Source organism: Amphiura filiformis, unplaced genomic scaffold (assembly GCF_039555335.1).
Source record: "Amphiura filiformis unplaced genomic scaffold, Afil_fr2py scaffold_26, whole genome shotgun sequence".
Classification (NCBI taxonomy): Eukaryota; Metazoa; Echinodermata; class Ophiuroidea; order Amphilepidida; family Amphiuridae; genus Amphiura; species Amphiura filiformis.
In genome coordinates this window covers 1,089,402-1,219,323 of record NW_027305490.1, presented here as the reverse complement: position 1 = coordinate 1,219,323, position 129,922 = coordinate 1,089,402, and the positions used below count along the sequence as shown (strand labels likewise).

The window sequence follows — 129,922 nt, the reverse complement described above, 5'->3', positions numbered from 1 at the left end:
GCCTCAAACGGCACGGCCTGGGGATGCGATTATTTTTTTCGGACATCACCGTTAGATGAGTAAATGGGAGCGTTCACTATAACAGGAAGAATTATTACTGAACAGGTAGAATCATTAAAATCTGTTCCTTCTTACATTTCCTTTTAGCTTCTTTTTTATTTGCTGCTTGTGATTTCCCGTTTCCATAGAGGGGTCAATTGGAATGACAAGGAAATATTGGCTATACTCAAAATTTGGAGAGACATGGAAAGCTTTGGGAGGAGATAGCCACGCTATTACATGACAAGGGGGGGGGGGTCCTGATACGGTCGGGGAGCAGATACCTGTAGTGATAAAGGCACTGAAAACTCTCCATCGCACCCTCCATGATCGGGTGAAAAATTCAGGCGCAGGAGCAATTGACCATCCTTATTGGGATAACCTACACGAGTTTCGGGGGGTAGCAAATGTTAACCCCAGAGGGTTCAGTGGGGGGGGGGCAGTATGGCCCTGGATGTAGATGGAGATGAAATTTATTAAGCCATAAGCATGATAACAGAAAGGCATGCAATTGCATTTTATAAGATGATTAGGGGGGTCCCAAATATATACGGAAAGAAAAATAGGGGGTGTCATAAAATATTTTTGATGACCAAAATGTAGGGAGTCACAACACAGCATGACTACAGATAGTGTGTTTATTTTATTCAAAAAGGCTGATGCCTGGGGGGGGGGGTAAACGGTGGGGGGGTCATAAAATATTTGCTGCCGAAAAAGGGAGGTCGCAATTTTATTGAAGCCGACTTTTGTAAATTTGGGACCCCCACCAAGAAAAAAATAGCATGATGATGGGAGTCAGTGTAATTTTTTAATTTTTGTCATTTTTTCAAAGATGTCCACCATAGTAGGGCCTACATGTATAAAATGCGATATAGAGCTAAGTCTACTGTAAAATGGGACTACTTTGTCAAACTAAAATAATAATAATTATAATAATAATAATAATAATAATGATAATAATAATAATAATAATAATAATAATAATAATAATAATAATAATAATAGAACCTACATAAATACAAAATTGGTCTTAATTTTTGAACTTTTGAATTTGCATTTTTCTTACATGACATATCTACCGCATTGTCTGTAATTTGTTCTAAAGAGGGGCGTTTATTGAAAGTGAATTTTCAGTGAAAACATTTAAAATCGGGTTAAATTTTCTGATGATGCTCATGTAGAAAGAAAATATTTATGACCGGTAATAGGCTTTAACGGACATAACACGTCGGGCATACGCTGGCGAAGTTACGTCATTTATCGGATTAATTACCATAGCAATAGGTGAAAACAATTTTGAACATTTCGCGCTGTACTACAAGTAGGTTGCACTCATCACCTGTATGTCTGCAATCATAGATTGAATACAATACCGGTCTTTTCAAAGACACTAATCTTACAGGTGCAACTAATCAGCATGATTCACCTATTGCTATGGTAGTTAATCCGATTATTACGTAACTTCGCCAGCGTATAGCGCTATTGCCGACAAATGTGGACGCACTAAGGGATTAGCGGAAATATTTAATTCGATCGGACATAAGCCTAGATAAAATATTACCGGTAATAAGTGCATGTGTGAACACAGCTTAAGATAGCTTAAGATGACAGAGGGACAGGTCTCTAGATCGATTTCTCAACCATTCATCACCTGTTTTATTGTATTATCATACGAATTGGCCCGCGGTATCGGTACCTTATGCCCCCTGAATAAATGGGAGGCTTTGATTCTTAGGCAATGTAGGCTGTGCAATAATTACAGGGGTAGAGAAATGGAGGGAATTTATTTTTTTTTTTTTTTAAAAAGGGGGGGGGGCAAGCGGTTGTAAATTCAATGAACAATGACTTTGCTTAAAGAGGGCTTAGAAATTGATATGAAACATATTATATCAGATGAAAGGAAAGACCAAGGAGACAACTTCACACCTGATTGAGGTGTCATTAAAGAGGGGCAGAGTTTTGAGTTTCATGTAACAGCAAACTTTATCAAGACCAGGAGTCGGCCGGCAGAGGTCAGTGAGAGGTGACCGAGATACTGAATGGTTCAAAATCTGACGAGCTGTCAGTCAAGGTTGCACCCTGTCTCCTCAGCTTTTCAACACCTATGCTGAGAGCAGTGAAAAACAAGCGAAATTAATGCTGAAAACTAAGAAGTTCCTGTTTTCATTTTCGGTTTCAGATCATATTTTTATTTTGAAGTGTTAGCACGGTATAAACAATCCTTTTATTCTAGTCTTTTGTTGCTCACGAAAAAGTTGAACGAAGAGAATTTGTTGTTTTCGGTTTGTTGAGTTATGTTACTTTCTGACATGTAAATTAAAAATTAAATATCAAACTGTTCATCTGGACTTACTGTTTTGAGTTGGCTACAGTATCACGTCTTATCCGAGACGCATCGTCAAGCCTAAAGGGCTGGCGCTGAAATGTTGACCCATGAGTCGGTTGGAGTGACGTCACGGGAGAGTCGTCGAGGCCCGTTTGATGGCTGCGTCGTAGGCCCTTGACAGGTTGTGGTGTAGTCCCCCTCGCTCAAACCACTTGTGTTCTTTGTCAAGCACTAAAACCTCCTTGTCCTCAAAAGTATGGTTCGTAAACTTGAGGTGGGAATATACTGCAGAGTCATTGACCCCTGATGAACTGGGACTGCGATATATATATGCGTTTGTGCAACGGTTGTTTTGTTCCCCAATGTAAGAATCTTCACAGTCTGAATCTTTGCACTGTAAAGCATAAACGATGTTACTCTGTTTATGTCTTGGGTTTTTTTCCTTTGGATGCACAAGTTTCTGCTTCAGCGTATTGCAGGGTTTCAGGGATACCGGGATGTTGTATTTTCCGAAAATCCCTTAAGTTTCTCCGGAACACCTGATATGTAGGGGATCGTAATGTTCTGAGGGCGAGTGCTCCTCGTAGTGACGGAAACCGACGTTTTCGGTTCCGGTGCCTCCCGGGGCTTTGAGGGCTTTTGAAAATGTCCAGTTCTGATACCCACAGGCAAAGAGCTTTTAATAGAAATAGAGTCGCAATAGATTATATAATCTTTTGTTCTTTTGATGCCGATTAGAAGTTGCGACAGGCTATTCATAAAAGTGGTACCATTGTTTCGAAGAAAGGGTTCCTCCATTAAATTAGTCACTGATCCGGCATCATATTAACGCTCTACACAACAAGCGAGTATCAATAAGTGACCACACTACAGTCATGTGTAAGGGCAGTCATGTGTAAAGTGGTACCATTGTACTCATGTATCCGAAATGTGTGCTTGTGTGGGTCTGAAGACTATGAGGAGGCTTTAGCTGTCGATGCAATCATCTTTACCACCCACCTGACGATAGGCGTTTCATTTAAATCAATTGAATGCTCTTGGTGATTGATTACACACTAGAATGTATGAAGGCTGTCATGTCCAGTCCATATATCTATATTACACTTTAATGGTAATCGCTATACGTATACATGTAAGTTAAGTATAGGCCTATAAAGGTTGTTTTTAAGAAATTTCCATTTAATTTTATTTTAAGAAGGAGATAGGTATAGAAATAGTGGCGAACCCAAAGAGGGGAGGGGGTTGGGGAGGGGCAGATTCACCTCTGTGAGAAGTCTTGGGAGGGGGGAGGGAGGAAGAGGGGCGGAGGGGAGATGGAGAATGAGAGAGGGCTGGAGGAAGGGATAAATAAAAAGATATAATAAAGACAAGTAGGCCTAGATAAATAGAAATATAAGGAAAATTATGGGAATGAGAGAGGGAGGGTGAGAGGGGACAATGAGAGCTAGGGAGTGATAAAGTGTAGGCCTAGGAAAGAATAAATATAGAGAAGGGAAAAGAAAGGAATGATGAATACATTTAATAATAATTATTAGGCCTATATAATAACTAAACACATAACAGCACTGGGCAGCCATTCGACGATGTCAATGCCTTTATTAGTTACGTAATTAAAACGCCCAGTCAGGTGTATTTCACACCTACCAAACACAACTCACCCAATTTCGCAAACTGGACGTTGAATGTACACTCTCATGAATATTGATTGGCAACATTTTCCAATATGTCAGCGCTCTAATCGGAAACAATAGAACAATAGACCCTGCAGAGCGTTGCCCACAGGTACCTAGCGCTGATTTGAGATGGTTTTGTTCTTTCACTTTCGCTTCCTCGGTGGATGGGATAATGTCCGCGCGATGGAAAGGGGGTTTGATGACCCTTAGTTTGTGTATAAGTGGGTGCATGGTGAGAGTCAAACATTAAATATTGGCCCGTATGTGTTGACCTCCTGTACACGGTGGTACTCAGCGATCCATTGTTCTCGATGGTAACCAAACAGAAAAGGAAGTTTGTTATCCTGCACACCCTCCTGCGTAAACTTGATGTTATTGTCTAGAGTGTTGATGTGTTCGAAGAAGGGTATTTTCTCGCTTTTCCTTAACTTCACCACATAACGAAACCAATGCGTTGGTGGGTACCGTTTTGCAACGATCGACGAAACTGGCGAACCAATAGCACATCCATGTTCCTGCTTGAAAAAATTACCATCGTACACAAAGTAGGTGGAATTGAGACAGAGTTCCAACAGGGAGCAAATATGATCGACAGTAAGTTTCGTGCGCTGACTCAAATTAAAAACTTCGGTCGAAGTTTTGCCACAAGTTTAAAAAAATAACGGTTAGTTCATGAAAAAGAAGAAGTGAAATTTAGCAAAACGCGACGAGGTTTATTTGCCCGTAAGAGAGCTCTATTGTTCCGCTATTGTATCCGCTATTGTATCCACTATTGTATTCTATTCATAAAAGCTACTGCAAGAATCGCGGCAATCCCTGATATTGCTGATGTCTACCGCCGGCGTTTCGCATTTATTAACAATCAAAATTATCCCATACTCTTACATTTATAGTCTTATTCTCACCTTTTATATAATATTAAGAAATTGCAATTATGAAAACTACAAACTTTGAAAGTGAAAATATATTTACCATCGAAAATATATCATACTTAAATTCTATATAGTCTATAATATATCCAACCCAGAAGTGCCCATTTATTTAAATTGTTGTAATAGCGCCCAAATATCCCCACAAATATCTTATACACGATTTTATTGATTCATTTTGGGCTAAATCAAAAGTCAGAAGTAGTTAAAAAGGGCAACATCCTCACCATTACTTGCTGCTTTACAAATTATCCTCGCTTGACCAAACACGCATAGTACGTTGATCGAAAAACCTAGCGTGGTTGTCTTAACAATGCAAAAGAGATGTACAGCTTACCCACTAACACTAGCTCATTTACAAAAACCTATTGAACAGTTACGTAGTCCATCGATAGTGCGGACACTCTTCACTCGCAAACCACCAAAATTCGTGCTATTTTGGCGTTGGAAAAGAAATCTCGTGAATAGAGTGCCCTCTCTACTATCTGCCTACATGTTTACGTTCTAGAAATGCCAACTAAAATCATCCAACAACTTCATTTTAAGAATTATTTCAGTATAGAAATCAATAGGAATAGAAAGAGTATGGTCTACACATTCCAGGAAAATGTTTTATTTGTTTCTTCCGCCATTCTATATTTCCCTAAAATTATCACATTTTTTCTCCAAAATCCTATGTAAATGATTCTCCACGCTACGCAGAAATTATGTCCGATAAATCATACAAATTTGCCACAATTTTACATCACTTTAGACAGTATTGCAATATCTTGATGATTTTTAGGCATTTTCAACGGCAACTTGAGTATATTCAGATATCAAATATCGCGCCAAGGGGATGACACTCTTATTCACGCATTCATTTACAACGCAAACTTGTATCGAATCCCGGTGGTTTGCGACCAATGAAATGTCCGCACCCCTGGATTTATTCATCCCTGGTATGAATTATTTATTAGGTTTGTCAAGGCAATAACCACGATCCGTTTTGTAATAATATAAAAGCACTTGCAATAGAATCCCGCTGAGTTCAATGAACTGCGCCCTGAAACCGATGGAGAGGTGCCCCATAAAGAAGCTATTCCATTGACCTCTATTAACAGGTCAGTGAGCTCTCCATACACAAATGAACAAGTACAATAGGACAAGGCCAGCACCTATTACCTGCTTTGTAACATGTTATTTTGAAGTCGTGAAGATTAGTAATCGTCTGTGCATATGAAATGCGCATTTATGATGCAAAATATTAGTTCTATATAATATAAAATTACAAATACTGGTATTATGATACACGGTATAGGTGATATATAAAACGACTAATAAAATCATGTCATCATGGCGTCATGTCAAAGGTTCATTATATCCCGTATGTTTGTCTAAATTCATATATATATTTGAAAAAAAATTCTACACCCATTTAATATGTACTCAGGTGGAACCTTGCCTTTTTAATTTTCATTTCTTTTTATGTAACAAATTCAGGTTTTTCCATTACGTGGGGCCGCCGGGCAATACAAATTTAATGCTAACATTGAATGAACGCAGAATCAAGAATGGGCGTTTCTAGTACATACAGCGTCTGACTCTACCTGAGGACCTAGCCTAAGTCCCATGGGCTCCAAGAGTGGCTCTCCATACACACATGAACAAATACAATGACGGGTCGCCATTGCACTCCATACACAAATGATCAAATACAATGGAGAGTCCGACTGCCATGCAAATGAGCCAAGTGCCCTCTCAAGGGTCTGCTCTGTGATATCACACTGATCAGACTGATCTTTATGTTATTACAGCGAGGCTCACATACAATGTTCAACACAAAGTGAACGATGTTATAACTTGGAGGGCTAACAAACCAACACCGCCAAATTCGACTGACGTGTGAACAACGTGGGATGCTATGAGGAAATTGAATACTCGTTGTCTCATCATGCATGTGTGTTTATGGTTCGGATAGCGGTTACTTAGCAACTCTCGTTCCGCCTTGGGTTTATTGAATACACTCTATATAAAGTCATCAATATGTCGTTTCCAGTCCTTGGCTGAACTATTGGGTTCAGCTATTAATTTTTTAATAATTTTGTTAACCCCATAGCATTAAAAAACTAGTATTTTGATAAATAAAATAGCTGGATGCGGTATGCAGCTGATTGGGGTGGTTACGGGTCGTTAAAACCACTAACCGCGAAATATGGATATCCAACTAGTTTGCCTTGCAGGGTTACAAAGAACCGCTAACCGCGAAATATGGATATCCAACTAGTTTGCCCTCGGAGCTTCAAAAAAGCACTCACCCCGAAATATGGATATCCAACTAGTTTGCCCCGCAGGGCTACAAAGCACCATTAACCGCGAAATATGGATATCCAACTAGTTCACCTCGCATGGCTACAAAGAACCACTTAGCGCGCAATATTTTTTTACCTCAAAAAAAGAATTAATATCTACCAAAAACGTTTCAAAACGTAAAAAGCGGCCAAAGTTTAAAAATCTTTCCTGTGTGGCTTTTCACCCTTTTTAAACTTGGTCCCATTTATGAAAGTTTCTAAAGACCCATACGAAGTCATCTATAGGCTACTTGTTGGTTTTCTTAGTTGTCAGTGTTTATTTTGTAGAGCAAATGAATTAATGTTCGTGCTTATTTGAAGTTTTTTCCGTATAGACGTTATAATGTATTTTGTAGCAAATACTCACTTTGTTTAATTCTTCATCGTCATGTGCGATTGCTAAGTATATATAATACTCTACTACTCTTTATGATCACGCAATATAATAAAACATAAACCTTGAAATGTTTTTGATAATGGTTGCATGTAAAAATTAGGACTCATTCTTCATGTTATTACTACTTTACTAAATGGGACCAAGTTTAAAAAAGGGTGAAAAGCCACACAGGAAAGATTTTTTAAACTTTGGCCGCTTTTTACGTTTTGAAACGTTTTTTGGTAGATATGTATTGGCGAGCATAAATTCCGTAACTACTTCCAACGCACCGTCAGCAGGAACACAAGTAAGCAGTGCCGACACGTCGTATGATGTAATTGTTTCGTCGTCTGCCACTTGAATGTCCTTGAGCGATAAGTTGTACGGCTTCAATTGACTTGCGTTCGGTGTAAAGGCACTTCCGCCTAGGCTGGAGTGGCTCGTGAAAATAGCCTAGCATCGAAATATACACTAATCGGTGTTGCCAAGAAGTTTTTGGGTAGTTTTAGGCATGTAGGTATACTTGTTCCTGCAATCGGCCAAAAATCGGTCATATGATTATGTAGAGATGAAACGGGGAATTATTTTCGTCCCAAAATACACCTCAACGTGTGTGGTAACATGCAACACCAAAGAACCAAACTAATTAACGTCATAATGATCTCCACATTTCCATATTGATTATTCTCACGCCCACAAAAAAGTATGGAAAATCTTCACACGTATATTAATTCGGACATTTCCTTTTATTCTTTTCAATATTTTCCAAGAAGAAAACTTAAATAATTCTTTATGCTTTGTAAAATTTGAGAACTCAACAACTTAATCCTTAAATAAAGATTCCAGTTTTATCAGATATAACAATTTGACTGCTCCAATCGGATCCCCACTTTCAGTCATGAAAATGATTTTTTGGAAAAAAAACAAGCTGCTTTCTTCCAAAATTTTGGCAGCAATCACAAACTATAGCATGCGAATTGTTTTGGGTAGTTATTATTGAGTTTTATCGATATCATGGCAAGAAGGTGAAAAATATTCAAAACTGTTGTCCATGACTGTAATAGGGGCTGCAGCATTTTACCGCCTATATTATGTAGTTTTGATTGAGCTGAAGACATTTGATACTGCTTCCAATGATATGTATCCCTATTTACGTATTTTAACAGTATTTCTCATGCATTTAAGCAAATAATCACGTATTTCGATTATTAGTATTTTAAGACCTTTTCGAATGATTGTCTCAATTTAAAGGATCTGTTCCGAAAACTTTAAGCGCTTCAAATGTCTCGATACCAGAATCCTCAATCATCCTCTCTGGAATACTAAACCCATATCGTCCTTCGTCTCTCAATTCCACAACGTAAGTATATTTGACACCAAGAGTGCCATAGCCATAATCCTCGCTGGCTCCGGAGGCAGGGTCTGAAATTTTGAATAGCAAAACGTTAGTGTCATGTCCCATACTATATAGTAATTGATTATAGTACGTATAATAGTACATTGTTATCAGGTTATACCGGGTTTTTTTGTTGTTGTTGTTTGGGTTTTGTTTTTTGATGTCTATGCCACACATACCATAATACAACACATAAAAATATTTCTGACATTGAATATTGTACAACAGGGAAAAAAGTTCCAATAAAAAAGTATTTTATACTTCATATATTCTTGTTTATTGATTGGTTAATAGTGGATCACATGACCAATAGTAGTTCTACCATCAGTAGGCCTACTCCCATCCGTACAGAGTACCTCAAAACCGTAAATAGTCTTTTCAGTGTCCCGGATGAGCCGTAAATAGGAGTACCAATCCGTGAATAGTACTTGTGATAATGACTTCCGGGAATAACTTTCGCGCCCGAAATATTATGATATTATATTTGTTAGAGGCATAGCAGGGTACCAGCTGGATAATCTTTCAGAAATAGCCTATGTGCTTTGGAGGCAAATTCCTTCAAATGTTGACAGGTTGACCCTATGAAGTGGATGAGGAAACGAAGATATACAGCATTGTTTTATTAAATTTTAATGTATAGGCCTACCTTTATACAGAGTTCGGTGAGGATTTTTTTTTACAAATCAGTGAGGCGAATTTTTTTCTCGTCTCATTAGGGGGCGAAATTTAAACTCCCATGCCGTTCCCCCTGGAAATAAAATGGTACAAAAGTGCAAAGGACGCGCGGGGAGAGTGTGACAATTTTGTGTTATATAAGTAAAGATTGTGCACACATTTTGACTGTAAGTTAAAAGAATGCGCGTATAGCGCGCCAAGATTTTGAGTCACCAGCACTTGATAATATATCATACCCCACTATTCCGAAGAAATATGACAGCCCCCAAACATAAACATTTCTCCATTAGCTTTGTACACGTTGTCACCTTTGTCATTTCAAATCATTTGGTATAATAACTCAACTTGAGTTTATCTTGACGGACTACGCATGTATGCCGTCCGGGTATGCCGCAGTCCAAACTCAGTTGAACATGTACCTCATGGCGGCGCGGCATCAGTATTAGGGACATGTATATTTTTGTGCCTGTTTGAGATAGCAAAAAGTCCCCATATTCCACCATGCACCACTATCTCCAAATAACCACTCTTACTTATTTTCAATTTCAAACTACTAGTATGTTAACCCAAACTGAAAGCGCATTTAGATGTCTAATGGACCAGTGCGCCCAAAGCGCGCAAAGGGAATTTTACCTTATTTTGGCTTTTATTTTTACCTCTATTGGATTTTCTTTTCTCCCAAAAAGGAAGTCAAATACCCACTGAATAAGTAAAGTTTGTCAATTTTGTGTCCCATCATCCAATATCGGTGGTCCCAGTTTTAGTCATTTTAAGGACATGTTACTCTTTGTCATCCCCTTTTTATCCCTTCAAAATGTCTGGGGAAACATGGAAAATTGGAAAGGTTTGACCATAAAAACGATTCTCTTATAAACCATCTATGCACAATTTCCATCTCGATACACCTGGGCACACAATTTCGTCCAAGCTAGCAGTGAATTGTCTCTACACACTCTTTCACACACCATCTAAATCTATTGTCGCCACAGTTCAAAAAATAAAAAATAAAAATATTCGTAACCATAGAAAAGATTACGATTACAACATTACTCCAATGCAATATAGTTTCGACATTAGTTTGAATCGATCAGATCGGGTAAGATTGCAATTTGTTTCGGTGGATTGTTTGATGTGACAATTTAAGTTATAACTTACACATATCAGGTCCAGACATTCCAACAAAGTAAGAGGTTCCAAATTGGCTTTGTAAAGCAGCTGTTGCTTCATTGGCTATTGCTTTCTGTACAAAGGGAAACGTAAAAGAGGTACTGAATTATCAATACAATATTCATATTCATAAATTCCTCTTGCTTTCGAAATCTACCCAGTTACTTTATAATTTACATTCTGATTAGTGCTTATCTTTATCCATATGTTTACTTTAAGCACTTCGTACATTAATTGAATTGCTATTTAACTATAGAATCTTGTATAATACTTCAGCTTCATTTCTCATTTATATGTTTAATCTAAAGTAGTTCTTTATATGTGATTTTGTAAATCGTAATTATTATAAATGTGAAAACACGTGTGAATAAATTAATTGAATGAATGAATGAATGAACGAACGAACGAACGAATGTGCTACGGTATATGATTTCGCGGATTTGAAAGTGATGCAAATTTAATAATAAAACTGTCTTTTCACACTTGCTACCCGGATCTGGTAACACTACATCACACTCTGACCGAATCGACTAGATAGCTTAAGGTTACGCAGAATTTTGGCATTATCAGCCCACAATTTAAATGCATGTAGACCCCTCCCCCTTAAAATTTAACGTCATAAGGTTTACGTGTTACGACACTGTGTGGCCAAATCAGGGGGGTGACACTAAATTGACGGCTTTTGTTTAGCCACGCAAACCTATGGCAAATTTTATTGGCTTGCTCTCAACAAAGTGAGGCAAGGTATCGATCGGTTATGAATAATTCACATCAACTCTTACTCAGCCCATGTGATTGAGGTCACCACATAAAGGTGTCGTAAGTTTAGCGAATCGAACCTGTTGAAGATAGTAAAAAGCGCCCCCAAGCAAGATTAGACCGGGCGGAAGTGGGTCAACTACTATGATCCCATCAGGCCACAGTGATTTGTTTCTGCAAGAAAGTCTTTTAAAGGGATTGTTGATATAGTAATGTCGAAATTAACTATCGATAATACTCCAAAGGAAATATACGACAAGCATAAGATATGAAATACAGTGAGTATTTGAATTCACAAAAATCATTTGACACTTCACGTGACCTTCCAAAATGGCGCCCGCGGCAATGGTATCCCGAAAAATATCAATCTGCACTAATACACTTATTGGTGTAGCCTGCCAGTATGAATTATTGTTGAAAAGTAGAATAGCATCGTAATTTTGACATTTAATTGTATACCGCCACTAATAATCCAAAAATCCGATCTTTATTCATTACCGGTACGTCTATTGGCTCATTTTCTTACATTGAACTAGTATAGGCACTTCAACATCGACGATAACCAGCGTACACCACAAGACCTCAGAAAAAATCATAGGCTCACGTCAAGCCGTCTGTACACCTGTCTTCAATCATATAATAGATTGAATACAATACCGTTCATACCGCTCTTTTCAAAGAGACTAATCTTACAGGTGCAAGTGATTAGCATTTCTTTGACATCTATGGTTCAATGCATCGGTATGTCCTACCGCATGAACGTGAGTGCGGGCGATATAGTCAAAATTGCATTCATCTATTGTTAATCCGATTTAAGTACGTCACTTCGCCAGCGTGCGTATAAACGTATTCTGTTAGGGAGTAGCCTACATTAAACAATTCCAATTTCAAACTGTGTGATTGGCAATAGGCCCCTATACCGGTAGGCCTACATTGAAAATGACGATTATAGTATTTGTTTCCTAGCTACATCATATTTTGATTGTTTCCGTTTGCCATAATTTAACATGGAATAAAAGCAAAACTCACTGAAAAATAATATTTGCTGAAAAATCAACTAAGTTTAGGAAATGTTCAGAAATACTTTGGTGGGGGACAATATATCTTTTCGTGTTACAAATTTTTAACCCCTTATCCCCTCTTCGTGAACCCAAAACTTTGTTGACCCCCGGCTTCACAAGTTAATGGACCTAAAATTGTTATGACCCCCACCCTCATATTAAGTATAAAACTATCTCCCCAACCCCCACTGATCTGTACCATTGTACATCAAACGATAGAGGAAATAATATTATTAAATGATACTAAAACTTGTATTCATGTCAGTGTTGTGAGTCGGTAAATTACCGGTTGATTTACATTTTTATTTACCGCCATCTCAATTTACCGTAGTAAAATAGGGCAATTTAAATTAAAACTTCAAATAATATTGTTTTTGTTTGTTTATTTTAGATGACAACTACAGTTTCATGCAAAAGAGTTAAGCAAATACTTTAAAATGTACGTTCGGCACATAGACCTACGCGCATGGCCTGGCAAAGCTAGTCTGGTCGGAATGTGCATAATAATATTATGTTTCGTTCGGTAGCCGATACAAACGGAAACTACTCTGTCCCTTGATCAAACGTCTTTTATATTAACGGCCTCTGGTCAGGTCAGACCATCATTTTAATAACAATATGCTATTAACATATGAATTGGACACATGCAAATTACGGAGTGTCACATCCTGATTTAATAATCCTTAGCCAAATGTCACAGCGCCGTTCGCATCAAAACATAACTACAATAAGCTCATGGTGACGCTATGCAGAGGCAAATATACAAGCACCCCTTGAATGCATCGAACCCACTTTCCTCGGTATTGATATGCAAATGCGACTTGCTATATCGTTGTGTGACGTCAAAATCGATCATTGCCAGGTCAACTGGTTCACGTTGTGTTCGGAACCACGATCAAACTGATCACAACACAAAGTCAATAGGTTGCTAACAGGTGTGTAAACCAAGCGTGAACCAGGAACTTTACGCCAGCGAAATTACGTAATGTTACTCTGTCAACGGGATCACACGCTTGAGTAATGAACCACGATCGAAACAATCACCACACAAAGTACATGTTATGGCACTCGAAGGCATACCAAAATAGCGTGATCCGGTAAACAAGAGAATTACGTAACCACTTCGATGCAGAATTGGTATGACGTATTCATTACGACGGTGAACAGTGCTAAGCACATACTGCAGTTACTGTCCGTTGTCCTATACACAATACACAGTGCTCTTACCATTGACGCGTGACCTCTACAAATAGCGTACGTTAGAAGTATGGGGATTTGCCTAGTTAACGTCGCTGTGTGAAAAATAACCGGCCAATATTAAAAGTACTCTTCTAAAATTCTAGAAAATATAGTTTTGTAACATGTCCTAAATTTTTAGCTAATTTAGATGTTTGGAAATATTCGTACTTTGGTGTTTTAGTGTATGTTATAGGTAATAGTACATTGCCTAGTTAACGTCGCTGTGTGAAAATAACCGGCCAATATTAAAAGTACTCTTCTAAAATTCTAGAAAATATAGTTTTGTAACATGTCCTAAATTTTTAGCTAATTTAGATGTTTGGAAATATGCGTACTTTGGTGTTTTAGGAAGGATATGTAAACGACAGATAATACCAAAAAATATGAAGAAATTATTTCCAAACCGTGTTAAGTCAACAATCATTATGTTGCTTCATTTTCAAGAATGCTGGTTAACAAAAAGCAGATCATTGTCTCATTTCGTGAACAAAGGTCCACATACCATTGTTTCCTTGCGTTTCCTTTATAATCGGTTACCCAACTGAAGCTATAGTACCAGATCATAGCGATACCGCACATATAAAACAGACACATGTGCACAACCAGAGAAGATCTGATTTAATCAGTTGAGCTGTTTTCAATGAGTGTTATCTTGGTTTAATAGCTTTTAATGGGGTTTAAGTCCTGCAAAGTTCGTGGTGAATTCTACTCTAGACATGACTGCATCATGACGGGTGTAATGTAGCTAAATCTAGGCGTGTTAAATTAAATAGGTGTACAGTATAGCACGATTTATCAGCATTATTATTATTATTATTATTATTATTAAAGCACATTTCTATAGCGCTCTACAAATAACACAGCGCTTTTGCTCCAAAACAAAAAACATATGAAAAACAATATAAAAACAACAACAATAAGCATTTAAAGGATATGTAAATTGACCAACATAAACGTGTATACAAATGACAATTAACTACAATCTTAAAATCATCAGGATGCCCACGTGATTTTCCGGGAATCCCAGCCACGTCATTGCAACCTCGATGTGACCTCAGTCAGACTTTTTGGTTCATTGGTGATTCCATCTAACCCCGTAAAACAATATTGTGTGATTTTCTTTACCTACTTATAAAATCAATAATTCATGCTTGGAGCCAAATCCATTATATCTGATTAGTGATATTCTTTTCTTACGAGAAAATGAAATACAAACACACAAACAAATACAGCGCCATAATGCAAGATGTTTTGTGACTTATGTCATTACATGTCATGCATTTCCTTCGTATTGTATGTTGACGGTAAGTCTAATTTCGACATTACTTTAGCAAAAAGACATTCGCTTATCAAATTAGAAGACTATCTTATAAAAACAAATCACTGCTGCCTGATGGGATCATAGTAGTTGTCCCACTTCCGCCCGGTCTGACCGTGATAGAGGGCGTTTTGTACTCACTTCAGCAAGTTCAATATACTAAACCTGCGACATATTTATGTGGTGACCTCAATCACATGTGCCGTGTAAGAGTTGATGAGAATTATTCTTAACCGATCGATACCTTTCCTCGCTTTGTTAAGAGCAACCAAAAACAAAAATTCAAAGGTTTGCGTTGCTAATACAAAAACCATGAATTTAGTGTCACTTCCTGCATTCAGTCCAGTTTAGCGCATAGCATCGAGTTTTGCGGGCTATTCGAAAATGAGTATTGTTCATGAATTTAGTGTCACTTCCTGCATTCAGTCCAGTTTAGCGCATAGCATCGAGTTTTGCGGGCTATTTGAAAATGAGTATTGTTCACACGTGTATGCCATTTTGTCTAAATAACTTCAACAACGGAGTTCGGTGTTGGATGGCGAAGCGAGACAGACCATGAAAAAGTTAAAAGATAAACCAGAGTTTATACGGTTTGGGACGAATGTTTTTCAATTTAAATCCAATGATGGTTTGTGTTTTGATTTAACACGAATTGATACAAACTTGGAACATTTAAATGTTAATTTATTGTTGACATATGGATAGAATTTCGAATTTTGGCTATCTTTTAAAAATAAAGATATTTACGCTTTAGTTTGCTTGGACCTGGTTGCAAAATTAGATTTATTCTGGTTAGGTCGTGAATAAATTTGAAAAACAAAATTGGGCAAATTGTCTGTTTATGAGAAATCTAGTCCATCGGGCTATTCCATTTGGAACTCCGTACACCCCTATGGAAGACAGGAACATAATCTTTCAAAAAGGGGTTGTTTACTTATATCAATTTTTAAAAGGTTCACAAGTATTAAATCTCCCGGTAGCGAATTATATTTGGGGGAAAAACGGGTGAAACCTATAGGATATTCTAATATATAAAATGTATTAAGTAGTTAAGGTAGACTTTTTTCGAGTTGAGGTCAAAGGTCACGATGACGTCACTTCCGGGTCAAAGGTCAACCGAGGTCAAAGGTCATGGATCAAAGGTCACGATGACGTCACTTCCGGGTCAAAGGTCACGATGACGTCACTTCCGGGTCAAAGGTCATCAGGGGTCAAAGATCGATTTGCATATTCATGAGATGGGCGTGGCTAATTTGAATATTCATGAGATGGGCGTGGCTAATTAGCACATATGAATATTCATGAGATGGGCGTGGCTAATTTGAATATTCATGAGATGGGCGTGGCTAATTAGCATATATGAATATTCGTGAGATGGGCGTGGCTAATTAGCATATATGAATATTCATGAGATGGGCGTTGCTAATTAGCATATATGAATAGTCATGAGGTGGGCGTGGCTAATTAGCATATATGAATATTCATGAGATGGGCGTGGCTAATTAGCATGATGGGCGTGGCTAAAAAAATATATATTTTTTTAATTTCCAAAAAAATATCAAAAAATTTTAAATTTTGAATTTTTTTTTTTTTTTTTAAAAAAAAAAAATGAAAAAAATTTACCCTTTTTCCCCACAGAACGATTTTATTATTTACAATTTTGAAAAAAAAAAAAAAAAAAAATTTCAGAGTGACTTTTGACCCGTTTTTGTTCTAGAAACACCGAAATTTTAAAAATAAGGGAAAAAATTTGCCTAAAATAACGCGTCGTATCGGGCGTATTACGGAAGGTATCGGCTTCAAACTCGGTATATACGGTAAGGGTCGAATTACGAGCTATCCGCGGGGGTCGAGGGGTCGAAAGGTCAATGCGCTTAAAAAATTAATTTTGTCTAGGGAAATATCGTATTTTTCGTTTTATATTACGTATCGAGGTAAAACTCCCTCACCATGCTACACGGAAGCGACCCTCGACCGGGAAGTGATGCTTGGCCCGGAGCGACCCTTTGACGAACTTTGATCCCTACGTGTCCACGTACTCGTATAAAATGACTTATGATCGGCGTGACATAGAACTGGATTAAAACCAGTTAGAACCAGTCCTACCACCTCCCACTACCACCATCACATACAGCAAAAATACACCAATGCGTCGATCGCGTAATGAAATGATCGATCGCGTAATGAAATGCGTCAAAGCGTAACGAAATGCGCCGATTGCGTAACGAAATGCGCCGATTGCGTAATGAAATGCGTCAAAGCGTAACGAAATGTGTCAAAATACGTCGATCGCGTAACGAATTGCGTCAAAATGTGTCGATCGCGTAACGAAATGCGTCAAAGCGTAACAAATTGCGTCAAAAATGCATCATTGCGTCCTAAAATACGTCAAAGCGTAACAAATTGCTTAAATTGCATAGTAACAAATTGCGTCAAAAATGCATCCTTGCTTCCTAAAATGTGTCAAAGCGTAACAAATTGCTTAAATTGCGTAACAAATTATTTCAAAATGGGTCAAAAATAGAGTGACTCTTTACGTAATTTAAATCTGACATCGTTTCCGGTACAAAATGGCGCACTTCCGATACAAAATGGTGGAACATTTCAAAATGCACTTCCGGTTGACCTTTGACTCGGAAGTGACACTTGACCCTTAATTGCGTCTTTACGTAACAAATTGCGTCAAATTACATCCATGGCGAGACAAAATGCGTAACGCGAAAGGGATGTTAGAGGTTTAAAATTGGGGTAATAACGACTAAAAGAGGCGATATTTTGTTTCTCTACTTTTTATTATCTTTAAAAATATTCGCGTGTTAATCTTCATCGTCTTCGCCCATGGTGGATTCCTCAACATCTTCATCATAATGGAACAGCCCATCAAATTTAGAGCGATATTTAGCTATCGTTCTCTTCACGGCTTTGTCCACCTCAACGCCATTCTCCATTTTCTCCTCGAGATCGTCCGCGATCTCCGCGTAAACTCCTTCGTCTTTGAGAAGAGCGTGGCTTCGTAGAAACGCGCTGTACCGCTCGAAAAAGTCGCGTTTTACGGCCCATACCGTTTTCAAATGGGCCTTTTCTCTCGCCATCTCCGGATCCATGCCGTCGCCGACGTACTTTTCGTATTTTTCCCTCCTCATATCTTCCGTGGCTTCTTTAGCTCCCGCGTACCATTCCCGATAAGCCTCGTTGTCTTCCAGTTCGTCGCCGGATTCTCTGTCCGAGACAACCTCCGAGTCGTTATCGTCGGACTCCTCCTCCTCGTCTTCATCATCATCCTCTTCTTCTTCAAGGTGTACGTGTCGCTTGTGTCTCTCGAGATCGTACTTGCGCGAGAACGTCCTGCCGCACACGGAGCAAGGGTAAGATTTAAAAGTATTCATGTCGACTTTTCGGAAGTTAGGATCGAAATGATCGAAAGGTTTAAAATGACCGACTTATATACTAAACTTTTGCGTTACGCTAATCATTACGCAATTTACGCATTAAACTGCTTAATCAACGCAATTTATTACGCTGTGACGCATTTCAATACGCAATTGACGCATTTTGTTACGCTTTGACGCATTTTGTTACGCTTTGACGCATTTTGTTACGCTTTGACGCATTTTGTTACGCTTTGACGCATTTTGTTGCGTAACTGATGCAATTTGTTACGCAATTGACGCATTTTGTTGTATGTGGTGGTGGGAGGGGATAGGAGAACAGGTTTTATCCGGTTCCATATCGCGATTCCCCTTCACAATCGGAATACGAATACTCCACACGGGTCTACGAAAGAGAAATATTCATGGTCAAAATGCACTACATTACCCAGCTCTTTGACTCATTTTGAAGCATTTTATCGTGCAATCGGCGTCACTTCCGGGTCGAGGGTCGCTTCCGTGTAGCATGATCAGGGCTTTAAGTTTTACCTCGATATGATATTTCCCTAGACAAAATTAATCCTCCTCCTTTCGACCCCTCGACCCCCGCGGATAGCTCGTAATTCGACCCTTACCGTATATACCGAGTTTGAAGCCGATACCTTCCGTAATACGCCCGATACGACGCGTTATTTTAGGCAAATTTTTTCCCTTATTTCTAAAATTTCGGTGTTTCTAGAACAAAAACGGGTCATTTCGGGTCAAAGGTCACTGCAGGGTCAAGGGTCACTCTAAAAAATTATTTTTCTATTTTTTTCACAAATGTTTTTATAATTTTTTTGAAATTTTTTTGAAATTTTTTTTTGAAATTTTTCTTGAAATTTTTTTTGAAATTTTTTTGAAATCTTCTTTTGAAATTTTTTTTTTTGAAATTTTTCTTGAAATTTTTTTTTTTTTTGAAATTTTTTTGAAATTTTTTTTGAAATTTTATTTGAAATTTTCTTTTAAAATTTTATTTTGAAATTTTTTCATTTTTTTTTCAACTTTTTTCAAAATTTTATTCATATATGCTAATTAGACACGCCCATCTCGTGAATATTCATATATGCTAATTAGCCACGCCCACATCATGAATATTCATATATGCTAATTATACGCCCATATCATGAATATTCATATATGCTAATTAGCCACGCCCATCTCATGAATATTCATATATGCTAATTAGCCACGCCTATCTCATGAATATTCATATATGCTAATTAGCCACGCCCATCTCATAAATATTCAAATTAGTCACGCCCATCTCATGAATATGCAAATCGATCTTTGACCCCTGATGACCTTTGACCCGGAAGTGACGTCATCGTGACCTTTGACCCATGACCTTTGACCTCGGCTGACCTTTGACCCGGAAGTGACGTCATCGTGACCTTTGACCCATGACCTCGGTTGACCTTTGACCCGGAAGTGACGTCATCGTGACCTTTGACCCATGACCTTTGACCTCGCTTGACCTTTGACCCGGAAGTGACGTCATCGTGACCTTTGACCTCAACTCGAAAAAAGTCTACCTTAACTACTGTATTATTGAATTTCAATCGGTGGTGTAGAACAAAAGTCATGCATGATCAAACAGAAGGGGTAAAACATCGACCTGGGGAGAATTAGACACAAACTCACATTACTTGGCTTATGTTTAATAGTTCAATAGAATAATAGAAAAATATTCCATAGAATAAAATGAAATAACTTTTCTATATCTTTCTATATTTTTGAATTAATGAATGTGTACATCAAAAAAGTCAACCTGGCAACTTCCTGAAACCAAATGTTTTTTGCTGAAATGGCAATGTTTGGTTAAAAATGAGAATTGTTTTCACAATTTTTATTGTTTTATTGATATACAAAAGCTTTAACTACAGTTAATATTCTTGATATTAAAGGGTACCACAATTTCAGAATATTTGCAGAAGTCACAGGTTGGTCAGTTACCATGGTTACCATAACACTTGCAGTCGAATTTGCCAAACGATCACTTTATGATGACCTTTGATTTTCAAAATTTCATAGGTCAAAAACCTTTGGTTTCAGGATTGTCGTGATTGACCTTTTTTATGTACTATAGCAGATAGACCGATGTGGTCTACACCCTGTTAACCCCTTTTTTTTTGAAAATCAAAATGAAAATAGATAACTTAATATGCCTACTCCGATTACTACCTAGCAAACACAAATAGTTTATATAAAACGTTAAATATCGAGGTAAAGTGTAAATAAAAGGTATAAGATTTGTTTAAGCTTTTATTCAAAATAACATTCAAACCACTTTTCTTTCAAAACTTACTGCAAAACAATCTAACATAAGTAGATACAAAAAGTGTTGACATTTCGCAAAAATGTTTGCCAAATAAGATTTTACAATAACATTTTTTTTTCAAATGTTGTTGTAGTATTTTTTCAGTATAAAACGTTTTAAAAGAGCGTTTTCATGACTTTTATATAACCCGACATTTAAATGTTATCAAAATGCATTGGTGATAAACGACGTTACACGAACTACTGTTGACCGTCCAAAGACCATTAACACTGCATTATGACGACACGATCTGACCTAAAACGCCTTTTCGCCATTTTGGACGGTATCCTCCACGCACAAATTAATACACAATCTGCACGTTCGAATTCGCGTCAAAAAACTTCCAAATCTATTCACCTCATCTCATCTATATTAGGTCATATTTTAACAAACCAATTGGATTTTATTACATGTTCAATTTAGTTACTTTGAATCGCTTCATAAATTATGACAAATATGAGATTATTTCGCATTTTCTAATGCTTTTTTAGTCATTTTGGATCGTCATGATTTGCTTCCAAGCGCAATGTGACATCCGTACGGGAATTCTACCATTTACCAATCATAATGGATCGCACCATCTAGAGGGCATACTAAATTAGTTTGGACTTAAGTAGTGTAACATCATATGGTAACATGCAGTTGCTGTTCCGGTTTCACGTTTTACGTAATAATCGCAATATCTCTATTGGCGGATCTGTAGCGTGTGCAACTTGGCTGTCAAATGGCCCCTAACGAAAATAAGCTTCAGGCTTTCCAGGAGCTTCCAGGGTTGTCAAACCAAAACAAATCACATTAAAAATACTTCCCTCGACACTAAATCTGGTTTAAAAGTGTGCCTTAGAAAATAAACACGAAACGTCTTTAAATATGCCATGGCGGTTCGGATAATGACCCTAACGACGATTCAATATGTGATGATGATGAATGTGTTTTTATGTAAAATAGTATTTTGGTAAACATTTAGGTTACCATCATACTAATCCCCCCACCCATGGTATCATAATTTGTGGAAATAAACACTCAGTACGCCAGTGACCATTCTCTATTGTTATGCATAGTCGTGCTAAAAGTCGATCGATACAAAAAATGTTGAAATCAGCATAATTCAGAAATGCACCTTTTCGCTTTGAAATTAATTTCTCGGTTAAATAAAAAAAACTATAATTTTATTTTTTTCAGTAATGTCGGATAAAAACATGGCACTTAGAAATACCTACTTAAAATTAGGCATGAAAGTGTGTCTTTTAGTGTAAGATTGTTTATTTTTATACGCCTTTCAAACTAATGTAGTTCGCTAAAGAAAGAGTTTTTCACCTCCATAAGGCACATCGATGGGTATAGGCCTATATATTATAGTTTTGTCAGAATATCCGTTTTGATAATCGATATTTCTATAGTGGCTTGCAAGTACGTTCGCGAGTTGAATTTGACAAAATTGGTAGTCGGAATTGAAAAATGGTGCAATCAAAACCGAAATTCAGACAAAACTGATATATAGCTCTATAGTTATGATGTGCTTTAGAAAGTTGGGAAATATTATTATTAACAAGTTACTTTGAAAAGCAGAAACATTGACCCCCCCCAAAAAAAAAGCTCATACTTAAGTTTAACACCAGTTTGAAAAAATATACAGTGCCAATCATTATAGTTTTTTCCTGACATTTACTGAAAAAAATCACAATTATTGCTTTTCATTTGGCCGAGGAAATTAATTTTACAGTGAAAAGGTGTAACTCAAAATTTTGCTCATTTCAACACCAAATTCGATCGTTTGCCTCATTAAATGACTAAGTGAGCTTCGAATAACAATTGCCATCGATTCACTAGCGTTCTGAGTGCAAAGCTAGTCAATTCAAACAACATTTGCCCCCAAACTATTTATACTGGTATCCCACACAATTACAAGTTGATCTCCGTTGTTTCACATCCCTTGTAAAGAGTTCTATAGATTTTTGATTTTATAAGCATCCAAAGACCTCGCTTGATTGTAAAATTCATGTTTTCATCCGATGACGCCATAATTTTCCATCTCTCACGGTCTCACCGTGTCCCCATTTCATTTTGTGCAATGTTCTCTCACCAAAAACGCCTTACTTTAAAGTATCAGAGTTTAATACACATGTATACATTTCATATCGAAATCCCCCGGCCTTCGGAGGTAAGATTGTTTTCCCGAACAGTCATGACAGTGGTAACCTAACCATAGAGAGGGCTTGAGCTCTCTTTGTCAGGAACCCGCAGCCCCAAAATGTAACAAGAATATGATTTACGAATACTTACTTGATCGTTCTGGTCTGGTTGTGGCGTGTTTCCGTTGCCTGTATACCCCCATGGATACAACCAAAGCTGACCGTAGTTATGGAAGTCAATGAACAGTGCCATATTGCCTGAGAATTGCTGGATCCAATTATGTACTACAGTAACCTCTGGTCCACTTAATGCACTCGCACCACGATATGTTTCGGAACACTTATTGGGACTAGCTCCGGTACCTGTTTTTAATGAAATAAGCAATTATGAAATATTTTCATATATTCATCGGAACTATTATCAAGTGGTTTCTGGTTCCTTTCCTGAGGCGGGAGGGGAGTTACATGATCAACGCAAGGCCTTTCAATATATTCCACCTTTTTAGGAGAAATCTCTCCGGAACTTTCAGGAACTTTTAGCGGTTTTGTTCGATTATATCACCCTTGATAGATTACTCGATTTATGGAGAATGATTGAGCACATGCATCATTAGTTAGGGCGTCACAAATGTACCGTCCTCAGCTCTTCACATTTGTTCACTCTTCAAAACCTATTTTTAGGCAAAGATTAACCTTCTAGTGTCCAAAAATAACAGTTCAAGATTCACCACCAGAAAATTATTAGGTCAAGATCCACAACTCATGTAATGTCAAATTATCACAATCTACACGACGTTTCACCATTGCGATTATTTATTTGGTTGAAGATTCACCGCATCTGGAAACGAAATGGGTCATAAATCACCCAATGGTGTTGTCAAGCAAGGTAAAGATCAAGGACACATTTTACCCAACGAAATGGCGAAGTCTTGAGGAGGGTTGAGTAAAGATTCCCTTTGATTTCCCTTTCTAACATGCCCTTTGATTCCTGCATTAGCCATTGCCATTTTAGCCAGTAGCATTATATTGCCATTATAATGACCATGCGTGGCTGTTGAAGAACTAGTGGATTCGACCTACCATCCCCGGGTTACCATCATGGCGATTTCTGCCATGAAGATATCGGGGCGATGACACTGTGCATTGTTGGTAATTTCTACGTTCACACACGTTTTAAGTCAGCTCAACATATAAAGGTTGGTTACATTATTTGGATGATGTTAAGCGGATACCCTCTTAATGCCAGGTGGGTAGGGGTCAAAAAAAGCCTTTTTTACCAAAAAAAACATGTATATCCCGGATGTGTTTTTATGATATGCAATGCAGAAAATACAAAGTAATGCCTAAAAGTGTCATGTCACGGATGGTGTGGGACAGTAAAGATGAATCTCTCGTAGTCGGATTGAGAACACCATCAGTTCAATCAACTCTTCAGGAAAGACCCCCTTTTTCAAACCGGCTTTTACCCGATGACCCCTTTTTGTGTTACTGGTCTACCTATTACCCAATGCCCCCCCCTCCTCAATGACCAACCTTTTTATTTTCTGCTACCCAATGACCCCCCCAATTTTATTTCCATAGCAAAGTACTTAATGATCCACCTTTTTTTCAGTGGGTATTTTGTGTTCTCCTATATAGTATTAAGTAGTTACAAGCTATTGCCCCTTCTGGCAATCAGGTACCATTGACCCTCATTTTCAGTTTTTTTACACCAAATTACTCTTTTTTTAAAGTTACGAAATGGCCCCATTTTTTATCCAGGTTATGCACTGAATGGCCCATATTTTTGTAAATGTACATTTTAGCTGAAAGACCCCTACTAGGAGTGCCCAGAAAGAAAGAAAGAAAGAAAGAAAGAAAGAAAGAAAGAAAGAAAGAAAGAAAGAAAGAAAGAAAGAAAGAAAGAAAGAAAGCAAGAAAGAAAGAAAGAAAGAAAGAAAGAAAGAAAGAAAGAAAGAACGAACGAACGAACGAACGAAGAAAGAAAAAGAAAGAAAGAAAGAAAGAAAGAAAGAAAGAAAGAAAGAAAGAAAGAAAGAAAGAAAGAAAGAGGCTAGACTAAAGAAAGCGGCTAGACTAAAGGAAGAAGAAGAAAGCATTAGCATGTAAACTAATTTCATAAATTTCACACGTACCTCCCCATTGATAGGGGTAGTTTCTGTTCAAATCAGTTCCAACACAAGAAGATGAAGGGTTTGGCTGGCGGTTCTTCCTCCACATACGATCCTAAGTGAGAAGATAAAAATGGGTTTTTGACAGAAGTGAGACGAATCAGACATTGGTACTATCTGCTGCCGGAAGAAAATGATGGTACGGGATTGATCATAAATACTTCTATTGTGGGGTCGGAGAATAATAGAGGGGGTGTGGAAATTTTTAGCACAGCTACCTTGGCAACGCTGACAAACGCGAGCGTATTGCGAGGACGTTGACCACATCGACTCGCCGATTATAGGTGTGGGTGTCGTTTCTAAAATAAATACACTTTATATATATTTTTTAACTTATTTTGTTTTTCTATTGATTTATAAAATTAATGTTTATGTTTTATTCGTTCAATGGAAAGAGTATTTTCATTCGGTGTTCCATTCAACTCGGCAAAGCCTCGTTGAATGGAACAGTCCATATTTCACCTCGTGAAAATATTCTCCCCATTGTTCTCATAAACATTCAATATTTGTATAATTAATAACTAATAATTTGAGATTATAATCAGATCTACTGGAATTATATTTCACATCATATTCCGGATGCATTATCAGGCCAGCTGATGTTATGGCGGCAACTCAAATTGCCAACTCAAATCGTAAGTCTCGTAGAGCAGATTATAATCTCAAATTCTTAGAACTAATATCACTAAAAGGTAGGTGGTCAAATTTTTTTGGTATTGTGTTTTGTACCTCACATTGAGACCTATACCAAAATAACCCATTTCCCAAGTTTTGAGGTACATTGCACTAGCCTTTTTGAAGCAGCGCCCGCAGGCGATGCTTCCCTATTTAATTTCACCGAAATGGCTTGCATACGATAGGTGATATGCCTCAACTTTTGTTGATACACTATTCAAAATACATACGATAATCGAGCTCAACTGTATTCGAAGGCCGTGATTGGTCAATTCTCAAAAGCTCACGGCCTTCGAATACAGTCGTCACGAGCTATGCAAGGTACATGTAGCTCAAGGTCGAAGTTTGGTCATACGTAGCTTAGGTCGCGCGATGGTTTAATTGCACGAAAAGTACGCTGACGTAACACCACTCCACGCCATACATATTCTCCCAGTCACATTTCCCCAATATGAAATTTTAAAAAAGGAAAATTAAGTTTGGCAGAGGCGGGGTTCGAACTCCCGGCGCACCGCTTTGGATACTCTATGAGCCTAGCGCCTTAGACCGCTCGGCCACTTGTCTTGTTGGTATCCATTTGAAACTTATTTGAACATATAATCGCAACTTCAACATAGGCCTACCACGTGACAAGGCAGAAAACGTACCATATTTTGGAATTTTATTTGCCTAAAAACATTAATGTGTATTAATAGCGCTCAATTGTTGTTAACTGCGTGTTCTACATACAGAAATCCTACAATAAAAAAAGGCCTCTACATAGACAATACATTATATCGATTTTGACTCGCCGGACACGTGCGCTCGTACATCGTATATACATGTGTGTCAGTATAATAATATAGTGGGGTCTACAATTTTTCTTGTATACACGTTCGATGTTTTTATCATTTATATAAAAATTCCACATTAGACCTCAAATTTTTCAGGAAATAAATGATCAGATTACCATAAAAACGAAACAGTAATCTTTGGCGGGGTCTAATGTAATTTTTACATAGAATTTTCAACGTTTTTTCTATCCTTATTCTTGCTCAATTAAAAAAATATTTTGGCGTATATAAAATTGAAATGAAATTCTTAAACGACATCAAATGTGCCACAGTTGGGTATCACGAATCGTTATATATGATGTGCAGTATATTCTTTTATAAATAGGATGCTTCAATTTTGACACAAAAAATATTTCATTGAAAACCCTCTCACTCGGCTATCTAAAATAAAGGTAACACGCTTCCCTAGAATGTGCAATAAATTAGCATTAAAAGTTTTCTTATTTTAGCAGCATTCCAGAAACACTTGTCGTTTGGAGAAAAGAGGAGTACTCCGTAGGCGTGTGTTCTTTGCGTAGTACGCAAATAAAATATATACTGCGCCAATAAAGTATCCTTATACTTGGAACTTGGAAAAATAATCACAATTTCCAAACTGAACAATATTGGGGTAAATTTGTTATTTTAATAAATGCCCTATCTAATCCTGCACATTATGACACCATATCGAATCCAATGTGACTTCAAGAAGCAAAGTTAAAAGCATTTGATTAGACGAAGGTCCAGTTTTAAAAGTGACAAACTGGCCTATTCAAAACTCCACAGACTAGACATCTGGTTTGAGAGTGGTGAATGGCTAATTTATGCGTTTGGCATTAATTAAGAACCAAAGGACCAAAAGAAAACTGAAACAAAATAACTGACAAATAAAATGAAAGTTATGAAAAGTTCAGAGAAGCAAAAACTGAAATAAAAACTGCTTTAAATAACGCTTCATTGAAGAAGCTGTGTTGTCTCTTTGTTTCGCTTGTTGGAATCTTTTTGCGCTTCTTGAGGTCACATTGGATTCAATATGGTGTCATAATGTGCAGGATTAGATAGTGCATCTATTAAAAAAACAAATTTACCCTAATATTGTTCAGTTTTGAAATTATGATTATTTGTCCAAGTGTAAGGATACTTTATTGGCGCAGTATTATGTGTCTACCCAAGATATTGGCTCTCATGATCGATAATTAGATATTTAGCCTATAGTAAAGACTAAAACAGTCGTATTTTCACGTAGTAAACTAAAAAATCATCAAAGGTTAATTATCTTGGGATTTAATTAAACTATATAAATTTAACAATAAGTTTAAATTTAGAGAATAAAGGTATTTGTCGTGCATCTATCGTCTCATATAACACGGGCGACATCATTATTTCAAGCAAAACGACGGTTCCAATAGCACGTGCGAGTATCTCCTCGACATGTACGCGCTAAAGTGTGTGTTATCGTGTCGTCATGTCACAAGATTATCGCAAAACAGCCAATCATTTTAAGCGTATTCAATTATTGACCAATGAAATCCTAGACGCCTAAGATTTTACACGCCTAAGATTTCTTACACGTCTAAGGGACCGTTCACAAACACTTGTAAGGGGGGCCTGATGCAAAAAGGGGGGCCCTGAAAATGTTTGACTCTCCTAAGGGGGGGCCTGAAAAAATTACAACAAATTTTCCTGGAAAAATTGAGTTTATATGCTTTTCTATGGGGTTGACCCATAATTTTCATGTCAAAAAGGGGGGCCCTGAAATTTTTTGGGTCTGAAAGGGGGGCCCCAAAAATGTTCGCGATGAAACTTTTTTGCATCAGGCCCCCCCCCTTACAAGTGTTTGTGAACGGTCCCTAAGATTGATACTTTAGTGATGGACGGTATCACCAATGTGATAGCTCGCCTAGCTCACGGGCGCACACCACTAAATAAACTCCCATTGAAATACGTGTAAATATACATGAAAGTAAGTTTGTTTTTCTACCCCATGTAAAACCATTTTTCATATTTTGGTAGCACCAATGTCTTAAATAAAGATTAAAATTTAATTTAAAATGGTTTTTTTGACACAAGTTGAGACTAACTTTTAAGCTACGGGGACCTGAACAGCGCCACCCTTATTTTCAGCTTGCACAAATGCCTCCTTACCATGTCCGCACGCGGATTAGTTTCGGGAGCCAAACTTTTTGACCAGATCAAGATGCACCATTTTGTGATATTCTGAACATTGATCAATTGCATATCTTTTAATTTAATTATAATAAACAATCACGGCTACTCATCTTGCTCCCAAGGGACACCCACTTGTTTTCACTACCGACCTATGTTTACCGGGACTATCAAGGGTTACACCAAATGCGGAAGGATTTAGTGGTGTGCTGCCTCACAAAGCACCTTGGAAGACTACTACTAGCAGCTCGTATTACAGATACCATGTGCATTAACCGATCATAAAGTACGGCGGGAAAATCAGTTCAGTTCAGTTTATTTATAGGTATAAGTTTCGAATATTTTATCAGATTTGTTATCAGGGAAGTGCCATTATAATCCGGCAGAATGACCAAATGACACGACCGCCAACCATGCCAACACAGCCTGTAACATCATGTACAGGTCCTGACCAACAACAACAGGCGCCGGTGAGAGCATCTCTACAGCGTCCGTCGTACGGTTTGATCGAATTTGCGATACCGTCCATCACTAGTCACGGTCAAATGGTCAATCTTGGACGTCTAAGAAAAATCTTAGGCGTGTAAAATCTTAGGCGTCTAAGATTTCATTGGTCAATAATTGAATACGCCTGTCATTCGTTGATTTAAGTTTACCGCGAAATTCTTAGACGTCTAAGATTGCATCTTAGGCGTCTAAGATTGCATCTTAGACGTCTAAGAATGCATCTTAGACGTCTAAGATTGCATCTTGGACGTCCAAGGTTGGGCGTATTATCTTAGGCGTATTTTAAAGGTATCCGCCATCCATACTGTCGTGCATCTATCGCTATATATTATTTGAATTAATTCAATTAGGGTGCATCTATAAGAAAATCGTAGCGTTTTTACCCCTCTGAGACTCGAGAACCATACGTCTCAGCTAGGTCAAACATATCTTTTCTAAATCGTCATACAGAGCAATACTTTGGCGTGGTTTATGAAAAGTCCTGAGCAATTATAAAATTTGACCACTGCATACCTGAATTCTTTTCTGAGTAAGATGCATTTTTTTTTATCAACGTTTTGCCTAATCTTTGAGATCAGTTTAAAAGCTCACGGGATTTCTCTTGCTTCTTGACTATGATGACTACAAAGCCATATTTCAGATGTGCTGGGACTCCCGTTCTCTGATACCTGTATGATGGATCTAAGATATTCCGAAACAATAGCTTCGCTCGCTGCTCCTTTCGCTCGAGGGGCGTCGCAGTTTGCGAAAAGGGATATTGCGAATACAGACCAAACAAACACGGTGAAAACGAACATTCCCACATTTTCCTGAACTCTCGAAGTGAATTGTCGAACTTGGCAACATTCTGTAGATGTACATTGTACTTTATAGTAAGATTTAATCTTTCCCTAGAGAAGTTTCTTTCTAGGGAAAGACTAAATCTTACTCATGTTACCAACCTAGCTGAGTACCAAGCCCGGGGCATATCAAAAATATTTGGTGGGTATGTTCCCCGGAATTTTGAGGTGGTGGGTCTTTGGGAGCTGACGGTGTACCGGTAAAAGGGGGTCTTTCGGAGCTGCGAACAAGTAAAATGGGGACTTTTGGAGCTGCGAACAGTGAAAATCAAGGGTCTTTCTTGGCTTCCTGATTGAAAATCGCCTAAAAACAGAAATATGAGGAATGAGCAATTTTGGGGCCTTTTAGAGCTGAAATTATCCAAATCAAGAGTCTTTCGGAGCTCTGTTTTGGTCAAATATAGGGAGGGGGTCCTTCGGAGCTGCGAAATCTAAAAGGGGGTCTTTCCGGGGAACATACCCGTGTAGATTTTTGTGTTAAGTGCCCCCCCCGTACCAAGTAATTTCAAATTATTGTACTTTATTTAAAAAAATATAGAAATTTAAGTACAATTGTAGTCTTTATTTTAAAATTGTATTGAGACATATTATTTTGTTTCTTTCAATAGGCCTTTAACTTTCAATTTTAATTGAAATAGTATTTGTATTGGGCCCGGTATCCGCTTGTCGTAGTATTTATAATGGTTTTATAGTGAATCCCCGGGATTCTCTCATACCTTTAGAAGTTTGTACATAGCTAAAACTTGTATACTCACATTGCTCCACGTGTAAGCATAACCATCTACGTTCAGGGATGGTATAATATACCAGTCATAGTTGTCTACCATGGCCTTCACCGTGGCATCAGTGTTGTAAGTTGTTGCCAGCTGCAAGACATAGGTCAAAACTGATATGAAAATGAGCGCGAAATACGCATGATAACATTGTTTATGTTTTTGGGCGGGTGCGGCATGCCGCACCCGCCCTGTATTAGCCTGACTATTGACCTACTTTTTCACATGCAGTGTTTGCAGAAAATATTCGTGCTGGTTATATACCCAAAAACCCACAGAGGTGATAGTTTACAGCGAATTTTGTAATTATTACTTGATTTTGATATTTAAGTAATACGATAAAGTCATCATAGGCAGTAATGTGTTGGTTTGAAAAGAAATAACAAAAATAATTATTTAAGTAATAGAAATACTATTCAGAAATTGCAGCAAGATTTGCAGATGTCTTTATTTGAACAGTACCAGTTCTCTAGTTTTGCTAGTTTTCCTAATCTTTGGGCTAAATTAATAGCATGATAAAGGTCATAATTTTACACTGACAGCTTCGCTATGTACTTATAGCTTGTATGTGCATTGTGCTCAGTGTGTACATAGGCTATTTACTTTTCAAATCTTGTGACAAATTGTGCTTGCTGATGCTTGTATAATGTATTAGACAAATTATTAGAATGCATGTGCAGCATGTCCTGCATGTATGTAGCACCAGTAGAAATGGCCCAGGTTGAATAGAATAAATAAACCTATGAATGAATATTTTATTCCCTGGATTATATTTGTCGGGACAAAATAATGATATAGCTTGACGCTTTGAAATACAGTTATGTTAATCATGATATTAGTTAGAAAGTTAAAAAATAATATCGAAATCTTATAAAATCAAACTTTTCCCCTCATAAGTTGTATCAAAAGAATATATTGAGGAAATAGATATGACAGATTTTGAAATTTTGATATGGAAAGATAGCCCAGACATGTTGTCTCACCAGAGAAGATGAGCAGAAGTCTTCCTATCTGATGATTAAAAAAACCTCTAGGTATGATTACGAAAATGTTTTAAATAACTATTATCTACAAAACTTTTATAACAATGTTTTATATAAAATGCTAATATAAACGTTTTCTGTTATGATGTGAAGGGTTAATATAAAAACAGGGAAAATCTGTTCCAACTGACCAGTAGGGAACCAAAGGCTGGATCCAAACGGATACAACAGTGTCACACTAGCAATGGATAAGATTAAAATCAGGGAAAATATGACACAACATCCAATGGGGGAATAACATAAACGTATAAAGTTAAAACCTCTTTTAACTTTGTTTATACGTCTTGTGTTATTCCCCCATTGGAAATCGATGTTGCGTCATATTTTCGCTGTTTTTAATTGTGAAGGGTTACTCATTCTTTCATTTTTCTTGACAATTTTTCATTTGCCCGCCCTATTCCTTTTAAAGGAATTTTTATTTCACCAGCAAACATTTTATTTCAATATAATTGCACAGAAACACAATCTCCGCTAGCTTATGTTAAAAAATTTAAGCGACCGCATGCTTTTTTTGTTTGTTTTTATGCCACTGATGGCAAAAATAATATCACTACTTTCTGTCAAACTGCAAATATGTGTATTTGTCTTTAGTTTTTCAATACCTAGGGCGCCGAAATTTTTACTTCTCGCCCGAAGGCAGCTTTCAAAATTCAAAAAATGGTACAGGTGTGTAAGGATGAAACAGACTTCTGTTAGAGAATAATATACAAAAGTTGTCTTTGAGACTTTTGGACCTAAATTATGAGTCATTGGATTAGAACATCAATTTTACAACAAACGTTGGTTGGAAAGTAAAAAAACCAGTGAACATTGATGAAGAAAGCCTTGAGTATTGGATTGCTTGCTCTAAACATGCTAAATGTCTTCGAATAGCGTTGATATCGCAAAAGAGCATTTAGTGATATAAAGTGAGTTTGTGTCAAACTTACAGGCCTCACATTACAGTCACTGACCATTGCCATTGTCACCTCAATCGTTCCAGAAACCAGTTACATAAAAGCTCATAAACCAGCGGGTTTTGAAATGGGCCACTCATTAAAGTTTTTCCGACAAGACAATTTAACAACATCTCAAGAACGGAGGGACATACCTTCCCCGTTATTTCATAGAGGGACCCCTTAAAATCCTGATTATTATTATTGCTTTGTGTATCCTTTTTAGCGCGAAAACACCGTGGGCAAAAATAGGATTAAATTGGAAAATGTTTGTGCATTAGCTCATTATACCAAAACTGAAATTAAAATATTTTTGCCCGCGTCTAGCGCAAATGTCCCTAAATCCGGCGAAAAATATGCGCCGGATTTTCTACCCTCGCCACTGACAAAGTTAGGAGATGGTCAAGTATGAGTTTAACGAAAGTATCGGGTGATGACAGCGATGCTGAAACTACATATTGAAGAGCCCCACCCCTCCACCGGTCCAAGCGACACGGTTCTGACTAGCTTACCTGATTGGCCATATACATCATAGTTGCTGGAGAGATCCACTCACGTGCATGGATACCACCTTGTATATGAATTACGCGTTTACTTCCTCCGGAGCTGATCTGAAAATCAATATATAAAAATATACAGTGTACAAACGGCAATCTGCCATGTGTATGTACATGTATGTGCCGTGGGTCATTCATTCACAACAAGCACGAATCACATGGTTTTATTTAAAACTCATATTGACCAACATAAAAATTGTCAAGTGCAATGACGTCATTGTTATTTGTACTCAACTGTCGTCAGCCTGCATTATATTATTTGGACGTCATTACCCAGGAATTTTGAATATCGCGTGTTAAGAGATGGCCGTTTTTATTCGTTTTTATGGTCAATATCAGTTTGTTAAAAACATGTGATTCGTGCTTGACAATCATTTTCTAACATTTTAGTTATAATCACTGATAATGTTGTGATTGTCGGAGACTTCTTCTAAGATGTGTCGTTCCAAGACTCTAGCTTCTGGGTCCCAGAGGCTAGCTTTGGGGCTCAACACGTGCTTGTACAGGAAGCATTTAAAGATACATTACCGCCAATCGCATGCTCTCTAGTCCCCATCCCAGCTTCCGGGCTGAGAAAGGTTTGGGGTTGAGGCCCGGCGGTTGAGGTTCAGATAATGGCTCTGTCAGGGCTAGAAGACAAAATTTCGAAAATCTGCCCTTAAGCTCCAATACCATCTGTATAATCTATTTTTCGTCGGTTGGAACCCAATGCAAAACAAAACGGTGAGGGCTGACTTCGATACTCCATTAATTTAACCCTAACACCCATAGGTACCACAAAATACCACGATGAAAATCACTGCGCATGCGTGAATCCGAGGGTCTGCGATGCAGACATGTAGTACCCGTATTCGTACCCGTACTCGGGTCCCAATATCCGTACCCGTACTCGTACCCATGGCTTCGGACCCGTACCCGTACTCATGCCCTATTTTGACTTCGGACCCGTACCCGTACCCGTACTCATGGATCGGGACCCGTACCCGTACTCATGGCCTGGGATCCGTACCCGTACCCGTACTCATGGCATGGGATACCCGTACCCGTACTCATGGCAGGGGACCCATACCCGTACCCATGCTGGGACCTGTACCCGTACCCGTACTCGAGTCCCAATTTCCGTACCCGTACCCGTACCCTACCCATGGCTTCAGACCCGTACCCGTACCCGTACTCATGCCCTATTTTGACTTCGGACCCGTACATGTACCCGTAAGGACTGGGACCCGTACACGTACCCATGACCTGGGACCCGTACCCGTACCCGTACCCATACCCGTACCCATGGCCTGGGACCCGTGCCCGTACCCGTACTTATGGCGGGTCCCAATACTACAAGTCTGCTGCGATGACGCAATCACCCTAAGTGTTATATGCTCACGGAATCGCTGCCCGGGGCAGCGTTACCCGTGTGGCTACCGGTCCGTGATCGTGTGCTTGGCATGCGGGGGTCTAAGGTTCGAATCCCGGGCACGCCAAGTGACATCTTTCTTCATTTTCTCTCCTTTTTCGTTTCTTCATTAACTTCCAATAGCAAAAAGCAGCGTGGGGTGTTAGGGTTAGATAACATGAATTTTCCTAGATTGAAGCCTATGTTAATAATACATGTGTAACTTTAGCCTTACACGGTGTAAGGCTAAAGGCTCTGATTTTCAAAATCAGGGTGCGACAACAAAATAAAATGGGGTCTTTGGGTAAAGATGGATTTGTGGACCTAAATTGGGAGGTCATGGCCCATGACTCATGTGAGAGAATACGACTTTTGCGTACAATCGACAATACATTCATATAAGAAACTGAAAATTTAATTATACAATAATGCTTCTCAGAAAAAAAATATCATGGTTACAAAGCAGTGGAATTAGTAACAAATCGGCTAACAGAAAATCTTTACTTAATTTCGACTTTCAATGATTAGCAATAGCATTTTTTCTTTTCAAAATAACAGAATAATTTAATTTGATCTCTTCCCTAGTTTGTGTTCAAACGCTTTTGTCCGATTTCACTAATCGCCCGAGTTGGGCCACCTTTTGCCAAGTTCGAACCGCGTAAAATGAGCACTCATGCTTATCGTCAAAGAACTCAGAACAAAAGCAAATGTTTTTCATGTTTTTCTTTCACTAACTTGACATTAGTAAATAAATAATAATATGATCTTTATTTCAAATTCCTAAATTAAAATACAACTTCAAATGGCCCATTGTTTAAAATTACCCATCTTAAGAACACCGACCAGATGTTTAATTGATTCAACTCAATTTAGTCACTTTTGCTACACAAAGACGCGAAAGTGGCCCGAGCTGTTAGGACTACTTTACACAATTGGGCTTATCTTCGCTTGTAGACCACCGACTTTATTGAAAAAAGCTTGTGTAGTAGTTTAAGAAATTACCTTGACGACCAAGTAAGATTCAATACATTCAATAAAAAAAATTTTGTTACAACCTGTACAAGTGCATCTCATATGTATTTCATGAAAATTGGATGCCATACTCCATTTGGATTCGGCATCGGGAGCATTTTTGGGCCGTGGTCAAAATAAATTCGTCATGATAAAGCGGGCGATTATTCAGTATGAGTGGTGGTCCCTCTCTCACACTTGGAATTTTATTTTGACAACGTACCTTAACTGCTTTGATATCCCGACCTTCGTAAGATTTCCCGATGTAAATTTCGGTGACCAAAGGCTGCTCGTTAGCAAAATCTGTAACCCATGTACTGATCTGTGTATATAAGTATACATTTTTTTTAAAATAGTAACATTTATTATAAAAATCCACAACACACACAAAAACGATTTACACACAAGCAGGGAACTGTTACCAAACAACTGAGATATTGCAAACTATTCTTGCTTCAGGGAGCACGGTGGCCGAGCGGAATAGGCTCCGACTGATAATCGGAAGGTTAATATAATAATAATAATAATAATTTATTTCTTATATAGCGCAGTACAATAAAATATCTCAAAGCGCTTTACAATAAACATGATAATAACACATGATACAAATTTATACATGGAACGCAAATATATAAATTACACTGGTTAAAAACTATGCACATATAAAACCAATTAACATGATTTAGAACAAGATTAAAACATATCTGATATACCAAAACACTGCATAAGCTAACATTGCACATTTAACGAGCGCAAGTACACTGACACAAACCAAAAAAAATAATTGTGTGCAAGGTAAAGCGTAAGTAATCATTTAAAAATACAACATAATTACACAAGAAAAATTCAGTATTGAAACGCAGGGAACCAAACTGCGGGGGCAAAGACAATTATTAAAAAGTCGAAACGCAACGCAGGATCATAAATAAAGACCAAAAAAGGCTCCTAAGAATTATTAAAAGCAATTTTGAACAAATGTGTGCAAGAGATGAAGATGATTTAATGTGAGCCGGCAGTTTGTTCCACAGAAGGGGTGCAGCATTACAGAAAGCCCGCTCGCCATAAAATTGAGTTTTACCCCTTGCTGGTAGACGGAGAAGGTTTTGTGACGGAGAGCGCAGAGATCGGCCAGGATTGTATGTGATTAAAAGGTTGCGGGTTCGAGCCCCAGCGACACCATCGTGTTGTGCCCTTGAGTAAGGCACTTTATCTCGATTACTCCTCTCCACCCAGGTGTATAAATGGGTACCTCAAGTTTTCCCTTCATCCAATCATAAATTTTTTTATATCGAGCGAAAGCTAACACTTCCCGCTAAAAACACTTTTTACATTACCTCAACAGATGACGCAATTCAATGGCGAATGTGGTAAATTTTGGACCAAAATGTAGGTTTTAAAAGTCAAAACCACCAGTGATACTTACAATATTTTTCAAATTTTATGTTATTAAATGAAAGAGCACACTTACATTGTCCATATACTAGATTAATTTAGTAGTAATATAGCCTGTAGGGACGTTTACTTCCGGGTCACGAGGTCAAAGGTCAACCGGAAGTGGTCAAAGGTCAACCGGAAATGACTCCATTTTGAAAGGTCAACCGAAAAAAACGCCATTTTGAAAATTAGAAAAATTTTAAAAAAATTCCAAAAAAAAAAAATCAAAAAAAATTCCAAAAAAAAAATTTCAAAAAAAATTTCAAACAAATTTTCGAAAAAAATATTTTGAAAAAAAATTTCAAAAAAAATTTTCGAAAAAAAAATTTCAAAAAAAAACATTTTTGAAAAAAAATTTGAAACAAATTTTCGAAAAAAAAAAATTTCAAAAAAATTAACAAATTTTTTCAAAAAGTGAACTTTGACCCGGAAGTGAACTTTGGTCAAAAATGATCCTCAGGGGGTGTTTTTTCTAGAAACACCGAATTTTTAAAAATAAGACTTTTTCCCTAATTTAAAACGTTGTATCGACCGTTTTACGGAATGTATCGGCACCAAATTTGGTATACCCGTTAAGGGTCGATTTGAAAACTACCCGCGGGGGTCGAGAGTTTAAAAGGTCGATGCGCTTAAAATATCATTTTGTGTAGGGAAATATCGTATTTTTCGTTTTATACCCCGTATCGAAGTAAAACTTAGAGGTGCGACCATGCAAAGCACAAGTGACCTTTGACCCGGAAGTCACGGTCGACCCTGAGTGCCCCTACACGATCTTTGACCCCTACATGACCTCTCCTCAAATGCGCCAATTACATCAAACGCGTCAATTTCGGTGAAATGAGTAAATGAGCAGTGAAATGAGCAGTAAAATCGTCAAAGCGTAACGAATCGCGTCAAAAATGCGTCCATGCGTCGTGAAATGCTTTGTCCACGTCGACCCCTTTCTCCATTTTCTCCTCGAGATCGTCCGTGATCTCCGTATAAACGTCTTCGTCTTTGAGACGCGCGTGGCTTCGTAGAAACGTACTGTACTGGTCGAAAAAGTCGCGTTTGACGGCCCATACTGTTTTCAAGTAGGCCTTTTCCCTAGCCATCTCCGGGTCCTTGCCGTCTTTGATGTACTTTTCGTATTTTTCCCTCCTCATGTCTTCCGTAGCTTCTTTAGCTCCCTCGTACCATTCCCGATAAGCCTCGTTGTCTTCCAGTTCGTCGTTGTCTTCGTCCGACACATCGCGCTCTTCGACCTCCGAGTCGGAGTCCTTATCGTCGGAATCCATCTCCTCCTCTTCTTCTTTTTCTCTTTCCTTGGAGTGTACGTGTCGCTCGTGTCTCTCGAGATCGTACTTGCGTGAGAACGTCCTGCCGCACAGGGAGCAAGGGTAAGATTTAAAGGTATTCATGTTGACTCGTTGAAGGTTCGGATCGAAATGACCGAGAGGTTTAAGCTAACCGGTTTATATATGCTTTTGCGTTACGCATTTCTTGCGCGATCGACGCAGTTTAAGACGCAATTTACGCATTTTTACGCAATCTATAACGCTTTGACGCATTTCGTTGCGTAATCGACGCAATTAGTTTACGCAATTAACATGATTAAGAACAAGATTAAAACATATCTGATATACCAAAACACTGCATAAGCTAACATTGCACATTTAACGAGCGCAAGTACACTGACACAAACCAAAAAAAATAATTGTGTGCAAGGTAAAGCGTAAGTAATCATTTAAAAATACAACATAATTACACAAGAAAAATACAGTATTGAAACGCAAATTATGACGCAATGATGCATTTTGGACGCAATTCGTTACGCTTTGACGCATTTCACGACGCATTGAAGCATTTTTTACGCGATTCGTTACGCTTTGACGCATTTCACGACGCATGGACGCATTTTTGACGCGATTCGTTACGCTTTGACGTATTTTGTTACGCAATCGACGCATTTTGCCGCATTTGTGCATTTTGTTGTATATTTGGTGGTGATGGGAGGGGAGAGGAGAACCGGCTCTAACCGGTTTTATCCGGTTCTATATATAACATTACTCCGCTTATTTCACAGCTCGTTGGCTCATTTCCCTGATCATTTACTCATTGACATGCTCATTGACATGCTCATCGACTCATTTCACACATCATTGACTCCTTTCACAGCTCATTTGCTCAATTCACCGCTCATTTGCTCATTTCACCGCTCATTTACTCATTTCACTGCTCATTGACTCATTTCACCGCTCATTTGCTCATTTCATTGCTCATTTGCTCATTTCCCCGCTCATTTGCTCATTTCACTGCTCATTTGCTCATTTTACTGCTCATTTCACTGCTCATTTACTCATTTCACCGAAATTGACGCGTTTGATGTAATTGGCGCATTTGAGGAGAGGTCATGTAGGGGTCAAAGATCGTGTAGGGGCACTCAGGGTCGACCGTGACTTCCGGGTCAAAGGTCACTTGTGCTTTGCATGGTCGCACCTCTAAGTTTTACTTCGATACGGGGTATAAAACGAAAAATACGATATTTCCCTACACAAAATTATATTTTAAGCGCATCGACCTTTTGACCTCTCGACCCCCGCGGGTAGTTTGCAAATCGACCCTTAACGGGTATACCAAATTTGGTGCCGATACATTCCGTAAAACGGTCGATACAACGTTTTAAATTAGGGAAAAAAGTCTTATTTTTAAAAAATTCGGTGTTTCTAGAAAAAACACCCCCTGAGGATCATTTTTGGCCAAAGTTCACTTCCGGGTCAAAGTTCACTTTTTGAAAAAATTTGTCGATTTTTTTGAAATTTTTTTTTTCGAAAATTTGTTTGAAATTTTTTTTTCAAAAATTTTTTTTTTGAAATTTTTTTTCCGAAAATTGTTTTTGAACTTTTTTTTTCAAAATGTTTTTTTTTCGAAAATTTTTTTAAATTTTTTCTAATTTTCAAAATGGCGGTTTTTTCGGTTGACCTTTCATAATGGAGTCATTTCCGGTTGACCTTTGACCACTTCCGGTTGACCTTTGACCTCGTGACCCGGAAGTAAACGTCCCTACAGGCTATATTAAATGTTCAAATGCGTTGTGCATTCTGACGTGAACGTGGGTAAAGAACTGTAAATCGGAGATTGTATAAAATTTCAGCACTTCATAAGCGCCCAAATTTATTCCAATTAGGCACTGTTCCTCTACTTAGACTTTCCTAGACTTTTGATGGGAGATGACTGCATCTGAAATGGATTCTGCAATGTGTTGACTGTGGTGGGTCATTTCATAAAGGCATTGCAAAGATAATTCCATATACAAAATCAACAGTTGGGTTTGATGATTCCATTACAAAAATATCTTCATTTTGTACATATATACATTGTTTCATAGAACTCACATTATTTTGTCCCTTTAGTCGTAAACAGAAATAAGTAACCGATACTAATTCTTTTATGATTACATTATTTAATTATAGAATTATACAGAGGTATCAGAAATATCTTATAGATATTATGAAAATTCACAGAAAGATAATATTTATACTTGGACGTCAAAAAGCTCGGTTTTTGCAATTATAGTATCTTCCATTTGGACAGCAGCGTAGCAAGTCTTTCAGGGTGAGGAGCAAAGGCAAATAATTGGTCCCCTTATGTCTATGTTTCGTCACTTTACTCATTGACGTCCACATTTTCATCCCTAACAATTTCGGGGGGGGGGCAGTTTTCCCCAGCCCTCTCCTGGGTATTCCACTGGATTTGGAGTGAAATTAAAGTGGCATAGTGAGTGACAGAAAGTTGAGAAATAATGTTGGTAATCAGATTTCCAAAATAACGTCCACAATCAAGATATCGGTAATATATATTAAAAACAATCCCTGGAAGATTCACCAAAATGTTCTTCAAAAATGGGCTTAAAAGTTTAATTGGTACTGCATTTGTTTCTGATAAATGGCGACATTATTTCTTTGTTATTTCGGTTTGCAGCACAATACAAAAGGGATAAAGCAATCACTCGGCGGGATTGTTTTAATGGGCACGCGTTTGAAAAAAGACCATGCATACTTTGGTCAATTTAAAATTGATATAAAGGGGGTTTATGGATCACAAAAATATTTATTTTCACTGGTTAAAATTAAGCAGTCATTTATCGTGTTCATTACGCTACAGTTTTTACTCCGAGTCGGCTTTGATTAATAGTTCTTTTTATTATGATAAAGTGAATCCTCCTAGCCATCTACACTGTACGCAAAAACAGTAAGTAACCAGCTGCTTAACATAACCAATTTCTTGACCAGATGATGGACGATACATGTTTAATACCAATCACCATGACCACAATGTTTTTTGATCTAGTGCTTTGGAATTCTATAAACATAATCTAAATATTTTCTCATATTAGAATGCATAAAACACTAACCTCATCACTAGTATGGTAGATAGTGTAATCAAACCCGGCCTTAGTATTGACACAGTCCGTGCATCTCTCATTATCAATGTTAGTTTGTACATCTTCCACAAAGATGGAGATATCCAAACCACGGCGAGATAATTCTATCTTTACATCTTGAACAAGATTTGGGCCAACCATAATGTCCACGGGTCGATTCACTTTGGTTGGTTCTTTCCAGAAATCTACCTATTAAAAAATTAATAGCAGTATTAGTCTGAAAAGTAATGTAATACTCTTGCAATTGCTTGGATGGTAACAACTTTCTGGAAGTTAACTTTACAACTTTGAAAATAACAAGTTGTCACTGAGAAGCTCTGAGAGTCGAGGAAATAAGGCTGTCAACATCGAGGTGGATATTAAAATAAGTCGGAAAGGTATTAAAAGTCACGGTAAAAATAGTTTGAGATTGTTCATTTTCCCACAAGGATTAAAACAAGTATAGTTTGCACTGTCTACCGTGTTTCCTTTTTAAATAACACAACTTTCAAAGGCCAATAGAGTTAAATGGCGATTAATCTAGTTTTGTATCTCGGTAACCAAATATAAGAAGCAGTGCAATTTTTTTGGTTTAATCCTGTGACTAGACTTATATCACAGTAACTTTCAGTCGTAGATAGTGCAAACTATACATTGTTTAAAATAAAAAGGCAACAGAATAGGTCAAAAACTGACACTTTCCGGTGTCTGATCACAGTATTTTACTTCACCCGGAATTATTGGAGCCCGCACCTAAATTATTAAGGGGCTGAGCCCCGGCTATCCCCAGGTTCTGGATTTGCAGTGCAAACCCCCTGCAAAACATTTTAAATAATCTTATTTTTAAAAGTGTTGATAAAAATGCATTTTGAACATTTTTACCAAACCATAACACGTTTATAGGGTTTAAAAACATTTTTGTGTTTGCTGGGTTGTTGATATAAGGACAAGAAAGAAACTAATATCATGGGCAATATTGCATGCTCAGCAACAACAGATATTAATAATATATTAGGTTTATACCTTGGAGTATAAATATTAAGAGTGAATTATAGAATTTACTAAATAATAGACGACCTACGGTATCTTCGAGTAGATTGTACAAGTCATGCACTCTTTGTAACTGATCCACGTCCTGTGGTACCACACGCAACACTTGGTACCTGAAAATATAAGGAAGTGGTATGATTACAATGAGTGGTTACGAGGATTTTGCAGTAATGAAAGAACTCCCCACCATGATACTGATCACTAATCAAGCATCGTGTACTTTTACTCTCATGATTTTGCCGGTAATCCAACAACATGTAGACCTACATCCCGTATGTTTTCATCTTGGATAATCTTGGATATGTCCTTTAAATTGTTGAAAAAGTTTAATTAATTCCAACCATGTGTACTTATTTGACCCCAGATGACCCATATGACGTTGAAATAACCGTAGCATGTTTTGGCATCTATGTACCAAGCAACAATGTACCTCTTGTCTACGTAATATTATAAAAACATTTAACAAGACAATGGAATGTGATAATGTCCCCGCCCATAGATAAAAATGAAATAAATAAATAAATAAATAAATAAATAAATAAACACCACATTGTGTAACACATTGTGGTTTCTACCTTACGTTGAGGTTCATCACCCCTGCATTCATATTCAAATTTTTGAGTTAAATTGCTTGAGCAATTTGGATTCTAGAATCCTAGTGGCCCATAGCCGGGTAGCAATCACCAAATTACCATATTTTTGTTCATATCACCTCAACGATCATATTCCAGGACTGAGGTTATGAGCAAAATATGAGCTTTTACAGTTGCAAATTTAACAAATATTCATAATAAACATTTCAACAGTTTTATTTATAATAAAAAGTTTAACAAAATATTGGTACACTTTCTGAATATTGACTTTACCATGAAAACTATATGACTTACCCTGCATAATTCTTGACTGCCGAGGCAGATGCCACAAACACAAGAAGAGCACAAAGCAACTTCATGATCACTGATAGCTAGTCGAATATGACCATGCGAATAATATCAACGGATTGTGAATGAACAATCCTGTTGCCGCTCTGGAACAAATGCTTCATTTCTTGAATTTATACCGATTTGACACTCCTATCTTTATCGATGAATATTCATAACCTATCAGTGTTAGATACTTGCATATAGCGGTACTATCAGTGAAAGTACGTCAAAATGGGCCAATTGCCAGTGATGGAATTTTAGCATTAATCATTTAATAATTCCCATTGATATTACTAATGTATATTATGTTTGAGAAAGCGGTTACAGTATTTTAATATCAATATGCTTTATTTTGAAGTATTAAAAAAAGCAAAATTAAGGAAAACAGTACTTGTGTATCTTTGAAACTGTATTTTCAACAGCAAAAATGTGCAGGGCGATAGAAATAGAAATTAGTGCCAATTATGTTACTTAAATGTCACCTTTTTTACTGTTTGCAACCAGTGGCGTAGCCAGAATTTTGGAACCGAGGGGCACAACTTGTTAATGTACCGACGGAAATATTCTTGCCGACGGAAGTTGTGATTTGTTGACCCCAATTTTATTTGCATGGTTTGAAAAAGTGAAGAGCAAAAAAAAAAAAATAGGCGGTACCAACATAAAAATACACAATTTTTATGTAATCTTCAATTTCATTCACGATTTTTAACAATTTTTCATCATTTTTTTATAATTATCCCCTTTTTTCTGTCGTCCTGGGTAAAAAAAATAGTCTATTGTTAACCCTTTTTTTCTACCAACGCCTGCCGTCTACCGACGGCCTTACATGAACCGACAGCCATGACGAGCGGGGGGGTAATTGGCTACGCCACTGTTTGCAACCATCATGATCATTTATAAAAATCTAGGATTTACATTTTTTCGGCAAACGATCCTTCACAATTTCTATGTTTTAAACCATTAGCTAGAATATTCGCGGCACAAAAAGGGACGGGTAAACATTTAAGAAGCACCCCTTAACAACGATTAACGTTGATTTCTGAAAAACCACCCTTTTACTTCCCAAGAATTTACCTATAAAACAACCCATAAGAAATATTAACCTTCAAGACACGCCATATAAATTAAGGAGTTAGAATTACACCTAGTATTTAAAATGGGTCCCTTTGTAATGCCCTCAATAAGAAGCAAGAACTGACTTTCAAAAAACGCAACGAATTAAGATCATGTTTCATAATTTTGCATGCTACTAATGCTAATCATAACCTATCAAAATTTCAGGACAAACGATTTCTTTAACGTGCGATCGCTGCCATAAATAAAGGAATCTACTTAATATGTCGATTTCTTACACTGAAATCTAGTGAAAACTGTATCCAATAGCGTAGCTTATAATCGACTTTATAAGAAAGCTGATTTTCATGAAACATACTATAATCTTGATTATTTAACAAGCTGTGTTGCGTTTGAGTTTTGATTGGTGGCTAAACATTAACTTTCGTCTGATTGGCATATGCTGAATTAGAAACTGACATTATGTCAATATAAAAATCACTATGCAAAGAATACACCCAAAGTATACGTTAGAGCCTGCCTTTTTGTTTTATTGGATGGTCCGGGTTCCCCGGGGCGTGGTTATCTTGATTAATACGTGTTAATAATGAGCCATCTTTGTTAGTTATATATTTCAATAGATTAGATTAGAGGTACTTTGTAATAAAAAAAAATATGTGAGTGGACACCACGAATCAGCCGTAAAGTCGGTCCCCGGTCAATTTTGTTTTATTTCGTGTTTAGAAAATGAAGAGCTTGTTTCAAAAGCCCTTACATCCACTTTTGGCTGAAATTGAGTTATTGGCATGATATTGTAGTGTGGATTAAAATACACATTTTGGTGGTTGTTTGACCTTCATACCACCTTCCCTTCAGAAGATGTTTGGGAAATCTTCGGGAATATCCGGAAATCTGAACTTAAATGAATACAGAATTCTTTTGTTTTAATTTTTTTGATGTATAATAGTAGCCTGGAATGTTCTTAGCCTATTAAAACCAAAAGGACTGTTTTTGGGACACTGTGTTTGAAAAAATCATTTTAATTAACAAAAGGTGTAGCTTCGGAAATACTCAAAAAATGCTATTTCCCGAATTTAATTAAAAATTAATAATTAAAAAAGTAAATGAGATATTTCAATTTTTCTTTTTGATTTTGAAAGCATTAGTCAAGTTACATAAAGTTGTGCAAACAAATGAGCTCAAATTTGATTGCAAAGGTGGTTTCTGGAAAAGGGGTAAATGTATTTTGTTGCAAAACCACTTACATCCACAAAAGGCGCGATATAAAATAATAAAATAAATAGGAAGGCTTGAAAATTGTACCAAACCTATTCTTTTAGTTTCTATTCATCAACACTTTATCCAAACCCAACTTGAATCAAATCGAACGAGTAATACTTGCACAATTAAAAAAAGCTGTTTTTCTCAAAAAGTCAAAAGTGGATGTATGGGGTTTTGCAACAAAGCTCTTCAAATATATATCATAAGCTTTAAAATTGTATATCATTTGACTTCAAACGATATCCAAAAGCGGGGTTATGGTTTGTTGAACTCTGTTCCTTCAACAAAATTGTACCTTTTTTCGGTTCTACATGTGTCTCTTTTTCCACAATTCTGGTAATAAATATCAAACGGTCATACTTGGCGGTCATTTCAAATCATCCCCAAGTCAACGAGGTTCAGGAATGTCCTCTCAATATTGTTAATTGTTGGTTATACATACCTAGAAAAAATACAATGATTTGTTATCCACCACTTGAACAGGATTTAGCCAAAGCAAACAAAGACAAGAACTTAAGGATTCTATAGAAATAGGTAGAAGCTTATTATCCTCTTCAGCAATAAGATTATTGATTGGTTTAAACAGTGTTTGATGAGATACTTGTCGCACAGAATTAAGATACCTATGAATACGACCTTCACGCACATTTTACACTGTAACTCAGAATACAATTTGCCGAGTTTACGGCTCATTCGTAGTGTCCAGTCACATATGGTACAATGTCCCTCGTTGTCTGTATCATTGGCCAAATCCTGGTTTGCCATAGAAGTCACTGGATTTCATTCTTGTCTTTCACTAAAGACATCAAATCGTACTAGTACATGTCCCCGAGACGTGTGAGACGAAGGACGGTATTGGATTGTTGTTGTAAGTGGATTAAGTACGTGAGGACAAAAGAAATTGAACAAGAAATTAATTTTTAACATATTTGTACCAGTGTATAAAGTTATTTTTATCTCTATATTAATGTAAACATTTCTGTAATACTTGGTCACCTTCTGCAAAATTTGCATCAGATTTGGTTCACTGGTTTTGAAAACAATAGCTCTCATGTAATCTATTAAGTAACTCATTCCAAGTTTCTTCACAACACCGTCATTCCTGAAGAAAAACACTGTTTCTTACTCAGTGGGAAAATGTGATAAACTCAGCGAGTAATATTTGGGTTTTGTATCAGAGTCATAAAGCCAAAAGGTTACATACAGGCATTTTAAACCCCATTTTAACTTAATTAGTTCCATAAATGAGAATTTGAGCTCAGACCTCAGTTCAAACCATTAATTTCAATGAACTTTATAACTTCAATGCACCATTGCGTGCAAGTCTTATCTTTTATAACGTATTATCGTTATAATTGCATGTCATCATATTGTTTTATCTTGAATATACATGTGTGTGACGTGTAAGCTACCTCCAAAACAAGAGTAATGATAGCCAGTATCATTCATATCAGTGTTTACTTCATCTGCACAAATAAAGCATATTCTCGCAATTTAGTTATAATGCTAATGAACTCTAAGTCATATGCCACCAGAGGTTGAAATCATACTTTTTCTTTGTTACTTTCTGTCAAATTGGAAGTGTGACATCTATTCAGAATAGATTTCATTGTTGTTAAAAGACCCACATAAACTGGTCTTCCAATAACCTCGACTCAACTTGCTCGCTAGCTCCTGCTCAGTGTTCTACCTTGCCGGCCCTTTAGAAAGGTCAACGTGTTCCCATTTAAGCTATTCTCCTCTCAATAGCTCGCCTGTTTGCGATATTAGCTCAATATGCGACCGCTTGTCCTTTAGTGTGTTTTTTATATTTTTTATTTACATTTTTCTTATTCTTCTTTGTCTCTTCCCTTTCTTCCTTCTTTCTATCACGTCTCTCATAAGTCCAGGAGTCCTCAATTCTTCTTTCTGTTCTTGGTGGTGCTCATTATTGAACTATCTTCCCCGCATGTAACACCTCCTCATTTGCCTTTCTTCTTTCCAACTATCTTCTTTCATTCTTCTCATGCCACTCAAAACTATAAAGGTTTATCCACGTTACTCATGTGACTTCTAACAAAAGGCGCCGCTTACCGTAGTATTCCTCATTCAAACCAATTAAATGCACGACCTCGGAGTTACTTGACATAACTTTGGTGGGCTATTTTGAAAAAAAGTCGCTGATAGGATATCTGAAGTAGCGGCTATATGTAAACACATATCTTATAAAGATACAATTGTAAATGTCTTTCAGAAGAGCTTGTAACAATAAACGATGTTGGAATGTCTCTGATATAAAACAGTAAATATATAGGCATAGCATAGGGCAGCTATTGCAACAACAACCAGATACCATTTACTCAACAAGTTGTCCACCACTACATAGCAGAATTTGGTCAACGTATTTTACCAATGCAACGCAGAAAACCGTTTGCAAAATACATTTTTGCTGTAACTTTGCATGCCCTTCATAATAATAAAAAGGAAGATCCAGGAAGAATTTCAAGTTGTAAGTGATTTATCCAGTGACTCTAACCTGGAAATTAGTGGCCCTTTTCAGTACAGATTCTAAGATATATTGTATAATTCATAAGCAATATTCAAAGATTTATTTACTGTTTGCGAGACCATTTCAATATTTTTCATATCCCAAAGAAGTATATGAATTATGACTCGTACTGTTCATATAATTAAACAGATATATGAATTTAGCCACAAGTTTGGTTTTCAAAAGATGATGTTGTATTGTTTACATTGAAAGTAGGTCTACGGTTCACATCTTATTACGTAATGATGGGATTAATTTTCTCTAAACGACATGACGCTACAATGATATCAACCGGTAGACATGGCATGCACAGTGCAAATTGCAGCCGATTACACGCACAGTAGCATAGACATAAACATCTTAAAAAAAGTAACTAACCCCCCTTAAATAATGACCATTATTCAAAAACGGGTGATTGTTTTACAAATCTGTAAAATGCGTTGAAAGCAGAATTTATTTCTGCACATTTTGACACCTCATTTGCAGCAATTGACTAAATATTGACGTCACGGCGTACATTTAAATCAATGTAATCCAAGATTTGAAAGTTGCAGTAAATTGTATTGATTTTGTATTGAGTGTAATGGGAGGAAATCTGTGTAATGATATCTGAGTGTTTTTGTATTGTAAATATTTGTATGTAAGTGCAACTTTCAAATCTGGACCTTACTACATTAAATTGACCGGTGTTTTATTGTTTTCTGGGCTATCGTATCAAATGAGGTATCAAAATGCGCAGAAATAAATTCTGCTTCAACGCATTTTACAGATTTGTAATACAATAGCCCCTTTTTGAATAATGGCCATAATGGGTTAGTTACTTTTTTGAGATGTTTATATTTCTGTCATTGAGTCATCGAGGCAAATTAAAATGTTTTCTTTGCATTTAACACATTTCAGAGGTAACTTGATGTATTGCTGCAATAGCAAATAGAATTTGGTCAACGTATTTTACCAATGCAACGCAGAAAACCGTTTGCAAAATACATTTTTGCTGTAACTTTGCATGCCCTTCATAATAATAAAAAGGAAGATCCAGGAAGAATTTCCAAGTTGTAAGTGATTTATCCAGTGACTCTAACCTGGAAATTAGTGGCCCTTTTCAGTACAGATTCTAAGATATATTGTATAATTCATAAGCAATATTCAAAGATTTATTTACTGTTTGCGAGACCATTTCAATATTTTTCATATCCCAAAGAAGTATATGAATTATGACTCGTACTGTTCATATAATTAATTCTGCTTCAACGCATTTTACAGATTTGTAATACAATAGCCCCTTTTTGAATAATGGCCATAATGGGTTAGTTACTTTTTTGAGATGTTTATATTTCTGTCATTAAGTCATCGAGGCAAATTAAAATGTTTTCTTTGCATTTAACACATTTCAGAGGTAACTTGATGTATTGCTGCAATAGCAATCGATCTTCGTTGTCATTTACATTTAAAGCCATAACCAGGCGGCATAGGAAGCGCAACACGTGACGTACGAGGCTGGCGAAGATACAGGGCTGACAGCCCCATTCAAAATACACGGTTAGCAATTACAAATGGAAAATTAACATACTTGCAGTGGGTATTAGAGTAAGATAATTTTGCTTTGACACCACGTAATGAATTTTTTGTGAAGATTTCATGATTATGTGTTAATCCAATGGCGACCTCAAAATTGGCGATATCGCTTCCATCACCGCCTGATTATAACATTTGCTGAGGAGGACGCACTCAATATTTTTCAAAATTCATTTTTACACGATTATATTGTACATTATTAAACCAATAATTATACCCTGCAAAAATCAAGACTCTGGGTGTGTAGTTTTGTCAAAATCCGAGATTTTGAATAATTATTGGCGACATCGTCGCTGGTAGTAAATTCCAATTTTCTTTGCTTTGCCTTAGTTGTTCAGCTCAAAAATAAAAGGGATATATCTGACAGTAAAAGCTAACATTTTATGGCAAAGAAATGCTAATCTATTTTGTATGAAAATGTTATAATATGGCTTTAACTCAAAATGCTGACAAGGTCTTGAATGTTTTGGCACGATTTCTGTTTAGGGGGATTGTACATTACATGTAGATAAATGTAGATCCATGGATGGGGGATAAATCACCAGTATTTGACGAGAATGTGGTCCGTGTCATCACCCCACCAAAGTTACACAAATGCGTGTGTTTTGACCAAATTGACCTTATATTTCACTATTTTAGCTTTGAAATTGCAAATTATTTAAAGAGCGAAAGATGCTCGTTCGTTCTGCTTCACGGATTTATACCAACCTCCCCAAATAGCAAAAAAGAAATCTACACCACTGGTATCGGGGGGCCCTTGGGCAATGGGTCGTTGCCCAGAACTTTGAGAGCTTCAAATGTTTCGATTCCTGATGGTTCAATCAAAGACTCTGGAATCAAAAACCCATAGTTTCCTTCATCGCGTAGCTCAACTATGTAGGAATAGCTTACACGTAAGGTGGCATACCCGTAGTCTTCGCTGGCCCCAGCAGCTGGGTCTGAAATAAATAAATAAATAAATAAATAAATAAATTAATAAATAAATAAATTAATAAATTAATAAATTAATAAATTAATAAATTAATAAATTAATTAATTTATTATTTTTTTAATTAATTAATTAATTAATTAATTAATTAATTAATAAATTAATAAATTAATAAATTAATAAATTAATAAATAAATTAATTAATTAATTAATTAATTAATTAATTAATTAATTAATTAATTAATTTTAAAAAATGTATAAATAAATAAATAAATAAATAAATAAATAAATAAATAAATAAATAAATAAATAACATAATAGGAGCATGATGATAAATCAAAATATAAACAGCAAAAGAATTAAGGTACCAATTATTTTCACCCCTGTATTTCGTAAACAAAGACAGATGTGTCATAATTAGAACCAGTAACATAATATCTGTTTCTTTTACCTCGGATTTAAGACCTCATTCGTTGAAATCGGCCAAGAAACAAAGACCCGGTGATCCAGAATCTCAAGGACGATGCAAATTCTAAAGATGCAGATTGCACCAATGGATGCCCTATTGATTTGTACACAACGCGTTCTTAGAACTATATCGCCGTGCTTTCCATGGGTTTTCGATCACCGTTTCTGTAATTCTCAATCGATTATAACAAAAGTCATTTATTTCTCAAATGATTAGATTTTCTCCAAACAAACAAATAACAGAGGCCATGATGGAACCCGTTTCCGGTCTGCAGTGGCCTTGTTCGAGGGCGCCTACACTCGCATTACAGAGACATAATTTACCAAACTAACGCCAGCTTTATTTGCCAATCTTTATCGAGGGACGGGCATGAAGTGTCATTGCCAATCAATACGCAATATCGTGTCTCACTTCTAGCTCGCAAACCAAGGGGTGTAACCTAAATCACGGACCACCCCATCCGTGACCGAGGAGTATCGTCTGCCATCTGGATGCCTGCCCGAACTGTTCGGAATCTCAGGATGCTTTCAGTTTAAGTCATGTCATCATGCAGTTATTGTTAACTACATGTACAGCCTGTCTCAAAAAAAATTGTGCAAGTGAAAAGCGCCCTCTGTGGCAATTAGAAAATACTTTTGTGACATAATGCTTACATCAACGTCAAGGGCACAGTCTTAGCTCTCAAATACCGTTTGTTCTGTTCAATTTGCTCTTTTTAATCTCGAGATATGTTTAGTTAACAACGAAAGAGTAAAATCACAATTGTGCCACTTTTACTAGGGAATAAGGCTGGTACATGTAAATCAATGATAGCTGATGTTGATGCGTCTAATGCACTCCCCTTCGCATTAGACGCATCAACACCAGCGCGGGTGCATTATTTTGTCTAATTTCATTAATTTGTCTAATTTCATGAACTTGTCAAAGTTCATTAACCTATTTGTTTGTCTTTTAACATGTCTTGAATGACAAATGAGAAAAGTATACCATGGTAAAATCATTGATATACAGATGTATTTAATTTTACAGCAATGTGAAATATTTATTTATCGTTTAATTTGTCATAAGTGGAAAAAGAGAACCATTATACCTTTATCATGATAAAACATTAAAAACAATTATGTATTGTTGTATAATTGATGCATTCTTTTGATTTCACGAAGGAACTCTTGATATTAACTTGATGCTATCATTGATTTACATGTACAGCCCTCTTCCCTAGTAAAAGTGGCACAATTGTGATTTTACCCTTTCGTTGTTAAGTAAGCATATCTCAAGATTAAAACAAGCAAATTGAACAGACTAAACGGCATTTGAGAGCTAAGACTATGCCTTTGACGTTGATGTAAGCATTATGTCACAACGGTATTTTCTAATTGTCACAGAGGGCGCTTTTCACTTGCACAATTTTTTTTGAGACAGGCTGTATGTACACAGCACAGGGGCACTCACAATAGGCAATTGAACCCTACTGGTAGCGCTGTGTTGTAGATATAGGAGATATTATCACGTGGTAATAAATTTGCATTGGATAATAGATTACTATAATGGTTTGGTACTGCATATATCGGTTTAATCTTCACTAAGCGGATTTATGGCTGGAAAGGTCACGGTGAATTTGCCGTGGACATAACTGCACTATATATAGTGACCGCACCGCTTAGGTGTTTATCTCGGGTGAGGGGCAGGCAAACCACTCTTCAACTTCTCTCGCTAGAAGTAAGTTACAGAAGCCTCGAATGGACGGATTAAAACGGAAACGACCCACGCCTGGTCGACGACTACGTGAAACGAACCTGACTTTACTAGAAGTGAACAGCTACGCTCTAACATAAGCTGTCCAATCTGTGCCATGAACTAAAGCCATCCATTATTGCTATCGTGGAATCCTTCTTATATGCTATTGTGAACGATGGTGCTGACTGTAACTATACCAGGATACTCCCTCAACTGTCGTAGAAATAGACAGACCTAGATCCAAACAAAGGAGGGATTTCTAACATAATACCTATAGATTCAATCTTTCGCTCTTCTCTAATGTGCCTTTGTGGCTCAATTGGCTAGAGTGTCGCCGATTCGAATTTGGCCAGATGCACTGGGGTATTTTTTTTTCAATGTTTATGTATGCTGGCTGCTCTGGATAAAGATTAAAATTTGTTCAAAGGAGGGATAGCCATCTATTGCCTATCGGGTATCGCCATATTCAAAGGATATGGAGCTGATGTGATTCTCAGTAACAATGAAGTCACAGAAAATACACTTTGCTGCTGTCTACCTAGTGCTACCAGTGATATCATCAGCTATCTGAACTCCACCATCTTGTCAAAGCTGAAGTCAATGCACAATCAGTAGTTCTTCTTGGCGAATTCAATGTCCACCACACGGAATGGCTTTGCAGCAGTACAACAGATGCCGCTGGACGCCGCACACTCGAGATGTGTAATGCTCTTGGCCTGACACTATTTGTCAAAGAACCTACCCGGGAAGTCGAGATTCTTGACTTGGTCACCACTGATCTAGATCCCTTGGTCACCACTGATCTAGATCCCACCTGCAGAGTACATGCAAGACCAGGTACCTTCCTCTACAAAATGCACACCAGCTTGTACCTACCAGATCTTGTTTGTTTGTTTGTTTGTTTGTTTGTTTACCCGGGTTGATCCGTGAGGGACACATGCTAATCCATGGGAAATCTATGGACCGTTCCAAGGTCATACTAAATACCGCACAAGCCTGAATAGCCAGTGTGGGCTAATAAAATGCATGCTGGCCTAAATAGCTTTGATAAACAAAGGATGAAATGGAAGAACATAGCAAGGAAAAGGAGAAAGGAGGGAAGGCCACTCCCAAACACAATTTTACTTTTAGCCGTTACTTCGTGAGAAAGGAAACTGGAATTCCACGCTCAAGCCCCGATGCAAAGGCTTGTAAAAGCACTGCTACCAAAGCCATTTTGTATTCAGAAGAGCTTGTCCATGCCTTGCCATGCTCTCAAAGTAGCCGTTTCTAGAAGTTCGTCATCTTAAATGTTTAATTACATAGGTAACGGGTGAGAATAGGAGGTCCATCCCTTTATTGACCTTGACATATTTTGCTAGGTAACATATGTAACAAATCATCCTAGGTGGTTCAAACTTCTTTATTTTGGCAAATCGTATAGATCACTCGAAATATTACAGCCATAGTTAGTCACATGGCTCAAGCCATCTGTTTCTGATCGACCACCACGCACTAGGGTGTAAAAATATTGCATGAATCTTCCAAAAGTCCTTCATGTTCTATAGTGAGAAAGTAATTTGTCAGCTTTTAGACAAACTTGTGTATCAAGAATAAATTTGCGACAAGGAATCAGTCATGAATTACGTAATTCGGCACTTTAAATACTTACACATGTCAGGTCCAGACATTCCGACAAAATATTCCGTTCCGTACGGCACTTTCAAAGCATCAGTTGCTTTTATAGCTAGAGCATGCTGTATATCGGATAAATATAAAGAAATAAAAAAAAAATATTAGCTCCGCAAATGACACTACGGTATGTTAGAATATTTGAAGTAAGAACCTTTTGAATGTTATACCTTTTATATAACTAGACATTTAAATGTTTTCTGACAACCTTTTCTTACTTTTTTGCGAATGGTGTCGAAAATGTTTTGTGTTCGGCTGGGGATATCTTTTTATCGCAAAATGTCATCAAACGTGCAGAACCCCTCTTAAGGCCATATCAGGTTTATCACCTGAATACCCCTTTATTTTTCAAAATTATGACCGTAATTGAGCATTCTTTTTTTCGACAGAAATTATAATTGCTCAAAATTATGTTCAATCTTGACTAACGTAATTAGTATATTATCCAACATTGACGCTTCGTTATGTATGTGTACGCTGTCGAAGTGATGATGTAACAATATTAACTACCATAGCAATAGATGAATGAATAGATCGCCCTGCACTACAACATTCACGCGGTACCTGTGCAATTCGCGAGCGAAGTGGTTACGTAACTACCTGGTAACTGGATCACGCACCTTTTGGAATTGGTAGTACATGCCATAGAATTTGTGTTGCGATTTCGATCGTGGTGAAGAACTCAAAAGCGTGATCCAGTTGACATGGTGATAATCGGATTACACGTAACACTTCGCTGGTGAATTGTATTCAATCTTTGACTGCAGACATACACAGGTGCGTGATGCGTGCAACTTGTGTGTAGTGCAGGGCGATCTATTCAAAAATTGTATTCATATATTGATATGGTATTATAGAAAGTGTAAATGCGCTTCCAATAACAACTTCGGGAGACGAACCGAAAAAATTAAACATATTAACGTTTACCTGTAAATCCTTATGTGGTTGCCTAATGTCCTTATCATGGGTGTAACCCCATGGGTATAGCCAAAGCTGACTGTAGTTATGGAAGTCAATAAACAGTGCTATGTTGCCTGAGAATCGTTGGAGCCATTTATGTACTACAGAAGTCTCTCTTCCACTCAATGGTGCATCACCATAAAATGTCTCAGAGCAAGGATTTGGACTAGCTCCAATTCCTGCGTTGAAAAGATACATTGGTATATGGTTACAATTTACCCATGTATGAATGAAAAATGTTGGGAACTTGTCCAAAGTGGTCAAAAATTGTCAAAATAGTTACTCAAAGCAGATCTCATCTTCTCTGCTCAAAGTTATTCAAAGTTTCACAAACTTGCTTAAAACTTCCTCACAATCGCGGTAAGTTCATAAACTTGCCTTGAAGTTTCTCAAAATCGCGTAAAGTTAGTCAAAGTTTCACAAAATTGCTTAACATTTTTTCAAAATTGCGTTAAGTTGCTGAAAGGAGGCTCAAAAGTTTTCAAGATTAATCAAAATTGCTTCACCCTGCGCGCAAGCTGCGTAAAGTGACTGTGAATTTCAGCTTTGGGGAACTTTACGTAACATTGTAAAATATTGCAAAATTTCAGGCGTTTTTGGAGAATTTTGCCAACTTTGGGAAGCTTCCCATGTGACATGTGGCCTTGTATGGTAACTGGGCAACTATTGTACTTGAGTGAACATGGTGGGTCGTCGGTACACGGAGGTCCTGGGAATAACCATAATAACTTAATAATTTTCATGCAATTTTAAATGCATGCATGGTTAATTTATCAAATGTTTGTACTATTAAATTGTATTTTTTGCACGCTAATTGCGTCTTTACAGCTTTCAATCGGGAGCAACGACATCCCTTTGGCCATATCGAAAAACGAATAGTCAAACTTTGAGTTTGAGGTATTGATTATTTGAGGTATTAGCTGATGTAAAGGCATGTGTACCGATTAGTGGCGTCCGTAGGTCCAAGGCCAGCAATGCAATATTTAACTTACTTTTGGCCAAAATAAATACATTAATTTCTCGATATTGTCGTTTTTTGAGCAGCATAGCCGAGAGGCTCTGAATTTGCTCAGTGGAACTATATCGTAAATTATCCGCTATTTTTGGCTACATAATTGACTTTAAATGTCTTCAGAATATGCAGGTACCCGCTGCATATAGAGTAAAGTCTGTTTAAACAACTTTGAGCCAATAACACCATAAACCAGCTTGTTAGTCTAATTAATTAATAGAAATTACAGAAACTAGTTCATTATTTAATTGCTATATGATTGCTGTCAACCTTGGTTCTAAATAATCATGGATTTCAGTTTATAAATCAACATAAAAGGGAAAACAATCATGTCATCAAAATGTGTTGGACTCCGTCCAGTTTGTATGGCTCCGTGGGGGTCATCTCGCTATTCGGAAGGTCCACCATTCCGAAGATTCGCTATTCCGAAGGTTCGATTTTCCGAACGTGTAATTTTACCATTCGCTATTCCGAATGTAATTAAAGGTTCGCTATTCCGAGAAAACGGTTCTCTATTCCGAAGGTTCTCTAGTCTGAAAATTCCCAAAACACAAACAGGTTCTCTATTCCGAAAACAGAAAGGTTCTCTATTCCGAATATTCAAATATGGGTTCTCTATTCCGAAAACGAATAAATGTTCTTTATTCCGAAACAAGTCACCGTGTTCTCTACTCCGAATATGAAAAAAGGTTCTCTATTCCGAATATGTTATATGCAGTGAAATTCGTAACATCATGGCTAACCGAAAAACTTAACTTGGTTTGTTTTAGGGCCTTTTCCTCTGTCATCAAACACATCATTCTGTCAAGGCTAGCGCTAAAACTAGTACAAAGGCCCCAGATCCCATATGTGGTACACTAACGGGCCCTACCCCGTACATTATCCTTTGCCCATCTTGGCCCCAGAGGTCAAAGGTCACGGGCCCAGATTTCGGAATGGAGAACCCTTTTTTCATATTCGGAATAGAAAACCTTTTCTGTTTTCGGAATAGAGAACCTTCGTAATAGAGAACCTTTTTAATTTTCGGAATAGTGAACCTTCGGAATAGCGAACCTTCGGAATAGCGAACCTTCGGAATAACGAAGTTCGCCCGCTCCGTGTTCACATCTCCGCCAACCAAGGGACCTAATCAGCTTAATTAATCATAAAAGAAGTAAGCAATATTCTATAGACCTTAATCATGTTAATTCGGTATCAAACTAGAAAGTAAGAACCAGACTTTCCATTAAGACCAAAAAATAACTTGTAAACCTAGTCATCTTCCTATTAAAACAGAACATTTAATTTTCTCAAGTAAAATGTCACAACTCCAACCTATTGTGGTACCCAAATTGAGACACATGGCTATATCAAATAAGGCTTTATGGAATATTAGTTCCAGATATTGCACAAAAATTGAAAATCGAAACTAATTTGACACGTACCTCCCCATTTATAGGGGTAGTTTCTGTTCAAATCAGTTCCAACACAAGAAGGTAGAGAGAATGCCGGCTGGCGGTTCTTCCTCCACATGCGATCCTAAGTAAGTAGATAAAAATAGGTTTTTGAAATGAGACAAATCAGATATTGGTACCATGCCAGAAGAAAATAATGGTAAGGGAGTGTTCATAAAATACTTTCGTGGGGTCGGAGAATTTGAAGCCGGCCATCAGGATGATTTTGCAACGCATTGTTCCTTTGTGCCGATTTGATTTGCCGACAAGCTATTCATCTAGAGGTACCTTTTGTTCAGGACAAAAGAGTTCTGCGATTAAAGGCCCATTCTGTGATTTGCTCATCCGGACGATCGTAAAAATCATCAAAATTCAGATTTTGGTACCCTTTGTCATTGTTATAGATGTGCTAACATAGCCTGCTAGTAGTTCAGCCGAAAGCCATGTATTTAAGACAAAAAAGGACATTTTACATGAATCGGTAATTTATACTGACAGCATATAAATGAGCTACATGTATTTGAATGGGGCTTCTACTTCGTCAATACTGTTGTTGTTTTTTTTTTTTTGCCTAATTTTTCATTTCAAAAATACCAAATTACATTTTGAATGACTAATCATTCGCTTTTAAGCAATTTATGAACAATTTTGATTTTTTTTACACTTGGGTCTTTAAATCGATAACTGACCTGAGAGAGTATTAACCCTTTAATAGACTACTGTCAAAAAAGTGTCAATGAGTGGTCAAAAGAAAGTCATGTGAAAGCGCACACTTGAGCGAGAGGTACATTTTGTTCTCATACATTCCACGGGTGTGATTGAGTCTTCGCCAGCATACAAAAGCACACTTACCGTCGATGTACAGTTATTTACCGCCCACCTTAATTTAGACGCCTCATTTAAATAAATTGAATAGAGTTGCTGATCGATTACCCGTAACCACGTGGCGTTGCTGTCAGGTATTTAGGTCCGTGTCTATCTATGTCACTTTCTATTAATTAACTATTTCGCAGTATATGTTAGTTATGTTGTTATTCTGTTCTCCAAGAGTTGGCATACTGCAGTTACTGTCCGTTTTCCTATACACAATACACAGTGCTCTCACCATTGACGCGTGACCCCTACAAATGATGTATGTTGGGAGAATGGACACTTGCCTAGTTAACATCACTGTGTGAAAAATAACCAGCCAATATTTTATTTATTCTCCAAAACTTCTAGCAAATATATTTCTCTAACATGACCTAAAATTACAGCTAGGTTAGATGTTCAGAAATGGTCGTACTTTTGTAAAATATGAGTGAGGGCAAGGCATAGCTAGCCAACTCCCCGTGTTATTTGAATGGAGATTTGACCGAAAATATTGGTATCGGACCGCTCACTTCTGAAGGATGCCACAAAAAACCGGTAAAAGCTACATTTAAATTATTCTAAATAGGTTCTAGAAAATAAAGTTTTGTAACATGTCCTAAATTTTTAGCTAATTTAAGTGTTTGGAGAGGGTCGTACTTTTGTGTTTTAGGAAGGACATGTAAACGACAGATAACACCAAAAATATGAAGAAATTATTTCTAAACCGTGTTAAGTCAAAAATCATTATGTTGCTCATTTTCAAGAATGCTGGTTTACAAAAAGCACGACATTGTCTGATTTCGTGAACAAAGCCACACATAACATTGTTTCCTTTCGTTTCCTTTGTAATCGGTTACCCAACTGAAGCTATGAATACCAGCTTTATTGCGATATCGCACATGAAAACAGTCACTTGTGCACAACCAGAGAAGATCCGATTTAATCAGTTGAGCTGTTTCAATGAGTGTTATCTTGGTTTAATAGCTTTTAATGGGGTTAAGTCCTGCAAAGGTCGAGATGAATTCTACTGTAGACATGACTGCATCATGGAGAACAAGGAGGGTTAATTGTCTAGTCTTGAATACCAACGCAACGAAATCCATGATCAACTGTTCACAATTGTCTCCGCTCTCATCCGTACACACATCAACAAAATCGGGAAAAACTGGACGTGGCACGGATGCAGGATGACAATGTAAAGTTCGTAAAAGCGATTACTCACATTAGTCCATGAGTACGCATAACCATCTACGTTGAGGGATGGTACGATATACCAGTCATAGTTGTCTACCATATCAGTCACTGCTGAATCGACGCCGTAATTTGTTACCATCTGCAAGATATAAATCATGATAAAACTAATAGGCTACAGCCCTTACCAAACATGAATGCCTATTTGGCATTCTGTAGGTATTCGCCAAGCCCTCGAGTGCCAAGGATAGCGGTACTAGGTGGTCACTAGCACTCAGCAGCTAATGAATGCCTATAGAGCTGGTTCACAGGCATTCCGAATGCCTCACAAGAATGCTACCGAATGCCTATTTACGAATGCCTATTTACTCATTAAGCCCTCGTTAAAACTAAATACTATTAACTTAGGCATTCCTATAGGCACTCAGTGGCATTCGGGTAAGTCATAGGCATTCGATTAAAAAAATTCTTAAGTAATAGGCATTCCACTGAAAAATTTCTAAGTATTTAGGCATTCGGTTAAAAAAATTCTTAAGTAATAGGCATTCCACTGAAAAATTTCTAAGTATTAGGCATTCGGTTAAAAAATTTCTAGGTAATAGGCATTCCATTCAATTAGGCATTCTGCTAATAGCCTTGACTAGCATTCCTTAGTGGTTGACCCAAGGGTCAAACAGGTGCATGATGGGAATATATTTCTAACTGCCATTTTGAACTGGTGTGAATGCAGAGATGATTGAATCTGAATCCTTTCATGTTTCCAGCTTTATTATAGGCCTTATTTTTCTCTCTTTACATTTGGGATGTTACATGACAATTATGCATATTATGTGGACAACATCATACATGTATGGGATCCATGTACAGTTATATTTGTGTGCAATAATATGCCACAATATGGATGGTGTAAGTATAGGTAAGCTTAAATATGACTAGATGTAACTTTGAATATAGGTTTTTATGTAGGCAGTTTCTTGAAATATGGAATGGTCTAGTGTTAGGAAGGAGGAGCTAGTTTTGGGGCATTATTATTAACATTAATAATAATAGTGTACATATACCATGCACAAATCCACTAAAAAAAGCACTCATATATGGCACAAAATTAGGGGAAATTGTCTTTTTTTCACTTCATTTATTATGAAGGGAATAGTTTGGACCTCCACAGTTGTTGATAAGAATTATTTAATTTGTTTCTAGGAGTCAATTTGGAGAATTACATCAAAGAATAAAAAAGATAAACTATATAACAACCATAGCAGTGGCCAGCTTTCTGGTGTTTGCGTATGGTTTGTGTGTTAATTGAGACAATAATAATGGTATCCTTTGATTCTGATATATTCGTTCAAGGGCTAATACAACCGTGTGATTAGAGGGCTAAAGCAACTACCTTTATGTGATGGGAATTCATTGAAGCATAGTTTGCATTTGAATTGGAAGGCCCAAGCCTCAAATTTACTCACTTTTTTCCATAGACAAAAGACGCAGTGATTTATCCATCGGATGTGATTTAGCCACCAGATGTTACATATTTGCGTTCACTCAATTGATGTCAATACTGAATTCTAAGCTGATTTGACAATTATATCGTTCAACCAGAAAACTTGGAGTCACATCTCCGCTAGTGTCTACACTAAAAATATCATAGACTCGACAAAGACAGTCGCTGTACTGAACTAAAATGCCTCTGCATCTGTCACAATGGATAAAAAATATATATATTTTGGGCTTACCATGTGCGATTTTCTGCAGTGCATTATATTCCTATTCGTCACTCTCATATAATTGCTTAGCTAACATAGCTATATAATTATATAGTGCATGGTTCAAGTGCTTCACCTTTAAGTGGTTGGAATACCTATAAGCGGTTGGAATGCCTATAGGCGGTTGGAATGCTTCTGAGGCGATTGGAAATTTCATTGGCGGTTGGAGTGCTTCATAGGCGGTTGGAAATGCCACTAAGTGGTTCGAGGGCCTAGCTCATTTACATATTTCGCCTCTGAGGAGGGCTTATGAACCACTTACGAACCACTAGTAGCGGTTGAGGGCTAAATAAGTGGTTCGAGTGCTAACCTGTAGGTGGTTGGAATGCTTCTGAGGCAGTTGGTATGCTTCCTAGCGGTTGGAATGCTTCCTAGCGGTTGGAATGCTTCCTAGGCGGTTGGAATGCTTCCCAAGCGGTTTGAATGCTTCCTAGGTGGTTTAAATGCTAGGCGGTTTGAATGCCTCATTGGTGGTTCGAATGCCTCCTTAGTGGTTCGAGTGCTTAGCTCATTTACATATTTCGCCTCTGAGGAGGGCTTATGAACCACTTATGAACCGCTATAAGCGGTTGAGGGCTAGCAAACAAGCGGTTGAGTGCTAACAACCGCCTATTAACTCAATGTTATAGTATTGGAGGCATTCACCATTTAGGCATTCATTACTGGTTCTTTACCATTCAATGGAATGCCTAATGAGTGCTAGGGGAATGCTAGTTTTTTAGGTAAGGGAGAGCGCGAAATTATAGCAATCTTTGAGTTTTTCACCGACAAAAATGTTATTTTATCAAGGCAGGATTGACGTTGTGCAATCTCTTCAGCCCTGATGTGCAGCTACGTTCGGCATTAATGAACAACGTGAATAACGTTACTAGAGATTGTACAGTATGGGCCAAAAACAACTTTACCCAATTTAAAAGGTTCATATCTCATAATTAAAAAGTCTGCTTCAAATTTTTTTCACATATTCGTAAAGAACATGTTTTTAAGAGTATTTGGTGAAAAAACTATTCAAAAACGTATCAAATTAAAAACGTGACGCTAGTTTTAAATCAAACGGTCAAAATTTGTCCACGCGAAGGTCTACTGGCTGTCGCGTCGCATCACTTGCAATAGCGAGTTCGATAGAGAATGAGAACCACTCAGTATACGTATATATTTGTTCCGCAATTTTATATAACACAATCAAATAAATCAAACATAAACAATTTAATTGTCAAGCTACGATATTTCGTCATGACATGCAACTTTCATGCTGCAAAGATATAAAAACAATTCTCTTCAAATATGCGCAAAGCAATAATTATTGTAACCTCATACCTCATTTCTGTCATTACGAAATGTTATCTACAACATGTACAAGAAAGTTAGAAGTTATTACACTTATTGCGTTCGTGGTATATTCGGCAAATTGTTGTGTCGAGAACTGACTCTGAGGTTAGCTGCAACGGTTCCCTTTGAACCGCTGCAATATTTGCAGCTGAACGGCCAGTTCTTAGACGTCCACTTCGACGTGCTTGGCATCTATTCATCACATTTCCGAAGTTGTGAAAGTTGTTCGTATAGAATTATTGTAGATTTTAGCCGGACTCTTACGTTCGGGAAACAAATCCAAAATTGACGCTGAACTTCCAAAAAGCTTTTTGTTCTTAAGTAAACCTCTCTTGTGTTATGAATTGCTTTATCTTTTATGCAAATTGTTGGTCAATGATAGGAGTGAAGTTCGAGTACATGACATGTAAATGGGGATTAGAATTGATTGTATTCCGTTCATGCACGTAACACAATTATCACTTTTCAAAGACAAGCCAAACGTGTTTACCAATTACATGTATGTCTAACGCACATGTATGCCTTACTCAGGAATCGGACACATCCCATTGAATTATGTGGACTAAGTGATTTTTGACCCTCGGACGTAAAACTAGCACCATTTTGTTAATTTAGCTTCTATGGCTTTCATTTCTTCATCATATACTTTTAGAAAGATATACATTTAGAATATATAACAATATCATGAAATTGGGCAAAGTTGTTTTTGGCCCACACTGTAGAAACAGTGAAGTGAAATTTAAAAAAACAACAGAGCTAACTGCGCGCACTTAGCCAATAAGACCAGCTTTTTATAGCCCCTAAGGCTTATTTGTCTGTCATATTGAACCAATGGGATGGGACTCATTATTTCAATGGGCGAAATACCACAGTAACAGTATTATTTTACAATATGATATGCGAAAGATACCCATTTTGCTATGTTCGGACTCAAACGCTATGCTCAATTAACTAAATCGTCCAGAAAACTAGTTGGGCCCATTTTCGCGCATATCAAGCTTGCATCGCGTCAAATTGACTTTCAATAAAAATGATCATGGTGTAAATGTTATATGATGAATCAGTATAGTATCTTGGCTAACAGATAAACTTTACCAGTTGGGCCATCTTTTGCCATGTTCGCATGTATCAAGTTTGTAACGCGTGAACAATGAACTTTCATGCTTATCGTCAAAGATTTCAGAACAAAATAAAAGGTTTATTTTTTGGCACTTAAAGGAGTATTTCGTGATCCTAGTATCCTCTTTTTATCACATTTTTCAGTACATATCCATGAAAAAAGCATATTCCCAAAATTTCAGTTGATTCCGATTCTGCGTTCGCGAGTTATGCATGATAATGTGTATTACACTGCTCCATAGACAATGCGTTATAATTTCGTTCTGGTGCACCAGAACGAAATTCAAATTTCACGATATTAATCTGATAAACGAATTAATCTGCAAGAAATATTTTGTACATAAACATTATGTAGCCATAGGTTTCCAGTGATATAAAAATCTCAACTTTTTTTGAGAAAAGTGGGGGGATGAGGCTGTGGATCACGAAATGCCCTTTTAATTGACATTAGTAAATAAATAATATGACATTTATTTCAAATTTACAACTTCTTAAAAGCACCGACCAGATGGTTCATGATTCAATACAATTCAGTCACTTGTGCTACACAAAAACACGAAAGTGGCCCAAGCTGTTTCAGGACTACTTTACACCAATTGGCCATATCTGTGCTTGTAGACCACCACTTTTATTGAAACAAACCTTACAATCAATATGTGACATGTTTGACTAATACTATTTTCTAAATTGTTTTCTGAACATGAATTGTTACAACCTGTATACGACAGTGCTTTGATGTCGATGAATTATAGATAAAGCAAGCAAAACACGTTGTGGTTTCAATCCAGCTTCTAGATTGGATTTCCATAGAAGAAACCGTTTTGAGAACCACAATCCGAAGTAAGTAGGCCTCGATAGTCACTGATAAAATGGATTGTTGATAATGCATTCTACTGTGAATATTCGAAGAAAAGTGAATATCAAAAACAAACAAGTGGCCTATGAAGTAGGCTACCCTCGGACTAGCTCACCTCATTGGCCATATACATCATAGTTGCTGGAGAGATCCACTCACGTGCATGAATACCACCTTGTATATAAATTACGCGTTTCCTTCCTCCGGAGCTGATCTGAAAAACAAAATGAACAGCCATCTTGTTTGTAAAACTTTTCATAATTATTGTGTCATTCCGCGCCGTAACTGGCCCGAATCGTAAAATGACTGAATCGATAATAATAATAATAATAATAATAATAATAATAATAATAATAATAATAATAATAATAATAATAATAATAATAATAATAATAATAATAATAATAGATATTGTAATTTTATAATAATGATGGTAATAATACATCAATTTGAATATATTGTACAGACTGTATATGTAACAATAAAAATTTATGCAAATTCACTTTTTATTAAAAAAAATCACAGCAATCACAGTGGAATCACAGTGGAATCGGTAGCATCTTGGCTAAAAAAACTTTACTTGGTTTAATTTTTTAGTTCGGGATCTAATGCGAACCATACACGATCAATTTTATTGATTAATATTGGGGACCCCGGAGGCAGGGGTGGATACAAACTCACGTTTTAGTGACGTTTCATCAGACTGGCAACTCATCACATCTGACTGTTACCTTTTATGGGTAGCATGAGGCACCGTAGAGGGCGTGATGAGTTGGTCAAAGATGTTGTTGAGTGCGTAGGCACTTTCGTCCTTGTTTAGAGTGTGTTGTTCTTTTCTGCGGATCCAAATGGCTTCTTTGAGCCACCTGGTAGTCTTATCAGCTTGACGATCAATGATCAATTGAGCGAATTTTTGGTGCTCTTTCAGTCGAATACCGAAGGGATGGCCAGTTTCACCAATATAGGAACTGGAGCAGTGACCGCAGGCGATCTCGTAAATGGCCTCCGCTTTTGGTTGAGGGAGAAGTTTGTCCTTAGGATGGACGAGCATACTGCGAATGGTGCGATGTGGCTACATGGCAGTAGAGAACCCGTGTTTTTGAACACACAGGAGACTAGCTCATAAACGCCCTCTATGTAGAGGACCACGACCATGCCTTTGGTTTTCTCACTGTCATTTTTTTGCTTTGAGGTAGGTTTTGTCTTAGGAGTGGATCTGTCTTGTTGGACTTTCTTAATTGACCATTCTGGATAGCCGCAAGTGGTCACAGCTTCGCGAATTTTATTCTCTTCTGTTTGTTCCAAGCTTTTGATGTAAAGGGTTGTGGGAGGAGAACTAAGATATTGGTCAGTGTGAGTTTTCTTACGGTAGGTGCAGAGTTTCACTGATCCATGCGGTTTTCTGGTGATTAGGGTGTCGAGGAAGGGATTCGAACCTTCTTGTTCTTGCTCGTACGTGAACTTGACGCTGTTGGTGGGGTCAATGGAATTTAAGTGTTCTGTTAGGTTGTCTACTTCTCCTTTGCCTACTATTTCTCCAACACCTCATATAAGTATCTTATTCAGAGACGCGGGCGACAGGCTACAGGGGCCGTGGAAATGGCTTTCTGTTCCAGCCACTCCATGAATATATTACACGCGAGGGGGCTGAGGGGACTTCCCACAGCTATGTCGAACCGTTGGCTGAAAATATCACCCCAAGTAGGCGACAGTGGCAAGACATAATCTTTGACCTACTCATCACGCCCTCATAAAAAGAATGTGATGTGATGAGTTGCCAGTCTGATGAAGCCACTAGGGTAGTGGTGAAACGTCACGTGAGTTAAACACGTAGGATAGGAATTGTTCAAAATGAACAAGATTTACAGTTAAAATCAACATTCCTAATGAACTTGTTCAAGAACAAAAATGTACCCAAAAGTGCACAGTGGTAGACTTTGTATCCACTCTTATATCTAGGGTCTTTGATATTGATCAATCAAATTGACCGTGTATGGGCGGCATTTCGCTCTGCTCAATAAGCCTTTTTGAAATATGGCGGGCACAAAAGGAGAGGGCGTACTTTGAAGTGAGTAATCTTTTGCAGGTGGCGGATGACATGATAGAGAGAGAGACGGCAAAACTGCTCAGCCGTATGGCACTTTCTATATACACAATCGGAACACGGAAGTTAATCGGGACTGAATTTCGCAGCTGTCGTAATCACTGGTACGTGCCATTCAATTTGCACACTGAGTGATCGGAGCCTAACCAACACGACGAATTTAAAACCGTCACAGCGACTCTCACCCAGTAATAATCAAATTTTACTGTATTTAATTAATTTGAAGGTTAGTTTTGTGGGGTTCATTATCGAACCCCAACGGTTTTAGCTTGTATTAATATTTTTTATTAACATAGGCCTACTTGTTTGTGATATTTTAAGCGTTTTTAAATTTCAAAATAATCACATTCAATTACACGGTTGACAAAGGAAATTTACTGAATTTAGAGAATGCTCGACGTTAACCACCTGATCTTTTGTATGCTGAGCTGGCTTATTAACTAATTCGTCCAGAAAACGTGTTGGGTCACTTTTGACATTTTTGCATATATCAAGATTGCATCGACATTTATGATTAGCAATTGCATTTTTCCTTTTCAGAAACAAAAGGGGTCATGGCGTATATGTGATATGCAGTAAAATCAGTAATATCTTGGCTAGTTCAGCATGTTCAGGTGCAAACACTTTGCCCGATTTTACTTAATCACCCGCGTTGGGCCACTTACCGCGTAAAATGAACTCGCATGCCTATCGTCAAATATCTCAAAACAAAAGCAAAGGATTTTCATGTTTTTCTTTCAAATAGGCCTAATTGACATTAAATAAATAATATGATATTAATTTTAATTTTATAAATTAAATTACCACTTCAAATGCCACATTGTTTAAAATTACCTATCTAGGATCAAGACCAAAACGGGGTATTAAAAAATGGCCGAGTTCAACATCCATGTCTACCAATACTTTATACCTGGGGTGTTAGTGTGATGTGACATTTAAAGATAAAGTACTTATTTTATGGTTCAGATCCAATCGATTTACAAATGGTTTTTTTATATATTTTATATATTATTTACTCAACGGTCAGTGCTACAACGTAAATCCAGCAGTTAAGTTCTAAAAGCTTAGGAAATTTTCAAAATGGCTACCATAAGATGGTGTTGGATTGGACCCTATTTAATGCGAGATCTCAATTATACATGTAGGTTAATGAACGCGTATTACTTGTTGAGAGATAAATTGGACAAAAGAATGCACGTGCGCTGATGTTGATGCGTCTAATGCACGAGCCCCGCAGGGGGAAGTAATCCCGGGGGGGGGGGCACTCAACACAAATGACCAAACGTGTATGCTCCCCAGAAAGACCCCCCTTTTTGGGTTTCGCAGCTCCGAAAGACCCCCTATATTTGACCAAAACAAAGCTCCGAAAGACCCTAGATTTTGATAATTTCAGCTCTAAAAGACCCAAAAATTGCTCATTCCTCATATTTTTTGTTTTTTCAGGCGATTTTCAACCAAAAAGCCAAGAAAGACCCATGATTTTGACTTTTCGCAGCTCCAAAAGACCCCATTTTACTTGTTCACAGCCCGGTTCGCAGCTCCGAAAGACCCTTTTACCGGTACGCCGTCAGCTCCCAAAGACCCACCACCTCAAAATTCCGGGGAGCATACCCACCAAAATATTTTGATGTGCCCCCCGAAGTAATACGCGTGCATTAACCTATTTCATACACGAGAAGAAAAGAAACACATGATTTTTGCTGTTTTTATAACAAAATTATTACTAAAACTATTGGAAAATAGAACCAAATATAAACTGAATTTGGTATGATGAAACACTGAAGCAGCTGAGTATTCAACGTACCTTAATTGCTTTGATATCCCGACCTTCATGAGATTTCCCAATGTTAATTTCGGTGACAATGGAATAGTCGGTGGCCATAGCTGTAACCCATTGACTGATCTGTGTATTTAAGCATCATTTGAGAAGTATTGTATTAGCAAAAGGCTAGGAACTGTACAACGTCCACAAAAAATCGGGACAAAAACGAATACACGCATACAGAAAACACGCATACTGCAGACAGACATACTGACGGACACAATGATTATAGAGAGGCAAAGACACAGACAAACAGCATGCAGACACAGCCGCGGAGACATATCACTTTAGGTAGAACCTTTCCGGGTTGTGTCACTTAATATACAATACCATTTACACATCATTACATGTTTTCACACATATGTGATGCGATCAAGCAAAATCAGTCGGAATTCGGAAATGATGAATTTTCAGTTTCTTATATGAGAGTAAAAAACGTTTACAGAGCTGCATTTTGCAGAAACCCCTATTTAAATTGAACAACAGTTCCAAATATATGAGTAATTAAAGAGTTTCCAAAACAACAGGAAACAAAAGGAAATAATTCCTTTGTTTGGCTATATCTCAAAATCAATATTTCCGAGTTCCGACTGATTTTGCTTGATCGCATCACATGTAAACAACAACAACAACAACAACAACAACAACAACAGAAACAAACACTCGCCCATTTATTTTATTCTGTCTACAGACGGCGACTTTACCAATATTTTAAGTACAAACTGGGCCGTTTTTGCACTGGTCGCTACTCCGGCTCGTCGAATCACGTAATTCATATCATGTTAGACAGGGACAATTTATAATAGTATATTATTCGGCAGAGACGGTTTATAGTAAATATTTATTCGGCATTAAACAAAAATATATTCTTGTTAGTGCTGTGGACAACAATTTCACTTTATGACATAAGTGAAAACTATTCTCGCAAGTTTGTCTTGTTTGAACTAAGGGTGAAGTTTGATCGATGGAAGACATCAAGGGCGGGGAAGATGCTATATGCAGTGGACTTCGGTTGTATATATAAATGCGCATATATAAATGCGCACGTGACCAGATGGCCAGTGCCATGTTCGTGTTACCTCACTGTCAATCACTGAAATCGCGACCACAGTTCCAGGTGGTGGCCGCATTGCATTCTCTAAATTCAGTAAATTTTCATCGTCAACCGTGTAATTGAATGGGATTATTTTGAAATTTTAAAACGCTTGAAATATCACAAACAAATAGGCCTATGTTGATAAATAATATAAATACAAGCTAAAACCGTTGGGGTTCGATAATGAACCCCACAAAATTAACCGACTATATTGGAAAATACCATACGGCCGGGCGGTTTCACAAGTTGCCGGCTCGATCATGTCATCCGCCGCCTGCACGGTTCTGACCCTAAAGCCAATCATGTCCCCTTTATACTTTCATGCCGTTGCGACAAGAGGCATGACTTATCAGCCATTCACAAGTCTTGATTGTGTCTGTTTGTCTACAATGCGCGTGTGTCACGCCGCTCGGCGGCAAGCAGCATGATAGTATGAAACCAGCACTACGTCATAGATATGGCCAATTGGCACGCCCATTTAGCACGGAAATTATGAAATATAAGTTTGTAAATCAGCTATATCTAGCTTTTCCGTAGTTAATTTTTTTTTCCGTGATGGAAAACGTTAATAAAGAGTTTATCTTTCGGGTCACGTTATTTTACCCTTTGCAATCAATGCCACTATTTTGCAAAAGCAATTTTCCTTGCGACCTGTCATTTTCCCCTATACTTTTGCACGGGGAGTTTATGTACATCCGGGTACCTTATATCGTTTAATACGGTATGGCGACTTGTAGATGTCACGTGCGCATTTATATATGCGCATTTATATATACAACCGAAGTCCACTGATATGTGTGAACATAGAAAGGAAAATACAAACAATTAAAAAAAATAGAACTAAACATCCGCTACTGAAACATCCACCTCGATATTAAAACACTCTTACCGATTTCGGTTATGATTTGAAATACATTATAAACACTCACCTCATCAGCAGAATGGTAGATATTGTAATTAAACCCAGCCTTAGCATTGACACAGTCTGTGCATCTCTCATTATCAATGTTAGTTTGTATATCTTCAACATAGATGGAAAAATCCAAATCACGGCGAGATAATTCTAACTTCACATCTTTGACGAGATTTGGGCCAATCATAATGTCCACGGGTTGATTCAATCTGGTTGGTTCTTTCCAGAAATCTACCTATTATAAAAAGGAATAGTAACAGTAGGATTAAAAGTAATAATGGATGGAGCAGTCTGAGGGAACTGGGCTTCTGAGAGAGGTTTTTTTCTTGTTTCAATCTCGAGATATGTTTAGTTAACAACGAAATGGTAAAGTCACAATAATTGTGCCACTTTTACTAGAGAAGAGGGCTGTACATGTAAATAAATGATAATTGATGTTGATGCGTTAAATGTACACCCCCCCCTTCGGGGCTCGTGCATTAGACGCATCAACATCGGCGCGCGTGCATTATTTTGTCTCATTTCTCTCCCAACAAGTAATACGCGTTCACACCTACACTCATAGAAATTGTTCGTTGGCATTACTCAGTAAGTTGATGTAAGTCGTTGCGTCAACTTTTCGAGTAATGCCACCGCGTACAATTTTGAGTAACGCTGACTCGATATCATTATGGTGGGCGAAACCATTTGCACTCACCTTATTGAGTTGTTACAACTCAGAAAACGAAACTAGGTTAGTATAATTTTTTAGAGGTGTGCTATAGTATACAAAATTTTGCACTGATTACAAAAATAAATATTTGAATACTGCTAATTGTGCAGAAAATGATCCAATTACGTAATTAAGTAACAAAGTACCAAATTGGAATAACTCAAAACAATAAGTACCAGTAACTTAATATGAACGAGTTACGGTACATCAACTTACATGTTGAGTTACAATAACTCAACTAATTGGTTCTTTGAACCTTGTTTATTTTTCTAAGTTCCCTGAACTTGAATTCAGAAGTGGGCATTACTTAAAAAGTTGACGCAACTTTTTAAGTAATGCCAACAAAGTTGATTAGTTGACGGAACTTTTTGAGCTTTTTCAGCATTTTTTAAGTTCGGATAACTAATGTTTTGGCAACTTTTACACTATTTTTGAGTTGTCCAAACTTACTCCTTTTGAATTGCGCCAACAAGGCAAACAAGTCATTTCTATGAGTGTATAAGTGTGAAATAAAAGTGTGATAAAATCATTGACATGCACATGTATTTAATTTTACAGCAGAATGTGAAATATTATTTATCTTTTAATCAGTTTTAAGTGGAAAAAGAGAATAATTATACCTGTATCATGATAAAACAGGAAAAATAATTTTGTAGTGTTGTGTAATTGATAATTCTTCTGATTTCACGAAGGAACTCTTGATAAACTTGATGCTATCATTGCATGCACAGACCTCTTTCCTATAGTAAAATTGTCACAATTGTGATTTTACCTTTTCCTTGTTAACTAGACATATCTCGAATTAAAACAAGCAAATTGAACAGAACAAACAATATTTGGAGCTAAGACTACGCTCTTGACGTTGATGTAAGCATCATGTCATAACGGTATTTTCTAATTGCTAAAGAGGGCGCTTTTCACTTGCACATTTTTTTAGACAGGCTGCAGTATAGCGAATCGCACAGAATCCCCCGGCAAAGGTGTCAAAACTCAGATAGCCTTTCCACATGGTCAAAAGATCTTTGAGTCATATTTATCATCTGACCTTTTCTCCATTTTTGGTGCTGGAAAGGTCATAAGGAACATCTTGCCTTGTAAGGGCCTGGGAACCCAGTCAAATCCCAAGACCGATACTTTAAATTCAATACTTTAAATTAAATACAATTTAAATATGATTTTGATAGTTATATCTGATATCTACAGATTTAAATATCTGTTGATATTATCAAAGGTCATTACATAATGCAGTTACGTCCACGGCAAATGCACCGTGACCTTTCCAGCCATAAACCCGCTTATTGAAGATTAAACCGATATATTCAGTACTAAACCATTATATAGTAATCTATTGTCCAATGCAAATTTATTACCACCTGATAATATTAATCCAACGAGCGACCGAATTGTCCGCTACGGACGACTAATCCAATCGATTGCTGTCATTCACTCATCAAGGCGGATCACCGTTATTATAAGGACTATGCCAATTATTTAAAAATTGACATGTAGAGAATAAGCCATTGTTGATTGACAGAAAGTACTAAATTTGTACCTATGACGGTTTTATGACACCAATCTTCAAAATACGACCATGCCATGGCTGCCCGGTGAAGCAAAATGTGCACTGGAATAGCACGGCGAGTTTGGATAGATGGTAGGATTTCTTTTTAATAAAAATGTATGTTCCCCCGTTATTAAAGCTTGTACCGGGTTGAAGATTCAGATATGTGGAAAAGAATAAGTAATTGAAACATAGAGCAAGTACTAAAATCATAGTTTTTATACTTTTTGATATATGATGCTAACTAGTTCATCCTCTACAGCTACAACACAGCGCTACCAGTACGGTTCAATTGCCTATTGTGAGTGCCCCTGTGTTGTGTGCATACATGTAGTTAACAATAACTACATGATGAAACATTCAGGAAGGAAGGATTTTTGTTACCTAGGAAACAATTATTTTTCTTGCGTCACCACAGCTAGGAAAAACCATCTTTATATTTTAATAATAATGTAAATAATAGACGACCTACGGTATCTTGGAGTAGATTGTACAAGTCATGTAGTCTTTGTAATTGTTCCATGTCATGTGGCACCACACGTAACACTTGGTACCTGAAAATAATAATGATCAGTGTAATATTATAGCTTATCACTTTTTCAATTGGGGAAGATTAAATAACGCCACATAATTTGAAATCAAATGCTAACAATTTGTACTTTTTGATCTCAGAAAAATGACCTTGAAACAACTTTAGAGATTTTGGCACCTACTGATTATCTAAGTTACATGAAAATCCAGCGATATGGGAAATATGACCCAAATTAGCCTATTAAACTGACCATAAATGTTGAACAAATGGTGACAACCCCCACGGTGTTTCCTCACAATAGGAACAATACATGATCAATATGAAGCTTTTACCAATTTTCCAACTACCTAATAATACCTTTGGTTACAGAGTCGCAATGGAAGCATAATGAAAATAAGTTTAGAAAATTGTTCCCTTAACAAATATCGAAACTTAGACTTGTTATTACATGACAAGCAATTTGAGACCATTATTTTTTGAAATTGGAGCATTTATAAATTTTGGCCCATGTGTGGCCAACCCCCCCCCCCCATCTGACCGTTTTGCTTATAACTCAACAACGGTATGTCGCAGGTAGCTCGAACTATACTTATTCTGAATCCTGAATCCTTGAAATGAGAGGAATAATATGGCGTGCCTTTAAACAAGATTTGAGCAACTTCAAAATTTGACCACAGTGTTGACCTTTGATCTTGAATATGGCCGGAGTGCCAGGAATTGTTTTTGTTAACATCTTGAATGTTCATTAAAAATGACCATAAAAGGAAGCTAAAAAAGTTGGTTTGGTAGAGTCCTGGGGGATGCACATTAAACACTGGTATATCCCGGACTAAAATGTTTCCATGGGTTGTATGCTTCGACTATATTTATAAATACGTATTTATAAATACGCACGTGACCCTTGGGCACGACATACCAAGACCAACAAGCGTCACCAAATTCTCATACCATTGACAACTATACAGAAAAGGATAGGAACTCTTCAGATAAATATCATCAAATTTAAATATTAATTGAATAGCAAAATTATTACAAATGGGATGATTCCGAATTTGTGATTTTGAAAGATTTTGAAAGTATTTGCCGACGGAAAAAATATTTATCGCCGGAAACATTTATAATATAATCACAAAGTTGAACAAAATAAACCATTTTGCAGCACATTAGTCTTGTGTTATTTACCGCCTCTGACATGTTTGCATTCAAATGTACACGAAGACCACCCGCTGTGTAGAAGGTCACTTCGATCCTTACTGTCTACAAGCTGTTATGGCAGCCCGAAAGTGGTCACGGACGTATTTATAAATACGTATTTATAAATATAGTCGAAGCATACTGATGGGGGAAGCCCCCTAAAAATCATAATAGAAGAAAAAATAAAGCAATAATTGCCCTGTGCATCTTTCTTTTGATCCCGAAAACAGAGTATATTCGGCCAAATAGGGTAAAATTGCAACAATTTCTTGCATCACGCGCACTGGCCCATCAAATATCAACATTTATCTTCATTTTTCGCACGATTCGCTCGCAAATGTCCAAGGAAAACCTCACACAAAAATATGCTCGTATCCACCTAAATGTTTTAACATTTAGGTGGAATGCTTTAGCTGCCACTGCTTATCATATCAAAAATGTTGATTTTCACACAATTCTAAAAACTTGTATGTAAACTATAAGATGTCGTGAAATTAACTGTCTAAATAAACCGTGGATCTAAATCTTTATGCAAAAGTTGTTTTTTTTGTATTCAAATCCACGGTTTATTTTGCATTTTTTAAACTTATTTTTTGTAACTCTGTTATTTAGTAATCTTATTTAAATGATGCGGCTAAATTATAATTTAGTAACTGTGCACCGACGGAAAGTGTGCTTTGTAGCGATTGCAAAGTCTCAATCGCACCAGTGGGCTGTATAAGAACAAAAGGTAGTAGGTACCGCTTGCTGACACTTTCACATTACTTTCTTTTGATTACTTATTGACAGTAGCCTGACTGGTAAAGTATTAATACGTAGTCAGCCCAGTGACCGATTTAATGGCGGAACCTTTTTGTCCTGAAGAAAAGGTTCCACTTGATGAAAAGCTTGTCGGAAATCAAATCGGGACAAAAGGGACAGTGCATTACGTAATCTAATGCCACTCCGTGTTATACAAGTTCCTTGATTGATTCTATGACATTGTCCACTACAATGGCGATATTGATTGAACAGAAACATATTGGCCAGAGTTGTATAAATCATATTATAAAAAATGGGGATATGGCCGTTTGGTTCATTCGGATCGCAAATTTTTAATGAATTTCAAAAGAAACCCCGACTTTATCCGACTTTGTACTGTCTAGATTATTCGTGAAATTATATTTTCTTAATTTTTTAATTTTTACAAATCAATATGAATCTTATTATCAGTTTAGGCATCTCTCTTCGTTAAAGTCAGGGGTTCCAATATTTTAGATATGTGGTTTTCCCAGGACATATAGAAATTACTCCCTCAATCATGTCAATACTAAAGGTATTAAATCTCAACAATCGCATGTAAACATCAACCCTTTTCAAACCACAAATTATAACGCTGAAAGATTTGTAGTAAAGCCTTGTCTTGAAGCATTTCACAAGACGCAAATGACATGTCACGGAAAAATGCAAGTCTATGTAATGAATGAATAAATAAATGAACAAATAAATAAAAATAAATAAATAAATAAATTAATTAATTAATAAATAAATAAATAAATAAATAAATAAATAAATAAATAAATAAATAAATAAATAAATAAATAAATAAATAAATAAATAAATAAATAAATAAATAAATAAGAGCTGAATCTGAATCCGAATGTTCCGACAATTGCGATATTTCACAATCTTTCAATGCATACCCATTTACTTGACAAAAGCCAGCGTTTCGAAAATGACAACATCTCCATTTCAAAGCGGCTGAGAGTACCAAATTCCTCAATTCGCCATTTTCGTATGTAAATTACTGAAACTTCCAAACAATGAAGTCGTATTAATGTGTGAGCGCGGTCGGTGGAGGTACCACTTGAGGGGGGAGGGTCAAAGTTGCACTTTTACCATAGGTAGTTGACATGGGCTACATACAATGTCTTATAGAAATTGAACCGGAGTAGCTTTTGGCGGGAAAATGTCATCGAAATTTTACGCAGGGTCATATTTTAAACTTGCTCAAATTGTGTTCTTGAGCAAAATAGGCAAAGGTTAATAGGCCTCAATGGTACTTGACCTATTTTGTTGCGTTACCTAGGTAACGAAACATCATAGATGGTGTAATCCTATCCTTATTTGAAATGATTTATCAAAACGAACAATTTGACACCTTTTTGTCAAAATCGGAGCAATTCGATGTTTTAACCCCCATAGAGCCAAAAACGTGACCTTTGACCTTTTCGGTTATAACTCATGAACGGTAGACCTACGTCCTAAATAGGTCAATACTTGTGACTAGAGGAATACAATGGAATTGTTTTAACACAATTTGGGCACGTTTGAAATTTGACCCTGTGTAAAGTTCAATGACCTTTAGCCCATGATGTCAAATACCTATGATAAAAGTGCAGCTTTGCCCCCTACCCCCCCCCCCAACTGGTAGCAAACACCCCATCTGAGGAGGCATGCTCATACAGTATATGAAATGGAGTGAATTGTCAAAATGTGCAGCCAAAATTTCCCATTCGGCGATAGATTTCTATAATAGTGCTGATTTCATCAAGAAAATGCGTCTCACTGGAGCGTATCGATAGTTTTTGTGCGCAGTTTGTAATCATTAAAGACCCATTCAGTAATTCCAGCGCAAGTGTCAAAAAATTAAAATTGTTTATAAATTGCTTAAAAGTGGAAGATAAGTCATTCAAATTATCAAATTTGGCATAAAGCCAAGAAAACAGCAGTGTTGACGAAGTTGAAGCCCCATTCAATTTACATACTGTTAGTATATAAATAAACAGATTCATCCGAATGCCTAGTTATTTTTTCTTAAATACACGGATTTCGGCTGAACCACTATATAGCAGACTATGTTCGCACATCTATGACAATGACAACGGTGTCAAATTTTGATGATTTTTACGATCGTCTGGATGAGCAAATCACTGAATCCTTTAATTACAGTGTAAAATTCCTACTTTATCATATTGCTTATACTTTATCCTAAAACACCAGAGTACAAAATGTATTACAACCAAGTCAATATCTCCGTAACAATGCAAGTTAGTTAACAAGAAATACAAAGAAACATAGAGCAAATTTAACAAATAGCTGTAGACTTTATGAATAATGACTTACCCTGCATAATTCTTGACTGCCGAGGCAGATGCCACAAACACGAGAAGAGCACAAAGCAACTTCATGATTACTGATAGCTAGCCGAAGTATGGAAATAATATCAACGGATTGCAAATCAAAAATCCTGTGCACAGACGCTTTGGGACTAATGATTCCTTTTTAACTTCATACCAATTTAACACCGCTATATTTAGCGATGAATATTCATAACTTGTCTGTATACGGTATCTGGCCGACCAGTGGAATTTTACGCATCCCAGAATGCAACCTGATACTTCACTCATACTTTATTCATTGGGCTATTCCCGTTGAAATGTATACACCCCTATGAAAGACATGACATTAATCATGTTAATCTTCCACACCACACAAGTAGTGTGAAATACAATGAATGGGGTTATCTGAACGGGTGAACGTGACTCCATTTCAAATCATATTTCATTATCATATTTATTTATTTATTTATTTATTTATTTATTTATTTATTTATTTATTTATTTATTTATTTATTTATTTATTTATTTATTTAGTTAGTTAGTTAGTTAGTTAGTTATTTATTTATTTATTTATTTATTTACTTGGAGCAAGATGAATATCTTCGTGCAGAGTGCTCGGTGCATTAAAGCAGAGCTAATAATACGAGTAGAACTTGTGGAACGAAAGTTGTAACTCTGAGTTTCACGCTAATGCGAACATCAGACAACTGAGGGCTATTCGCTACCCTACCGTAGGCCTTAACCTATTAATGATACAGGATACAAGATAATTTATTTCCCATAATTCACAACAAATCACATAATAATCAAATATACATATATATAAGTATACATTTTAAAAACAAATAAACAAGGGCAATTTTCGTAATGAAATGTTAAAAAGTGATAATTTATTTATCTCACCTATTTTAGCCAAACTTTTCAATTTACTTCTAATAAGCGGCAAGTTCCCAGATTCGTGGAGACTAAGTATTCTTTCTGTTATTCATAAAAGGGCGACAAAATAATCCAAACAAATTATCTCCAAGGTATCGCGGAGTCAAGTAATCTCTGTAAACTTTTTTGTTTAGTTCTTCATAAGGGGCCCACCATTTGATTTCCTGGGGGGGCATGGGAGTTTTTTGAAAAAAAAACTTCACCCACTAGTGAGACAAAAAACATTTTTTGCCTCACTGATGAGTAAAAAAAATTCACCCACCTAACTTTGTATAAAGGTATATATTAAAATTGAAAAAAAAAATTTGACGCCAAAGGCGGCGAATAAAACAAATTCTGCCTTACCCAAACTCCCATGCCCCCCACCCCCGAGAATCTAATGGTGCGTCCCTAACAGACTAACCATTATTTGTGATTCAAACCAATTTATTTAGAAATAATATTATTTAGAAAAGGTGCCCGTACTCAAGATCACATACTCGTCTTGAAAACTATTGACAAATTCATTCCAAAGTCATCCAAATTTTTATTTGTTTTGTTGATTTTTCATCAGCCTTTGATACTATTTGGTGGAATGCTCTTATTTACAAACTAGTTCAGTCTGGCGTTAGTGGTCATAGTATTAAAATAATTCTTCTGTTCAATTCTCCGTAAAATGCTCTACAAAGCTTCAGTTGGTGTCAAACAAGGTTGTGTTCTAAGTCCTTTGTTTTTTAATATGTACCTTATTTACCTTCCAAAAATGTTTGATGATACATGCGATCCTGTTACACTAAAACAAAACTTCACTGATATTAATATTGAACTATAATCTAGTCAACTGGACTGCTGTTTTTGAGTGGGAAATTTTCACGTCCAATCCTGAACGCATCATCAGCCCTACTGATCATCTGGCGGCAAAAGTTCATTGACCTGTGAAACGGATGTTATTGTAGTATCACAGGTCACCACCTTTGAGTTCAACCTGAGAGGTATCTTCCTCTCGCTGAACTGTAGGCCCCGGCCAAGTTGTGACGTAAGCCGCCTCCCCTGTTAAGTGAAGGCTCCTCCCGTTTCACGTATATCGCTTCTTTGTCCCCTCTCTCAAACCATCTGCTTTCTCTGTCCAAGATTTTAACGTCCTTGTTGTCAAAGGAATGTTTTGTAATGTCCAAATGTGTGTAGACGGCCGAGTCACCACAACCAGTGCTGGCTCGTCTATGCTGGTACATGTGCTTTAGTTCAGCGATCAGGAAGATACCTCTCAGGTTGAACTCAAAGGTGGTGACCTGTGATACTACAACATCCGTTTCACAGGTCAATGAACTTTTGCCGCCAGATGATCAGTAGGGCTGATGATGCGTTCAGGATTGGACGTGAAAATTTCCCACTCAAAAACAGTAAGTCCAGTTGACTAGATTATAGTTCAATATTAATATTGTTTACTACCTGGATGAATGATAATCTTCACAAACGAAAACTCCACTGAGTTGTCTCATGTACGCTGATGATCTTGTTTATTATGTCTAAAAGTGTAAATAGTCTCCAAAATGAACTAAATATTATAAATTACTGTTTTAAGTGGAAACTGTATGTAAATAAGAATAAAACAAAAGTTATGATCTTTAATAAGAATGGCCGTACACTTAATAATTCTACTTTTTCTTATGGCGGTGTCCCAATTCAAATTTGTAGTCAATATTGTTATCTTGGTATTATATTTTCACCTTCAGGTTCCTTTAAAAAAAGCCATTAATATCCTGAAAGAAAAGGCTAATAAGGTATTTTTAGGATAAGAGAACATTTGTATAGTTGTTCATGTAAATAATTATAGTCTGAAATTATTTTCTACTCTTATCAAACAAATCTTATGTTAGGGACGCACCATTAGACTTCAAGGGGGGTTAGGAAGTTTTCAAAAAACAAAAACTACATGAGCAAAAAAACTTTCCCCACCTAACTGTGTATAAATGCATGAATTAAAAAAAAAAAATTCCCCGACCCCAACCTCCTACCCCCTTGAAGTATAATGGTGCGTCCCTTATGGGTGTGAAATATTGGTGGAAGCTTAATCAAGACTGCTTGTTAGGAAATTCATCACTTGCTGTTCAAGCCTTGATTGATGTTAACCGCAATCTTCACCTGGATAAATATTTTTTTTTTTTTAAGGGTATTTATTTTTGTAATTTAATTGGTAATAATAGAGTGACGTGACATATGGGATAAACTAAATACTCTCTCTACATCTTCAGTCATTCACCAACTTACATTCAATATATGATAAGGAATGGTATTATCATATTTCTACAAAGAAAATAAAACTCCATACTCTCTGTCAAATGTCAATTCAAAACTTCTTTTACCCAGCATGCCCAGGAGAAGCATGTTCATCTTCTAAATCGTGTTCAGACAGCTGGATTTTGTAAGCTTCACATTAGTGAACACAATTTGATGATAGAAAAGGGCAGATATTCTTATCCTAAAATTCCCCTGAAAAAAGAATTTGTACTATTTGTGACTTAAATGAAACAGAGGACAAATTTATTTTTTCTGCTTTTGATATTGGTTCAAATGTTATTTTACGATTATGATATCTACTAGTTGTGTGCTATTGTCATCCTGTATTCTTGTTGTTGTATTGATTATACTCTTATGTTGAGTGAATAGCAATAAATTTTACCTTTTAGTCACGATTTTGCTAAACATGGAACTCTCAGAACCTGTAAGCATTAGGTTTGTTTTTGTTGCTTTGAGTGATAATTTATTGCATTTGAACCAATTGCATACTTCATTGTTTCATAAAGAACATTAACATAATGGTCAGGATGAAATACAGTTGTGTCATCAGCAAATAAATAAATAAATAAATAAATAAATAATAATTTGGATGCATATAGATTATGATAAGTAATAGCACCAGTATTGAACCATGGGTACACCAAAAATTACATTTGATGAAACAATATTATTTGTTTCCTACCAGAAAGATAACTTCAAAACCAATTGTATGATACGCCACGAAACCACAGTGATACAGCTCATTAAATAATATTTCGTGGTCTACGGTATCGAAGGCTTTCGATGGATCCCATTACGTGAATACTCCTTTAAAAAATCGAAGCAGAAAGGTGTAATGTCATCCTCATCTTTCACCTGAAACCAGTCAATAGCACAATAACAACAACCCTATTGTGCTATTGACTGGTTAGATCAGGTAGCAATATCACACTCTGGTATTTTATGAAGGGTTTTTTCACAAACGTTCAGTTGTTCATTAAGATCTTCAAACAGCGATAATGAATTGTCCGATGACCATCCTTGATAGGCCTGACATTGTATGTTACATAGATCATAAAATAAACACTTATGTGGGTTTCATAATTTCTACCGATTGCCACTGAGCGACGTGACTTTTCAGTAGGCCGCTTGCACTTTTCGGCCTACTCACTCAACAACATCTTTGACCAACTCATCCCGCTCTCTATAGCGGTTCCTGATGCCTATAAAAGGAAGCAGTCAGATGTGATGAATTACCAGTCTGATTAAACCACTAGTGTAGTGGTGAAAGGTCACTAAAAATGTGAGTTTAACATCTTCCTTTTTCTTGGATTTGCATAAAATGAACTATGTTATTAATTTTTATTGCAATTTTCCTCCCTTTTTTCTTTAACAAACCTTTTTGCCGCCATTTCTTCTTCTGACGCCCTTTCCTTTTTGCCGCCTCCTGCTTGCGCCCCAAAGTCCCTCAATATACGCGATGTCTTAAGAGGTGCGGACAACCTTATTATTCGAATTACAAAAACCCCGCAAAAGTATTTAGCATTTCAAATTCCCCAAACTCCCTGCATGAAATAGCAGGTATAGTAGAACATGTAGTACAGTGCTCGCTCGAAACGCATGATGGGCCTGATCAAGATTCATTTGTCACATGCCGTCATGAAATGTGCTAAATCAGTGCCGTTGAGGAACGACATTTTCTTTCTGAGCTGGAGTCGGTTACCACTCTCGTGTATAGTATCCACTGCCGAGATATACAAACTCACGGTTAAGTGTGCAATGATAGTGTGGGTGAGCCAATAATAATTGTATCTGTTGACAGACTATGACATTTAAATTCTCTAGACAAAAAACAAAAAATATCCAAAGTGATAACTTTCGATATGCATGGATATGATACGAACATCAATATGAATATCAAAGTTTTTAGTGCGTAGCAAGCACCGTAAAATTTCAAAAATAAACAAAACTCAAAGACAAGCTGCTTTTTAGTTTCCCTGGCTTTTTATCCAATTGTAAGCAACATTTTACTTTGGCCATTTTTAAACCTGTTTCAAATTTATAATGTGCATACGTGTATTATGTGAGTATTTTGTGCATATTCGTATTGAGTATATAATGTATAATTTGTAACTTTTATTTTCAATCATTTGTGACGTGTCATGTCAAAAACAGACACTTTGGGGCAGGTTATCAATTTTTCGGACATTCCTAAGCGAAGATATTGAGTTCGTACATATTATAAAATTGGAAATTGAGATGTCGGCCTTTAAAAATATTATTAACAATGTTGAGAGTAGGAATGACCTTGAAAAATGTCTGAAAAATACAAGATGCCAGTTATATTCTGGTCTGAAACTATCAGACAATATTTTAAACATTATTAGCATCACAAATTTTCAAAAAACCCACCACGTCACATTTTTTTTTTTTTTTTTTGTTAACTTGTGTGGGTGGAGAATGGACATCCTCCATTCCTTCTGTGTTAATATCTTGTGGGAACACTCTCATGTCAGCGCGCGCAGCAGCAGCCATTTCGAAAGTGACTTTTGTCACTATTTCGTCTATCCTTTTTGTTTGTCCTGCTTTTTTGTTCTTTGTCACTCTTACTTATGTATCTTTGTGCTGGCAAATAAAATGAAATGATATTTGCATTCAAAAGGATGACACCTTTAAGATGTTTAAGAAAATCGGTGCGAAATTGCCCGCGCAATTGAGATATACATTATCACCCAAGCATTAATCTTTAATAACGCTATAATATACGACGTAAATAATGTTATCATTGTATACCGAGAAAGTGGTTCAAAATAAATATGCACTATAAGCCGTTATTCGTTCACCCTGGGCAATTTGCTTACAAAAGAGCAGGCAGATTGGGAGAGACACCTGGGTTCCATGCCTCGGAATAAATTAAGCTGGAACACTCATCATCATGTAGAGAAGAAAAACCTGAGTCAAACCCCAGAGATTTCCTCGAGGAGGAGAAGAGGCTGGTTGCTTACCTTTGTTACTCAGTAATGTTCCATCTCATGGGAAGTCACTGACCGCGTGTCCAGTACACTCTGGTGCTGAAATAAGAATATTTTGGTTGACTCAAAAGCAGCGTCCGCACAATGTTTTTGTTGTTTTCTATATTCCTCAGACCTACTGGTTCAGAATCTGGCGGGGGCACCGTGACACTTTTGGGCATTTTGAATTTAACTACCCCAAAATGACCACATAGGGCTATACAAGGGTAAAAAATTGAAGTGTTCAAATATCACTTCCAAAGAATATGTGACGTGTCATGTCAAAAGGAGACACTTTTGGGCAGGATCATAAATGGCGATGAATATTCATAACTTGTCTGTATACGGTATCTGGCCGACCAGTGGAATTTTACGCATCCCAGAATGCAACCTGATACTTCACTCATACTTTATTCATTGGGCTATTCCCGTTGAAATGTATACACCCCTATGAAAGACATGACATTAATCATGTTAATCTTCCACACCACACAAGTAGTGTGAAATACAATGAATGGGGTTATCTGAACGGGTGAACGTGACTCCATTTCAAATCATATTTCATTATCATATTTATTTATTTATTTATTTATTTATTTATTTATTTATTTATTTATTTATTTATTTATTTATTTATTTAGTTAGTTAGTTAGTTAGTTAGTTATTTATTTATTTATTTATTTTTTTTTTTTGGAGAAAGATGACTATCTTCGTGCAGAGTGCTCGATGCATTAAAGCAGAGCTAATAATACGAGTAGAACTTGTGGAACGAAAGTTGTAACTCTGAGTTTCACGCTAATGCGAACATCAGACAACTGAGGGCTATTCGCTACCCTACCGTGGCCTTAACCTATTAATGATACAGGATACAAGATAATTTATTTCCCATAATTCACAACAAATCACATAATAATCAAATATACATATATATAAGTATACATTTTAAAAACAAATAAACAAGGGCAATTTTCGTAATGAAATGTTAAAAAGTGATAATTTATTTATCTCACCTATTTTAGCCAAACTTTTCAATTTACTTCTAATAAGCGGCAAGTTCCCAGATTCGTGGAGACTAAGTATTCTTTCTGTTATTCATAAAAAGGGCGACAAAAATAATCCAAACAAATTATCCAAGGTATCGCGGAGTCAAGTAATCTCTGTAAACTTTTTTGTTTAGTTCTTCATAAGGGGCCCACCATTTGATTTCCTGGGGGGCATGGGAGTTTTTGAAAAAAAACTTCACCCACTAGTGAGACAAAAACATTTTTGCCTCACTGATGAGTAAAAAAATTCACCCACCTAACTTTGTATAAAGGTATATATTAAAATTGAAAAAAAAAATTTGACGCCAAAGGCGGCGAATAAAACAAATTCTGCCTTACCCAAACTCCCATGCCCCCCACCCCCGAGAATCTAATGGTGCGTCCCTAACAGACTAACCATTATTTGTGATTCAAACCAATTTATTTAGAAATAATATTATTTAGAAAAGGTGCCCGTACTCAAGATCACATACTCGTCTTGAAAACTATTGACAAATTCATTCCAAAGTCATCCAAATTTTTATTTGTTTTGTTGATTTTTCATCAGCCTTTGATACTATTTGGTGGAATGCTCTTATTTACAAACTAGTTCAGTCTGGCGTTAGTGGTCATAGTATTAAAATAATTCTTCTGTTCAATTCTCCGTAAAATGCTCTACAAAGCTTCAGTTGGTGTCAAACAAGGTTGTGTTCTAAGTCCTTTGTTTTTTATTTTGTACTTTATTTACCTTCCAAAAATGTTTGATGATACATGCGATCCTGTTACACTAAAACAAAACTTCACTGATATTAATATTGAACTATAATCTAGTCAACTGGACTGCTGTTTTTGAGTGGGAAATTTTCACGTCCAATCCTGAACGCATCATCAGCCCTACTGATCATCTGGCGGCAAAAGTTCATTGACCTGTGAAACGGATGTTATTGTAGTATCACAGGTCACCACCTTTGAGTTCAACCTGAGAGGTATCTTCCTCTCGCTGAACTGTAGGCCCCGGCCAAGTTGTGACGTAAGCCGCCTCCCCTGTTAAGTGAAGGCTCCTCCCGTTTCACGTATATCGCTTCTTTGACCCCTCTCTCAAACCATCTGCTTTCTCTGTCCAAGATTTTAACGTCCTTGTTGTCAAAGGAATGTTTTGTAATGTCCAAATGTGTGTAGACGGCCGAGTCACCACAACCAGTGCTGGCTCGTCTATGCTGGTACATGTGCTTTAGTTCAGCGATCAGGAAGATACCTCTCAGGTTGAACTCAAAGGTGGTGACCTGTGATACTACAACATCCGTTTCACAGGTCAATGAACTTTTGCCGCCAGATGATCAGTAGGGCTGATGATGCGTTCAGGATTGGACGTGAAAATTTCCCACTCAAAAACAGTAAGTCCAGTTGACTAGATTATAGTTCAATATTAATATTGTTTACTACCTGGATGAATGATAATCTTCACAAACGAAAACTCCACTGAGTTGTCTCATGTACGCTGATGATCTTGTTTATTATGTCTAAAAGTGTAAATAGTCTCCAAAATGAACTAAATATTATAAATTACTGTTTTAAGTGGAAACTGTATGTAAATAAGAATAAAACAAAAGTTATGATCTTTAATAAGAATGGCCGTACACTTAATAATTCTACTTTTTCTTATGGCGGTGTCCCAATTCAAATTTGTAGTCAATATTGTTATCTTGGTATTATATTTTCACCTTCAGGTTCCTTTAAAAAAAGCCATTAATATCCTGAAAGAAAAGGCTAATAAGGTATTTTTAGGATAAGAGAACATTTGTATAGTTGTTCATGTAAATAATTATAGTCTGAAATTATTTTCTACTCTTATCAAACAAATCTTATGTTAGGGACGCACCATTAGACTTCAAGGGGGGTTAGGAAGTTTTCAAAAAACAAAAACTACATGAGCAAAAAAACTTTCCCCACCTAACTGTGTATAAATGCATGAATTAAAAAAAAAAAATTCCCCGACCCCAACCTCCTACCCCCCCTTGAAGTATAATGGTGCGTCCCTTATGGGTGTGAAATATTGGTGGAAGCTTAATCAAGACTGCTTGTTAGGAAATTCATCACTTGCTGTTCAAGCCTTGATTGATAACCGCAATCTTCACCTGGATAAATATTTTTCCTGGTTTAAGGGTATTTATTTTTGTAATTTAATTGGTAATAATAGAGTGACGTGACATATGGGATAAACTAAATACTCTCTCTACATCTTCAGTCATTCACCAACTTACATTCAATATATGATAAGGAATGGTATTATCATATTTCTACAAAGAAAATAAAACTCCATACTCTCTGTCAAATGTCAATTCAAAACTTCTTTTACCCAGCATGCCCAGGAGAAGCATGTTCATCTTCTAAATCGTGTTCAGACAGCTGGATTTTGTAAGCTTCACATTAGTGAACACAATTTGATGATAGAAAAGGGCAGATATTCTTATCCTAAAATTCCCTGAAAAAAGAATTTGTACTATTTGTGACTTAAATGAAACAGAGGACAAATTTATTTTTTCTGCTTTTGATATTGGTTCAAATGTTATTTTACGATTATGATATCTACTAGTTGTGTGCTATTGTCATCCTGTATTCTTGTTGTATTGATTATACTCTTATGTTGAGTGAATAGCAATAAATTTTACCTTTTAGTCACGATTTTGCTAAACATGGAACTCTCAGAACCTGTAAGCATTAGGTTTGTTTTTGTTGCTTTGAGTGATAATTTATTGCATTTGAACCAATTGCATACTTCATTGTTTCATAAAGAACATTAACATAATGGTCAGGATGAAATACAGTTGTGTCATCAGCAAATAAATAAATAAATAAATAAATAAATAAATAATAATTTGGATGCATATAGATTATGATAAGTAATAGCACCAGTATTGAACCATGGGTACACCAAAATTACATTTGATGAAACAATATTATTTGTTTCCTACCAGAAAGATAACTTCAAAACCAATTGTATGATACGCCACGAAACCACAGTGATACAGCTCATTAAATAATATTTCGTGGTCTACGGTATCGAAGGCTTTCGATGGATCCCATTACGTGAATACTCCTTTAAAAAATCGAAGCAGAAAGGTGTAATGTCATCCTCATCTTTCACCTGAAACCAGTCAATAGCACAATAACAACAACCCTATTGTGCTATTGACTGGTTAGATCAGGTAGCAATATCACACTCTGGTATTTTATGAAGGGTTTTTTTTCACAAACGTTCAGTTGTTCATTAAGATCTTCAAACAGCGATAATGAATTGTCCGATGACCATCCTTGATAGGCCTGACATTGTATGTTACATAGATCATAAAATAAACACTTATGTGGGTTTCATAATTTCTACCGATTGCCACTGAGCGACGTGACTTTTCAGTAGGCCGCTTGCACTTTTCGGCCTACTCACTCAACAACATCTTTGACCAACTCATCCCGCTCTCTATAGCGGTTCCTGATGCCTATAAAAGGAAGCAGTCAGATGTGATGAATTACCAGTCTGATTAAACCACTAGTGTAGTGGTGAAAGGTCACTAAAAATGTGAGTTTAACATCTTCCTTTTCTTGGATTTGCATAAAATTAACTATGTTATTAATTTTTATTGCAATTTTCCTCCCTTTTTTCTTTAACAAACCTTTTTGCCGCCATTTCTTCTTCTGACGCCCTTTCCTTTTTGCCGCCTCCTGCTTGCGCCCCAAAGTCCCTCAATATACGCGATGTCTTAAGAGGTGCGGACAACCTTATTATTCGAATTACAAAAACCCCGCAAAAGTATTTAGCATTTCAAATTCCCCAAACTCCCTGCATGAAATAGCAGGTATAGTAGACATGTAGTACAGTGCTCGCTCGAAACGCATGATGGGCCTGATCAAGATTCATTTGTCACATGCCGTCATGAAATGTGCTAAATCAGTGCCGTTGAGGAACGACATTTTCTTTCTGAGCTGGAGTCGGTTACCACTCTCGTGTATATTATCCACTGCCGAGATATACAAACTCACGGTTAAGTGTGCAATGATAGTGTGGGTGAGCCAATAATAATTGTATCTGTTGACAGACTATGACATTTAAATTCTCTAGACAAAAAAAACAAAAAATATCCAAAGTGATAACTTTCGATATGCATGGATATGATACGAACATCAATATGAATATCAACGTTTTTAGTGCGTAGCAAGCACCGTAAAATTTCAAAAATAAACAAAACTCAAAGACAAGCTGCTTTTTAGTTTCCCTGGCTTTTTATCCAATTGTAAGCAACATTTTACTTTGGCCATTTTAAACCTGTTTCAAATTTATAATGTGCATACGTGTATTATGTGAGTATTTTGTGCATATTCGTATTGAGTATATAATGTATAATTTGTAACTTTTATTTTCAATCATTTGTGACGTGTCATGTCAAAAACAGACACTTTGGGGCAGGTTATCAATTTTCGGACATTCCTAAGCGAAGATATTGAGTTCGTACATATTATAAAATTGGAAATTGAGATGTCGGCCTTTAAAAATATTATTAACAATGTTGAGAGTAGGAATGACCTTGAAAAATGTCTGAAAAATACAAGATGCCAGTTATATTCTGGTCTGAAACTATCAGACAATATTTTAAACATTATTAGCATCACAAATTTTCAAAAAACCCACCACGTCACATTTTTTTGGATTGAGTTTGTTAACTTGTGTGGGTGGAGAATGGACATCCTCCATTCCTTCTGTGTTAATATCTTGTGGGAACACTCTCATGTCAGCGCCGCAGCAGCAGCAGCCATTTCGAAAGTGACTTTTGTCACTATTTCGTCTATCCTTTTTGTTTGTCCTGCTTTTTTGTTCTTTGTCACTCTTACTTATGTATCTTTGTGCTGGCAAATAAAATGAAATGATATTTGCATTCAAAAGGGATGACACCTTTAAGATGTTTAAGAAAATCGGTGCGAAATTGCCCGCGCAATTGAGATATACATTATCACCCAAGCATTAATCTTTAATAACGCTATAATATACGACGTAAATAATGTTATCATTGTATACCCGAGAAAGTGGTTCAAAATAAATATGCACTATAAGCCGTTATTCGTTCACCCTGGGCAATTTGCTTACCAAAGAGCAGGCAGATTGGGAGAGACACCTGGGTTCCATGCCTCGGAATAAATTAAGCTGGAACACTCATCATCATGTAGAGAAGAAAAACCTGAGTCAAACCCCAGAGATTTCCTCGAGGAGGAGAAGAGGCTGGTTGCTTACCTTTGTTACTCAGTAATGTTCCATCTCATGGGAAGTCACTGACCGCGTGTCCAGTACACTCTGGTGCTGAAATAAGAATATTTTGGTTGACTCAAAAGCAGCGTCCGCACAATGTTTTTTGTTGTTTTCTATATTCCTCAGACCTACTGGTTCAGAATCTGGCGGGGGCACCGTGACACTTTTGGGCATTTTGAATTTAACTACCCCAAAATGACCACATAGGGCTATACAAGGGTCAAAAATTGAAGTGTTCAAATATCACTTCCAAAGAATATGTGACGTGTCATGTCAAAAGGAGACACTTTTGGGCAGGATCATAAATGGAGAAATAGCCAAAAATCTGCCCGTGGGTGATTTTTTCACAATTTGGATTTTTGCAAATTTGTGATGTTATTAATGTTAAAAATATTGTCAGATAGTTTTCGACCGGAATATAACTGGCATCTTGTATTTTTGACACATTTTGCAGGTAATTCCTACTCTCAACATTGTCAATAATATTTTTAAAGGCCGATATCTCAGTTTTCAATTTTATAATACCATCATTTATGAACTCAATATCTTCACTTAGGAATGTCCGATTTCATTGGAAAAAACGGCGATGTGGAGCAAAATATCTCTTTATTTAAGATATGTAGAAACCTCAAAATTGATAACCTGCCCAAAAGTGTCTCCTTTTGACATGACACGTCACATATATGTGCCGCAACAGGTCAAGGGTCCATTTCCAGTTTGTCTAGGGGTCAAAAACTAAAGTTGCTCCAATTTTCGTTGTAGCAAACTGTTCATCTACCGAAAGGAATTCAGAAACTTAATAGTTTGCGCTACAATCAGTCATTTCAAATATTGAGTTTTGGTTTTGGTCACGTGGTTTCCTGCCTAAGCTCTTGAGCTCATTATCGATATCTTTGTCTGTACCCTTTGTTAGAAACTTAAAATTTGTAGCAAGCCGTTTCGGTTTTCAATTCAGTTTGTTATATAATCGGAAATCAGGTTTGAAGTTACCTTGATCAAATTATACAAAAGACGTTTTTAAATTTCGCAGTGAGTGCAATGTTCACGAGCAGAGAAGTCGAACAAGTCAATCTACATTTTAAAGCGTGATTTAGTTTTGGAAGCTTATTTCACCGTTACAAAATATAGACCATCGAAATAATTCCACCGATATAACAAAAGAATACCCTGAGAATAGATACTTGAGTGATTATATTATTATACACTTCTCACACTTCTCTATTTATATACTTTTATGCCTATCGCATGCATAGGATCGATATAATAGAAAGCTGTATGACTTCCTAGGCTGGTTTAAATTGACTTTTATTTATTACTCGAAAGAAATGAGAAGATAGAGAGAAGAGAGAGGGGAAAGAGGTGTGTGTGTGGGAGGGGCGGGTGATGGGGGAGGGAGAAAGAGAAACAAAACAAAGGGCAGAGAACATTGGAAGTGGGAAGGGAAGTAGTAGGAGAGGAGACCTCGACAGCTTGCAGACAAGTTCTGCCTCTCTTTTCAATCCCCTGATCTTTGGTTTCTGAAGAAATAGAGAAACGAAAACTGATAACTTAAAACAACTGACTGAAGGGTTAGAAACTCTAGATGGTCCTTCAAAGAGTCCAAACTCTAGATTGTCCTTCAAAGAGTCCAAACTCTAGATTGTCCTTCAAAGAGTCCAAACTCTAGATTGTCCTTCAAAGAGTCCAAACTCTAGATTGTCCTTCAAAGAGTCCAAACTCTAGATTGTCCTTCAAAGAGTCCAAACTCTAGTTGTCCTTCAAAGAGTCCAAACTCTAGATTGTCCTTCAAAGAGTCCAAACTCTAGATTGTCCTTCAAAGAGTCCAAACTCTAGATTGTCCTTCAAAGAGACCAATAGAGAACTTATGGGGACACTCTGAGCGTGTTTAAAGTGAGCCAGGCTATCCGGCATTTAGCGTATATTACCGTATAAGTGCTGCGAAATAAGTTATTATTGTTGCAGTATAATCTTCAATGTATAGGCTTACGGCCACAATAAACACGCTCTTTGAAGAGGATGGCTAACAAGTTCATCAAAGACACAACGCTAGAAGGTTTACGCCGCATCCTTTTCATTAAAAAAAGTTGGTGAATTGTGGGGTATAGGCCAACTGCACGTATCCACTCCTTTCGAAGGCCGTATCTTGCTAAACAAATGTATTTAGGCCTATCACAATCACAATCACTATCACTATCACTATCACTATCACAATTAATATTGATTTGAACATCTTCATATTTCAGGCAAAAAAGTTTTTAAAAACTTAAAAAACGGATTCATGTACCGATGTAATTTCACCCAAGCATTTCACTGTTTCGTAGGGAATCAAGGCCCGATAATGACATTTTACGCAAGCAGCGCTGACATGTAGTCCAGAAGGCTGTAGATGGCGGCGTGCTACTATTCATACTGCAGTTCATTCATAAAAATATCAAACTCACTCTATTATAGTATCAACCATAAGACATATTCGAGCCAAATTTGGACACCATCCGGGTATTTTCCCTTGATGTACCATGCAATATTCATAATTATTGGTCGGACACCACTATAATGCCAATATAATGGCAAACCATTAAACAAATATTATACACAAGTACGCTAGAAAGGAAGGAGACACTTAGGGATGGAAGAGGAGGTTATATAGGTGGGGGAGAGCCTAGGTAAGAGGTACGGGTTGTGGCTTACCGGGGACAATAAACTAATTCATAATCAAATCATCTCCATCATCATGCATCGTTTATGTTTCATACAAACAAACAAAGCCCCCCAATATACGCGCTTGATTTCTTAGCATAGTGGCATATGTTCTCAGGGTGTAATTATACGGTGACCACCCGCAGTGATAGATATCCGATAAATAATATTTTAGCACAATAGGCCATTATATACTTATGGTTATATACCTATACTGTGTCCTCCCAGCACAATAGTGTTATGATTGCAGACCAGATCTGCTCCACTTTTTAATCCCTTGATTTTTGGTTTCTGAACAAAAGAGAAAACAAAACTTATCATTTGAAATGAGGGCCTGTGGAACAAGGAAAGTGGTTATTTGCATAGTAAATACTGTACACTATTAAATCCTTTTCTAGCGCATTTGTGTATGTATAAATGATATGACATGAGGCCAATGGTGCTCCAATTGTATTGTCTGTGGACGGCGAGATGTAAATTGGGTGATGATGTCACAGCTCATTAAGAGTTTGTCACTCGGTTTGAGGCAACTTGTTGTAATGTGAGAATGTGGAACAGCATTGACCAAGAAATAAGACACATCGTCAGAAGCATGGGATGTCACATTACAGCAGTTATATGTTGTGTACAGTAAGAGGATGTAGAACAGTATTGACCAAGAAATAAGACACATCGTCAGAAGCATGGGATTTCGCATTACAGAAACACCCAGGAACCTCCAAACCTTTGTGGACAAAGTATTAAAAAATAAACGCATCCCAAAAAGAAAGTATCCAGTTTGATTTTGGTCCATAAGTCAAAGATGTGGTCTTAAATCAAGACCTACCTACCGCACATTTTGATACCTCATTTGTCCAAATCGATGCAGAATTGATGACACAATGATCTTTTGAATGCAATCGCCTCAATTTTAAAAGTTGCAGTAAATTTCTATTGATTTGGTCCTGCTACTCAACATGCTCAATGGCCAGCGATAGATCAAAGCCAGGGCGCATCAGACGTCTCTCTGAGAGCATGCGCCGCAGATGTATGGCTGGCAGTCATTGATGCAGCAGGAGGACATACCAGATATTGACTGTGTGAAGAGTGAATGGTAAAACATTGAGGAAGGAGTAAAAGAGCATCTGTATTGAATAAAACACATGAAATGAAGTCAAACAGTCTTATACCGTCTTTGTTATTGTGTACCATTATGAAGAATCTTGAGAAGCAGGAAAACCACATCAATAGGGATTGCATTTAAAAGGTCATCGTGTCATCAATTCTGCATCGATTTGGACATCTTTGATTTATGGACCAAAATCAAACTGGATACTTTCTTTTTGGGATGCGTTTAGCTCCAATCTAGGGCTCAAGATAAAATCTCCAAAACAGAAGTTCAAGTCATTAATAGACAAGAAATCCAGCTCAACATCAATATCAATGGACAAAACCTAAACCAAGTAAATGAGTTCATATACCTCAGGGCAAAATATCTGGCAGAGGAACATGCAAGGAGGATGTCAAACACAGAATTGGTAAGGCGTTAGCTGCGGTTCAAAGATTACAACCAATCTGGAGTGCAAAGGACATTCGCCGCTCAACCAATGTTGAATTGTATAGAGTGCTTGTTCTCTCCATCCTGCTACACGGGGACCTGGAAAAGGAAGATAAGAATCGTCTACTTAGAAAAATCCTGGGAGTATCTCGACTAGACCAAATTAGAAACTCAACTAACCGCCAATCACTTGAAATGAACCATACCATCTTACAAAATAACTCAGAAACGACTCCGGTTATTTGGACACATCCAAAGAATGCCAAATGCAAGCTACCCAAAAATTCTTCTGGAAGCAAGCATACCTCCACAAATATTTAGCAAACAATGTTTATTTTATAACATTTTTAAAATATTGTCATGTGTTTTCATTCAAAAGGTTCTAAAAAACGTTTTCATGACCTTCATAAAACCAGACATTTAATGTTATTAAAACGTTTTTACACAATCCAAAACCCAAAATATAACCTGTTTGAAACATTTTAAAAACGTTTTTGTGTTTGCTGGAAAGGTAGTCGTAGTGTTGCCAACACAACAAAGATTATGATTGTGATCTAAAATGCAGTAGTTATGGAACTTAAACTCACCACTGAGGATGATATCATACTGATTTTTTAATTGGAAAACAATACCTTCTAGTGTGAATTCAAAACAAAAACATTTAAATTTTCGTCAAAATGTAACCCATGACATGATGAAATTGTCTGATTTATTAAAACAAACTTCATATCCAGCTATTAGAATAATTAGCCTCATCATAACTAATGTTCTTTTCACCCCCAGCAAACTCAATAACAATATGAGCCCAATTAAATAATAATCATGTAATTATACACAAATTCTGTCAATCTTGGGAGTAATCTGAGTGAGTTACACTTAGGTAGGTCCTACCTGTGTACTTCATGATGCGAAATTGATCTTAAATCTTGCTATCGCAAGAAAAAACGTTAGTATACCCAACTTAAGTCAGGACTTTTCTTTTAGGAGGGCATGGGGGAGGCGACTTTCAATTGAAAACATTATTGACAAAAAATGCCTAAAAAGTGGAGTCAAGCAGGAAGACAAGATGTCCCATAGGGAAGCTGTCCCCCTCCCTTGGCTACCGATATTGCACCTTCATGTCCACTGCCAATGCCCTCACTCTCCTATTCTGTACCCCCTTTCTTACGAGATGCATCATACGACAAATTGTATTAAAAATATATGCATCTCCTATACTATATACCCAGAAGTATCCTACACTGCTAGCTCCAGTAAAAACAAGCCAATTTTACAAGAACCCGTTGAAGTTTTCATTTCGCAACCTGAATTTATTACGTCATGATCACACACAAAAGGATATACGAAGCTTGAAGTTTAGAGCCAAAACAATATTTTAACATAATTCAATTGCTAATTTTCAACAATTTGTGGCGTGTTTTTATCCAAACCAAAAGTGATTTCCAATAAACTGATCTTTTAACTAGATAATACATATAGGAGTCTAGGAGTAAAGGGTTTTGAAAAAGTTCGTGCTCAACACCCATGTCTACCAATGTTTAATACCATGTGGTGTTAGGATAGTGGACTCAAATTGTGGGGTACGTTTTTCGTTAGAGGTCATGAAAGGTCACACAGGGGTAAAACTGAAAATCTTGTTGAAAGATATATTTAAGAAATGTATAGTTTGTGTTATTTACGATCTATCGTAATTCCGTTATTCTACATAAACCTCATTTTTAGGCTAAATGACATATTTTTGGTTGTACATGGATCAAAATTTCTCCGATTTGAGCAAAAATTATAGCAAATTGTTTGTGTAGCTGGATAGAATCAGAAAAAGAATAGTTTTGCCTATCTACTGTGTTCACCTACTGAAATAGAGTACAAACAAGGTCAAAGGCCATTGGTTGGCCATACGCCACTGTTGATCTCTGACTTCCATTGCACAGAACAAGTAAAGTAAACAATTTAGAAGGTAAGTTCTATTACCGTTTCTTGATTCTTATATTAAGATGAGCAATTTGCCACCATTTTTGACCAAATCCGAGTAAGTTGACAATTTTGACTCCAGTACAATCAAAAACGTGTCATTTTGCCTAAAAATTAGGTTTTTGTAGGATAACTTTATAACGCTAGGTCGTAGATAGCACAAATAATACATTTTTTTTTTAAATCCTTGTCATCAAAAACTATCAAACGAGTAATTTGATATATATCTTTCAACAAGATTGAAGCATTTTCAATTTTTTGCCCCTGTGTGACCTTTTGTGACCTCTAGCGAAAAACGTACCCCACAATTTGAGTCCACTACCCCTAGCAGCGATCTAGAGGGTCTATCCTAACACCTGATGGTATTAAATATTGGTAGACATGGGTATGAGATTTAGCTCCTATAGTTTGATCAGCTCGTAATTGGCGGGAATTGTTAGGTTTTTACCACTACGCCGAAAAGTAGGCCGCCGTTAAAAGTGATATAGTTGACCTGAATGGTCTATATTTTGCGTGTTAAAGAAAGTAGGCGAAGTATTATGACTTCAATGAATAACTTATGATGCTTCTGGCAAGATACCACAAGACAATCCTCAAAATAAAACATATTGATATTAATCCGCGATGTTATAAGGCCCGCCGATTACGAGCTGATCAAAGTATAGACTAATAACTTGTAATTGTGTACTGTGCATGAGGAAATATTAAAACTATTGTTCTTAAATTGACGTATTTTCATACATAATTAACTGCTTACTATAGATTTTCGCGGTCACTTCAACTTCTAGAGGCTTTCATGGCATAGTGGTTTGAATAGATAATCCTGTAGACGTTGACGTTTGTGCTTTGGAACCGCATTTCGCAAACTCTCTAGTAAATAGCATTATGCGTATGCTCGGTCATGGCATGTGCCGTGTGAATTGCAGCCATAATGTCTGTCTGCCACTGTGTCATCGAGGCAATTTAATTTGTTTGTTCCACATTTCACAGCTAATGTACTCTATGTAACTGCTACAATTATTGCTGATTATTTTTGTACTGCATGAGGAAATATTAAAACTATTGTTCTGCTACAACTACTGCTGATTATTTTAGCTTTAAAATTGCAAATCTTTGAGCGCCGCTTCTAGGCAAATTATTCTGAGAGCTTCTGAGAGCTAAAGATGCTCCATTCTTTCTGCTTCACGGATTAACACCAACCTCCCCAAATAGCAAAAAAGAGAAGAAAAAAAAGAAATCTACGCTTCTGGTATCGGGGGCCCAATGGGCAACGTGTCGGTACCCAGAACTTTCAGAGCTTCAAATGTTTCGATTCCTGATGGTTCAATCCAATCTTCTGGAATCAAAAACCCATTTTCCTTCATCACGTAGCTCAACTATGTAGGAATAACTGACACCTAAGGTGACATACCCGTAGTCTTCGCTTGCCCCAGCAGCTGGGTCTGAAATAAATTTAGAAATAAATAAATAAATAAATAAATAAATAAATAAATAAATAAATAAATAAATAAATAAATAAATAAATAAATAAATAAATAAATAAATAAATAAATAAACAAACAAACAACAAAGAGCATGATGGTAAATCAAAATAGATTAAAGAATTAAGGTGCCAGTTATTTTCACCTCTGTATATCGTAAACAAAGACATGTGTGTCATAATTAGAACAGATATTTCTATTAGCTCGGATTTTAGACCTCATTCGTTGAAATCGGTTAAAAAGCAAAGACACGGTGATCAGGTTAGGGGCTGTACAATAATTATGAGCCCAGGGGAGGGTAAAATTGGGGGGCAAGCAATTTTGGCCAGCCGAAAGGGGGGGGCAAGCAATTTTGGCCAGCCGAGAGGGGAGGACAAGCGATTTTTGGCACACATTCATGGGGCGTCTTTTAAATAAAAACACTTAGGCTTAGGAAAACAGTACGGAAACGCTTTAATATGCAAATTTTCCTGATTCTTCTGGAAGCAAGCATACCTCCACAACGACCAAAAGGAAGACCAGCAAAGAGATGGATAGATTGCATGAAGACAGATTCCTCAACAATTAACTTGACATCCTTGGTGGAAGCTGGAAGGCTAGCAAAACAGAGAACAACCTGGCAAAGCATAATGACACAGATGGCAAGGCAGAGTGATCCACCCGTGCCGACGCCTTGGGTCAAGGTCAAGGTCAATGTCACAGCTCATTAAGAGTTTGTCACTCGGTCTATGATCTCTAAAAATGATTTTACTCAACCTGAGTAAAATTTTACTCCTTTGATAGTAAAAAGGTCACAACTCATTTGTTGAGTAAATTTGACTCAACGAAGGTTGAGTAGCAACTTTACTCTGCCTTTGAGTAAACAGTTTACTCAGTAAAAGAGTAAACGCATGACTCAATATTTGTTGAGTTAAGGGATGGGATATGAACGTTTGGAGAGTATTTATTGTGGGACATTAGAGCACATCAGACATATCGAATTGCATTCGAATACGAAGAATGTCCCTCTGATATCAAATAATTTTGATTTTTTGAAATTCGCAATGCAATACATATTTTACGGCAAATGATTAAAAATTTGTATTTTTGATATTTAACAGTACTCGAAGTAAACTTTATAAATATGATGCTTTATACTTAAAGTGTATGTAGGTGGGATGAAAAGCCGACAATCAATTGAAAATTTTGACCTTTCGTATTGAAGATATGGATTTTTTCCCCAAAACACCTACAAAAATTAGTTCTTTTGGGAAAAAAATCCATATCTTCAATATGAAAGGTCAAAATTTTCAATTGATCGTCGGCTTTTCCTACCAGCTACATGATGTGCTCTCATGTCCCACAAAAATACTGCCGAAACGCTCAAAACGCTCATTCCAGATCCCTTAACGTTTACTCAACATAACTCAACAGTTGAGCTGTGACAGGGTGGTAAAACCTTACTCAATCCACAAGGAGTAATATTCTGCTCTGTATTTGAGTTTTTGCTCAACTGTTGAGCAACATGTATTTGACCCAACTGATATTGAACAGACTGTTTGCCCAAATGTTGTGCAACATGAAGTTGACTCAACTGATTTAGTCAAAATGTTTATTCATCATAGCTGCGGTTACTGCTTCCCTGTTGAGTAAAATGTCGTTCTTGAACCTCTGCTCCGGATATTTTGACTTTATATTCCTCACACTTCAAAAGAATGCAATCAAGATTCATGCAATTGTGGTGTTGTTACCATTTAATTCACATAAAATAACACAACATCTACAAGAACATAATATATTGTGCAATCAACACACATTTTTTGTCTTCTTTTGGTTCTTTGGTTTGTCGAAGAATCCAAGTGATACCACTTTATATGGTATGGCTCCGAAAGTGACATGTTCGAAAATCAAAAGTCCTTTATGTCACTGGCACAATATGGTTATTGTCAAGGGTACACAATTAAATTGCTCCAAAACTGTCTTACAAATGGCTACAAATTCTTCATCTCTATCAGAATTAAATTACTCAAGAAAAGTTTATCTGCAATATTAATAGGTATATCACCCCAAAAATAAGCGCAGCAGAAACATGTTATTTGACGCTTTTAATTGAATCATCGTTATGAATGCTTCAAAAACAAAAAACAGAATTGAAATCGGATAATGCAAAGTGATGTAACGTCAACTTGAAGATACCCGGAAATCGGGTGAAAACCTGCCACAAATTGCTATAAATGGCAAAATGGTAATTTTTGTGATTTGTAATGCTTATTCGGACACTTACTTGAAAAGGTAGCATTGATTTAAGTATCACAGATTAATTGCATATCTTTCCGGACTTCGTTAAAGAAAACAAGATTAAAAAATCTCTCCTCGAATAAATGTAATAAATCCACCAAATGTACAATTTTAGCCATTTTGACCAATCTGCAGACATGAAAAGCTTAAAAATGACTAAGTCCAGCTAATTAATATGCAAAAATAATGCCAACAGAGAACCGTACATGATATGAGGATGCGGTTTTTTTTGCACACATAAGTACCCAAAGTTCTTTCATTTGGTAACAAAAAATACACAAAAAGTCATTAATTATGCAAATTAGCTAATTACATCTAATTATATATTTATGCCATTCTTATGTTAATTAGGCATATGTAATTTTACTTTTTTCAATGTTTTATTTATGTTTTATTCATACAGCATGATTTTGTCAAATATGAACCTGCTGTGATGTTGAATAAAGAAACTGCAGTTAATTGCCTAAGTGCACCGAGTTTTCAATTGGTATAGGGAAGTGTTTCACTCATTGTCCAAGGAAAAAAAATACATGATAACAAACACTGGTATTTCAGACCGGTGGTACTAGGTCCTCTATTTCGAGAGACCTATATTTATTGATTTATGGACGATCTAAAAAAATTCATAAAACAGGTCTTAACTCTTAAACTAGGCAGTGTTTAATTTCAGCGGAGTTGATAGTGATTTAGGAAATGTTTCACCTACCATATATTAAAAAGACAAATTATTGTGATCAATGAAACATAACGAGGAAATCGTTTTTTGACATGTATGTTTTCAAAAATTGGCCAACTTTGATCCGCGCGCTTTTTGATTCACTGTTATGTATGCGTGCACAGTATGACAGAATTATTGTGCAGCCACTGTGACATACCTAATATTAAGTTACCAGAAAATGGAGTGACAAAGATCAATATTAGCCATTGGCTCTTATGTGAAATTTACATCACAAAGCACACATAAACCAGACCAAATAATGTTATTTACGTATTGCCAAAATATTTAGCAAACAATGTTTATTTTATAACATTTTTAAAATATTGTCGTGTGTTTTCATTCAAAAGGTTCTAAAAAACGTTTTCATGACCTTCATAAAACCAGACATTTAATGTTATTAAAACGTTTTTACACAATCCAAAACCCAAAATATAACCTGTTTGAAACATTTTAAAAACGTTTTTGTGTTTGCTGGAAAGGTAGTCGTAGTGTTGCCAACACAACAAAGATTATGATTGTGATCTAAAATGCAGTAGTTATGGAACTTAAACTCACCACTGAGGATGATATCATACTGATTTTTTAATTGGAAAACAATACCTTCTAGTGTGAATTCAAAACAAAAACATTTAAATTTTCGTCAAAATGTAACCCATGACATGATGAAAGTGTCTGATTTATTAAAACAAACTTCATACGAGTATATAAACAGAAAATGTTACCAGAACATTTCATATCCAGCTATTAGAATAATTAGCCTCATCATAACTAATGTTCTTTTCACCCCCAGCAAACTCAATAACAATATGAGCCCAATTAAATAATAATCATGTAATTATACACAAATTCTGTCAATCTTGGGAGTAATCTGAGTGAGTTACACTTAGGTAGGTCCTACCTGTGTACTTCATGATGCGAAATTGATCTTAAATCTTGCTATCGCAAGAAAAAACGTTAGTATACCCAACTTAAGTCAGGACTTTTCTTTTAGGAGGGCATGGGGGAGGCGACTTTCAATTGAAAACATTATTGACAAAAAATGGGCAAAAAATGCCTAAAAAGTGGAGTCAAGCAGGAAGACAAGATGTCCCATAGGGAAGCTGTCCCCCTCCCTTGGCTACCGATATTGCACCTTCCTGTCCACTGCCAATGCCCTCACTCTCCTATTCTGTACCCCCTTTCTTACGAGATGCATCATACGACAAATTGTATTAAAAATATATGCATCTCCTATACTATATACCCAGAAGTATCCTACACTGCTAGCTCCAGTAAAAACAAGCCAATTTTACAAGAACCCGTTGAAGTTTTCATTTCGCAACCTGAATTTATTACGTCATGATCACACACAAAAGGATATACGAAGCTTGAAGTTTAGAGCCAAAACAATATTTTAACATAATTCAATTGCTAATTTTCAACAATTTGTGGCGTGTTTTTATCCAAACCAAAAGTGATTTCCAATAAACTGATCTTTTAACTAGATAATACATATAGGAGTCTAGGAGTAAGGGGTTTTGAAAAAAGTTCGTGCTCAACACCCATGTCTACCAATGTTTAATACCATGTGGTGTTAGGATAGTGGACTCAAATTGTGGGGTACGTTTTTCGTTAGAGGTCATGAAAGGTCACACAGGGGTAAAAACTGAAAATCTTGTTGAAAGATATATTTAAGAAATGTATAGTTTGTGTTATTTACGATCTATCGTAATTCCGTTATTCTACATAAACCTCATTTTTAGGCTAAATGACATATTTTTGGTTGTACATGGATCAAAATTTCTCCGATTTGAGCAAAAATTATAGCAAATTGTTTGTGTAGCTGGATAGAATCAGAAAAAGAATAGTTTTGCCTATCTACTGTGTTCACCTACTGAAATAGAGTACAAACAAGGTCAAAGGCCATTGGTTGGCCATACGCCACTGTTGATCTCTGACTTCCATTGCACAGAACAAGTAAAGTAAACAATTTAGAAGGTAAGTTCTATTACCGTTTCTTGATTCTTATATTAAGATGAGCAATTTGCCACCATTTTTGACCAAATCCGAGTAAGTTAACAATTTTGACTCCAGTACAATCAAAAACGTGTCATTTTGCCTAAAAATTAGGTTTTTGTAGGATAACTTTATAACGCTAGGTCGTAGATAGCACAAATAATACATTTTTTTTTAAAATCCTTGTCATCAAAAACTATCAAACGAGTAATTTGATATATATCTTTCAACAAGATTGAAGCATTTTCAATTTTTGCCCTGTGTGACCTTTTGTGACCTCTAGCGAAAAACGTACCCCACAATTTGAGTCCACTACCCCTAGCAGCGATCTAGAGGGTCTATCCTAACACCTGATGGTATTAAATATTGGTAGACATGGGTATGAGATTTAGCTCCTATAGTTTGATCAGCTCGTAATTGGCGGGAATTGTTAGGTTTTTACCACTACGCCGAAAAGTAGGCCGCCGTTAAAAGTGATATAGTTGACCTGAATGGTCTATATTTTGCGTGTTAAAGAAAGTAGGCGAAGTATTATGACTTCAATGAATAACTTATGATGCTTCTGGCAAGATACCACAAGACAATCCTCAAAATAAAACATATTGATATTAATCCGCGATGTTATAAGGCCCGCCGATTACGAGCTGATCAAAGTATAGACTAATAACTTGTAATTGTGTACTGTGCATGAGGAAATATTAAAACTATTGTTCTTAAATTGACGTATTTTCATACATAATTAACTGCTTACTATAGATTTTCGCGGTCACTTCAACTTCTAGAGGCTTTCATGGCATAGTGGTTTGAATAGATAATCCTGTAGACGTTGACGTTTGTGCTTTGGAACCGCATTTCGCAAACTCTCTAGTAAATAGCATTATGCGTATGCTCGGTCATGGCATGTGCCGTGTGAATTGCAGCCATAATGTCTGTCTGCCACTGTGTCATCGAGGCAATTTAATTTGTTTGTTCCACATTTCACAGCTAATGTACTCTATGTAACTGCTACAATTATTGCTGATTATTTTTGTACTGCATGAGGAAATATTAAAACTATTGTTCTGCTACAACTACTGCTGATTATTTTAGCTTTAAAATTGCAAATCTTTGAGCGCCGCTTCTAGGCAAATTATTCTGAGAGCTTCTGAGAGCTAAAGATGCTCCATTCTTTCTGCTTCACGGATTAACACCAACCTCCCCAAATAGCAAAAAAGAGAAGAAAAAAAGAAATCTACGCTTCTGGTATCGGGGGCCCAATGGGCAACGTGTCGGTACCCAGAACTTTCAGAGCTTCAAATGTTTCGATTCCTGATGGTTCAATCCAATCTTAAAAAAACAAAAACCCATAGTTTCCTTCATCACGTAGCTCAACTATGTAGGAATAACTGACACCTAAGGTGACATACCCGTAGTCTTCGCTTGCCCCAGCAGCTGGGTCTGAAATAAATTTAGAAATAAATAAATAAATAAATAAATAAATAAATAAATAAATAAATAAATAAATAAATAAATAAATAAATAAATAAATAAATAAATAAATAAATAAATAAACAAACAAACAACAAAGAGCATGATGGTAAATCAAAATAGATTAAAGAATTAAGGTGCCAGTTATTTTCACCTCTGTATATCGTAAACAAAGACATGTGTGTCATAATTAGAACAGATATTTCTATTAGCTCGGATTTTAGACCTCATTCGTTGAAATCGGTTAAAAAGCAAAGACACGGTGATCAGGTTAGGGGCTGTACAATAATTATGAGCCCAGGGGAGGGTAAAATTGGGGGGGGGCAAGCAATTTTTGGCCAGCCGAAAGGGGGGGCAAGCAATTTTTGGCCAGCCGAGAGGGGGAGGACAAGCGATTTTTGGCACACATTCATGGGGCGTCTTTTAAATAAAAACACTTAGGCTTAGGAAAACAGTACGGAAACGCTTTAATATGCAAATTTTCCTGATTGTTGTGCTCGCAACATATATCTAGGCCATTTAAGGTTTGCAAATTGGGACCTCAAAATTGGGCATGTGTAAGGGGGGGCAAAGATTTTTTTTTTTTGGCGGGCCGAGAGGGGGGGCAAGCGATTTTGGCGGGCCGTTCGGAAAATTTACCCCCCCCCCATAATTAACAATATGCAGACTATTGTTCTCATTTGGGAAACAAAGGCCACGCACAGTATTTGTTACCGTGCGTTTGCTTTGTAATGGTGCATCCAACTGAAATTATAATACCTATTTCATCACAGCCCATTGCGATATCGCACAGGTAAATCAGAAACATGTGTTTGTTGATTTAACCAGGGATATGAGACACGTCCCTGATTTAACATAGTTAGCTGTTTTGAACGAGTTTTTATCTTGGTTTAATGGGGTTTAAGTCCTGCAAAGGTCGTGGTGAATTTTGCTGTAGACATAACTGCATAATGGATACGAAATAAAAAGTTGCACTTTTGTGTTCTAGCTCAATGAAAGCACGACGCTAGTTCAGTTTTTCGTGCTAATCAATGCAAGCACAGCGCTAGTTCTCTTGTTCGCGAACGCTTTGTGTACAAAACAATAGGGCATGCAATGTGGCAAACTGCAACTTTGAAATTTGCATCTTCCTTGTGTTTTTTGGATCGTCGTGTTAGATGTTGGTTCCCGTGCTGGTTCCAATTATAACATATCTGCCTTTGTTTAGGACTTATGATATAGGATAAAAAAAAAGTTGTTTGATTTAACGTGCGCTTCAGCTAGGCATGGCCTAATTATCAGCACACTTCAACAATTATTCCGCTGCCATAAGGATATGATATATCAGAATCATTTCCGCTTCACCAAGTCCCCAACTGATGCGCAGGTACTCTCAGCGACTTAGATTGTGATTACCCCAGCAGCTCCCCATTTTACACCTGGGTGGAGTGAAGCAATTGGGAATTAAGCTATCTTGCTCAAGGACGCAACACACTGGCCGTGGTGGGGCTCGAACCCGCAACCTTCCGATCATGAAGCTCACGCCCTAACCATTGGGCCACCGTGCTTCCCACGGATATACCATGGATACAGGGGTGAACGTACCTGGTACTTTAATTATTTGATAAATTAGTTAATAATTAAATCTGGTCAACCAGAAAAACTCACTTTTGATTTAAATGGAATCACCAACGTTTCGGCCAAAACCTTTGGCCTTCAGCTGGGTGGATGATTTAGGGTCATCCGAGGTCAATCGATGAGGAAATTGCTTGATGACCCGATCCCAACCATGTGACAGATTAAAGCCATAATGTGTGATTTGCTTCACAGCGACGCCCTCAATTTTACTTGGATTTCTACTTTTTGTATAATTATAATGCCCAGTGGTATACTAAAATACCACGTAAAAGACTAAACCTGAAGTGCTTTAATAACAGTAAAATTTAACTTTTTGTACTAAAACCGGGTCGACCAGGTTTTATTCAGAGTTCAACGATCGAGTACTTGCTAACATGTACCGTGGATATCAGCTTGTATGTACACACGTCGAGCGCGATGCTCCGTGCAGTTACATGTAATACGATCGGCGTAGTACACGCATGTAGGCGTTGGAATGAATCGCAATTTTCTTTGTTATACCTCTTTTGTTTGGCTCGAAATTAAAAGGGGATAATGTGATCAGTGAAAACAAATATTTACATAAGAATCTATTCTTTATGCAAATCACACATTATTGCTTTAACTCTAACGAGTAACGAGGTTTTTTTTACCAACAATACCATGGTTGTTCGATGGGTTCCCATGTGTCGCCGATTATTGCCAACTTGTATATGGTGCGATTCGAACAGTGTGCCTTGTCGTCTTACCCCGGATCTCCACCTTCCAAATGGTATCGTTATGTTGACGATACTTGGGTTATAGTCAAGTCTTCGGAGCTCGACAACAATATCAAATTCACCCAAGAAGGTCTGACGGATTCAGCAGTCTACAAACACCTTGAGGGCAGTGGTCACAGTTTTGACATTTACGACGTTGTCGTTTTGGACTGTGAACCCCGTTGGTTTGAACGGGGAGTCAAAGAAGCAGTGTCGATACGAGCCGAACAACCGTCCCTCAACAGGAGCGGGGCAGAGTGAATCTGTCACATGGTTGGGATCGGGTCATCAAGCAACATCCCTCATCGATTGACCTCGGATGACCCTAAATCATCCACCCAGCTGAAGGCCAAAGGTTTTGGCCGAAACGTCGGTGATTCCATCTAACCAAAACTGAGTTTTTCTGGTTGACCAGATTTAATTATTAACTAATTGACAGTTTATGATACTTACACATGTCAGGTCCAGACATTCCAACAAAATATTCCGTTCCGTACGGCTTTCTCAAAGCGTCAGTTGCTCTTATAGCTAGATCATGCTGTTGTATGTCGAGTAAATATAAAGAAATAAAACACGAGATGGTTTCAGCTCAACAAATGCAATTTTCAGAGTTTATGTTATCATGCCTACAATGAATAATCCCCGGAAATAATCATGCATCACTAGCACTATAACATGCTTTAACGTGTATTTCACTGTAAATAGAAAATACATACGCAGAGAAAGAAAAGAAAAGGAGGGAAATGAGGAAAAAGGAGGGGGATAAAAATATCTTCAGGGTGCTTAGTTCCAAAACACAGTCGGTTCCTGACTTTCTTCGAAAACAAAAACGTTCGAAGTATATTAGTACAGTCTTCGACAAGTAAAAAATTTGGAATATTTTTCACTTTATTTCCATGACCATCCTTAAAATGTTTTACTCAATGATAACTCCCAAAAATCAATCTGTAGATGGAATGGGGTATTCCTTCGGGTATATTCGCATGCTATGGTTTGTCGTGGTAAATTATACAAGAAAGTACGCAGCATTTTTTTAAACATTTCAAACTTTCTTGCTGTAACAAATATCAGAAGTCATCAGATCTATCTGGAGAGTTGTTCTTGTTTTTGTTAGATGAGTAAGTTAAATTCATAAATTGGGTGTGGTTCTTTTGCCTTTTTCTTGTCATTCTAAAACTCTCCCGGGGAAACTGATGTACTTGCGATTATGGCTACCACAGTAAAGATACAGCAAAAACGTTGAACTGGCAACCCAAACCTGCCAAGAGAAGAGTGTTTTTTATTACCGATTGTATTAAAGGCCGATTCTTTTTATGGCATATCATCATAAACTTAGTGTCAAATGGTACATGTAATGTTAAGTATTTTAGAACTTGGTTCAATATTGCAAAATCAAAGAAAGTCTGCTTCCATTTTTGGCATTGCATCACCCATCGGTGTTTGATTAAAAGTTTGAATCGATCGAAACACACAATTAACAACAATACAGCTAGCGCTATACACATTATTTTTAAGCAGGATTAACATGTCTAAGATATATCAAAACATGATAAGTTTTCTATGTTTGCCTGCCATGATATTTGTAATTCCGGTATGTTGGAGCTGTGGTGTATTCAAATTTCAAGATGGCTACTCATGAAGCGGGTGCGTCGACTACACCAGGCACAAAAAGAAACTCGTCAGTTATATTCATCCTTGCTGTTCAATAACTTGATAGTTTTGGATTATTCTGAAATATACATTTTGTTAATTGGACTTTGCTTTCTCATTTGACACCCTGTTTGTGAAAAACGAACAAGAATTGACCAAGATATGCGCCTCCAAAGCCTCAAACCCCAAAATCAGAAGTTGCATTTTCAACGATTTTCAATGGGAACGCATCGTTGTATTGCACACAAGCACCACGGGCCAATCAATAAAGCACACAGTGTAGCAGGCACAATTGAATCGTTAAAATTGCAACTTTTCATTTTGGGGTTTGAGAGTTTGAGGCGCATATCTTGGTCAATTCTTGCTCAATGTTCACGAACAGGGTGTCAAATGAGAAAGAAAAGTCCAATTAACAAAATGTATATTTCAGAATAATCCAAAATTATCAAGTTATTGAACAGCAAGGATGAATATAACTGACGAGTTTCTTTTTGTGCCTGGTGTAGTCTAGGGCATCACACTGACATTAGTGTAGTTCAGCTTAGTTCAATAGCGGAAAGGGGCAGGTGTGTACGAGTCGATCCTCTGCCAAATTAGTTTAATTCCTTTAAAAAAAATTTCATTTTAGGAAAATGGGACTAGGTTTATTTATGACGTAGGGTGATGTAAGTGAGCAACACTATGCTGAGTGTGGATTACATTGCAGCACGTCAAGCTGACAACGGTTGCTATAATATAATAAAATAACGCTACTTTAATGCACAGACTTGGGAAAGAGCCGAATGGTGGGTGCTTCAAACAAATTAGTTGTGAAAAGTGACAGCCACTTGAAATTGGGCCGAAGTTATGCATGGCGTAGAGGTGTAACTGTGAATAACTATTAGCTAATTTCTTTAAACCACTGAACTGGAAAACTGTGCAATGTTTTCTATACTATATGATCAGTTTCTTAAGAACTGCTACAAAGTATCTTGTTTCTGTATTTTTAATATAAAGCGCCAAATTACAAAAAAATGTTCTTCAATTCTGTCATGTTATCTTAGTAACTATTTAGTCTGATAAAGATATTTTTGTCACGAAATGGCATCAAACGTGCCCCTCTCAATTCGCATATATCAATGCAAGACCCCCCCCTTAGGCCGTGTCACCTTAAGACCCTTTTATATAACCACAAATTATGACTTATACTATTATCAGTTCGTAATAGGCGATAATTATTCGGTTTTGTCAGTACTCGCGTCAATCAAGTACCAACTTGCGCCTGCGTAAATTCACAAAAGACGCATACAGTCAAACAATACGCAATGCGCGGTTCGCGTAGGTGGTGCTTTGTAAACTGATCTATATCAATCCACGATGTTATAGGGCAATTTTTTTTAAATATCTGCGCTATCGTAATTTGTATATTAACCATGCTAACCAACATTGACGCGTCGTTATACATAAGTGCAAATGAGCTTCCAAATAACGATTTTTTTTGATGTCGAGCATATCTAGGAATTAAAACAGCTGAAATCTAGGAGATAACGCTGACGAAACTTCGGCCAGGCACAAGTGACCTGGTGAACGAAGGGGGTCGCCGTAGATAGCTGGTCGGGGAATTTTTGCAGGATAGTCAAGTGTAGCCAACAATCACCCTGATCGAAACCGACTGTAACGAGGTCTTTTGTCATAGGTCATCTGCCCCGCCATTACCAGATGAGCCACGGGGAGAGCGGAATATTTTTGTCCTTCGGGGAATTGAACCCGGGACCTTAACCAGTGTGCCACGCTGCTCCCTTTTCGGGAGCCGAACCGAAAAAAACATGCTAAAGTTTACCTGCAAATCCTTATGTGGTTGCTCAATGTTCTTCTTATTGGTGTAACCCCATGGGTATAGCCAAAGCTGACTGTAGTTATGGAAGTCAATGAACAGTGCGATGTTGCCTGAGAATTGTTGGAGCCATTCATGTACTACAGAAGTCTCTATTCCACTCAATGGTGCCTCACCATGAAATATATCAGAGCAAGGGTTATCACTAGTTCCAGATCCTGCGTTGAAAAGATAGTACACCAGGCACAAAATGAAACTCGTCAGTTATAGTCATCATTGCTGTTTAACAACCTGCTAATTGTGGATTATTCTGAAATATACATGTTATTAATTGGACTTTACTTTCTCATTTGACAGCATGTTCGTAAAAATCGAGCAAGAACTGACCAAGATATGCGCCTCCAACCGTCAAACCCCAAAATCAAAAGTTGCAATTTTAACGATTCAATTGTGTCTGTTACAGTGTGTGCTTTATTGATTGGCCCTTGGTGCTTGTGTGCAATACAACGATGCGCCATTGAAAATCGTTGAAATTGCAAATTTTGTTTTTGGGTTTGACAGTTTGGAGTCGCATATCTTGCTCAATTCTTGTTCGATTTTCATGAACAGGGTGTCAAACGAGAAAGCAAAGTCCAATTTATAAAATGTATATTTCAGAATAAAAATTATCTAATCTAATGATAATTATCAGGTTGTTCATGATGCAGTCATGTCTACAGTAGAATTCACCACGACCTTTGCAGGACTTAAACCCCATTAAAAGCTATTAAACCAAGATAACACTCATTGAAAACAGCTCAACTATGTTACATCAGATCTTCTCTGGTTAAATCCACACACACATGTGTCTGTTTTGAGCAATGAGCTGGTATTATAGTTTCAGTTGGGTGAACGATTAACGCAAAGTAACAATTACTGTGTGGCCTTTGTTCACAAAATGAGACAATACTGTGCATATTGTTAACCACATTCTTGAAAATGAGAAACATAATGGTTGTGGGCCGTAACACGGTTTGGAAATAATTTCTTCATTTTTTTTTGGTGTTATCTGTCGTTTACATATCCTTCCTAAAACACCAAAGTACGAATATTTCCAAACACCTAAATTATCTAAAAATTTAGGACATGTTACAAAACTATATTTGCTAGAATTTCAGAAGAGTGCTTTTTATATTGGCCGGTTATTTTTCACACAGCGACGTTAACTAGGCAATGTACTATTACTAAAACACCAAAGTACGAATATTTCCAAACATCTAAATTAGCTAAAAATTTAGGACATGTTACAAAACTATATTTTCTAGAATTTTAGATGAGTACTTTTAATATTGGCCGGTTATTTTTCACACAGCGACGTTAACTAGGCAATTACCCATACTTCTAATATACGCTATTTGTAGAGGTTACGCGTCAATGGTAAGAGCACTGTGTATTGTGTATAGGAAAACGGACAGTATCAGTAACTGCAGTATGTGAACAGCAAGGATGACTATAACTGACGAGTTTCTTTTTGTGCCTGGTGTATACGGTTACACGTGTTACACGTGTTAGAGCGAAAACTGGGCAACTATAGTGTACTTGGGTACACTGTACACTACAGTGGTTTAGCCTGGTGGATGGCCTGTACTCCTCTATGGACCAGGGAATAACATAATAACGTAGTTTAGAAAAAGCGGTTATTGCTAAAACACGGGTGCAGTGTAGTGTTTCAAACACAGAGAACAGGGCAGAAAGAAGAGATTTATTGAAGAAGCCATCTGGATAAGAAAGAAGGGGCCAAAACACTCAACAGAGACGAGGGGAACTACTTTCTTCCGCACCAATTCCTAAATCAAACAACGTCATCAACGTCAGCTCCATCAGAAAGCAGCCATTGTGACGTGTTAGCACAAAACTCATTGATCGAGGTATGTAACATCAAATATTTGTAAATATCAACGCTTTTTCTATACCACGTTATTTGTTATCATAATATTCATCAAATGAACATCGAAGTTTAAGAATATTACTGAGAAATTTGAAATTTAAGAACATTTAAAACATTCTGACAAAGTGACAGCAACAATATGTTTACTTGCCCGTTGCCGCTCGCTAAACACATGTTTGCGCTATACAGTGCGTCTAAGAAAACGGTTTAAATCTCCAGATTTAATTCGGAATCACATAATTATGTGACCTGCTACCGCAAAATGAGCATAAAGTCACCAGCTGGTAGTTTCAAGATGACATGGCTACTGCGTCTGCGTTCCTTTTTCTTATGCACCTGTTACTGGATTGTACTGGTGGGCGGCAAACAAAGAACATCACTAAACTCAGTCGACCATGGTGTCTTGAAACTACCAACGTGTTACTTTATGCCCATTTCGTGGCAGCATGTCACATATTACATATATATATATCTGAATTTCCTGAACATTCTGGAGCTATTAAAGGGGCATTTCGTGATCCACAGCCTCATCCCCCCACTTTTCTCAAAAAAAGTTGAGATTTTTATATCGCTGGCTACATAATGTTTATGTACAAAATATTTCTTGCAGATTAATTCGTTTTGCAAAGATATCGTGAAATTTGAATTTCGTTCTGGTGCACCAGAACGAAATTACAACGCATTGTCTATGGAGCAGTATAATACACATAATCATGCATAACTCGCAAACGCAAAATCGGAATCAACTGAAATTTTGGGAATAGGCTTTTTTCGTGGATATGTACTGAAACATGTCATAAAAAGAGGATGCTAGGATCACGAAATACTCCTTTAAGGTAATACACTATTTTAAAGTGTTGCGATTTGGTAGTTCACAACATCTTGCGAATGGTAGTGAGCTTTGGCAGAAATTGCATTACTCATTTCCTTGCGAGCGTGTAGAAGAATTCAAATATCACAGAAATACTTTTGTAGGTCATGTGGTTCTTGAGTTATGTTGTAATGAGGGCTGAAACAACAACACTTTTGTAAAATGTACATAACTCATTAACAACAAATGAATTAAGCAAGTTTTCAATGTATATGATTTGTAGAATGAACTTTTGCAAAACATCAAAGTGCTATTTTTCAATAATATATTGATTTAGACAATAAAAATCGACTTTTTCGGCTGCTTCGACCAACATTACCTCGTCTACCCTTAATTTGATCGTCAATTATAAATTTTAAAAAAATCTAAAAATAGAGGATAATATACTATATTTTTGGCAAATTCAGAATCCCAACTATGCTACTCCAAAAAAATGACAATATCGGGAGAAATGAATGTATTTATTGTGGCCAAGAATTAGTGAAATATTGCATTGTCTTGGACCTGCGGGAACCGGAGATGCTGCACACTACCACAAATCGGTACACATGCCTTTATTATCAGCTTATACCTTCAAATTCGTTGTCTGGATGGCCAAAATAAGGAGTCCAAGGATGTCGAATTTTATAGTGGCCCCCGATTGAATGCTGTAAAGGCTCAAGTAGCGCGCACAAAAAATTACAATTAACCCCAACATTTGACCAAATGGCCATGCATGGATTCAAAATTACCTGACACCTATTAAGTTATTATTTACTGATGATTTAACACGTACCTCCCCATTTATAGGGGTAGTTTCTGTTTAAATCAGTTCCAATACAAGATGATCCAGTGTTTGGCTGGCGGTTCTTCCTCCACATACGATCCTAAGTAGATAAAAATAGGTTTTTGAAATGAGTAAGACAAATCAGACATAGGTACCATTTGCTGGAAGAAAATGGGGTGTCCATAAATACGTACTTTGGTGAGGGTCGGAGAACTGGAAGCCGGCCATCAGGACGATTTTGCAATTTTGCTCCCCTCCGTCGGACATCGCCGATATATTACCACCAGTCTTGTCAGCTCCATCTACCGGACAGAAATCGACTATAGGATTGCTCTGTGAATCGTCTTTTTAGCGTGGTATAAACACCTTGGACTAAAATAGTATTAAAATGGCAAATTGGTCCAGTAAACACCTAATTTTTTTCGCGTTCCATTGTTCAAGATTACGCCACCGGAATATGCTGTATCTGTTGCATCTTTGCAGATTCTCCGACTCTCCCCTACCAAATCATCTCCATCATCATGCATCGTTTATGTTTCATACAAATAAACAAACAAGCAAACAAAAGTTTTTATGACTATTATATTTCCAGCACCCATGCCACGCCAGTTCTGTTAATACCGTTCCATATTTTTATTCAATATAAACACAACCGGGTATGTGTCTGATATTTGCTTAACACAATCATGACAATAGAGGTTATCCATGTTCTATAAGCTGCATATCCTATCAACGACTGCTATACCTTGTTTAGGACATTCTAAAGAAGTACCTGCATGTGCAACCATGACTGTTTCAAAATAGCCCGCCAAAGTCATGTAGGTAACTCCGAGGTCGTGCATTGAATTAGTTTGAATGAGGAATACTACGGGAACCAGTGCCTTTTGTTAGAAGTCACACATGAGTGAAGTGGATAACCTCTATAGCCGGAATAAGCTATCATACACTTATGGTCCTCTCTACACTAAAGATTAATTTATTACTCCATCACTGAGCGAAAACCGGTTGGTATTTGACCAATGAGGTAGAGGCGCTTTTCCAAATGCAACAAAAAGCGCTCTACCTCATTGGGTAAAAGCCAATCGCTGTTGCTCAGCTACGTAGTATAAATTTAGCTTTAGATGTTATGATTGCAGACAAGTTCTGCCCCTCATTTAATTTTTGATTTTTAGTTTTTGAACAAAATAGAAACCAAAACTTATAATTTGAAACGAGGGGTTGTCTCCGCTCCCATCCGCACACACGTCGGCAAAAACATGGGCGTGACACGGATGCAGGATGACAATCTTAAGTTCGTGAAAAGACGATTACTCACATTGGTCCATGTGTAATCATAACCATCTACGTTGAGGGATGGTACAATATACCAGTCATAGTTGTCTACCATGGCAGTCACTGTGGAATCGACGCCGTACATTGTTACCATCTGCAAGATATAAATCACAATGAAACTAATAGGTGCGATATTATAACAATCTTTGCATGATGCAGTCATGTCTACAGTAGAATTCATCTCGACCTTTGCAGGACTTAAACCCCATTAAAAGCTATTAAACCAAGATAATACTCATTGAAACAGCTCAACTGATTAAATCGGATCTTCTCTGGTTGTGCACATGTGTCTGTTTTCATGTGGGATATCGCAATAAAGGTGGTATTATAGCTTCAGTTGGGTAACCGATTATAAAGGAAACGAAAGGAAACAATGGTATGTGTACCTTTGTTCACGAAATGAGACAATGGCCTGCTTTTTGTAAACCAGCATTCTTGAAAATGAGCAACATAATGATTGTTGACTTAACACGGTTTGGAAATAATTTCTTCATATTTTTGGTGTTATCTGTCGTTTACATATCCTTCCTAAAACACAAAAGTGCGACCCTCTCCAAACACCTAAATTAGCTAACAATTTAGGACATGTTACAAAACTATATTGTCTAGAATTTTAGAAGAGTACTTTTAATATTGGCCGGTTATTTTTCACACAGCGACGTGAACTAGGCAATGTACTATTACCTATAACATTAACTAAAACACCAAAGTACGAATATTTCCAAACATCTAAATTAGCTAAAAATTTAGGACATGTTAAAAACTATATTTTCTAGAACTTTAGAAGAGTACTTTTAATATTGGCCGGTTATTTTTCACACAGCGACGTTAACTAGTCATATCCCCATACTTTTAACGTAGGGCTATTTGTAGAGGTCACGCGTCAATGGGAAAGAGCACTGTGTATTGTGTATAGGAAAACGGACAGTAACTTCAGTATGGTATTTTTCATCGACAAAAAATGTTATCAAGAAACGATTACGACAAAGTGCAATATCTTCAGTCCCGATCAATCTCTTCAGCCCGATGTGCAACTACATTCGCCATACTGCTGTGTGTGAATAACGTTACTGGTAGAGATTGTACCTATAATAATCGTTACCAGTAGAGATTGTACAAATAATAAGAAAACCTTTTCAGACCAAGATATCAGGACAAATGGCCCCTTTCTTTGGAATTATTTACTAAAAACAATAAAAGAATAAATTTCTATAAAACATTTTCGCATTCAATTTAAGCACGACCTATTACATACCTATTATAATCTCACTAGTATCCCCGATCTTTGAGCCATTCCTTGCTGTATCTTATTTCTCTGTTATTGATTGTTAAGGGGGTACTACACCCCCTGGCCAATTGTGTGCCTATTTTTGCATTTTTCTCAAAAATTATAGCGCATTAGTGACAAGTAAGATATGTATGTTATAGGGGCAAGGACTACAACTACTGCACTGAAAATTCAGCAACTCAAGGCAAGTAGTTATTGATTTATTGATCAAATATTGGTTTCCCTCATTTTTGACTGTAACTCCACAACTGTTGTCTGTGCTGAAATAAAATTTCCAGTGCAGTAGTTGTAGTCATTGCCCCTATAATATACATATCTTACTTGTCACAAATGCGCTATAAGTTTTGAGAAAAATGCAAAAATCGGCATAAAATTGGGCAGGGATGTAGTACCCCCTTAATGTAACTTTAGTTCTTCTTTAATTCATTGTAATATGTTTTCAGGGGTATGTTACTTATCAGGCCTTATTGGCTTTGCAGCCTACTCCTCCATAAGGTTTTAATTGTTTGTCGTTGGATGTATTGTTTTTTAATATGGAAATAATAAATTGAAATTGAGTGAATTGAAATTTAGTGAAACATAGTGAAAATAATTACGTGAACTAAAACACTTAGCCATAGCCAATAGCCCAGCTTTATAGCCCATAAAGGCCCATAAGGCTTTATTTGTCTATCGTTGAACCAATGGGACTCATTTATATTACAGCCCTGGAAGTGTAGGGTCCATGCTTGGGCAAAATACCATAGGAACACAATGATGCGACAGAGACCCCATTTTGTTATGTAATTTGTTCAACTTGTACTACACGTACAACAGTGCTTTGATGTAGATAAATTATAGATAAAGCAAGCAAAACGCCTTGTTTCCGTACATTCTTCTGGTTTCAGTGCAGATTCTGGACTGGATTTTCATAGACATTTAAGAGAAAGTAGGCCACCGGAAAAAATGTTGAAAATGCATTTAATATCCTATGTGATTGACAAAAACAAACAAGTGGCATATCAAGTAGGCTACCCTCGGACTAGCTCACCTCATTGGCCATATACATCATAGTTGCTGGAGAGATCCACTCACGTGCATGGATACCACCTTGTATATAAATTACGCGTTTACTTCCTCCGGAGCTGATCTGAAATTAAAAAAAAAAAACATTAAGGATTTTAGAATTGGCAGTATATGCTTCGACTATATTTATAAATACGTATAAATACGCACGTGACCACCTCGGCGCTGCCATAACAGCTTGTAGACGGACAGTAAGTCTCGAAAGGTTTGGCTACAAAAGATTCTATTATAAACGCATCTATGCACAGTTTCAACCTCGTACACAAATTGGCCAAGCAAAGTTAGCCTAGCAATGCCTTGTCTCTACACAGTCTGTGTTTACGCTACACGGTTGAGTGCATAGCATCATAAGAGCTGTGGGAGCTTTTAACTGGTGACTAGTGGAAAATACGACATCTGTGATTGGTTTTTGTCAAAATCCCGAATGTTCCCTTCATCCAATCAGAAAAGGTTTATATCGAACGAAAGCTAACACTTTCCACTAAAAACACTGTTTTTTTCAAGGCGAATGTGGTAAATCTGTTGAAACGACCTATTCACGCACAATTTTTGACCAAGATGTAGGTTTTAAAGTCAAAACCCCGAGTGCTCCTTACAGTATTTTTCCAATTTTATGTCATTAAATGAAAGAGCACACTTTCTATTGTCCATATACTAGATTCATTTCAATGAGCAATGGCCAATTCTCTTTCAATTGCAATTCTTGTGCTATTTTCGCCTGTTTTGTCATACGGTTGTAAATTCAATGAACAATGACTTAATGAGCGCTTAGAAATTGATATGATTATTTCGTTAAACTCTGTGATTATATTATTAACGTTTCCGTCGATAAATACTTTCAAAATGTTGTTTTGATAACATATTACAAATTCGGACCCCCCATGTGTAATAATTTTGCTATTCAATTAATCCTTAAATTTGATGATATTTATCTAAAGCGTTCCTTTCCTTTTCAATGCCATGAGGATTTGGTCTCGCTTGCTGGTCTTGGTATGTCGTGCCCATAGATTGCCCACGTATTTATAAATATAATCGAAGGTAGCTGATTGGTTTAATTGGTTTCTATCTAAAACCAATTCTGAAATCCTTTATGTCTCTGTGTTTACCCCGCTCTCTGTCTCCCGAGGGTATTTCCAAAATGTGGTTGAAATGTTTACATACCACTATAAATGTATGTTTATATACCACTGAAAATTTATAATGTTTATATACCACTGAAAATGTATGTAAAGCGCTGTTACCCAACAAAACTATGACGTAATTTATTTTGACCGACAAGTTTGTCTGATACAGATTCCTTCATTAGATGTTTTTAAATGCCATAACTCTATTATGAATTCGGAATCGGGAGTACTTTACGGCAAAACAAACAATGAATTTCGTGTATTAGGGTGAAGTTCCATTGATTTTAGGGAGCGATCGTTATTTATGGCAGGGGGGGAATGGGTAAATTTAGGGGGGGAACACAAAATTTTTTTGTGATCTTGAGGGGGGAACCTGAAATTTTAGTTGAACCAGGAGGGGGATTGTTAAATTTTAAATGGAGAAAATTGGGAAAACAAGGGGAACGCGAAAATTTTGAGCGGACGCGAGGGGGGAACGCGAAATTTTTTGTCGATATTTTTGCCAAAACACCCATTCCCCCCCCTGCCGTAAATAACGATCAGTCCCTTATTAATTGATATTAGGGTGACTAGGCTGAAGCGCTGAAACCGACAGATAATTAGTCAACGTACCTTAACTGCTTTGATATCCCGACCTTCATCAGATTTCCCAATGTTAATTTCGGTGACAATACCATGGTCTCTGGCCATATCTGTAACCCATTGACTGATCTGTGTATTTAAGCATTATTTGAAAAAGTATTAACAAAAGCTATGAACTCTACAACTTACACAAAACTCCGGGACAAAAACAAATACACGCATACAGAGAACACACACGTAAATTTGTGAATCGTACTTTCGACGTTGATTTTCGGACGTTGATATAACGTCATTATGACGTTGTTTCGACGTCAAGTTGTGAATGTTTTACTCGTACGTTGTTGCCACGCTTGACCGCACTCAATAGGGACGTTTGAATGATACGTTTACAACTTAACGTCGACACAACGTCATTACAACGTCATAATGACGATATATCAACGTCCGAAAATTAACGTCGAAAATATCGTTGTCACAACACAAATTCGAGTTCACAAATTTACGTATTTACAACGTAGATGATAAACTAAGTACAGCGTCAGCGAACGTCGTGAAAACGTAGTGTGTTGGCTGGGTATATGTGTGAACGATAAAAGGAAAATACAAACAATCAATGAAACCAAACTAAAGGTCCGTTCATACTACGTCGCAATTGCGTTGCGATGCGTTGCGTTGCCGATATATCGATTACTTTTTGTCGCAACTCACCGCAAGTTGTCGCATTTTATGTATTTAACTTTATTGTGATATCGCAATGCAGTATATATAGTACGATGCAATGCGGCAACGCAGAGCATCGCAATTGCAGCGTAGTATGAACGGACCTTAAAACTAAACATCCGCCGCCTCGGTATTAAAACACTCCTACCGATTTCGGTTATGGTTTTGAAATTATTAATTATAAACACCCACCTCCTTACTAGTATGGTAGATAGTGTAATCAAACCCTGCCTTAGTATTGACACAGTCCGTGCATCTCTCATTATTAATGTTAGTTTGTACATCTTCCACAAAGATGGAGAAATCCAAACCACGGCGAGATAATTCTATTTTCACATCTTTGACGAGATTTGGGCCAACCATAATGTCCACGGGTTGATTCAATCTGGTTGGTTCTTTCCAGAAATCTACCTATTATAAAAATAAATAACAATAGAAAATAAATAACAAATGAAAAGTTATAATGGATGAGGCAGTCTGAGGATGAGGGGAACTTCAAGTCACGTGATGACGTATAAATCTAATAGCACCTAACATACATACGAGAGGATTTTTGTAATTGTCTGTTTCATGTTCTTGTAACAAATACAGGACTAGCAGGAAAAGGGTCAGACTACATGAAAGCCAGGGTATTTCAGAATGACAAGTTGTCACTGAGAATCCCGGTAATAAGGGACTGTCATTTTCTTCGGAATGGGGGGTCATTATACTGATGGTCATAGGATATTTAGACTAGGGGGTTATGATTTTTAACACCCAAAATAGGGTGGTTACAGAGTTATTAAGGGTTGGTGCCTCAAAATTTTTGCTCCACTCGCCTTCTTTACACTTACGATCGAAATTTTAACGCGTCCACGCGTCCTACGATTTTTGAGTATAATCTGATATCTTAAGATTCAAAAATCTGTTGACATTATCAAAAGTCATTACACATTAAGGCAGGTTTTTGTTACCTAGGTAACAATTATTTTTTGTGTGTGTCAGCAGAGCTAGGAAAACCATCCTTATATTTTAATAATATGTAAATAATAGACGACCTACGGTATCTTCGAGTAGACTGTACAAGTCATGTAGTCTTTGTAATTGTTCCATGTCCTGCGGTACCACACGCAACACCTGGTACCTGAAAATATAATGATCAGTATATGATAATGGTTCATCACTTATATTTTTCAATTGGTGAAGACTAAATAAAGCCACATAATATGTAATCAAATGCTGATCAAAACAATTGTACTTTTTGATCTCATGGCATTGAAACAAATTTTGGCCCCTATTGATTATTTAAGTTACATGAAAATCCAGCGATATGGAAAATATGACACAAATTAGCCTTAAAAATAACCGTAAAATTTTGAACACATGGTGATAAGGGGCTGTGCAATAATTATTTTCCCCCCGGGGGGGTAAAATTTCCAAACGGCCCGCCAAAAATCGCTTGCCCCCCCCTCTCGGCCTGCCAAAAATCGCTTGCCCCCCCCTCTCGGCCCGCCAAAAAATCTTTGCCCCCCCCCTTACACATGCCAAATTTTTGGGATCCCAATTTTCAAACCTTAAATGGTCTAGATATATGTTGTGAGCGCAGCGAGCAGGAAAATTTGCATATTAAAGCGTTTCCGCACTGTTTTCCTAAGCCTTTTTAGAGCGTTTTATTTAAAAGGCGCCCCATGAATGTGTGCCAAAATCGCCCCCCCCCTCTCGGCTGGCCAAAATTGCTTGCCCCCCCCTTTCAGCTCGCCAAAATTTCTTCCCCCCAATTTTACCCTCCCCAGGGCTCATAATTATTGCACAGCCCCTAATGACTTTCACGATGTTTTCTCACAATAGGATCAATATGAAGATTTGACCAATTTTCCAACTAAAGCTTCGCAATGGAAGCATGGGGAAAATTAGCTTGGAAAAATGTTCCCCAAAGGTATTCACCCCTTAACAATAATAGAAACACTCTAGCTTGTAGTAGCTTTTCTTGTCTTAAAATCATAGGCGGCGGAAGTAGGGACACGCTCCCCCTAAATGTTTCCATGGGCAGTATGCTTCGACTATTTTATAACTACGTATTTATAAATACGCACGTGACCCATGGGCACAACATACCAAGACCAGCAAGCGTGACCAAATTCTCATGCCATTGACTCTACAGAAAAGGATAGGAACTCTTTAGATGAACACCATAGCAAACTTGTTACACATGGGATGATTCCGAATTGTGATTTTTAAAGATTTTGAAAGTATTTGCCGACGGAAAAATATTTATCGCCGGAAACGTTTACAATATAATCACAAATTTGAACAAAATAGACCATTTTGCTGCACATTGGTCTTGTGTTATTTACCGCCTCTGACATATTTGCATTCAAATGTATACGAAGACCACCGCTGTATAGAATTATGGCAGCGCTGAGGTGATCACGGGCGTATTTATAAATACGTATAGTCGAAGCATACTGATGGGGGAAGCCCCCATAAAAATCATAACAGAAGAAACAAATAAAGCAATAATTGCCCTGTGCATCTTTCTTTTGATCCCGGAAAACACAGTATATGCGGCCAAATAGGGTAAAATTGCAACAATTTCTTGCATCAAATTTCAAAATTCATCTTTATTCTGGGCTTTAATAGTCTGAAATTGAGCATTTTTCGCACGATTCGCACGCAAATGCCCAAGGAAAACCGACATAAAATATGCTCGTATCCACCTATGTTAATGCTTTAGCTGCCACTGCTTATCATATCAAAAATGTGATTTTCATACAATTCTAAAAACTCTTATGTAAACTATAGGATGTCGTGAAATTAACTGTCTAAATAAACCGTTGATCTAAATCTTTATGTATTTTTTGTATTAAAGTGCACGGATTATTTTGCATTTTTTATTGTAACTCTTTTTTGTAACAATAAATAACTGTGCATCGGAAAGTGTGCTTTGTAGTGTGCTTGCGCAGTCTCAGTCGCACCACTGGGTTGTATGAGAATAAACGGTACCACTTGCTCAAATAGACGCTTTCACATTACTTTTTTTTTATCACTTTTATTGACAGTGGCCTGCCTGGTAAAGTGTTTTAACACGCCGTCAGGGTAGTTACCGAAATGGCGGAACCTTTTTGTCCTGAACAAAAGGTTCCACTTGATAAAAAACAAATCAAATCGGAACAAAGGAGCGGCGTTACGTAATCTAATGTTACTCCATGTTATACAAGCTCCTTGATTGGTTCCATGACATTGTCCACTACAAAGGCGATATTGATTGAACAGAAATATCGAGGGTTGGGAGCCAGAAAACCTCAACTCGAATCACCTGCTCCCACAAAATGAGCATAATGTCGCCAAGACACTATAGAAGATACAGCCCATGAAGCATGACAAAATTCAATAGAAAACAGACAAAAATTGCTGAGGAAATAAGACCCAAGCAAGGATTATTAAATCAGGATTTGACACTTCGTAATTTGCATGTGTCCAATTCTTATGTTAATAGCATATTGTTATTAAAATGATGGTCTGACCTGGCCAGAGGGCGTTAATGTAATAGACGTTTGATCAAGGGACAGACTAGTTTCCGTTTGTATCGGCTACCGAACGACATCCTAGCTTAGGGTCATTTTTGGATTTTTTTTTCTCATATCGGGACCCATGTTTGGGTTTTGTACCCCCATTCTATGACACTATTTTTATTATTCTTATGCACATTCCGACCAGACTAGCTTTGCCAGGCAGAGTAGGCCATGACGCGTAGGCCTATGTGCCGAACGTACATTTGGTCAAAAAACAATATTATTCGAAGTTTTAATTTAAAACAATTACCCTATTTTACTAAATTACCATGTAAATTAACCGGTAATTTACCGACTCACAACACTGACACGAATACAAGTTTTAGTATTATTTAAAATATGAGGGTGGGGTCATAACAGTTTTAGGTCCATTAACTTGTGAGACCGGGGGTCAACAAAGTTTTGGTTCACGAAGAGGGGATGGGGGTTAAAAATTTGTAACACGAAAAAATATATTGTCACCCCACCAAAGTATTTCTGAACACTCCCTAAACTTAGTTGATTTTTCAGCAAATGTTATTTTTCAGTGAGTTTTGCTTTTATTCTGTGTTAAATTATGGCAAACGGAAACAATCAAAATATGATGTAGAACAAATACTATAATCGCTCCTGGGTGTCACCCATGCATACTTTTTTTAATGTAGTCCTACCGGTAGGGGCCTATTGCCAATCACAAAGTTTGAAATTGTAATTGTTTAATGTAGGCTACTCCCTAACAGAATACGTTTATAGGCACGCTGGGTAAGTGACGTACTTAAATCGGATTAACTACCATAACAATAGATGAATACAATTTTGACTATATCGCCCGCACTCACGTTCATGATGCATTGAACCATAGATGTCAAAGAAATGCTAATCATTTGCACCTGTAAGATTAGTCTCTTTGAAAAGAACGGTATTGTATTCAATCTATATGATTGAAGACAGATGTACAGACGGCTTGACGTGAGCCTATGATTTTTTTCTGAGGTCTTGTGGTGTACGCTGGTTATCATCGATGTTGAAGTGCCTATAATAGTTCAATGTAAGAAAATGAGCCAATAGACGTGATGAATAAAGATCGGATTTTGGATTATTAGTGGCGGCATACAATTAAATGTCGAAATTACGGTGCTATTCTACTTTTCAACAATAATTCATACTGGTAGGCTACACCAATAAGTGTATTAGTGCAGATTGGTATTTTTCGGGATACTTTTCCACAGGGAGGAAGCACATGGCAAAAACTATTGCCGCGGGTGCCATTTTGGAAGGTCACGTGAAGTGTCAAATGATTTTTTGACTTCAAATACTCACTGTATTTCATATCTTATGCTTGTCGTATATTTCCTTTCTATTATCGATAGTTAGTTTCAATTTCGACATTTCTATATCAACAAGACATTCCCTTATCAAATTAAAAGACTTTCTTGCAGAAACAAATCACTGTGGCCTGATGGGATCATAGTAGTTGACCCACTTCCGCCAGGTCTAACCTTGCTTGGGGGCGCTTTTTACTATCTTCAACAGGTTCGATTCGCTAAATTTACGACACCTTTATGCGGTGACCTCAATCACATGGGCTGAGTAAGAGTTGATGTGAATTATTCATAACCGATCGATACCTTGCCTCACTTTGTTGAGAGCAAGCCAACAAAATTTGCCATAGGTTTGCGTGGCTAAACAAAAGCCGTGAATTTAGTGTCACCCCCCTGACCGAAGCAAGGAGCCAACTTTATCCTCATTTTGTGAGAGCTGGTCATCGTGAGTTACGGTTTTCTGGTTCTGAACCCTCAATATATTGACCAGAGTTTTATAAATCATATTTTTAAAAATTGGAGATATGGCCATTCGTATCGCACACTTTTAATGGATTTCAAAAGAAAACCGACTTTGTACTGTCTAGTTTATTCGTGAATTTATATTTTCTTATTTTATTATCAGTTTAGGCATCTTTCTTCGTTAAAAAATGATCGCATTTTCAAAATATTCTCAAATACATTCAGGGGTTCCAACACATTAATAGATACGTGATTTAGGTTATGTAGAAACTACTCCTTCAATATTAAATGTATTAAATCTCAACAATCGCATGTAAACATCAGCCCTTTCCAAACAAATAAAATGTAGCGCTGAACCATTTTGTAATGAAGAATAATGCACGTCTTGTCTGGAAGTATTTCACAAGACGCAAATGACTTGTCACGGTAAAATGCAAGCCTATGTGTCCTAGAATAATGATTTAAAAATCACACAATCAATCAATCAATCAATCAATCAATTAATCAATCAGTCAATCAATCAATAATAAATAAATAAATAGACAAAATAAATACATAAATATATAAATCAATAAAACAAATTAATCAATCAATCAATAAATAAATAAATAAATAAATACACATGAGAATAATTATTATGTGATTATGTTTGAGTCTTTGGAGATTATTTCGGCCGAGCAATTCAGATTATTCAATTATTTTCCACTAATCTTCAAGAAGTAAATCATCGCCAATGTACTCTGCACAAAAATTATCGTCTCCCTTAAATAAGTGACAATTTGTTGATATTATATTAACACTCAATATGACAATTGCAATATTTAATTTGATTGACAAAAGCTAGCGTTTAAAAAATGACAACATTTTCATTGGCTTTTCCTTCCAACACGCTATAAATAATGAACACAAGTTACACAACCCAAAGTTTCTAAAATCCTCATGCCGCAGTGAGCCGATTTCAAATGGACGAGAAAGCGCTGGAGAGTACCAAATTGCTCAACTCGCCAGTTCCTTGTGTAAATTGCTGTAATTTGCAAACAATAAAATCGTGCGGAATGGAGTGAATGATCAAAATGTACGGCCCACATTTCTTTATCCGGCGAGCTTATAGATCTACGTATATACCGTATCGTGCTCATTTCATCAAGAAAATGTGTCTCACTTGAACGGATAGATATTTTTGTGCGCCGTTTGTAATCATTAATTACAGTGTAAAATTCTTACTTTATTTACATTGCTTATACTTCATCCTTGTACACCAGAGTACAAAAATGTATTACTACCAAGTCAATATTTCCGAGCGATGCAAGTTAGTTTTTTTTTTACATAAAAGGAAAACAAAAAGCAAGTTAAACAAATAGACTTTATGAATAATGACTTACCCTCCATAATTTTTGACTGCCGAGGCAGATGCCACAAACACGAGAAGAGCACAAAGCAACTTCATGATTACTGATAGCTAGCCGAAGTATGCAAATAATATCAACGGATTGCAAATGAAAAATCCTGTGCACAGACGCTTTGGGACTAACGATTCCATTTTTAACTTCATACCGATTTAACACCGCTATCTTAAGCGATGAATATTCATAACTTGTATATGCGTTAAATGTGTTAAATGCTTGCATAGGGATGTATCGGCGAAAGTACGTCAAAATGGCCGACCAGTGGAATGTTACGCATCCCAGAATGCAATCTGATTCATTTATTCAGTATTGTTTTATTTTTGATACTTCAATCATGCTTTATTCATTGGGCTATTCCAATTTAAATCCATACATACCTTGATTGAATATCATATTTCATTATCATATTTGTTTGTTTCCATCAAAAATAATGTCAATTAGATAAAATAGCAAAGTGGAATAAAACATAAGATGGAAAAGATGCAACAACAGGCAAGAGCCTGGATTAAAAGTTTATACAAACAAATTCATCAACTAAACATCGATTTTCCCAACCTTCCCAGTTTCGGCAATCAAGTCTGTTGCCTGAGTCACTTCTACGACCAATTGATCCTGAGGGCGTCATCATTTTCTGATGACGTCATACCATCCAACAAAGGATCGATTGGCAGACACCATTGAGAAAGGCAACAGATGGATTGCGAAACTGTGTGGAAAACGTGAGTTTTTTCTTGGAATTATACTATGAAAAATTTTGAAATCTAAAAAAGTTACACTTCATTTTTTAAGACAAGAAAAGTCTCATGTCAATCATGTTGAAATTGTGGCCATCTGTGGACTCAACCTTCTATTCTTAATTGATAACCATGTCTTTCCGCTGTGAGAGTTTCATAATAGAGACATCCGTGCTTGAAATTACCTATTTCTGTGATATAGAGAACTAGTGGATTGAACCGTATCGAGGTAAGAGGAAGAGAAGTAGTGGAGTGGAATAAAGGAGCTTCATGAAAGGGAGAGACGCTTGTTTATCAACGAGCTCTGCAGAGGATAGCATGCCAGCAGGGCCTTCACTAGATCAGGCAAACGTACATACCAAATGACAAAGAAAGAACACAAACATACCCTGTCCTCCCTGGTGAAAGAAATATCACGTACAGATTTCGGTAGGCCTTACCCTAATACAGCAGGGTCCAACAAGTTAGATGTCTAGGCTGGGACACAGGCATAGAAGTGGACATCAGATGGAACGAGCTCCTCCACTCATGGTCACCAGAAATGCTGAAGTTCTACCTGCACACAATAAAAGACACCCTACCTACAGCCAACCAGAAAAACTAGAGCTCTATGTGGCTGCAATAATTGCACGATGATGCATTAAATCCATAATGTGTGATTTGCTCCACAGCAACGCCCTCAATTTTTTTTTTGGATTTCTACTTTTTGCACCATTGTAATGGCTATTGGTGTATGTAAATGCCCCGTGAGAAAGACTAAGCCTGAAGTGCTTTAATTACAGTAAAATTTAACATTTATAATAAATCCGGGTATCACCGGATTTATTCTGAGCTCACCGATCGAGTGCTAATAAATACATCGCCTGCTTGTGTATATTGAATCATTGAATCTGTGACGTACAGTATAAACTGTATGCATATCGCTATTCGCAGTACGTCTTGTTTGTACATCCCATTTGTGTTCACTCACAGTATATTTGTCAAATTATATTGTACTTTTGATTAAAGACTTAGATATTGTTAACTTAATTAATCAGTGTGTTTTGTTGTGCAAATAAACTTAATGTCAGAGGCAGAGCAACCGTTTAAAACGCTCAAATTCGCAGTACAATTCGCAGTGATAACTCACACCAATTTTGGCAGCCTCGACTTGGAATTGACTAGAATTTCTTGTCATCCATTTCCACGATTTATGACCACGTGCGTAAATGACAAGATGCGCGTTGAAACCTTTAACCTATAAAATTGCTAATGACAATTTACTTAATTTGAACCCCTTGAACAATTAACTTAATTTGAACTTAAACAAAAACAAAATTAGATGTCTTATTGAGGTGCGGAGCGTTACAAATTCTCCCTAATTTAGTATAGATAGCCTATAAGTAAAAAAAACAAACTCTTAAATTATGCGTGGGACATGGAATGTGCATGGGATGAAATGGCAGACATGCAGTGCTCGCTCGAAACGCATGATGGGCCTGATCAAGATTCATCTGTCACATGCCGTCATGAAATGTGCTAAATCAGTGCCGTTGAGGAACGACATTTTCTTTCTGAGCTGGAGTCGGTTACCACTCTTGTGTATATTATCCACTGCCGAGATATACAAACTCACCGTTAAGGTTATTGTGAATTAATAGTGTGGGTGATCCAAGTAATTGTATCTGTTGACAGACTTTGACATTTTAA

At 37.0% G+C, this 129,922-nt stretch overlaps 3 protein-coding genes across 3 annotated transcripts; all 3 read right to left on the bottom strand.

Moving 5' to 3' along the window:
- Positions 1–8,546: 8,546 nt before the first annotated feature.
- LOC140143709 (carboxypeptidase B-like) lies at positions 8,547–34,300 on the bottom strand. Its single transcript, XM_072165522.1, has 7 exons — positions 34,154–34,300; positions 33,581–33,679; positions 31,073–31,183; positions 25,283–25,373; positions 23,299–23,510; positions 10,900–10,984; positions 8,547–9,095 (listed from the first exon to the last, which is right to left on the bottom strand). The coding sequence occupies exons 1-7, from the start codon at positions 34,298–34,300 to the stop codon at positions 8,914–8,916; spliced, it is 927 nt and encodes a 308-aa protein (XP_072021623.1). The 3' UTR covers positions 8,547–8,913.
- A 16,020-nt stretch (positions 34,301–50,320) lies between these two features.
- On the bottom strand, positions 50,321–78,756 carry LOC140143736 (carboxypeptidase B-like). Its single transcript, XM_072165546.1, has 10 exons — positions 78,631–78,756; positions 74,272–74,353; positions 71,543–71,761; positions 69,500–69,598; positions 65,707–65,805; positions 60,556–60,666; positions 58,473–58,566; positions 56,004–56,215; positions 55,057–55,141; positions 50,321–51,209 (listed from the first exon to the last, which is right to left on the bottom strand). Exons 1-10 carry the CDS (start codon positions 78,693–78,695, stop codon positions 51,004–51,006), a joined length of 1,272 nt encoding a protein of 423 aa, XP_072021647.1. The 5' UTR covers positions 78,696–78,756; the 3' UTR covers positions 50,321–51,003.
- A 26,391-nt stretch (positions 78,757–105,147) lies between these two features.
- Positions 105,148–127,734, bottom strand: LOC140143708 (carboxypeptidase B-like). The gene is made up of 10 exons (XM_072165521.1): positions 127,476–127,734; positions 121,821–121,902; positions 120,972–121,190; positions 120,090–120,188; positions 118,319–118,417; positions 115,984–116,094; positions 114,678–114,768; positions 111,111–111,322; positions 108,095–108,179; positions 105,148–105,257 (listed from the first exon to the last, which is right to left on the bottom strand). The coding sequence occupies exons 1-10, from the start codon at positions 127,538–127,540 to the stop codon at positions 105,148–105,150; spliced, it is 1,173 nt and encodes a 390-aa protein (XP_072021622.1). The 5' UTR covers positions 127,541–127,734.
- Between the last annotated feature and the right edge of the window lie 2,188 nt (positions 127,735–129,922).

Bases quoted from the DNA above. Each gene is read 5' to 3' on its own strand.
- LOC140143736 (XM_072165546.1), bottom strand. From the start codon at position 78,695: ATGAAGTTGCTTTGTGCTCTTCTCGTGTTTGTGGCATCTGCCTCGGCA. The intron at 58,567-60,555 runs GTGAGTAATCGC...CTACTTACTTAG, and splicing joins ATGCGTACTCATGGACTAAT to GATCGCATGTGGAGGAAGAA. The intron at 56,216-58,472 runs GTACGTGTCAAA...TTTTCAACGCAG, and splicing joins CTACCCCTATAAATGGGGAG to GAATTGGAGCTAGTCCAAAT.
- LOC140143708 (XM_072165521.1), bottom strand. From the start codon at position 127,540: ATGAAGTTGCTTTGTGCTCTTCTCGTGTTTGTGGCATCTGCCTCGGCA. The intron at 121,903-127,475 runs GTAAGTCATTAT...TTATATTTTCAG, and splicing joins GCAGTCAAAAATTATGGAGG to GTACCAGGTGTTGCGTGTGG. The intron at 120,189-120,971 runs GTGGGTGTTTAT...TTAAATACACAG, and splicing joins TCTACCATACTAGTAAGGAG to ATCAGTCAATGGGTTACAGA.
- LOC140143709 (XM_072165522.1), bottom strand. From the start codon at position 34,300: ATGGTATTGGAGCTTAAGGGCAGATTTTCGAAATTTTGTCTTCTAGCC. The intron at 31,184-33,580 runs GTAAGCTAGTCA...TATGTCTTGCAG, and splicing joins TGATGTATATGGCCAATCAG to CTGGCAACAACTTACAACAC. The intron at 10,985-23,298 runs GTAAGTATTCGT...CCCTTTGTACAG, and splicing joins AACCAGACCAGAACGATCAA to AAAGCAATAGCCAATGAAGC.